Source organism: Leguminivora glycinivorella, chromosome 10, assembly GCF_023078275.1.
Source record: "Leguminivora glycinivorella isolate SPB_JAAS2020 chromosome 10, LegGlyc_1.1, whole genome shotgun sequence".
In the NCBI taxonomy this organism is placed as follows: domain Eukaryota; kingdom Metazoa; phylum Arthropoda; class Insecta; order Lepidoptera; family Tortricidae; genus Leguminivora; species Leguminivora glycinivorella.
Genome location: NC_062980.1, coordinates 14,668,268 through 14,792,837, shown reverse-complemented (window position 1 = coordinate 14,792,837; position 124,570 = coordinate 14,668,268). Strand labels below are relative to the sequence as shown.

The window sequence follows — 124,570 nt, the reverse complement described above, 5'->3', positions numbered from 1 at the left end:
TTGGGTATTAAATGTGTACGATGACTACGTATTTTTAATTAAAAAATGTGAGTAATTTTTTTTAAATTTTGGCCACCGAAAACGCTGTCGGCGGTCTGGTGACCTTTATGCCTCGTACTTAAAGTGTCAGAAAGTGTTGTTTTCGCACTGAATGACTTCATTCACAGACAATCTATACATGACATTATTATATTACGTAAAAGTATTCTTTAAAAATATTTTGCGGTCATAGTCATAATAAAATAAAGTGATTTTTTTTCGGTTAATTGGACAGTAAGTAATAATATAAGACAAACTTTAAAAAAGGGTCAAGTAGCCTATACCTATATCGAGATAGAAGGAAAAAGCTCGGTGGTTGACATGGAGACCGAGCGTTTCATGACGATGCGTTACTGCAACAGCTGAATTTACTGTTGCTAATTTTAATACATAATAAAACTACCGTGAGACACTGACATATTACATAGATACAATACATACATACAATCACGCCTGCATCCCACAAAGGGGCAGGCAGAGCACATGAAACCACCAAAGCTTCAGGGCCACTCTTGGCAAATAAGGGGCTAAAAGAAAACGAAACTGTGGCATATTAAACATGTAAAATCGGGTAACTCACGTGAAATTGTCGTTACGGAGCGAAACATGTCGAGCGATCTTCGACAATTTACTCGATTTTACATGTTTAATATTACTGTTGCTAACTAAATAATTATGTTGATAGTTTTAGGTTTGAATTTTCACGATTTTTGCACATTGTAATTTTAAAACGGAATTTAATCGCTTATAATTTTAGTATATGAATAAGAGAAGTTACTGCCTGTTAAGTTTTCAAATTGTTTAAATCTAAATGTTTCATCCAAATTATTCTTGTTTACATTACTTACCTGCTAGTTTTAGGGAAGAGCGGTACCCCTTACCACAGGTATTTGTTTACTTAAAAAGGGGTAGGTATCCACAACTAAAATTATGTAAGTAATTCTTAAAATGAATAAAGAATTTTAATTTAATTTAATAAAAATAATCAGATTCCGTATTTAACTTTTATTAATAGGTACTGTCCATAGTAAGTGTGTATTTAAATTTTCTTGAATTAAATGACCTTACTCGGACGTTTACTTTCATTTATAGTAGGATATATCATATACCTACACTCTCTCTCTCTCTATATATATATATTATACAGTATGTAAACCAACCATTTACTGAAGCCTGTTAATATTTAAGTTACACAGAGCAACTTTTACTATGGGACCAACACCCAAAACGCGAAATAAAAATTTATATACTCTCCCATAAGAAATACTTACTATAAAATAAAACTACCTATGAAACTGTCAGAAGATATTTTCGTGATTTCGGGGTTGATCCCATAGTAAAAGTTTCTCAGTATCACCTGGACATTTACGGGTTACAGTAAATGGTTTTCGTTAGTTTACATACTGTATATATATATTTATCTATTAATTATGTATATTTCAACTTTTACGAACTTGTAACTAAGTCCGTTTTCACATTATCCGATCCGATATTGGATGTCTACATCCGATATCGGATTCCATAAAATAATTTGATCAGATTAAAAGTAACTACTTATATTCTACTAGGTTCGTTACCTATCCCATATTACAATTATTAATATTATTATTTAGGTATATATTTCCCATCACGGAACAATGGTGTTCCGGACCGGACCTTTGGGAGGCGTGCGTGGGGCTGAAGCCAAATCGTAGAGGCCCTTTTGACACTTTAATGAAATGTAAGGTGTACACCGAGCGGATGTTGCCCTTGCCCGTATCATGGGACACACGCAGAGGCAGCACCCGCCAGGGTGTAAGGACTATTTGAGAGTTAATGGAATCTAAAATGAACTGGGCTATTGGATGAAAGTGATGGACTAAATACTGGGCTATAGAAAACTATAAAACGGTACCTATCCAATTTTATTTCCGGCAGACGGTGACTCGTCCCCACAAGATGGGCCCCCACAAAAAGCGACATCCACAGAGTGTCCACTACTAAACCCAAAAAAAATTCCCTGACTTTTCATGACCATTTAAGAAAATTTCCCTGACCAAATTTTCATTCTTTAATGACATTTTTACCAGTTTTGCTTAGGGTAGCAAAAAAATGTTTTTTTTCTGTCTTGAAAAAAAAAAGCTAAAAAAAAAAACAGTTTGTCCGTCTTTCACGGCAAAACGGAGCGACGAATTGATGTGGTTTTTTAAGTGGAGATAGTTGAAGGGATGGAGAGTGACATAGGCTACTATTTGTCTCTTTCTAACGAAGCGAAGCTGCAGGCAAAAAGCTAGTACTTTATACCTACGTTTTTTTTATCTTTAGGTTAACTATTAAACTTTAATTTCTGGTTTTAAAAAACTAAACATAACGAAATCTGTTGTTGGTAGTTATCACTATTTATTTTTGGCTACACCAGTTGCCGGCCCGTGCACTCTTATCAAGTAATCAGGATAGAGCGAGTTTGAGTTTCGGCGCCCTTGGATAAGGTGCGCTAGAAAAAAAAATCGCGAGCGTAGCGAGCGCGAAATTTTTTCCCCTCTTATACGTTACGTCCCTGGGGCTGATAGTAGTTATTATGTACAAAAAATAACAAACAAAATGGAGTACCGAAGTACCGAGGTACTATCAGGGCAGAGTCAGGAAAGCAAAAGCTTGAAATGAAAACGAGATTTCGAGCGTAGTGAGCGCGAAATAGTGACTAATTGCTAATATATTAAGAAAAGAAGTAAAACCTAGGTATTACCTATGTAGAAATAGTAAACGCGAGCGAAGCGAGCGCGAAATTTTTTCTCTGTTGTCAGCGTCGGGATGCCCATTTAGGTGTTTTGCCACTAAGTACATGCCTTTAGGTTTCCAAGTGCTTTAAAGTTTTCTCATCGTCACGCTTACTATCCTCCTATGCTCCTTTGACTCATACAAAATTGCGCCTCTATGTGACGTTTTGCGCCATTGGCTTTATGAGGAACTCCGCTTTAGATTGTCGGATAGATACTTAGAATTTGGACAGCGACGTTTGTCTTTGTCGTTCGGCCTCGCAACGTGGTTCGTCAAGGGCTAGAATCCCCCTTTCACGTCGCCCTAGCAAAACCACCACCTTATGAATGTTGTACATGGAGGTGCAACTTTCTAGTTAATCTGAATCACAATAACTCAATTTATTCCCTACCCCCCCTCGCCATTTTGGAATATGTGGGTGGGGCACGCAATGTAAAAAAAAATATCTGGATTTTTCCACATTTACGATTTTGGGCCGGACAGATTAAGGTCAGCTAAAAGCATGAAGATATCCCTCATTCATTAGCCATCACTGGGATACTAGGGCAGGTACTATATTTGTCAAAAAAGTCACTACTAGGAAGATCTTTGCTGTCATGGATGTGGCCAACCCAAGAAATCATATTATTTTTTCAATACTTTTTAATTTTTTTTCTTGGTGTCAAATTTTTCCCTGACCTCCAAATCATTTCCCTGACTTTCCATGACCACTATGTGCTTCCCTGACTTTCCCTGACTTTCCAGAAAGTGGACACCCTGCATCCAATATGGCTCAAGGGCAACAATTTATGTATATTATTAATACGTAAGGAAAATAAGCTCTCGTTTACTCAATCTGTTTATTAATTAGCAAACACAATTAACATACAGCAAACCGACTGATTTACAGGTAAGTCTACGGTAAATAAAGTAAAAAAAAATAAGTAGGCAAAGTATACACTAACGTAAGTAAACTTAAATCACAATAGATTCTTAAGCAATCTAACAAAACAATCGAGACAGCATTTCTTTAACAGCTGAACACTTTTCATTTTTGAGATTATCAAAGAGATTACGAAGATATTTAATACGAGTAGAGTAGTGCTAAATCAAATTTAAACATTTTTGATAAAATTACTTCGTTTAAAAGCTATAAAACAAAGAAAACGTAAAGTGTACTAATCTAAGTGAAAATTGGCCATGTTGGCTGCCGTAGACCAAGCGGGGAAGCGCGAGCCGTCCATTTCGCCGGCATGCTGATTGCCCGCCGTGAGCGCGTGGCGCTGCCCGCCGATGGCCGCGCCGCAGTCCGGGCACGTGGACAGCCGCATGGCGCCGCCGCACTCGCCGATGCAGTAGAAGTGCCCGTTGGGACACTTGTACCAGTGCCCCGCCTTCAGCCCTATCGCGCGCACTATCATCGCGCGCTCCTCCCTGCTAGCAATACCCGACAACTTCACAGCTTCCTCGAGCTTCTTCAGACATTCAACAGATTTTTCTTCATCATACAAACTCCACGTCAAAACAGCTTCTTTAGCGGTTTTAGCTACAGCCAACACCTCGGCGTTGGTTGTATTCTTACTCAGTTCTAGAATCTGAGCTAGCTGAACGATGGAGTTCATACGCTTCATCTCTTGCCCGATATCTACCTGTTGCTGTTGGCTTATCTTCTGTTTATTCGCGACCAGAGCTTCACAGATCATTTTTACTTGGTCTTGCATCTCACTTTTCAGTTCTGTTAAATTCTCAGCAACGTATTTGGTATAATATTCCCCGACATCAGCCAGAATGTCGAAGTAGACGTGATACATTTCGAGATGTAAAACGGAGAGATCTTTGCTTTTACCACCGACGGCATGTTGCAACGCATTATATGCAGTGTTCCAGTAATTGTTTTCTGTAAAAAGAAAATTCAATGACAAAGTTTGTTTTTACATTTTATCAAATGCCAAAAGGTGGAAAGATTTACCCTACTTTTATACTTAAAACGATGAATACCTAAGTTCGAAAATAATATTCAGAAAACATATTCTGTTGGTATACCTACTCCTGCATCTTTTATTACTAGGTACTTAACCCTTAAACGCATGATGATGTATATATGCATCATATCTTTGATACCCCGTGGCTCAATATGTATTTAGCTATCCAAAATTACATTTATTACTTAATTATTATTCACTGTTTATTAGTATTTAATAAATAATTAAAAAAACTTAATAGTATTATGATTTACTATTTATTTTTTAAGGATTAAGATGAAATGGCGGAAAGGTGTGAAAAAACAGGATTATGGCGATTTTTAGTATGTGATTTAGGCCGATTTTTTCAGAGTTAGTATTTATTTTAAGTTTAAACATTTTACCATAAGGGTTTCACAAATAGTGTACCTTTCTAATAAATAGTAGTAAAAATTTTCATATAAAATTTACCAATAATTATATATTTATATAAACATGATTTAGCCTATTTAACTTCTAACACTGATTTAGTATTAAAATCGATGTTAAATATTTTTTTATAATTTTTCCCAGAGTCAGAAAACCATTGTCTATCACATATATTAATTTCGCGTTAAAAGAAAAAATCATGCATTTAAGGATTAATCCTTTTTAATAGGTATTATAATCAATTCCCATTTGATATCTAAATGGAATGGTAAAAAGCAATACGTAGGTATTTAGGTTAAGCATCAGGTAACCTACGTACGCAACGCAAACAAATCAAATCAGATAGAACTACTTCTAGTATCTGAAAACTCTGAAACTCCACGTATGCTACATAAATGTACACATGAAAACAATAACTTAATTACCTCTGGGTAGTTTCCGAGTTTCTCCCAGGTCTTTTACTTTTTTATAGAGCTCAACTCGTTTTTTTGACCTAAGCTGTTCAGTTCCATAAACCTTCTCCTTGATAGGGTTGATGTCGTTCTTCAGCATTTTATTTACCAGGTCTTTGTACCGGTAGGTATTGATGATAGGTTCGCGACAAAGCGGGCACGCCTTGATTTGAATGCTTTCATTTTCACTGTTCATTAAAGTATCCAACGTGTCCACGTCCCAGATGTGAGGACAATCCTGTAGCTGGATAAGCCTGAAATTACAACATTCAAAATATCAGCAAGATTTGTGTGTCGAAATGCGGGAGGCATTAGGTAAATACAATAATAGACACATACTTGGCGTCGTCATCGTATGGGTCTCCAAGCAGGTCGGTGGGGTAGGACCCGGGGCGGCAGAGGCGGCAGGCGGGCGGGCAGGGCTCCCCGCACAGCCCGCGGCAGCCGTGCCCGCACGCCAGCCGCAGCGCGCACGCCTGCGAGCACGGCGGCCGCGAACACGCCGCACCGCAAGCACGTTTACACGCTGAGTGCTCGCACGCCCGTCCACATGGAGTTTCCTGCACACAAGAATGCTGCATCACAATGGGGCCTTAACCTGACATATCTGTATGTAAAATTTGGATGGAACTTACCGTGCAAGGCGTGCATGGCGCGCCGCACGGTTTACCGCAGACAGAGTGAGGGCATTTAACCGAACATCGCCGGCTGCACGGCGGGCACACTTGGTTGCACGGTTCCTCGCACCTACAACAGAAGCGAAATCAAGAGTCTGAAACCCTGCAAGAATTCCGGTTACCAGTTGGTACGCAAACGTACCTGTGACCGCAGATGTTGAGCTGGTGGCAGCGTGAAGCGCAGGGCTGGTGCAGGCGGCCCTGGCGGCAGCCAGAGCACGAGCCGCCGCACGAGTGCCCGCAGCGGAGCACGGTACCGCACGGCTCCGTGCAAACAGAGAGCAACTTCGCATCTGGCACCGAGCCTGAAAACCCGTTGGATATTTAAATGACTAGGTGGGTCCTCACAGAGCGAGGCATGTCGCGAGGCAATGTGGTTGCGTGGGAAATGTCCAGCTAAGACATGGGTTGCAAAATAACGGTTTTTCTTTCTGGCTTGAAAAAAAAAACATGAAAAAAAGATTACCGTGAAAAAAAAACCAGGTTTTTTCTGGAGTATGTTTTTTTATTACTAAAGGACGAAATCATAAAATTTGCAAAACAGTTAATACTTTAATACGGTTTTTTAGACTTTATGTTATGTTAACTATTAAACGAAATTAATTTAATAATTTTAATATCTGGTTTTATAAAACTAACATTTACACAATCTGTAGTTAGTAGTTGTCGCTATTTACTGTTGGCAACATCATCGCCTCTCCACGCTTCACGCCATAAATCACGCCGCATCAGGGATTCGCCAATAATTTATCTCACCACAATAATATTTCATCTGAAAAAAAAATACATTCCATGGTGCTTGGTTTTTTTTCATAATTCAGAAAAAAAAACATTAGTTTTTTTTTCATCAAAAATTATTTTCTATTTGCAACCCTAGACATGCCTCGCGCGTTTTTTCCCAAGTGGAGCGTCCAGCGTAGGTACCTACGGACTGTGTTTCCACAATATTAAAAAAAATCAGCATAGCTCATTGATTTACCTGACTGCATAGCTTGATACATGTTACAAGGCAGCTGGACCATGTGACCGCACGGCGCCTCTGAGCTATGCTCCGTGATCTGCACGCACGTGGTTGGGTCACACGGCTTGCGGCAGTTCGCCGGGCACGGGTGACCGCAGGTCATGTTCCGTTCACATTTCTCTTTGCAAAGTTCGCGAGTCGGCTCTGTATCGCACTCGATCTCTATCTCATGATTGCAGTCGGGTATCCTTTTCTTCACCTATTAATAGAAAAATGTGAGAGTAACGTTCTATTGTGAAATTTATGTAGTATAGAAGCAAAAATAAGTACCTGAACAAGTTAGAAAAATTGAGAGTTTGAGAGACTGCACCACAGAAAACTGAACACTTTTTTCAGGGCAGTCGCGATTTTGTAGCGAAAACACTTTAGGTACATTTAGGCCTAGGGCCCATTTCTCGAAGCTACAAGTTATAATTTACAAGTGGTAGTCAATGTCTAATATGACAAGTTGGAAAGAGACTTCCGCTTGTAACTTGTAACTTTCAGTTTTGAGCAATGGGCCACAGGTCGTCTGGAAACGTGTAGCACTGCAAAGCCCTCGTATTTGTCACCCATATATTGATCATGTGATCACCAGTGGAGTACATAAGTATGTATTTATCTATATAAGTATGTATATCGTCGCCTAGCACCCATAGTACAAGCTCTGCTTAGTTTGGGGCTAGGTTGATCTGTGTAAAGTGTCCCGCAATATTTATTTAATTAACAATCATTGGTCAAGTAGCGTAAAATGTTTAAAAGTAAATGTTGATAACAAGTTTATATTATAATATAAGAAACAAAAGATATAAGAAACCTTTTGTTTGCAATCGCCGCACGTGTCAGAGCACCGTTTCTTGCAGTGGTGACCGCAGGGCAGCGAGCGCGCGCAGTTCTTGCGGCAAGGCTCCGCGTTCACATCTTCACGGCAGGCTACTTGCTTCCAATGCTTACAGCCAGACCTCTTCTTGTACACCTGGGTATATAAAAAGATTAATGATGGAATCATTCGCTTTTATGCTACTGTAAATTATTGCCATCAGTAAAAGCACTGATATAATAGGATTTGTATTCAACCCACACATACACACTTTTTATACCTACACATACACAATTAGATGGACACTCCTATTGGGCAATACAAGCGCATTATTTCCATGTCTGTGTACATTCAAACGGCCGTACATTTCTCTAAGATACAATTTACAAGTGGTAGTCAATGTCTAATATGACAAGTTGGATAGAGACTTCCATTTGTAACTTGTAACTTGTAACTTTCATCAGTTTTGAGAAACGGGCCCCATCGAGTCGTGTCATCATGCACGCACACAACGACAACCGAACAACTGCTACATTATTATATGCCTCATCTCTCAATATTTATTCTATTCTATTCTATTCTATTATAGGTCTCATCTTACCTGAACTTCACATGGAAGACAAGATTCGCCACAGGTTAGTGTACATTGGTGATCACCAAGATCACCTTCCAAGTTCGCTGTGCAGCCATCCTTCGCTCTTGGGCAAGGTTTTTCGCATTTGTACTAAAAAAGGAGACAAATCACGTATGTAAATACCTATTACACATCACATCTTATTCTTAACATGAATTCATATTAAAACCTTTGTTTGACATTGTAATATATTTTCTAAGGAAATCAATGGTGAGATGTGAGATAGCAAACACTATATTCATCAATTGGACTAGATTTTTCTGTAGAGTCGAATCCTGACCTGAGAACCACATTCATTGGTACTTAGTGAAATTCTTAAGAATTTCAAAAGACTCGTCTCAAGCTGATGCTAAGCTGATGTGTTTGGTCTTGTCCAGTGTTTAACTTTACTATTAAATATATAGTATTTTTTTTTATACCACGTCGGTGGCAAACAGGTATACGGTCCGCCTGATTGAAAGCGGTCACCGTAACCTATGGACGCCTGCAACTTAAGGGGTGTCACATGCGCGTTGCCGACCCATTAGAAACTTGTACATTCCTTTTTTGAAGAACCCCATTCTGTAGTTCATCGGGAATACCTCGGCAGGGAGCTCATTCTACAGCCGGAGCGTCCGCGGGAGGAAATTCCTCTGAAACCGCATGGTACGCGACCATTTAGGTTGCAAGGTGTGTGGATGAGCACCCTGTCGATGGCGAGCGATGCGATGATGAAAAGTGGACTTTAGCATCATGTCAAACAGTTCCTCAGAACACAACCCATTGTACAGGCGATGACGAGGCACACAAGGAGGCGAAGTTTCTCCTTAGACTTAAGGGTTCAATACCGCCTGTAAGTTTGGTTATAGTTACATTTACTACAATATAGTATTTTGGTACTCACATTCTCATGATCGGGGTCATCATTGACGTGGCACTTAAGGACGCAAGCGTGGCCGCACCGGAGCCGTCCAGCTTCACACTCCTCTACACATTTCACGTCTGATATCTTCTTCGAACATGGCTTGGTTGTCTGAAAATTCCAAGTTGGTAAATTATATTTTTACTAGTTATCTAAGATATTCAATTATTCATACGTGTATACGTAGGCATGGCTTTCAGGTTTCTATTGCAAATGGTTACTTCCACATTTTATTTCCACACACAGCCCCACAACTGTTCGGCGACCATGGGGGGTCATGCCCCCCCCCCCCCCCCCCCCCCGAGCCTAAGTTGGCCATACGAATAGACCACGTGACCCCCCCCTGGGGCCACAGGCCTTTACCACGTATAAGTTCGAAACGCAAAAAAAATATAAGTGGTAGTCAATGTCTAATATGACAAGATGCCCCGGGCCCATTCTTCGGAGCTACAAGTAGTCAATAGCTAATAAACACTTACATTACAACTTACAATAAAACTTATAAATAAAGAAATTGGCCCAGGTCTTTCTCGTAGGGTAAGTTGCCCAGAAGGCTGGCCGCGTTGCCCCGCTGGATAACAATGCTGATCCGCTGAGCAAAGTATTGGCCGGCCCTCTGGTCACCAGAAGCGTCTATAAGGCGCTTAGATAGCTCCTTGTAGAGGCAACGCGCTCTTGGTCCCCACGCCGCAAATATGTAACTACTGCCGAGGGTGACATACTTGCGACGCTTGAGATTCTTGTGAATGTCTAATATGTCAAGTCGGAAATAGACATCCGCTTGTAACTTGTAACTTTCAGTTTTGAGAAAAGGGCCACAGGTCGTCCGGAAACGTGTAACACTGCAAAACCCTCCTATTTGTCACCCGGTCAGTCGGTCACCAGTGGAGTCTTGATCGGAGTCAATAAAACATACCTCATGCCCGCAGCCAGGCAAAGAGACAGTAACCTCCTCGGCGCAGTAAACGGCTGGATCGTCCGCAGCCATATAGCACTGCAAGGCCTTCGTGTGCCCGCAGGGCAGCTGCTTGACCATGTAACGCTTGCATGGCTCACATGTTGTACTGCAGTCGAATGGACACTTGTGGCCTTCGATTTCACAGATTTTCCTAGAAATGCACTCAATTTCAATTTCGCTACACTGGAATTTATTTTGGATGTACCTAATTAATTATATGAACTCGACGCATAAGTTACATTTTATTTTCTTTAGACAAATAATCATGCTGGTGGCAATAGCATGCATTTCCTACTTGTCCGATATAAACATGGATGTTGCAGGTATCATTGCAAAAATATAGGTACGCCACGGCGTCATAAGTTATAATCATAACAACATACTTAACTCTTCATTAATTTACTATATTTAACCAGACCATTTGTAAGGTGTTTAAGTTTCACAACAATGTAGCTGCTCTTTATTAGATAAGCGTTAGAGTAATTAATAAAATAGGAATTTTATTTTCTAACTCCAAAGATCTTTCAATTTATTCCTTTGGAATGACATTATAAAAATATACTTATTTAGGTATATAAAAACTAAAAAGGAGACGAAGTGATCCAGTATTGAGGCCGGAGATAAAAAGCAAAAGTATACAAACCTTTCGCAGTCTCTTATACACCATATGGTGTCATGGGCCCTATCGTAGGCGTGGCACATGCGCGGACAAGGATGGCCGCACTGCATGTTATATTTACAGTTCAGTAGGCAGCCACCTTCGGGAACCTTTGCAAAATCTTTTACCGATTTAATCTGGAACAGCAACAATTAAACAATTTGGACTTATTGAAGGCGTTAGGTGCTTATAAACTTTTTGTACCTACAACTGTTGACTTTGTATTTGGATGGCGAATTTAGCGACGATACCTACTAAGATATTTTATAGTGAAGTGGCTGTAACGCTAATTTTGCCATCTGAATGCAACCAAATCTTTAAAATATGGTATGAATAAGTATGCAAAGTAGGTACTTATAGCAAAGATTTCTTTGGAATAAACTGAATTGCCAATGGAATAATAGGTATACAGTACCTCGGTAATTTGCCCGTGATTCACGCATTTGAGTTTCAAAGTTGACCCCAACGATCCGTTATCTTCCAGAGTCTGAGCTATATTTGTCCATAGAGTGGAATTTCTCTTCAGCAAATCGATGTTGCCAAGTATAAAGAAACCTGTTGCCAAACAAATGTTATGTTTTATTGTTATTCCAGATAAGTATATTATGTAATATGTACATTAGATACTATTACATTTCGTATTAATTATAAATACTTAAAAATATAGGTATAGAAAATATAGTACTGTGTTTGTACCCAATATAAACGTCTGATTCTATGGCAGAGCCGGATTAAGTCATTTTCGTGCCCTGAGTACATATTTCTGGACAAATGTACTACTTTATTCCTTTCTGTTTTTGTTGTAATGTGTAATTTGTCTGTGTTCAGTGTTCACGAATAAGGGTTTCACCTGAACCATGCGGCATGCGTAAACACAAGTTCTCAACGTAAATAAAGGGCCAAGTGAACGATTTTCCGCCGCAACGCGAGACTCTCTAACACACACTGGCGGAACACAATACATCTTGTCGTACCTTCCCTGGCCCTGGACAAGGCGACGCAGATCCTGTTCTCGGTGCCCAGGAAGCCGATGCTGTCGTGGTCGTTGTTGCGCACCAGCGACAGCAGGATTATCTTCGACTCCTCGCCCTGGTAGTTGTCCAGGACTGTGATCTTCACGTCTGACAGGTGGTCATATAGTGACCGTTCCTAAACATGAAACATTGGATACGTATTTCACATGTTAAAATTGTGGTTCGTCACTGACCACAAATGACAGGAATTTACAGCTCGATCATGATCTGATGGGGTAAAGTGAGGTAATTGAATGCTAGATTACTTACTTTTCGCAAATAGAACATCTGTCCAGAATAAGCAGCTAGAATAGTAACTTCATCAGGCTCGTACCCTTGCTGCATTAAATAATTCGCCAGGCGGAGCGTAAAATCTGCTTCCATGGTGTTAGTGCGCGAAGAGCTCTCGTCTTCTTGCTGAAGAAAAAAATTAAATTATTCGTTGAAATATCTACTTACTCGAAAATTTCGTGACAGACAAAGAAAGTAAGTAATACAGAAATTTAACAATACAGCCAAAAGTAAATTAACGCACCTAACCTAACATTAAACTCGTATTTAAATGATAGAATGTGGCTACTGTAGTGTCATGTTAATATACAACCTTTGGAGATAAGGCAAACCTGTTCCATATAGTCATGCGAAAAGAAGAAGAGATTGTGCGTAACGCCGCGCACGGGCGGGAAGTTTTCGACGGAGCGGTGGTTCTCCAAGTCGGGGTAGATGTGCGGTGAGATGAGCGCGGCGATCTCGGGGCGCATGCGGTGCTGCACGCCGAGCCGGCGGCTGTGAACGCCGTTGCGGATCATGCGCTCGAACAGCGACACCTCCAGCTGGTAGTGCCGAGCCAGCCGCATATACGCAGCCGACGGCCGCAGCTGCTGGTGGTCTCCTGCACGTGATAACAAACCATTTGCTTCGATTATTCTGTCACCGTCTCATGACTGACATGGGTGTGTAATGATTGGTATAACTTTTTCTGTAGGCCTAGCACATGAGGGCCGCGAGAGTATGTCGCCGCGAGATAGACTACCCGTCCTTATGTCATTAATACAGTTAGAAGAAGACGTGTCATCTATCTCGCGGCGACATACTCCCGCGGCCATCATGTGCTAGGCCTACTGGTATAGTAACATTTGATATAACAACATTTGGTATATATTTAAAGGATATAATCACTCATTTGACATAATTAACCTTTGGTATAACTACAAAATATCTACTTTTATTTTGTATAAACATTATTTCGTATAACACTTATTTATAATACCTAACCGTTATACGGTATAACTGTCTATTGATATACGACTAGTATAATTTTATTTATTTAAAAAACTTTATTGAACAATATAACAAATAAAGTACAAATGGCGGACTTAATGCCTAAAGACATAATATAACTAGCAAACAGTATAAAACATTTCATGAATTAATTTTATTCTTTTTTTGAAGGGATCACAGTTCTAACCTAACCTAACCTACTTTTCTGATAGCAGTACATATGTTTAAGAGTCACAGTTCTAACCTAACCTAACCTATTTTTCTGGTAGCAGCGCGTTGTGTGTAGGGGTCACAGTTATAGCCTAATCTACTTTTCTGGTAACTGATAGATCTAATTTATTGTACATTTTTTTTTATTTCAACTGTGCTTTAATTAAAAAGAATTTGTGTTATACGATTTATTTATTATCGGAAATAAGCATTATACTCAAAGAATGTTATAATACATGTTATTCGAAAAAATGATCATTATATTAAATAAGAATTACATCGATGGGAACAAATCAAATTATTTTATGAAATATTTTTTGATTTGTTCTTTTTTAACCGCCTTCCAAATCTCAAGGGAAGGGGAATTCGTCTGTATTTTTTTTTTTTTTAATAAAACATAAACAAACAAACATAAACATAATTTTTATTGAAAACAAGTATGCAATGTTTGTTCCTCGATATCTCCGTCGTATACTGGACCGATTTTGTAATTTTTTTTTGATCGAATGTATATGCATACAGATTGGTCCCATTTTTCTCAGAACCCAGTTCTGGTGGTGAGATCCTGGAGAAATCGAGGGAACTATTCAAATCTGAAAGGTATACATATGGTGATTTTTGTGTTTTTAAAGGAACAGCATGCATTTACGTACGGAACAGTGACATTTGGTGCAGTGGAACTCCTGATGATGGTCAGAATGGAACTCCTCAAATCTGAACGGCACACTTATAGTGACTTTGGTATTTTTATAAGAACATCATGCACTTGCGTCCAGAACAGTGACATTTGGTGCAGTGGAACTGCTGATGATGGTCAGAACAGAACGGAACTCCTCAAATCTGAACGGCACACTTATAGTGACTTTGGTATTTTTATAAGAACAGCATGCACTTACGTCCAGAACAGTGAAATTTGGTGCAGTGGAACTGCTGATGAAGAGTGAGCCGCCCCTGGTTAGAGTTCCGTTCTGATAATCATTCTCATCTGTAAGTACTTCAGAATCATCCAAATTTCAAAATTTGTTAAGAAATGACGGAGATATCGAATAACAAACATTAAAAAATATAGAGACGAATTGATAACATAATCCAACATTTGAAAGTATTTATCACCCGAACCCCAAAGGAAGGCGGTTTTTTTTTCTTAAAAATTATTTAAGTAGTAACACTACTATATATAAATTATAAACTGAATTAGATACCATACACTAAAGAAAAAGCGATTAAGCCCACTGGTGGCGAAGCCGGGAATCGAACCCGGGTCTCCAGCTAACGCGGCTGACGTGATAAACCGCTACACCACCTCGACCGCCGAGGTACCCGTCGAAATTTCTCTAGTGTATGTTATCTCTGAAGGCTAGGCGCCTTTGACCAACTCTAAGGGCGAGCAATTTGTGCTTGCACCTCCTATATGAATCCTTTTGCAGGATTACGATATAGCGAGAGAGATGGTGCTGCCATCTATCGATGTAGGGAACAAATCAAATTATTTTATGAAATATTTTTTGATTTGTTCTTTTTTTAAGTAGTAACACTACTATATATAAATTATAAACTGAATTAGATACCATACACTAAAGAAAAAGCGATCAAGCCCACTGGCGGCGAAGCCGGAATCGAACCCGGGTCTCCAGCTAACGCGGTTGACGTGATAAACCGCTACACCACCTCGACCGCCGAGGTACCCGTCGAAATTTCTCTAGTGTATGTTATCTCTGAAGGCTAGGCGCCTTTGACCAACTCTAAGGGCGAGCAATTTGTGCTTGCACCTCCTATATGAATCCTTTTGCAGGATTACGATATAGCGAGAGAGATGGTGCTGCCATCTATCGATGTAGGGAACAAATCAAATTATTTTATGAAGTTTTCTTTAGTGTATGGTATCTAATTCAGTTTATAAGAATAATACATTTGTTGTTATATGATTCAATAATTATATCAAATGATCGTCATAACCACTAAAAATATATCAAAAAAAGTTATATCGATCGATACGCACCCGACTGACATTTACAACTACAGTTTCAAGGCATGCCAACTATTTGTATGCACAAGCAACAAGTTCTTCTAAGGTATTTAGACTGTCATTTTATACTTCTTGAATCACGTCGGTTATAATATTTGAAATAACGCAGGATCGGGAGAAGTGGCGTGGCGTGCTCTCGTACTGGAGGCCCAAATCATCTTCTGGTCACGGAGCCTTATTAGTTAGTTATACCTAATGTTTGAAATCCAACGGACATACCAATCAGGATCAAGTGTTTGCAATTTTCCGTCAGAGCCGTGACTATGTGCGCTTCTAAAACTTCCGCTGCTTCTTCCACAATCACTGAAAATAATCCGTCGTTCATAATCTTGTCAAAATAAACTATTTCCATTACGTACAGTTGGGTGGATCAACTTTACTTTGCTAGCAAAATTTCGTATAGGTACTTCGACTAAATGTGATAAGAAAATTTTATTTGGATTTAGTGTAATTACATACAACAAGCTACGCAATACAACATGGTTTTTCAGGTTTTTATATTTTACTACTTTGTTTCAAGCAGTGACCCAGTGAACATAGCTGTCCCTCATTTTTGTATGAAAACAGTGTCTCTTCCACTGGGATACATTTTTTTTAATGGATTGTTTTTTAATTTTTGCCCGATCTGGTATGTAAAATAAGAATCTTTTCCCCTCACTAGCTCGGAAACACGTGTTTTGTCCTTTAATAGCAGCGGGTAAAAACGCATTTTATCCACTAGTGGGTAAAGTAATTTGACCTTGAATAAAGTCAAATTAACTGCTTTAAAATTTATAAAAGTAGGTGAATCTAGTAATAAAGATGATTTACCACCCGTGAAACTACTGGAAGCAGTGATAAACGCATTTTTTGCGTCGTAGTTTCCTCGCTATAGTGAGGGGAAAAGTTTTGTGTTACACTAGGGTGCAAATGTATTTTACTTCTCGTGTGTTAAAAAACTCGCAAGTTCAGGATTCTATTCTCGAACCACTCGCTTCGCTCGTGGTTCAACTATAGAATCCTTTCACTTGCTCGTTTTTCAATTCCACACTCGGCGTTAAAATACAACTTTGCCCCCTTGTATAACAAATAACTATTATCCACGATGGGCAGGTTAAAACTCACAAAAGTAGAACTAGTAATAAATAAGGGCAATTCTTGCAAAAAGTAAGAAAAAATTGATTCGGCCAGTAGCACCATTTTGTAGGTATTTTGTAGGTACTTAAATAAAGGTGGAGGAATCCTACCTATTGGTGGTGACACTTCTACGAGTAATTTTCGCAATCTCGCTGCTGCGGTTGTAGTCATACCAATAACGTCGACTCCTCTTAAGAAAGAACGGTCAGCTATCATACGCGCCTCTTCGTAAGCCTCCGCAGCAGACTTGACCTTCCTCTGAAATCAACATAGAAATCTGTAGTCAACCAATTGGAACCCTAGGCCACCGTAGAACTATGTCATAGTGACGTTATAAATCAGATTTTAAGAAACCTCTTACTGCTTGTCATTTTGTTAACCCCCGACGCAAAAACGAAGGGGTGTTATAAGTTTAACGTGTCTGTCTGTCTGTCTGTCTGTCTGTCTGTCTGTCTGTCCGTCTGTCTGTCTGTCTGTCTGTCTGTTTGTCTGTCTGTGTGTGTGTCTGTCTGTGGCATCGTAGCTCCCGAACGGATGAACCGATTTAGATTTAGTTTTTTTTGTCTGAAAGCTGAGTTATGACATAGTTGTAGAGTGGCCTAAACTAAAGTTCCAATTGGTTGACTACAATGTTATGTACATTGTATATTGAGGTACATAGGTATATTGAGAGTATTGAAACCATATATGTGTCATTCGGTTGTGAACTCCATCCAGGTATGACCACACGAATGTGTGACATCCAAAGGTGGCATCTACGTAATTTGTGTGTGTTTGATAAGTAAGTAATAAATTTTCACTTCTAAAGACAAAAACAAATGCAAACCTCTCTCATTGTGTCCTGTCTTCTCAGGTATTTTTTGGTGATGGTGGCCCATTTATAGTAATATGACCAACGTTCTATAAGTGGAACTGTATCTAAATCCTCCACTTCGGCGAGGTTTATTCTGGGTGCACGAGACTGGCATCTCTTCATGTCCTTGAAATAAATATTTTAGTTCAAATACATGGACTAAGAGCCCAGAGCCACCAGACCTTCCTCAAACTCTCAAGTATGAAACTTTGGGATAATGTAGTTCTTATCGACGTTTAGTGTCTGCATAGGTACCTAGTTCGGCCAGTTGGCCATTTTTAGGGTTCCGTAGTCAACTAGGAACCCTTATAGTTTCGCCATGTCTGTCTGTCCGTCCGTCCGTCCGTCCGTCCGTCCGTCCGTCCGTCCGTCCGTCCGTCCGTCCGTCCGTCCGTCCGCGGATAATCTCAGTAACCGTTAGCACTAGAAAGCTGAAATTTGGTACCAATATGTATATCAATCACGCCAACAAAGTGCAAAAATAAAAAATGAAAAAAAATGTTTTATTAGGGTACCCCTCCTACATGTAAAGTGGGGGCTGATATTTTTTTTAATTCCAACCCCAACGTGTGATATATTGTTGGATAGGTATTTAAAAATGAATAAGGGTTTACTAAGATTGTTTTTTGATAATACTTATATTTTCGGAAATAATCGCTCCTAAAGGAAAAAAAAGTGCGTCCCCCCCCCTCTAACTTTTGAACCATATGTTTAAAAAATATGAAAAAAATCACAAAAGTAGAACTTTATAAAGACTTTCTAGGAAAATTATTTTGAACTTGATGGGTTTAGTAGTTTTTGAGAAAAATACGAAAAACTACGGAACCCTACACTGAGCGTGGCCCGACACGCTCTTGGCCGGTTTTTTTGCTATACTTAAGGTTTTTTTAAATTAACTTTCCTTAAATTCTCAAGGCTGTAAGGATTTGGTAATCGTCATTTCCAGACCATTTGCGCCGGCCGTAACTTTTACCAGACACTTGAAAGTCTTACCCTAATTTCTCAAGCTATACGACTGGCGCAAATGGTTAGGAAATGATGATTATCAATTCCTAACAGTATTTTCTAACACATATATAAACACTAGCTTTTGCCCGCGGCTTCGCTCGCGTTAGAAAGAGTCAAAAAGTAGCTTATGTCACTCTCCATCCCTTCAACTATCTCCACTTAAAAAATCACGTCAATACGTTGCTCCGTTTTGCCGTGAAAGACGGTCAAACAAACAGACACACACACTTTCCCATTTATAATATTAATATGGATTAGCTTTGAGAATGTAAGGAAAGTAAGTGTATTACAAAAAAAAACCTTATATCAAAAAAAAATGGGCGACGGGCCGAACTAGGTATAATATGCAGACATTAAACGTCGATACGAACTCTATATTATCCTAAAGTTTCATGCTTGAGAATTTGAGGAAGGTCTGGCGGCTCTGGGGCTCTTAGTCCAATACTATTGAGCTTGTTTAGTTCGTCAGTCTGTTTTGTTTGTTGTTTATGTTACTTTATACAGGGTGTAAACCTAATACGGGCGAACCTCTTAACGGTGGTGAGTATATATAGGACATAAAAAATGGAATTAGATAACTTTTACTTAAAATTGAAATATTTTTTTTATCCATACAAATTAATTCGGCCCGCAACGTAATGCAAACGGGTGCCCTCTATTTCGCCTATCATTAATTCGCATAATTTGAATTCGCATAACAGATTTGGCATAACATTATTGTTCATAACATTGAATAAGCATAATATTAAAAATGCATAATTCTTATTTCGCATAACAATGAATCTGCATAATTGAAATTTGCATACTACTATTTCGTATAACTTTAATTATCCTAAAATGAATTGCCATACTTACTAACTGTATGGAGTAAGCGATTGGATCAATCAGGGGCTGATTTTCCAATTTCGAGCGCTCGATTTTGAGTGTTTAATTTTATACTGTCTCACTTATTAAGCATGAAAAAAATAGGGGTAAGTAAGATACATCGGGGCAAATCTCGAGTGGGGGGCAAATGTAACTGGTCAATTTCTTCCATGTTTTACAATGTTTGAATTATTAAAAAAAAAACTGTTTATTTTTAAGAAACATACCTATATGCATTTATGAACTCAACTGCTAATCTTAAATTAAAAAGATTATTTGAGTTAAGGAGTCTTTATTTTATTTATACATTACTTATTAAGTTTTTTCGTTTTTTATAAGTGTTTTTCAGAAAATAGAGTGTCTACCAGTTATGTAGTAGGCGTGTTCAGTGGATACATGTAATAATGGAATAATAGAAATAGTGTAATAATGGAAAAAATGGATTAGTTACAATTGTCTTTTAGTCTAGATTTGCCCCGCTGTACCTCACTAAAGAAAATGAAAATCTATCATTTACCAGAAGAGTAGATTAGGTTAGAACTGTGACCACTACACACAATGCGCTGCTACCAGAAAAATTTGTTAGGGTAGGTTAGAACTGTGACCCTTAAACATATGTACTGCTATCAGAAAAGTAGGTTAGGTTAGGTTAGAACTGTGATCCCTTCAAAAAAAGGATAAAATTAATTCATGAAACGCTTTATACTGTTTGCTTATTATATCATACTAATCGTATATCAATAGATAGTTATACCATATAACGGTTATTATAAATAAGTGTTATACGAAATAATGGTTATACAAAATAAAAGTAGATATTTTGTAGTTATACCAAATGTTAATTATGTCATATGAGTGATTATATCCTTTAAATATATACCAAATGTTGTTATATCAAATGTTACTATACCAAAAAAGTTATACCAAACATTACACACCCCGTAGCGAGTGGTTCAAAAGTGGAATCTTGAGCGTTGCGAGGGTTTCAAGGCACATTAACCTTCGTACGGTACGTTAAACATTGCCACCGAGTTTGAAACACAAAATTTTTCACCACCCCAACACGAACAAAATACTGACTATAAAACATCAAACTAAATCAAATCCATCGATTTCTTCAATATTTATGATTCAAAATCATCATTTATAGGTAAAATTCTTAGAATTCTTAACTCTCTTCTAACTCTTAAATAGCTTAAAACATCAAGTTAAAATTTGTATGAAATTACTTTGCACTCTTGTGGATAAAATGCAATTTTGCTATCTGTTTTCGAACGGAAAAGTAAGCCGTTACCCGTTAGTGTGGTGAAAATATAATTTTCTTGTATGCCATTTAAACATTCTACTAAACAAAGTTATGCTTATTATACTTATACCAATTCATCGTTATAACAATTTACATTATGCGAATTAGCATTATACGAAATCTGTTATGCGAAATAATGATATGCGTATTAAACGTTATGCGTAATAAACGGTATGCCATTTCATATTAGGAGTATTCAGTTATGCGAATTAATATAGACCCAATGCAAACACACTCGCTTTAAACGCTCGTTGACAGTTGTCATTGATTGTCATTGCAACCACGTTTACAGTACATTGCTGCTGGGAAATTTTTCAAAAATTAATTATGGGCTGAAAATTAAGAGTAACTCAAAAACACCTCTTAATTAATGATAACAATATTGAAATATATGCCTGGTTTCATTTATCGCCCTTATTACGTTTACGCACTGTATAACAGGCTAAGTTGATATACTCTAGGAGCATTAAACATTGTACTCTATCCACAACATTAAAACATCATATTTGAAGAAGGGCCTCTGTTTTTTGTTGTCAGGTAGGTGACTCCACTGACTTGGCTATGTGGAAGCGCGACCAATAAACAGCATGGATAGTGGCTTTTACACACTTCATCAGTATCGGGTGGGTGCAGAATGATCTTAGACGGGTTGTACCTAATTTATTGGAACATTCGCGATTGGATGATTTAAGATTCAATCTAGAAATATGGACGGTCAACCAAATCTCGGCACTAAACAAAGATCGAAAGGTGCGAAATTCAAAATTTCTATGGGAATTACACTTTCGCCCATTACATTTTCAATATTTTTTAAGTGTTATGGCTCCTGATGATTCCGCCAAAGTCAAGGTTAGGAAGGCACGCGTTTCATGAAAACAATTGGTCGGTGAGTTCTACCGTTTTTTAAATTTGCCGGAATTTTAGTGCCAAGATTTGGTTGACCGTCTATATATTTGGATTTTTTTTGTGACAAAATTGATCTTACCTTGAAAGTATTTATCTGCGAGAGCAGTTGATATATCTTGCGTTGTATATCTTGTGATTCTTGCAATTTCTTCTGTATTCTACGATATTTTTTTTTATCTTCTTCTTTCTGCTCCTCTAGGTTGATAGCTTCAATTAATCTATGGTATGATGCCACGAGCTTATTCTTCTCCTGTTCTGCTTTTGGCAATGAAAAAGATATTAATGTGCTCGCATACAATTTTCGATAAGACTCTTCATCAAATTCATTATCATCTATATCCAGATCATCCCTGGCATAGATGTCATTGTCCACATCATTATTTTCATGTAAATGTTCTTTTGCGTTACTTTGAACTTGTTCTTCTGAACGTGGAATATCAATATTAACATTTTCTACGTTTCCAAACAGCCAATGTTTCAGTGCATCTTTGCATTTTTCTTTATAAAATGTTTGAACGATTTCACACTCTTCAGCGTAATTAACAACAGTATTGTAGTTTAATAAAATATCAGGAGATGTGCAAGCTTCATATAAATCTTCTAGCTTGCAAATATGAAACTCGAGGTTTTCTCTTTCGATATAGCATGACCAGCGTCTGAAATTGCTTAGGTTATGTTTTTCCAAGACCTGACTTTTTGATCTTCCACCGATTCGAATAAGAGAGCCTGTAATAGGCAACAAAGCCTCTAAAAATTGATCCAATGCGTGATTTGTGTAGCATATGACAAGCATTGAACATCCATTATCAGAATGTGGTAAATTTTCTAGTAGAGCCTTAGCAACTTTGACTCCGAGGTAGGTTTTACCAGTGCCTGGCGGACCCTGGATCACGGCAAACTCATGGGTGAGGGCAAGTTTGTACGCTTCATATTGGGTTTTATTCAAGCCTAGCTCTGTCTCTGATGGCCATGTTTCATCCCGAAGGACTGTAAATTTTATTTCAGCCTCGTTTCTCATGCGCCATCTAAACCAGTCATCTTCGTCTTCATCTTCATCCGAAGATGAAAAATATGATCGATGACCTCTTCGACGTTCATTCCGGTTCCTTTTTTGTATACTCCGTAAAGTCTTTCTCGGACGGTATTTATTTAAAGTGTAAACGGTGCGTTCAGTGAGGTAGGCTGGATTTTCGGGCTCCTTCTGCAATTAAAAACGAATATACTTAATTATTTTTTGTGGTTAGTAATTTAATTACTGTTGGCCTAATAGACGATGATTTCTTGAAAATATTGACTATCCTTATTTACCTACTTCAATCAAAAGTTAAGTAGCTCAAAGAACGCACTTACCTGCACGTCTACTATGTATTTGTTCATTGCCAGGTGTTTAGGGAAGTTGGGATCCTGCAGCGCTTTTAGCACATGGCGGTACGGCTCGAAGTACACTTCGCATTCTATCATGGTATACAAATCTCCATTGTATAAGTCGAAATCCATTGTGGAGTCAATAATACTGACATCTAGCTGTAATGAAAAAAACAGCAATCTCACTTGATCGGAGCTCAAAATCGGTGACTATTCGTATCGCGATATTGAAAATTAAGGTTTTCGTTGTAGCATATTAGACAGTTGTACCGTTCTTGATAGAGTATAATACGAGTAGGTACTAGATGAAACTTCGAGGTTTGTTGGCTATCGCCAATTTTCACAGAAAGGTTTGTTTCATTGCTGTTTTAATCCAATGTGTACAGATACAAAGTATTAAAGATTACACGAGATACCTACTTACTTACGTGAAAGATTTACTACTGATGTTTTTGTATTACCAAAGACATACGTAACTCCGTATCAAAGAGGATCGAGTATTAAAGACGAGAGTTACTGTCAAAGTAAAATGTGAAATCACTGTGCATATACTGCCATCTCTCGACACCGTCCTAAAACTTTTGAACCTCAGTTTTGACAATTTGGCCCATATTCTGAGCTTGATATGTTTTAAAATGTCAAATATTAATATTAGCGCCATCTAGCCGAGCGTACCCCAAAGGTGTATCGCCATCTAGCTCACCGTACCTCTTTCTGTATTGTTTTGGGGCACGTTTTTTTCTTAGATTTTATCGTAGGTCTTTGCTCCGTATAGACGGATAAGGTCTAAGAAGAAAACGTACCTCTAAGCCATAGAGAAAAAGGTACGGTGGCCTAGATGGCGTTACACCTTTGGGGAACGCTCGGCTAGATGGCGCTAATATAAATATTTGACATTTTAACACATATCAAGCTAAGAATATGGGCCAAATTGTCAAAACAGAGGTTCAAAAGTTTTAAGCTTGTGTCGCGAGATGGCAGTCTATGCACTGTGATTACTGATTACACATTTTACTTTGACAGTAATTCTCTATATTTCTCGATCCTCTTTGGTATTACTTATTGACTCAGTTAAAGGGGTAGTATACCATTCATTACACAATATCAGGTGCATGGGTATGAACAGAGCTACATTAACTGTCATGCAGATTAGAAGCAGATTGTTAGCAATATTGTAAATAAAAGTAATAGGTAAGGTACATACAATTCGTTTCTTCAAATGTTCTACGTCACGTTGCAAAATAGTTCCGACTAGAAAGCTTTTGCAATTATTTTTTGTGAACAATACGAGAGATCCATATATAAATCTTTTGCTTTCCTTCCAATTTGTCTGCCTGAACATCTTTTCAGTGTCCTTGCCCAGTAACACAAGAGACCCAAATTGTTTTTGTGTGAAAAATGGTCTTAAAAATTTCACATTGCGGTAGACTCTGAAAAACATAGTTATTTTGATGACGATACCAACATACGATTCATTGTCTCGCTTATTTGAGGAACTTTTAAATACCTTAGTAAAATTGGGCTTTATATAATTTTTATTTACATTTTATGGATAGTTATTAGAAATAGGTACTTAATTAATGTTCTTACCGAATGTGGTCATATTTTCTTTTCTTTGGGTCTTCCATGTATTGATCTGCGGAAATATGGAGGAATTAAGACAATACAAATTGGAACTTATACAGAACTAAGGAAAGTATATTATGTTAAGGTACTTTTTCCGAACATTTAATGCAGCATTAAGTACCCAATTTTAATTATGAAACAAATCAAAAAGTACCTAATTGAAATAAAACGAGTTCTGTTTTTCAGATTTTCTACATATCAGTTTTTCACAAGTGGCTCCTAGGTACTTATTCATTTCCTGTCCTATGCAGGGCTCAATGTTGGGACCATACTATATATACGGTCGACCTACAAAATGATGGTATCACTACGGCCAATATTGCATTATCGCATAATTTAATGCATCAAAATGCACTGGAGGATATAGACCGGTAACAAAATGGATAGGTATACTCAATACTCACCTAATGAACAAAAATAAATGACATAATTTTTAAGAAAAAAAAACCGCCGCCTTTGGAGCTCTGGTGAAAGCTACTTGCGAATGTTGGATTATGTAGAAATGTTTAGGTAGTTTTTTAAACTGCTTTTAATGCTTTAATTATTTAATGGCAACAAAAATCAATATACGTATACCGTTAAGGTTTGAGGAGTTTCCTCAATTCCTCATGAATCCGATTATAAGAAATCGAAGCTTGACAAAATTTGACTTGAAAAGTCAATATGTTTAACAAATATAACTAAATAAATGTTACTGTTCTGAACTTAAATGCATGCTGTTCTTATAAAAATACCAAAGTCACTATAAGTGTGCCGTTCAGATTTGAGGAGTTCGGTTCTGACCATCATCTGCAGTTCCACTGCACCAAATGTCACTATTCTGGACGTAAGTGCATGCTGTTCTTTTAAAAATACCAAAGTCACTATAAGCGTGCCGTTCAGATTTGAAAAGTTCCGTTCTGACCATCATCAGGAGTTCCACTGCACCAAATGTCACTGTTCTGGACGTAAGTGTATGCTGTTCTTATAAAAATACCAAAGTCACTATAAGCGTGCCGTTCATTTGAGGAGTTCCGTTCTGACCATCATCAGCAGTTCCACTGCACTAAATGTCACTGTTCCGTACGTAAATGCATGCTGTTCCTTTAAAAACACAAAAATCGCCATATGTATGCCTTTCAGATTTGAGGAGTTCCCTCGATTTCTCCAGGATCCCATCATCAGAACTGGGTTCTGAGAAAAATGGGACCAATCTGTATGCATTATATACATTCAAACAAAGAAAAATTAAAATTAAGACGCCAGCACGCTCAGCTCACGGCAGCTCAGCTAGCGGCCCACCGACCTCATGTAGAGACTTACGTATCCCCTCCCTGAGCGGGCCGAAGCAGTCCTCGCGCAGCAGGCGGAACTGCACGTCCAGGTAGTGGTCCACGTCCTCGTACGCGCCCTCCACCACGTTGGCGCGCAGGAACGGCCGCCGCTGCAGCAGCTCCGCGCCCGACGGCAGCACGCTCAGCTCACGGCAGCTCAGCTCGCGGCCCACCGACCTCATGTAGAGACTTACGTATCCCCTCCCTGAGCGGGCCGAAGCAGTCCTCGCGCAGCAGGCGGAACTGCACGTCCAGGTAGTGGTCCACGTCCGCGTACGCGCCCTCCACCACGTTGGCGCGCAGGAACGGCCGCCGTTCCAGCAGCTCCGCACCCGACGGCAGCACGCTCAGCTCACGGCAGCTCAGCTCGCGGCCCACCGACCTCATGTAGAGACTTACGTATCCCCTCCCTGAGCGGGCCGAAGCAGTCCTCGCGCAGCAGGCGGAACTGCACGTCCAGGTAGTGGTCCACGTCCGCGTACGCGCCCTCCACCACGTTGGCGCGCAGGAACGGCCGCCGCTGCAGCAGCTCCGCACCCGACGGCAGCACGCTCAGCTCACGGCAGCTCAGCTCGCGGCCCACCGACCTCATGTAGAGACTTACGTATCCCCTCCCTGAGCGGGCCGAAGCAGTCCTCGCGCAGCAGGCGGAACTGCACGTCCAGGTAGTGGTCCACGTCCGCGTACGCGCCCTCCACCACGTTGGCGCGCAGGAACGGCCGCCGTTCCAGCAGCTCCGCACCCGACGGCAGCACGCTCAGCTCACGAAAGCTCTCGAGAGGTTCTATTGTAGCAGTAGTATCCTTTTTTCTCTGAATTTGTGACTGTAAAAGGAATTTAATTATCTTAATACGTACCTAAGTGCCTACATCTTCAATGTTTTAAATTGTGCTTTTGGTTTTACGTTCTATCAATTTTATTTTTATTAACATGTGCAATAAAAAGTAGGTAAACTAAATGGAGGTACCTGCTTTTTGATTCGGTCCCGTATATTAGTTATTCTAGCCGCATATTCTTCGGGTAGTTCAAAGTCATGCTTTTCTTTTAAGCCCTCCAGGCAACTCTTGCTAGTGGCCTCAATCAGCGCTCCACATTTTCTGACCGCAGTCGCCGGCGACACATTTATGACACACTCACAAAAGGTCATAAAGTTGCTCCAAAATTCCTTTTCCTTCATCCAGTAATGCTTGTTAAACAGTTTGTCTCTACGGCTCTCTATGTAAGGCAGTTGCATTAAATACAATTGTAAATTATCAATGAATTTAGAGTTACATATTTCCAAAAGCAGCAGTTTTTTTGATTCTTCGAACGAAGACTTCCATACGTTTGTTACGAGTTCAAAGACTAGGGCGAATACATCTCGATTGCGATAATCTGGGGGCGAATCGATAAGTTTCTTGAAGCCTTCCTTTTGGCGGTTTATCTTCTCTATTATAATAACACTTTCAGAACGGGATATCTCTTCCAAAGTGTTGCAAGACATGTCCCGAACATAGGTGCTTTGCTGGCGTTTTCTTTGAGGATGTTCATGCTCATTACTATTTAGGCTTTGGTTAGAGAGACAAACTAAACTAGATTTATTTGGATACTTGCTTTCTTTAGCGAATGGTTCTTTTATCTTCTTTTCCTTGGTTTGCTGAAGTAAAAATTGCTCAAATGTTGGCACAGTAGGGACAGATGCATGTGTTGTTTCGAGTCCAGCTGCAAAGTTATGTTATGAATGTTATATTAATTGACACATTTTTTTTTAGTTTATGCTTGTTGTAAAATCAGCTACGGAATTGGTTCATGTTTGCAGTTGCACTAGGTACTACAAGGTCTACATCTCTACAAGGTACCTACAAGGCACAGATAAAGTATTGTCATTAAATATTTTCCAAAAATATTATGAATAAAACACTGTACAGATGTAGTGCGAAAAGGGCTTCCTTCATAGTCTTCATACTTCTCAATATCAGTACATCTTGTACTGAGACTGACTGAAATAACATGACACATTCGTACGTTTCCGTAACAATACGAAGACAAATATTTTCGTACTACATCTGTATTTGATTTATCGGATATCTATTATGACTATACAAGCAAATGATAAATTGTTACACTAAATATTATTCATAGGTATTTTGTTTTCAAAAAGGTTAAAATGATAATTCAATTCAAATTTACCTTCATTCTGTTTTTGTTGTCTAGCGCGCATGGGTGGGGGCCTATAAAATTTGCTAGGACCTGAGCTGCTGGACCCAGAGGTTGGAACCGTGGCTTGGACTCCAGATCCTGAATTGGGGTCTTTATTTTCAGACTCAGCATTATTCTTATTAGCTCCAGGAGTTTTAATCGCAAGATCTTCGGTAGTTACATTAGGCTTTATGTTGCAGGTGCTATTAGAGTTAACAGCTGTTCGCCAGTTGTGTATTAGTTTTTCGCCACCTGTTCGCCAGTTGGTTCCAGGGCAGGGAGCCGCGAGATCTTTAGTACTTTCAGCAAGCATACTAGTATCTGCTTGTACACCTGCGATCCCATCGGTATCTTCATTTGGGCTACTGCTGACAGTTTCCGGGCCTGTAGTTGACAGTACCTCGTTATCTTCACATGTATTACTGCTGATGTCTTTATGGCTTGTAGCCACGATTCCATCGCAACATTTATTAGGGTTATCGCTGATGGTTTCCGATCGTATAACCGATAATCCTTCGTTAGCTTCATTTGTACTACAATTCTTGGTTTCAAAGTTTTCAGCTGCGAGGCCTTCGCTGTCTTCGGTTGGGCTACTGATGTTGATTTCAGGAGCAGCTGCAGCTGGCTGGTCTCTGATAACTTCATTTGCATTATTGTTGTCGGTATCATGTCTTACAACAGCGTTATCTTCGCTGCTTGCATTAGGGTTCAGGTGTCCCGATTTTGGACTTGCACCTCTTAGTTCTTGGATCTCTTCACTTGTGCCTCCGAGTTCAAAGCATGCACCAGCGAGAGCATCGCTACTTCCGGTTTTAGAACTTGTAACAGGCAGTACTTCACTATTTTTATTTTTAGCACTGCCGCTCATTTCGAGACGTCCTTCACTATATTTCTTACAAATCGCTTCAGGAGTCGCAGTCACAGCTGCGACCTTTTCGCTACCATCATTTAGGCTACAGCTGTTGGTTTCAGATCTTGTATCTGTCAGTCCTTCGCTAACACCAGTTGTGCTGCTTCTTCTAGTTTCAAGATTTACAGCTGCAATGCCTTCACTACCTTCATTTGGTCTAATACTGATGTTGCGAGGGTTTTCAGCAGCAAGTTCTTCACTGCGATCATTTAGCGTAATACCTTTAGCTTCTTGCCCTGGCGGACCTGTAAAGTTGATCAAATAAATATAGTTTGGGTGCTGCTATAGATATTAAAATTATTTAAATAGAGCGAACAATTGGCAACAGGAGATAGAGGCTGCATATCCTTGATATCTCTGTCTGATTTTTGTAATTGTGTAGGAGACACATATTACCAGAGGATCTATCATGTAGTTGCAGTTACATATACATACATGTATATTAATTGCAAAGAAATTGAAACAAAGTACACTGGCGATAAATTCAATCAGACAGGTATATTTGACCAATTCCCGTTAAGTTCCATTAGGTTTCCCAAAATGTCCCAGGTTGATTGTATGAAACTTTTCTTTTTTGTTACCGAAAATGCATAGAAATCTGGTAACAAAAAAGGAAGCTTTCATACAAACTACATAGGACATTTTGGGAAACCTAGTGGATCTTGCTCAGCATCATGGACTCTATCAGCCTACCAATTTTTATCAAAATCGGAGACGTGATCCAAATGTACAAACATAACGGGAATTCCTCATTTAAGTATCTTACTCTTTATTTTCAACCCACAATTAATTGTTGAAAAAGTTCTCAGAATAACATACAACAACAACAACAACATACAATCACGCCTGTATCCCCAAAAAGGGGTAGGCAGAACACATGAAACTACTAAAGCTTCAGTGCCACTCTTGGCAAATAAGGGGTTGAAAGAAAACGAAACTGTGACATTGCAGTGACAGGTTCTCAGAATAAATGTACAGTAAACATTATTGTGATGTTAGTTAAATGACGTTTCCTTCCTGCTATTATGAGCTTGTAAACGACCCTTATAATAATTGTTTTGTATGAAAAAAAAAATATTTTATCTAAGTACGTTTCTTATGTCCTAAACTGGTGGTATGTACAGTGTGTAAACATATTTATTAATAGTAATGTAACGCCATGTCTGCTGAGTTGCAAAGCGGCCCATTGTTTATCGAAGGTACCTCTATACTCAGGGCACAAAGGAACGATTGTTATGGTGAGGTTCTGAGTATAGAGGTACCTACGATAAACAATGGGCCAGTTATAAAACATTTGATAGTTAATGTAGTTATAATAATATTATAATAATGTTATAATAATATTAATAAATAAATAAAATAAAAAAGCCTTTTATTTCGAGTCCAAGTTAAGCCAGGGGCGGCTCACTCCGCGATTCTATCGCCGCGCTACAAGTACATGCCGGCGGCCGCGAGTTCGCGGCCTAATCAGGGGTGGCGCGCGTGCTCACGGAACGCACGTTCGCACTTTGTAATGTTGCTTTACGTCCGAGTTTTTTTTAAGGTTCATATGCGATGTCCGCATGTGGAATGGCTAATAATACTTAGTTAAATAGATATCATGAATAATAAATACCATAGGACATTTTTAAACAGGTCTACTACTGATTAACTCCCCCAAAAAGATTCAATAAGGCTTGTGATGTTGGAACTCAAACAAAAATATATAAATACTATATATATACCTAGAAAGTAACCAAGACTTGAATATAATAGGATAACATTTTATCTGAGTATTAATGCGTTTTAGTCCATAGGCAACCCTATCGCCGGGCGCCGCGCACGTGCGGCTCATTTCTTTGTAAGAGTTTTGTAGGCATTTAAAAAGGCGGCATGTCGTAAACATCAAAGCAGTGGGCCTTCTGTACTTGTACTATTATATATTCTGTGGTTAAGCTATTCTATTACATATCATCGAATGTCGTCACAATTTATAGTTATATTCTAATTACCTAATTATGTCAATGTTAATTTAATTTAATTTATAATTTAATCTTAATTTAATATTTAATAAAATTGTGATATAAAATTGTGGTATTTATTTATGGCGGACAAGAACCCCTCATCGGGTGAAGGCCTCCTCCAAGGACTTCCATCGATCCCTGTCTGTAGCTACATAGTTCCAGTTTTCTCCAGCTATTTTATTTATGTCATCAGTCCAACGGCTATTCGGCTTGCCGGCGCGTCTTTTTCCTGCAGGTCCCCTCCACGTGGTAGCTCTCAGAGTCCAGCGCGAGTCAGACAGCCTGGCAACATGCCCTGACCATCTCCATTTTTAGGGTTCCGTAGTCAACTAGGAACCCTTATAGTTTCGCCATGTCTGTCTGTCCGTCCGTCCGTCCGTCCGTCCGTCCGTCCGTCCGTCCGCGGATAATCTCAGTAACCGTTAGCACTAGAAAGCTGAAATTTGGTACCAATATGTATATCAATCACGCCAACAAAGTGCGAAAACAAAAAGTGGAAAAAAATGTTTTATTAGGGTACCCCCCCTACATGTAAAGTGGGGGCTGATATTTTTTTTCATTCCAACCCCAACGTGTGATATATTGTTGGATAGGTATTTAAAAATGAATAAGGGTTTGCTAAGATTGTTTTTTGATAATATTAATATTTTAGGAAATAATCGCTCCTAAAGGAAAAAAAAGTGCGTCCCCCCCCCCTCTAACTTTTGAACCATATGTTTAAAAAATATGAAAAAAATCACAAAAGTAGAACTTTATAAGGACTTCCTAGAAAAATTATTTTGAACTTGATAGGTTCAGTAGTTTTTGAGAAAAAAACGGAAAACTACGGAACCCTACACTGAGCGTGGCCCGACACGCTCTTGGCCGGTTTTTGTGTTTGGGCGTGCTTGAGTGCGTCTATTAATTTTGTTACAGCTCTTATGTTTATGTGAGGTATTCTCTGCACTTTTTTAATATTTAGCAAGCCTCTCTCCATGGCTAGAGAGCCTAGCTAGAGGGCATGTGGTTATTTTTGACTTAACTTTTGCAGTAAACACCCAGGTTTGGCTTGCATAGGTCAGCGAAGGCAGGATACACATATCCATGACTTTTTTCTTAATTTTCATATTCATATTGCTTTTCAGGATTTCTTTCAGGCTCCAGAATTTATTCCAGCTTATTTTTACTCTTCGGTTTACTTCTTCTTCGTTACGTTGGCTGTTAAACGATATATTATGTGTTCATAAAAACTCCTACCGTTATTTTATACCTACCAATTTATAACACTTAACCACTCAAAACACTGTTTTGAAAACAGAATAAGGGTACATTCAGCCACTTCATAAGTGGCTCGAATTTTTTAACCATCCGGCGTAGCCGAATGGCAATCGTCGACGCCAAACGCCGACAGAAATGTAGTCTGGCTCTGTCGCGCCAATACGCAAGAGCAATAGAGATAGCTAATACGACACAGATATTATCGTGAGCGTTTGTGCATTTCGGCTACGCACACAGCGTGGGAAGCGTTTAATACCATGCATGACGCATGATAACTTGGCAAGTAATGTAACTAATGATCTACACTCTACTCTACAGGTAGGTGTAGGTTAGGTATGTAAGTATTAGCAAAGACATATATAACTCCGTATAGCAGTGGCGGATTTGCAGTCCTAGCCGCTCTAGGCCCCAGGCCATGTGCCGCCCCTTTCTCAACACCCATAATTATAAACTAGATGCGTAGTTACGTACACGTTGCGTTGCGATTTGCGAATGTCGTTACCAAATTGGCGTACCAAACCAAGTCATCGCGTAATAGATAACAATAGGTAGGTACCATCCTATATATTTAACTAAAACGACTTAACTTTTATATGTCGGAGCCGGTAGCTCTACGACATCAAGGGGCAGGCACCAGCTCCATGGTGGGCGGAAACGGTGGGCATATCACGCACACAAGTCCAACAAATGTTTATGCAACTGGTAACGAATATTACTAATATCAAAACAAACACAATCACTTAAGTTCCAAAACACAAAAAAATCACACCAACTCAAAGCTACTAAGTTATCAGAACCGGAAACGAATCCGTGGGTCAAGTGGTACACTACTAGTTACTTAAAGCGCACACGTAATCTCACGGCACGGTTATGGGATAGCGCGCGGTCGCGTGTCTCTATTCATCCATGTCCCAAATCTTAATGCCCTCTCGGCACCTTAAGGAATGCTTACAACAAATATTTTAATTAATTTCATTACGTACCACATCGGACCCACGGCTACGTTCGGCGGTGTTTACAATATCCGCCCCGTCTCAAAGTACAAAGACATCACTGTTACAATTCCGCTAATGCTGTTAACGTAAACATTGGACCAGGAATGTGGGCCGCCTCCACGGGCCTCAGACACTATAAGGTTACAGGTGCCTTGCGCCGACATATTATATGTACGATGTACGAATTAAATATTTATACCTTGATACGCAAAAATGGATACGATACTTACGCGAGCCTATATAATATTAAGATACTTTGCATTCGAGTTCTTTGTTGTTAATCTTGTTATCCTCAGTGATTTTTTTTTGCCACGATTTGCCGCCCTTGTAATCTGGCCGCCCTAGGCCCGGGCCTACTGGGCAAATCCGCCACCGCCGTATAGACAGATAAAGTCTAAGAAAAAACTGGCCAAGAGCGTGTCGGGCCACGCTCAGTGTAGGGTTCCGTAGTTTTTCGTATTTTTCTCAAAAACTACTGAACCTATCAAGTTCAAAACAATTTTCCTAGAAAGTCTTTATAAAGTTCTACTTTTGTGATTTTTTTCATATTTTTTAAACATATGGTTCAAAAGTTAGAGGGGGGGGGGGGGGACGCACTTTTTTTTCCTTTAGGTGCGATTATTTCCGAAAATATTAACATTGTCAAAAAACGATCTTAGTAAACCCTTATTCATTTTTAAACACCTATCCAACAATATATCACACGTTGGGGTTAGAATGAAAAAAAAAATCAGCCCCCACTTTACATGTAGGGGGGGTACCCTAATAAAACATTTTTTTCCATTTTTTATTTTTGCACTTTGTTGGCGTGATTGATATACATATTGGTACCAAATTTCAGCTTTCTAGTGCTTACGGTTACTGAGATTATCCGCGGACGGACGGACGGACGGACGGACGGACGGACGGACGGACGGACGGACAGACAGACATGGCGAAACTATAAGGGTTCCTAGTTGACTACGGAACCCTAAAAACCGGCCAAGAGCGTGTCGGGCCACGCTCAGTGTAGGGTTCCGTAGTTTTCCTTATTTTTCTCAAAAACTACTAAGCCTATCAAGTTCAAAACAATTTTCCTAGAAAGTCTTTATAAAGTTCTACTATTGTGATTTTTTTCATATTTTTTAAATATATGGTTGAAAAGTTAGAGGGGGGGGGACGCACTTTTTTTTCCTTTAGGAGCGATTATTTCCGAAAATATGAATATTATCAAAAAACGATCTTTGTAAACCCTTATTCATTTTTAAATACCTATCCAACAATATATCACACGTTGGGGTTGAAATGAAAAAAAATATCAGCCCCCACTTTACATGTAGGGGGGGTACCCTAATAAAACATTTTTTTCCATTTTTTATTTTTGCACTTTGTTGGCGTGATTGATATACATATTGGTACCAAATTTCAGCTTTCTAGTGCTAACGGTTACTGAGATTATCCCCGGACGGACGGACGGACGGACGGACGGACGGACAGACAGACATGGCGAAACTATAAGGGTTCCTAGTTGACTACGGAACCCTAAAAACGTACCTCAGTACCATACAGAAAAAGGTACGGTGGCCTAGGTGCATGGCTGAGCGTACTCCAAAGATGTAATCTTTGGGATACGCTCAGCTAGATGGCGCTAATATTAATATTTGACATTTTAAAACATATCAAGCTAAGAATATGGGCCAAATTGTCAAAACTGAGGTTCAAAAGTTTTAAGCCTGTGTCGATAGATGGCAGTCTATGGACTGTGATTACACATTTTACTTTGACAGTAACTCTCTATAATACTCGATCCTCTTTGGTATTAGCTGTGGTATTAGTCATATTGCTATCGTGATCTATAGGTATTCATTATGTGCAATAATAATCGTTTAAGAACAATAAACTGCATTAAATCAGGATTACAAGAAAAGCTTTGTACCTACGCGGGCTGCGTGGCACGCTGTCTAAGGTTTCGCACTCCGTCCGATCGGAATCCGATCCGAAACCGTAAAAATAAGATCCGTAGTAGCCATAGAATATGTATATGGTAATTTACGCACTAGATCCGAAGAATAACGGAAAGAAATCAGATGACGGAGATCGGATCGGACGTAGTGTGAAATCGCTCTAATGGTAGGTATAATAAGATCTTACTTTTAATTCAGGTAAAAGTTGCATAAGTAAATACTTAGAAGTAGATATATAAGATGTAGCGACTGTAACCTTGTTGGCTAGACCCAAAGACATATATAACTCCGTATAGACAGATAAAGTCTAAGAAAAAAACGTACCTCAGTACCATACAGGAAAAGGTACGGTGGCCTAGATGGCATTACACCTTTGGGGTACGCTCAGCTAGATGGCGCTAATATTAATATTTGACATTTTAACACATATCAAGCTAAGAATATGGTCCCAATTGTCAAAACTGAGGTTCAAAAGTTTTAAGCCTGTGTCAAGAGATATCAGTCTATGCACTGTGATTACACATTTTACTTCGACAGTAACTCTCTTTAATACTCGATCCTCTTTGCTAGACCGGCAAGTCTAGATTATTAATTAAGCGGAAATCATCCATAAATAATCTAGACTTGCCGGACGAACTCGCGTATGTTACGAAACTTTCAGAACATAACTATTCATAAACATAATTATACAGTGTGTAAATCTTAATGGTGGTAAGTAAAGCACATAAGAAATGTAATTTGACAACTTTAACTTAGAATTGTCAACGTTTCAAAATTTTCAATGTCCCTAAATAGAAAACCATTTCGAAATATACGCCTGTAAATCACAAAAAAAAAAAAAATTTTTTTTAATTAAGAGGAAATCCTCTTAATTAATAATCTAGACTTGCCGGTCTAGCCAACAATGTGACCTTGTCGCTATCTCTTCGAAAACGAAACGCTTTCTCTCTATCACTCGTCCATATTAGTGGGACAGTGATAGTGTGACGATATAACAGCCATTTAGAGGTAGTGCATTTAGTTTGGTTTAGTTTATTTATTTCATAATGGTAAATTACACTATAAATTATTCTACGTTAACCTATAAGAATTTACATTATGATGGCAATTATGTACAGTGCATACAAAACTTTATCTACATTCGGGATATACCAAAAGGCGGAAATACTATTCCTACAACTTCATATTCTTTAAAATTACCTGATCCGCCATGGTCTTCGTCCATGGTGATGAGTTTTCACCGCGAAAGCCCCTTTTGGGCGAGGCCGGCGAGGGGTTACCCGGTACCGGTGAATGTATCTGTAATAATGTAGTTATTTTAAACGAAAATCTCATTTAAGTATTTCATCACAGCTATTTGTAACGAATTAGATACTATTTAATATTAATTAAATACAAATTGTATATAATTTTACGTATTTAGGCCACAGGCGGTCAAACATTAGTCTTGACGCGCAATAGAAGGTACCTACAGTACAGAACGATTGACTAAGTCGCAGATAAATTAACTGTAATAAGAGAACCATAACTCAGAGCTAGGTACAAATAATATACCTAAGTTTACAAGCATTGCAATAAGTACACCTAGTTTTGTTGCCGGTTTTAGTTTTTTTTATCGCATTTTCTGTTTTATAATGTCATCATTAAATATCTAATAAAAAAAACTCACCAAAACAGTAACTGATGATATTGAAGTCTCTGAAAATGTCAATGCGCACCAGCTCTGTACGAAACATCAAACTGAAGAATGAAATGAAATGAAGACTCAACGATTGTTTTTGTTTATATTTTACTAGAACAGTTTTAGTCCCCATCTGATTGGTTCAAAGTTATCCGAAGTATTTCACGGGATTGCTGATTGGCTGGTTGACTCTATGGTCCGGTATTCCCCGAGGCTTGAACATTATAGACACCTATGTTGCCAGAAACAAAAAGTATGTTTTGGATACTTGCAATTTTAGCACCTTATTAAAAAAAATGTCTTATTTCTTCAGAAAGTATTGCTTTCCATTACTTTTTATGTGGTTGTCGAGATCGAGATTGTTTTTATAATTTAATATCTTAATATTGTTGCGATATGGATAGCAAAAAATAAATCCAATAAAATTGTAACGTGATTCAATGCTCAATGATTGTAACGCTAACGAAATAATATTTACACATTACCTATGTGTAAGCGCCATATTGACAATCAAAATGCCATTTTAAATTCATTAATATATAGGGTTAATCTGATAAAATAAGTTGGGTTACGTTCCATTTGAAAAATCGGCAAAATGGCGTGCAGAGCGAAATTAACCCACGTGACAATTGTACGCGCGCATTTCATTCGATGTGTATTAACAGCAAACTCATTTATGATTTATGATCGAGGTAGGTTAGGTTCGTTAGGTATCTTCAAATGGCCGAAGGCCAAACTGCACAGAATAGGAGCGGGGCTCCGTCGAAACCGCTTTAAGTTAAGATAAAATGGAAAAAATATTGTTGTTATTATGATTATGAGCATTTTTCGTTCTAGACCGTTTGCGATGTAGAATAGCTAGTAATTTTGCGTTCTAGACCATTCAGTTTAATCTCTGTGTCGAGACCGATAGCAGAAGACTGTGACTACAAAGTTTACAGAGATAATCTTATATATCCATTATCTTTAATAATAAGTACACGGGTAAAATAAAACAAAGCTTTTAATAATTATTAGAATTCATTATTGTATTACAAACCAAGTACTGTATACACACAAGACTTCTTTTGAAGTAGGATACATTTTTGAGCGTAAAAATCCATTGTCTACTTTTAGCCGTATATATTTAGTCAACCCTTCAACCGCCAAAGACGTTCGCGATAACAGCGTTACATAGGCGTGGCGTTCAAAGGGTTAAAGGTATTTAAAATAAGTAGGTATATAAATCAAAAGAGACTAAGTATGTACTCTTATCTATTGATGATTGTCATTCCCATCAGATCAGATCTTATATTAATGAACAATTACTTACTAACTTAGTATACATTTGAGCATCATTTGAGTACCTACAGATGTTACTAAATGTCAATCAAAACTTACAAATCTTATAATTTAAATGGTCACCTCCTCCTTCTTTTGGGGTAAAGAAGTCGGTTAAAAAATAACATGCAACAGCAGTACAAAATACAGTATATTAAACACTAAGTCTAAGCTGCAGTAGTCTTTCGAACGGCATAGAGAATACGAAACTTGCCTGTATTCAATTAGGTACTAAAATTAAATATTTTGCACTAAATAAAGGATCAGATAATAGGCTACTTTCCTTCTAGTCAGCTCTGCATCTAAGATGCAGCATCTTTAACTATGAAAACTAATTTGAACGATTTGCTAATATAGAATTAATATGAAATCGAGTCGAGTGACGTCACGGTCAACTTATTTACTTTCTATCAGACTTATTAAATATAAATTGAGTTCAGATATAAATACAACTCCGTAAAGATAGATAAAGTCTAAGAAAAAACGTACTTCGAAACCATCAAGAGTAATGTACGGTTGTCCAGATGGCACTACACATTTAATTGATTCTCAGCTAGATGGCGCTAATATTATTATTTGGCAACTTTAACTCAAATCAAATGAAGAATATGGACCAAATTGTCAAAATTGAGGTTCAAAAGTTTTAAGCCTGTAACGACAGATGGCAGTCTCACTGTGACTAAATCTTTTGTAAATATGTAATCAACCAATTGGAACCCTAGGCCACTCCACAACCATGTCAAAATGACAAACAGTAAGAGATTTCTTACAACCTGATTTATAACGTCACTATGACATAGTTCTACAGTGGCCTAGGGTTACAATCGGTTGACTGTATATGACGTGTAAAAGTGCCCCTGTGGCCTATTTGCTAAATAAATCATTTTGATTTTTGACTACTCATTTTACTTTCGACAACAATTCTATATAAATACTCGATCCTCTTTGTCAGGTTTAGAAATAATTTGTTCCTCGGTTGGTATTATTATAATGTGAGTCACGTGTAACCGGCATCATAGATTAAATATAAGATCATACCATCCCATGCATTAAAATGCGACCGCCTAAGTCGCGCATACACTACACCGCACATAGATGACGCCACAAAAAAAATGCCTTGTTGTCATCGATTAGCGTTTTGTTATTAGCGTTAAGTCATTAAGTGTCACTTTCGAGCCATAAATCTATGTCAAAAGTGACAAGTATAATCGAAAGTTGGAAGACATTTTTTTTGTGGCGTCATCTATGTGCGGTGTAGTGTATGCGCGACTTAGGCGGTCGCATTTTAATGCATGGGATGGTATGATCTTCTTAGACAGCATGTATCTGAACGAAAAGCCAACACAAACCCGTTAACGTTTAGATCATACTGAGCGACTTTTACTATGAGACCAAACCCGAATTCCCAAAAAAAAAATTGCTGTTTCTTATATTTTGGTCGTGTGAAGCTGAATTTTTCTACGGGAGCTACAATATTTTTTTCGCGATTCTTTCTCAGTCCCATAGCAGAAATCACTCAGTACGGTTTAAACGTTAACGGGTTTAAGTGTTGGCTTTTCGTTCAGATACATGGTGTATTTAATCTATATTCTGTCAAACAAGTCTGTCAGTAAATAAGAACTAAGAAAACTGTAGGTATTCTTTTCTCTAGCACCCTAAAGAAAAGGATGCATATAGATTTCTTTGTTCTTATTTACTGACCATGCGCGGATCCAGGGGTCCGGGGTCAGGGGGGGTCCTAGGTTGGCCATACAAATAGACCACGTGACCCCCCCTCCGGGGCCTGGGCCTTTACCACGTGACCCCCCCCCTGGGCACGAAGCTGGATCCGCGCTTGTTACTGACAGACTTGGTTGGCAGAGTATATGCCGGCACGTGAGATCGGTCGTTTATCTGGGCCAGACGACGCCCTCGATCCAGTCGAGGTAGTGCGCGAGGCGGGTGTAGACGCCGGGCACGGCGGAGCCGCAGCCGCGGCCGAACGACGTGACGCCGACCAGGCGCGTCTGCCCGTCCGGCTCCGACAGGCTCTGCAGCGGCCCGCCCGAGTCGCCCTGTCAAAAATACTTATTTGTTTTACAAGGGGGCAAAGTAGTTGTTTAACCGCACGTGCCAATATTGATACCTGAGCAAGCGAAAGATTCCAATATTGAACCGCGAGCGTAGCGAGTGGTTCAAAAAGTGGAATCTTGAGCATTGCGAGGGTATCAAGGCACGAAGGTTAAACAAACTTTGCCACCGAGTGAAACACAAAATTTTTCACCACAACAACACGAACAAAATACTGACTATAAAAGATCAAAATAAATCAAATCCATCAATTTATTCAATATTTATGATTCAAAATCATCATTTATAGGTAAAATCTAGCAGCCAGATTAAAACATAGAGTTAAAATTTGTATGAAATTACTTTGCCCCCTTGTGGATAAAATGCAATTTTGCTATCTGTTTTCGAATAGCAAAGAAAGCCTTTACCAGTTGGTGTGGTGAAAATACATTTGCCATATTTGGCTAAATATTGATTAAAAATAGTACATTGTGCAACAAGGGGAGGAAGTTGAATAGTACTAACGAGAGTAAGTTAAATCGCGACGGCTCGCCGGAATGATTTAAAGACTCGAGTTTGTAATATTCACACTCCCCGAGTTACACACAATGTTTTTCATCACACTCGCAATGTAAAATATATGTAAATAGATGTAAAAAAGTTAAGTACGATACTAGAATTTTCATAACTCCATTGGGAAAACGATTTTTCTATTACTCACGCTCCGCCTGCTTACAATAGCACATTTAGTGTGTGAGAGTGATGAAAAAAAACATTATAGGGTTGCGCCACAGTATATGACCCAGTAATAACTCTTCCAACCAACGTACGTGTCCGAGATGCCATTCGACAACTGGCGCCATTTGACGATGGATTCACACTGAACTAGTCCACACCGCTACTTTCCTACATTCACTGTTACATTTGTTTTATTGTATAAGTCTATTAACTAGAGCACGAATGAATGTATGCATTACCTATGCTCTATCATTAACCAATAACTTGGCAGCACTTAGCGGTCTTGTATACCTATAAAAATTTCAATCATTCAACGTAGGTATCTTTTGTGAAATTACCTATGTTTATCATTAACATACCTGACAAGTATTTACACTAGTCTCTTGTCACATTTCCAAGTTGTATACATACCTGACAAGTGTCTCTCAGGCCGTCCGGTTCGCCAGCGCAGACCTGCGTCTCCGAGATGCCATTCGGCAACTTGCGCCATTTGGTAGAAGTGTAGGATTCGGTACACTTATCTCTCGTCATTTCCAAGTTGTATACATACCTGACAGGTATCTCTCAGCCCGTTCGGGTCTCCAGCGCAGACTTGCGTCTCCGAGATGCCATTCGGCAACTTGCGCCATTTGGTAGAAGTGTAGGATTCGGTATACTTATCTCTTGTCACATTTCCAAGTTGTATACATACCTGACAGGTATCTCTCAGCCCGTTCGGGTCTCCAGCGCAGACTTGCGTCTCCGAGATGCCATTCGGCAACTTGCGCCATTTGGTAGAAGTGTAAGATTCGGTATACTTATCTCTTGTCACACTTTCAAGTTGTATACATACCTGACAAGTGCCTCTCAGGCCATCCGGTTCTCCAGCGCAAACCTGCGTCGCCGAGATGCCATTCGGCAACTTGCGCCATTAGGTAGAAGTGTAGGATTCACTTTACTGAGCTACGAATACTATACTATTCTCTCACATTATATTATCGATTTGTAGGTAGGTATACCTGACCGCGAAGAATGGAAATCCCTTCTGAGAGCCCTATGTCCCTGATGACTTGATGAGGGATAACAGGATAATCATCATCATCATCATACCTGACAGGTATCTCTCAGGCCGTCGGGGTCGCCAGCGCAGACCTGCGTCTCCGAGATGCCATTCGGCAACTTGCGCCATTTGGTAGAAGTGTAGGATTCGCTGCACTTTGATCGGGACACGACAGTCACGTTCGCCTTTAGCAGCGTGTTACTGCGTGCGTCCTCTGGAAAAATAATTGGGAAATTAGTGAATCTACGAGAAGTGATACGGATACATGTGGTGACGGGTTAAGAATTTCACAACCTCCTTTCACAACAAGTCGATTGTGGGATATAAGTTCCATTGTGGTGTGAACGATGGGCCGGCAAGCTCTTATAGGTGAAAAACTTAAGAAAGTCACCTGTTGTATGTGTGAGTGACGTGTTCGAATAGAGAACACATATGTAAAATTAGTAACACAAACAAAACAAACGCCTATTCGAACACGTCACTCACACATACAACAGGTGACTTTCTTAAGTTTTTCACCTATACTACAATATCACAGTTTCATTTTTCTTTCAACCCTTTAATTGCCAATTGTCACACTGAACTTGAGTAGTTTCAAGTACTCTGTCTGCCCTGTTTAGAAATACAGGTGTGTTTATGTATGTAAGTACATTATTTGTACACAACTATTAAAATTACTATCTTTTGCCCGCGGCTTCGCTCGCGTTAAAAAGAGACAAAAAATAGCCTATGTCACTCTCCAGCCGTTCAACTATCTCCACAAAAATCACGTCAATTCGTTGCTTCGTTTTGCCGTGAAAGACGGACAAACAAACAGACACACACACTTTCCCATTTATAATATTAGTATGGATACTTTCCACATTTTTTGTATTTTATTTCAGGTTGAAAATGGTGGTATTATCAGCAAGTGCTCACGTTTATGCTTTTTTTTTACAAATAAATGGGCTTACTTATGGCCACAGCCTAGCCGAGGGGAAGACGTGGCCTAAGATGGGTCGAGATCGCCCAAAAGGCCAGCTATAGATTGATGGCATATTTATTTTTATAAAGAAAGCATGGGCAAAATCAAATATATGAAAGAGGCGCGTCACTAGCACACAATCTAAGCTCTTGTAGGTAAACGCGTACCATGCTTGTATGAGTGAGATATGACAGGCCGACTGTTCGCGTTTTTGCAAACGGTAACTGTGAGATACCTAACCGAGAGGGGGTGGGCGGCACTTTCAACGGGGAGCGGGAGTGGCCATACTGTACGATAGTACTCTTTATTATACTGTGCCTATGCCACCGTTAAAAGCTCCGTCCATATAGAATTTCCACACTGCAGTAGTTAGTTATAAGTATGAATTTTCTGAGATGAATTTTTGGCTTTTGCCGTAATCTGTTAAACAAAAGCCTTTGTTTCTTATTCTTATTTCTTATTCACAGCGGCTAGCTCCTGTTTCCACAGCACGTGCTAAAGTCTCAGTGTAGTTAAAAAGCAACTATCATGATAACAATAAGGTTCAAATTTATGAAACAGTAAACTGTTTCATAAATTTGAACCTTTGTACTGTAAACAGTACGCAAGTAACTTTTTTTGAAGATGACAAAACGTGTTATCTACGAAAGGGCTTTTTATGGATTTGAACCTTATTACCATCATGATAGTTGCTTTTTAACTACACTGAGACTTTAGCACGTGCTGTGGAAACGGGAGCTAGCCGCCTTGAATAATAGAAACAAAGGCTTTTGTTTAACAGATTACGGCAAAAGCCAAAAAATCATCTCAGAAAATTCATACTATACTCACTGGTGGTGCTCGTGGTGCCCCACCCCGTGATGGTGAGCGCGGTGGTGGGGTCCGTGTCTCTGGTGTAGAGACACGCCGCGTTCAGCGTCGTGTCAAACTGCACCGCTTTGTCTAGCCTGGAACAAATATGTTGTTGAATCACGTTTAGATTATTTTAATTTGAAGAATAGAAATAAAACTATGGAAACGGATTAAATCGCGTATAATGAATTTAAAATACATCCCGCGATACGCGATCCGCGCGATAGCGCGCGTTTATACGCGATTTAATCCGTTTCCATAGTTTTATTTCATGAGTAACTATCGCCGTAACCGAAGACAATATTTTGAAGAATAGACTTCAGTGACAAAACAAAACCCACTTTTTTCCTCCAAGAAAGAATTTAAAAAAAATACTCTTAAGGGTAATTTCGAAAATAATTTCAGTGGCGATCGAACGTGTGTGGACTTCAAATTGTAACCAAAATATACAAATCCAGTAAAAATTACGATACATGGGTTAAAGATATCGCCATGACGTGCGTGTCGATTTCGGAGTTAAACTGAGAGCCTCCAAGCTTCGATAAGCATACCTCCCATAGACAACCAGGTTCATCCGTCCCAAAGGAAAATATATAAAATACTAGCTTTTGCCCGCGGTTTCGCTCGCGTTAGAAAGAGACAAAAAGTAGCTTATGTCACTCTCCATCCCTGCAACAGTCTCGACTTAGAAAATCACGTCAATTCGTCGCTTCGTTTTGCCGTGAAAGACGGACAAACAAACAGACACGCACTTTCCCATTGATAATATTAGTATGGGTGTAGGTCACACATTTCAAAATCGCCAGATCGTCGTGTTTAAGACTGCGAGTGTCAAAAGTTAGGATGCTTGTATATCGTCTGGAAAAACAATGCGTCTTTTACTTTTGCTCCCATAGGCACCACGGTGAGCTTCATTCAACTACTAAAGAACTGCATACGCTGATATATTAAACTCACTTCAATAGCGCCAGGCAGGCAAGTATGGTCGCGCGGTAAATGATAAAACATCTGGCCGTCCCTATCGCGCTTACAAATAGTGCGATAGGGACGGCCTGATATTTTATCATTTATTGCGCGATGCTTGCCTGCCTTGTCGTAGTTCTTTTCTTAAGACTGTCCTAACTGTGCGTCTCCTTGATCCACGATACCCATAGGCACCACGGACAACTTTATTTCAAGTACCTAAAATCGCCGTCAATAGAAATTGTCAACAATGTAAACATACCATTCTATAAAATATCAATATTCTCTAGCATAATATTATTATTTTAAAGGTTGAGGATCATAATGTGATATAAATTGATTAGATAACACATGGATTTAGCCAGTATCTGATGAGAACGGAAATTAGAGACATTTTGACTACAAGGTTTGTTACAAGTTCTATTGACGGCGACTTTAGGTACTGGTCCCACCGCGAGCTCGTAAGCTATGAGCTATCGGCTATAAAAAAGAACAAAAGATAATCCCTCCCGTGTAAAGAAAAGAGACACGGCGATGTTTATAGTTACTCGCCCAGCGGTGAACTATCAATGTCGCCTCGTTTTATTCGCAGGGAAATGATTATGTTTTGTTCGTTTTTAAAGCCGATAGCTCATAGCTTACTAGCTCGCGGTGGGACTAGTGCCTTACTAAAGAACTATGGCCACAGTATAATAAAGAGTACTATCGTACAGTATGGCCACTCCCGCTCCCCGCTGAAAGTGCCGCCCTCCCCCTCTCGGTTACCTCACAGTTACCGCCTGTCAAAAACGCGAACAGTCGACCTGTCATATGTCACTCATACAAGCGTAGTACGCGTTCACCTACACGAGCTGAGACTGTGTGCAAGGAACGCGCCTCTTTCATATATTTGATGGCCAGTGTCCGAGGTGTGCTATGGCTGACATATATATGGAACTTACTTCAAAAGCGCCAGATCGTCGTACTTGAGACTGCGAGTGTAGTTGGGATGTTTGTATATCGCCTCGACTCGTGCGTCGGTTTCGGAGTTAAACTGCGGGTCTCCTAGCTCCGTGACGCCCATGCGCACCACGGACGGCTCTACTCTGAAAATAAACAGACAATTAAATCATCATATTAGTCTAAGGCACTGGTCCCACCGCGAGCTATTCAAAATTTTTCACCACACCAACACGAACAAAATACTGACTATAAAACTAACTAACTAGTATGGCACTGTGATCCAAAGAGGATCTTGGCCTCCAAAACGAGAGCACGCCACTTATCCCGATCCTGCGCAGCTTCCTGCCAATTATCACATACTATAAAACATCAATTTAAATCAAATCCAGCAATTATTCATTATTTATGATTCAAAATAATAATTTGTAGGTAAATTCTACCAGCCAGCTCAGGGCATCAAGTTAAAATTGGTATGAAATTACTTTGCACTCTTGTGGATAAAATGCAATTTTGCTATCCGTTTTCGAATAACAAAATTGATCTTTACCAGTTGGTGTGGTGAAAAATACATTAAAACAAATAATAGGTACAGTCAGCATTGAATATATTGTGACAATCAAAGCGTCAAATATTTGCTATCACAAAATGACTCGTGAGTGTCGACGATAACTTGAGTGTGTGGACGCAAACTAGCAGAAAGAGCCTAATATTCCAATGTTGTACTATAATAAACCCCTTATTCATAAACGATCACTAAATTTATCAAGCCGATAAAGTTCGTTTGTCCCTTTCCGACGTATTGGTGTGATAGAGAGGGACAAACGAACTTTACCGGTTTGATAACTTTAGTGAACGTTTATGAATAAGGGGGTAAGTCTATTGGCAACGTGCGTGACAGAGTGGCACTGATTGTCATAAATACACTTCATCTTATGGGCATCACCTTACTGCTGGCTGCTAGCGGCGGCCGTTAAAACTAATTTGATACCATACAATTTTATTTAGAAAATCCTGCAAAATGACCGCATTAGGAGATTTCCTCGTAATTAGGGCATCTTAAGAGCGTTATAACATTTCGGCGTCGGGCGAAATTAGGTATTTTACCCGCCGCGCGAGCCCAATATGCCGACCCTTTCTAGCACGTCTTATCACTCGCTCGCACTACAATAATGGACAAAACAATCTTGATCCTTTCCATGGAATTTTGATAACAACCACAATCTACTATCTCGATATAAACTTTTGATTTCTAATAAACATTATTTTGTACGAAAAAAAAAAAAAAAAAAAAAAAAAAAAAAAGTATTTATTGCCACAACTAAGAGTATTGTACAACTTAATAACTTAATACTACATTTACATTTACAGGACAGAAAAAAAAAAATTAATAATAATAAACGAAAGTACATACACTTAGAAACTAGGCAATGGGTACGAGTCTCAGCATGTGCTAGTTAGACAGTTAAAGCTATCTAGCGCTGATTTTCAGACTCTAGTAATACTAGAATGTAGCGCAAAATAATATCAATTATGTTAAAATTTATTTAAAAAATTAATTATAAAAGTAGATCCCATCCCAAATATTTGCTTTTGTTATATGAAAATTACTGTAATGCTGTATTATGATTACCTCTGTAATCCATTCCTTTGGAATCAGTATAATATAGATTCCTGTAATATGGATTCCTCGGTAATCAAGTACTTAAGTAATCTGAATTCCACTTTACTTCGATTCCAGGCTTATTACTTTACTTCTATATGTCACTCAAATTGTTTTTGGTTTACATGTCATTCCAGCATTTTCACTTTCACATTTCAAGTGCATATACCACGAGTATAGGTTTTCGGGTGTGCTGATTTAAAAATTAATGACCGATTTGGAATCTGACATTGCTGACTGTCACTTTGACACAAAAGTCGTCATGGGTGTCATAAAATAGGTTTTAGGGGTGCTGATTCCAAAATTAATGACCAATGTGAAATCTGACATTGCTGACTGTCACTTTGACACAAAAGTCGTCATGGGTGTCGTCAAATAGGTTTGCGGGGGTGCTGATTCCAAAATTAATGAACGATGTGGAATCTGACATTGCTGACTGTCACTTTGACACAAAAGTCGTCATGGGTGTCGTAAAATTGGTTTTAGGGGTGCTGATTCCAAAATTAATGACCAATATGGAATCTAACATTGCCGACTGCCACTTTGACACAAAAGTCATCATGGGTGTCGTAAAATAGGTTTTAGGGGGTGCTGATTCCAAAATTAATGACCAATATGGAATCTAACATTGCCGACTGCCACTTTGACACAAAAGTCATCATGGGTGTCGTAAAATAGGTTTTAGGGAGTGCTGATTCCAAAAATAATGACCAATGTGGAATCTAACATTGCTGACTGTCACTTTGACACAAAAGTCGTCATGGGTGTCGTCAAATAGGTTTCCGGAGGTGCTGATTTGAAAATTAATGACCGATTTGGAATCTTGACATTGCTGACTGTCACTTTGACATAAAAGTCGTCATAGGTGTCGTCAAAAAGGTTTCCGGGGGTACTGATTCCAAAAGTAATAACTATTTTGGAATCTCACAGTGCTAATTGTCATTTTGACACAAAAGGAATCATGGGTGTAGTCAAATAGTTTTTAGGGGTACTGATTCCAAAATTAATGAAATGATTTAAAAAGTCATGACCGATTTGGAACCTGACATTGCACAGTACCCCTGGAAACCTATTTGACGACACCCATAACGACTTTTATGTCAAAGTGACAGTCAGCAATATCAGATTCCAAATTGATCATTAATATTGAGATCAGTACCCATGAAAACCTATTTGAAGACACCCATGATCACTTTTGTGTCAAAGTGACAGTCAACAGTGTCAGATTCCAAATTGGTCATTAGTTTTCAAACACCCTCGGATACCTATTTGACGACACCCATGACGACTTTTGTGTCAAAGTGACAGTCAGCAATGTCAGATTCCAAATTGGTCATTAATTTTGGAATCAGCACCCCCTAAAACCTATTTTACGACACCCATGACGACTTTTGTGTCAGAGTGACAGTCAGCAACGTCAGATTGAACATTGGTCATTAATTTTGGAATCAGCACCCCCTAAAACCTATTTTACGACACCCATGACGACTTTTGTGTCAAAGTGACAGTCAGCAATGTCAGATTCCACATTGGTCATTAATTTTGGAATCAGCACCCCCTAAAACCTATTTTACGACACCCATGACGACTTTTGTGTCAAAGTGACAGTCAGCAATGTCAGATTCCAAATTGGTCATTAATTTTGGAATCAGCACCCCCTAAAACCTATTTTACGACACCCATGACGACTTTTGTGTCAGAGTGACAGTCAGCAATGTCAGATTGAACATTGGTCATTAATTTTGGAATCAGCACCCCCTAAAACCTATTTTACGACACCCATGACGACTTTTGTGTCAAAGTGACAGTCAGCAATGTCAGATTCCACATTGGTCATTAATTTTGGAATCAGCACCCCCTAAAACCTATTTTACGACACCCATGACGACTTTTGTGTCAAAGTGACAGTCAGCAATGTCAGATTCCACATTGGTCATTAATTTTGGAATCAGCACCCCTAAAACCTATTTTACGACACCCATGACGACTTTTGTGTCAAAGTGACAGTCAGCAATGTCAGATTCCAAATTGGTCATTAATTTTGGAATCAGCACCCCCTAAAACCTATTTTACGACACCCATGACGACTTTTGTGTCAGAGTGACAGTCAGCAACGTCGGATTGAACATTGGTTATTAATTTTGGAATCAGCACCCCTAAAACCTATTTTACGACACCCATGACGACTTTTGTGTCAAAGTGACAGTCAGCAATGTCAGATTCCACATTGGTCATTAATTTTGGAATCAGCACCCCCTAAAACCTATTTTACGACACCCATGATGACTTTTGTGTCAAAGTGACAGTCAGCAATCTGAGGTACTACATATTTGTAATCTGAAAGTAATCAAGTCAATAATTTCAGTTATTTTGAATCGACTATGATTCCGAATTATTGGTAATAGTAATTATTGTATAGATGATTAGTGATTCCTTTACATGTAATGGTAATTTACCGTTTTACTTGATTACATTACAAGTAATCTGACACCCAGTAGTGGATTACAAAGTAAAATCAAGTAATCGTGTAATCCGGAATCGATTACGATTTCCCCATCTCTGGGTTTAGTTATATGGTTCATTGGTACTGGTGACCACCATCTGGCTCCATCATCAGACCCTGAGTACCACCTCTTGTCAAAGGTCTTGTTGAGACGAACCCAACGAGCCTAAACACGAAGTCGTTTACTTACATGGTTCACTGGTACTGGTGACCACCTTCTGGCTCCATCATCAGATCCCGAGTACCATCTTGATGTGTCTTATCATCTTGACCGTATTGTATTTTTACATATTTATCATCATAACGTTGTAATACTTTAACATTCAAACATAACAAAATATTACAAAAGCAAATATTTACGGATCTAGGATCAAATTTGTTGGTCGCTGTTTACACACACACAATGCGAGGATAGCCCGTGTATAAACAAGGCGTCCGACCCACACAACGATCAATATTCTCGACGTTTGCGATCAAAACTCGGAGAGCGAAGTGACATACGTCTCACCTCTACGAGCTCCGGCGCGGCACTGAAATCGCAGGCGTCCGTCGCCGGTCAAATAGCGACAGGAAGGCTAGTTTTCAAAAAATTGGCAAAAAATCATTATATAATATTATAACGACAAATGGATAACAGCAATTTAAGCAGATTGTACAGATTATTTATATACTAAAATAACTTCGATAACATGTAGATTTTCGGAGAAATGATCACTTGTTTTAATGTATTTTCAAGACAAAATTGAGTTCGTTTTACTTTCAATTTCTCAATTTCAAAGGATTAAATGATAAATATTGTTTAATGGGCCTTAAGTACAAGATATTTGGAACTTAAATTTACCTCATTTATGAGAGTGAGCTTATCAAATTGTAGATAATAAGAGCTCCGAATTCTGTGCTTCACGCGGTTTTTCCTAAACGAGCATCAGGAAAACAATCATTACTAATTGAAAAAGCTTTTTTTTCCATATGTTTTTTAATTAACCGACAGTTAATAAGATGTTTTAACTGAAACAAGTACTTTCACTGTCTTTTAGTATGAGTAAAGTGTACAATTTTGTCGATAAATATTGTGCATTTTACAATATATCGCCTTTTTTTGTCATAGCGCTCTTAAGTAAATGTTGTTTTCCAGCAGTGTTTGTTTACATGATTGGACAAGTATGGTTGAACTGAGTGTAGGCTCTGAGTTTGTGCTAGTAGCGCCCTCTAATCAGTTTTGCATAATATTCCTTATTATTAACTACCTGTCCGGTGTGTCCACGCAGTGCGCTGCTGTAAGTACGAAGCGGTTGGAGATGAGAGAGCCTCCACAATCGAAGCGGTAGCCGAACTGACCTTCGAACCCTAGAGCCACCTGGAATTATACATATTAAACTTAGTACTTTAGTTGTAGATGATCCTTCGACACTGTAAGCGCTGATCCCTTCCGAAGTGGGCACTGTGGGGGGTCGCGCCCTATCTATGTGGGTCGGTCTGACGCCATCAATTTGTGGACGATTGTCTGTACTGTTTTTTAATCGTTCTATTATCACAGTGATGAACAAGTTAAAGATTAGAAAGGGGCAGAGGTCTCCTTTAAGCTTTACACGAATCAGAGAGCTTAGTTCTTTAACATGTCAGTCTATGGGTAAGGGCTGATTTAGAGGCTACGAGATCTCGAATGCGAGTTTTATTACAATGCGCCATCGCCATTTGAACGGTTGGTAGAATTAGAATTAAACCCAATAGTCTAAAATCGCGGCCCGTGAGCCTTAGAACATTTGCTTTGACAACTTTTTTACTAGGAAAAACGAATTTAGTCAACAGATTTGGAGATGAGAAGTTACGAGTAGGTATCTAGGTATCTATGAAAAAGGCGGTCGGTAAAGGTAAATCACCTAAACCTTGTTTTTAATTGTGTCGCTTAACGTCAAACCTGGGGTCAAACATTCTATTGTCAGGTTGATTATCTTTCAGATCATAATATATTTTTTTATATAATCAACCTTAAAGCAGAATGAATTTACCCAAAGTTTGAAGTTAAGCGACAGAATTGCGATAGATAACCACATGATTAAACCACGAAGTGATTGATGATTATTCCATCGATTACAAGTCAGTTTTTTATATAGTACTTTTTGACGTATTATACTTTTCCTAACCCCTGTTTCACCACACCTTTTTCTCCTGTAGACGTAGAGGTCGACTATGGTGTATCAACTCAATTGTGGTGTGGGTGATGGGCTAGCATCCTGTCACATTATATCACAATGTTGTTTTAATTCAATTCCTTAATTGCCATGAGTGGCTCTGAAACTGGGTATACAGGTGTGAATTTATGTATATGTATAGTTTTCCGTTCGACAGTTACAGTTAATGTAATTTCAAAGAATTCGACGTATTCTACAGTGACTTAACGAAGATGCGGGCTAAAAATGGGTTTTTCTAGCCTGCAACACATTAAAGCATTGTAAATAATAATTAGTATAATTACCATATGCGGGAATTCCCCGAGAGAAGCTTGCTCGCCGCCTATAATGTGCAGATCCAGCGGTGGTTTACTCGACGCGATGATCTTCTGGCATTCTGTTAAAAATAACATGAGAAATCAATTTCCTACCTTTCGCACTTGTAGCTTAAATAGCCGGGTCCACAGTGGCCGCACGCCTCATGCGCGCGCGTTTGCCTCGCCCGAACAAATTTTCTCGGCAAGATGGCGGCCCTCGAAGAGGCGTGAGGCCAGTGTGGACCCGGCTATTAACCCAGATAACCCTAAATACAAAAAATTCTTACCCCCGGATTTTTCGGGATATTTTGGTATATTGTCACTTAACCACTAGGAAAAGTCAAAAAAAAGAATCTGTGTTATAACACCTGGTAGGGTTAAGTGGGTTAACTATAAATAAATATATGTATTAAAAATGTTTAATGGTCTGGGTCTTACCTTAATGTAATTTCACGAAGCTTGATAAAAGACAATTAATTGAATTAGTGAATTTCGAATAAAAACGAAGTAAACAAAATTAAAATTCTGAAAAAACCCCCGACCGCGACATAGTAGACCGATGTTCATGAAACATGGCTAAGAACATTCCCGACTATCTCAGCTTTCAGACAAAAAAAACTAAATCTTCACCCGTTCGGGAGCTACGATACCACAGACAGACACACACAGAGACAGACAGACAGACAGACAGACACATCAACTTCAACGTCAACTTTTGCGTCGGGGGTTAATGAACCAGTCACCGCAATTATTATGATGCTTAGATTATTTCTTACCTTCATCCGCTTTTCTCTTGCTGCCCCGCGTGTTCCCTACAAATTTCAACAAGAAATTAATAATTTATATTAATAACTTGTTTCAAAATAAATGCCAATAAAATACTAGTTACCATTATTATCGTCAACTCTACGGGGTGATTCCGTCGTTTCACCTGTAACATCAACTAAAATTTATGATATTAAAAGTAGTTATAGGTAAAAAACTTAAGAAAGTCACCTGTTGTATGTGTGAGTGACGTGTTTGAATAGGCGTTTGTTTTGTTTGTGTTACTAATTTTAAATATGTGTTCTCTATTCGAACACGTCACTCACGCATACAACAGGTGACTTTCTTAAGTTTTTCCCTATACTCATCGTTTCTGGTTTGATTTAGGTTCAAAATTTAACTAACTAAAGATCACTACAGTAGGTACTTCTTTAACAAGGAGTTTGGTATGTGGGTCCTGTCTGGCAATGTGAAAGAGAGATATAGATTCAATAACTTTTTTTCCAAAATAGGTAATTTTAATATTTTTCCTACTAGGTAAAAAACCGTCCCAATGTAATTTTGCCACTTTGTTACCATTTTTTAAACACTTTGTACAGCGGTTACAAAGCGGAAAATATGTAAAATAATAGAAAATTTTGGGGCCATTTTTTGTCCCTTGTGTCCCACCCATAGAAAGGGTTCGTGATTGTTAGTAGGAAAAACATAAATTTTACTACCTACCTTAGAAAAAATATTTTTGGTGATTCTTCTCGAGAAAATGCCCACCTAAGCCTGCATCATAACACCATTCCTACATCCGATATCGGACTACACGAAGACATAGTCTCAGTACTGAATAAAAGAATTTAAGAAATGGCTACAAAAATACCTAACCAACACAATGAGTACTGTATAAGAAAAGATCGGTTGGAATGGTTGGATACAACTGTTAGTTATGTTTTAACTTCTGATTAGCAGAAACGTCTGCAATCGATGTCGTTAGATCCAGAGGCCGTGAGTTCAAGTCTCACCCAAGGCAGACATTTTCCACTTTTAAATTTATTGTTAGTTATGTATTAATTAGTGCGTAAAAAAGGAAGTTCGAAACGAGTGGCGATAAATCGACACAAATTACGAATTAATTCAGTACAGATGACCCTCCGAAGTTTCGACCTGGTATATAATGAACCACTTCTCGCACTAGTGCATAAAAAACACCATCTGTACTTAAGGTGGCTCGCTTTCCATACAAAAAACATCTACCATTTATTTAGTCACCGCACACTACAACTAAATAAAAATATGCGCATACATCTACTATACATTATCCGTCGTCGCGGTAGTGAATGAAATACATTGTTTCATACAGAAATCATGGACAAATCCTTGTGAATTTTTTATTAATTTTACGTAAATGTGCGTGCCAAATTTTGTGTACAGACACAGAGCCGTCATATTTAGCGCATTTTTAGTTGACATTGTCATCAGTGACATTTGGCTCTTGACAAGTAATTATTTAAAGATATTGGTTTAGTCTCAGAAATAATGACGCATTTTGTCAACAAAGATACATATCGTGTATTTCGACACTGCTAATGTAAATCGAAATGGCGTCTCGGTCAAAACGACTGACTATGATGCAGAAGATCGTGGGTTCGAATCCGAAGTTTTTTTTAATCATTTGAACTTTTATGGATTTATTAAGTATTTTTTATTTTTTTAATGGAATATTTGACTATTACTATATTGCTTTCCTATTTTTTATTTTCATACAAAAATACAATACAATCCTTTATTATGCCTTTGTTGATAAAATAAAATATTACACGTCTGGTATAATACATTATACATAGGTCATAGTGTGGGCTTAGTATTAGTAAAGTATTGCATTTACTGAGCTGGTTGACCTATGTTATTGTTGTGTGAATGTTTTTCTTCAACAACTAAATGGTTATATACAAGAATATGGGTAGCTTTTGCACATTGTAATTTTTCCTCAGTCACCCGTTGAGCTCAGAGACCACGAACGCTGTAGTGTTCAAAACGTCGGGATGAATTGTAAATTCATTATACACGATTTAATCCGTTTTCATAGTTTTTATTTCATGAGTAACTATCGCGGTAACTGAAGACAATATTAACTAAATGGTTACAAATAATAATTATCATCAATATAATCTGGTCCAGGCAGGCAATTATGGTCGCGCGATAAATGATAAAACATCTGGCCGTCCCTATAATCGCACTTACTAATAGTGCGACAGGGACGGCCTGATATTTTATCGTCTATCGCGCGACCATGCTACCCGTGCTGTACTAGCTTTTGCCCGCGGCTTCGCTTGCGTTAGAAAGAGACAAAAGTAGCATATGTCACTCTCCATCCCTTCAACTATCTCCACTTAAAAAACATGTCAATCCGTCGCTCCGTTTGGCCGTGAAAGACGGACAAACAAACAAACACACATTATCTTTGGTGAAACAACGAATTCTTCCACTTCAGATTATAGAGTAACCAGCTTTTCCCATTTATAATAAACTAGCTTTTGACCGCGGCTTCGCTCACGTAAGAAAGAGACAAAAAGTAGCCTATGTCACTCTCCATCCCTTCAACTAAATCCCCTTAAATAATCACGTCAATTCGTCGCTCCGGTTTTGCCGTGAAAGACGGACAAACAAACAGACACACACCCTTTCCCATTTGTAATATTAGTATGGATTTGACATTATTATTTATATTTAATTAATTATATATGTATAGCCCAATTTCGTCGGGAACAGCGTGTTATGTAATGGCGTCGTTGGTGTACAGTCGTCTGTCACGCCGTGAAGGTGCGTTCGATTCCCAGGATTCTATTAACTTTTTGTATTTTTTTGGATATAAATTTCGTATTTTTTATTAACCGAGCAAGAATGGAGAGCCGAAGGTATCAATTTTATCTTAGAGAACCTATTGATATTTTTATTGTCATTTTGATTTTCTATTTATTAAGTTGAGATATAAAACACAACTTTTAATACCCTCGCTAAATATAATATTTTATCGAAATTACTCCTTAGATAAAAAAAGTCCACTTGAGTTTTTAAAGCATTACGTTACTCAGTTAACTATTGCATTTTCATTTACTAATTTAAGATTTCAAAAGCGATTTGAATACCCTTGCTCCATCGAAAATAAACAATTAGAAAAAAAAATCATTCGAATCGTAGTTTAGAAACTAAAATTTATCTATACTTTTTTGGAATTTTTAAAAATATCAGATTAGGATAATTATGTTAGAAATTCTGAGTTCGACGAACCCAAAAATTATTACCATGTAAGAGAATAGGTTTTTAATCTTTTTTGTGGAAAACGCTCAGTATCTACTGTACGAGTACATATACATTTATGTATAATAATAAAACAAAAAATAGTGTCTCATAGTGTTGTGTTCCTGCCGGTGAGTAAGGCTGCCAGAGCTCAACGAGGGTGTGGGGTGCTGACGACGGGAGGACTTACGGAACTAATTTGTTCCGTCTATTGTCCTTTGAGTCGTCGGCAACCCAAACCATCCTTTGAACTTGTACACTCCTTTTTGCTGTGTACACTCCTTTTTGCTGTGCACACGCAGCTAAGGGGAGTGTACAAGTTTCTAATGGGGCGGCAACGCGCATGCGACACTCTTTGAGTTGCAGGCGTTCATAGGTTACGGTGACCGCTTTCCATTAGGCGGACCGTATGCTTATTTGCCACCGACGTAGTATTAAAAAAAAAAAAGAGAAAAAGTCCTGGATTCGAACCCAGTACTTCCATGCAAATCATGCGATGGCACGTATTTACCGCAAGGCTATTTAAACAAGCTGTCGCCGCGTGAAATTATCGACTAGAAGGAATACAAAAACACTGTTTTTATGTGTGAGTGGTACTTAGAAATAGTGTAAAATAGTAAATTTATCTACATTAAGGGGATTAACGTTACAATGAGAAGTTGAATCTTTGTTGTAATACGTCAATTTTAATATTAAATATTCGCGAAGCATAATTGAAAGTATATAAATGCCTGTACGACTCCACAAAAAAAATAAGACTGGTAATTTGAAGATTAACGCCATCTAACGCAGCCTGAGCTTCGGGTAACCTAAGCGAGCCACCTTAAATAGTACATTACGATACAAGTGCGTAAAAAAGGAAGTTCGAAACGAGTGGCGATAAATTAAAACTCGACCGAAGGGAGTGTTTTAAATCGACACGAGTTACGAATTTCCTTTTCGCACGTGTATCGTACGACGTTTTTCAGTACAGATAGCCCTCCGAAGTTTTGACCTGTCATATAATGAACCACTTCTCGCACTAGTGCGTAAAAAAACACCATCTGTACTGAAAAAGGTATTTTCTGGTATTTTGATTAGTTAAACAATGAATTCATACCAAATTTGACGTTTGTGCTTGGACAACACATCACTTCTGTAATTCCTTCGAATCCACATCTTGCAAATGAGTGATAGTTGTTGTCTTTTATTTGTCTGAAAGTAAACATTTAATGAATATATTTATTACATTATGTTATAGTACATTACGTCAGAGGCCGGGAAAATGAGGATTTCCGGCCAAGTGGGTATATACGAGATAGGGATACGAGGCCGGGAATCCGTTTTCACGCCGAGGCATTTATAGTGCTTTTCTCAAACATACAATGAAATAAAAAAAAATGCTCTAAAGGACAATATTTTATAAAAAAAAGTTACTTTGCAGGCCTAGGCCTAAAAAATAATATGAAATCCCTTTACAGTCCTCTCGAGTTGTTGCGCCCAAAAAGCGATACTTCCCAGCCCATTTTAAGGAACGTAAAGACAATATTTCATTGCATGTTTGAGAAATAGTACATTACATCAGAGGCCGGGAAAATGAGGATTTCCGGCCAAGTGGGTATATACGGCCGAGCGAGCGTGCGAGCGAGGCCGGATAGGGATACGAGGCCGGGAATCCGTTTTCACGCCGAGGCATTTATAGTGCTTTTCTCAAACATACAATGAAATAAAAAAAATGCTCTAAAGGACAATATTTTATAAAAAAAAAGTTACTTTGCAGGCCTAGGCCTAAAAAATAATATGAAATCCCTTTACAGTCCTCTCGAGTTGTTGCGCCCAAAAAGCGATACTTCCCAGCCCATTTTAAGGAACGTAAAGACAATATTTCATTGCATGTTTGAGAAATAGTACATTACATCAGAGGCCGGGAAAATGAGGATTTCCGGCCAAGTGGGTATATACGGCCGAGCGAGCGTGCGAGCGAGGCCGGATAGGGATACGAGGCCGGGAATCCGTTTTCACGCCGAGGCATTTATAGTGCTTTTCTCAAACATACAATGAAATAAAAAAAAATGCTCTAAAGGACAATATTTTATAAAAAAAAGTTACTTTGCAGGCCTAGGCCTAAAAAATAATATGAAATCCCTTTACAGTCCTCTCGAGTTGTTGCGCCCAAAAGCGATACTTCCCAGCCCATTTTAAGGAACGTAAAGACAATATTTCATTGCATGTTTGAGAAATAGTACATTACATCAGAGGCCGGGAAAATGAGGATTTCCGGCCAAGTGGGTATATACGGCCGAGCGAGCGTGCGAGCGAGGCCGGATAGGGATACGAGGCCGGGAATCCGTTTTCACGCCGAGGCATGTATAGTGCTTTTCTCAAACATACAATGAAATAAATAAAAAATGCTCTAAAGGACAATATTTTATAAAAAAAAGTTACTTTGCAGGCCTAGGCCTAAAAAATAATATGAAATCCCTTTACAGTCCTCTCGAGTTGTTGCGCCCAAAAAGCGATACTTCCCAGCCTATTTTAAGGAACGTAAAGACAATATTTCATTGCATGTTTGAGAAAAATGATTTTATATACCTACCTATATATATATATGCTACAATCTTAGTTGTAGACTAGAGCAGTGGTGGGTAATTCTTATTCGTTGTGCGCTAAAATTTGAAGGAATTTTTAAGAGGGGCACCAAAAATGCATTTTTACTACAATGCTGGCCATATCATACGTGTTTTTTTGTTTTCCGTTAAATTCGACATGTCGTTAGGTTCGTTATCAGGAACCACCCTGTATATCACTTTTAGTTAAATTCGCAAAAAAAAAATTTTAATCGTTTTCATACATAATAAATGAATTAATTAGTGTGAGAGACCTTTTAGAATAATATTCAAGTTAAGTAAAGTATTCAATACAAATTTAGAATTTGGAAATGAATATGAATATACAAATCTACAATTTAACACAAAAAAAAAACTAAACCTAACTTAACCTAGATATTAAGTAACACATAAAGTACACAAAGCAAAACACCAATCTATTCTTAACTTACTTAACTAACTATCAGTCAAAAATCCCCCCCCGCGTCATCCCCGGCGCAAAGGTGCCCAACACGCTCGCAGCATTGCCACGCTGAATCGCGATGGACAACCTCTGCACCAGGAATTCAAGTTAGTGTCAAGTGATTGACGGCACATGTCAAAACAAATAACATTGGGAAGTGGTAAAGGCTGTTAAACACGTGTTCAGTAATTTGTATTTTTATTTTTTTAATAACTCGATAACCGTAAGAGTTAACGCTAGTTTATTAGAGAAATTAATTGTATTTGATCTAAAGAACCATCCCTTAAAATAAACGGAATTCAATAAAAACAGGGTGTATACTATAGGCTAGTTTTCTATACATAAAATAAAATATTTTATGTAGTGCACGAAATAAAGCACCACATAATTAGAAGAAAAATATGGACAGTGGTTATATTTAAACATCATTTCTATTTAATAAGTCAAAGAGAAAGATATAAAGTAAATGAATTGACCGTGACGTCACTCCTCAGTATTTCATAGTAATTCCATATTAGAAAATCGTTTTGACAGTTCTTAAAAAGAAGCTGATTTGACTAGTAGGAAAGCCAGGCTGAAGGGCCAGATAAAAATCTTTCGCGGACCGGACTTTGCCCACTTCTGGTCTTGTAGCAATTGTGGCCTTTGAAATAATAGATAATGGCAGGTGACTGTACTGATATGAGTGTTGACGACTACTTGGATAGTGTTATCTGTAATGGCTGAGTTGACCTGACCTTAAGGCCACTTTACAATTGGTGACGAGGGTGCATACTCCGTCCTCCACATCTTCACTGGGAATACATCTGTCCCCAACTAAAAGAGAAAGTTCTTTGTTGAGTTAACAATAATGTTCAAACATCTGCAATTGATACTAGAAATGGGCCGAATATTCAGTAAATATTCGGTATTCGACAAGATTTTTAATGTTCGAACATTAAAAATCTTGTCATTGACATTGTCGAATATTTACCGAATAAACAAAGTAAATAAATAGCGTAAGTCGTAATTCATCGGATAGTGACATCCTATTTCAGCCTTCTAAGAAACTACCAAAGGGAGTTAAAAATGCGTTGAAATACAAATACATATTGTAAAACAGTAAAAATAACGTAGTTTAAGAAACAAAATCCAAAATTTTCTTATGCACTAAATTCTAGGAACATTAAGAGCCTTTAGTAAGATAAATGTAGGTACCTATTACCAATCATTGAAAAGTTTTTAACTCTAAGTTAGAATTTAAAATATGTCGCAACCGAATATTCGGTTCGGTAACAGCTGAACCGAATGTTCGGCCGAATATCCGTATTCGGTTAAGTCCGTATTCGGCCCATCTCTAATTGATACCACTAACACAGTATAATAAAGAGTACTATCGTACAGTATGGCCACTCTCGCTCCCCGCTGAAAGCGCCGCCCGTTAGTTTTTCATTGCAAACCCTAATAAAATAAATGGAACAGATCCATACTAATATTATAAATGGGAAAGTGTGTGTGTCTGTTCGTTTGTCCATCTTTCACGGCAAAACGGAGCGACGAATTGTTGTGATTTTTTTAAGTGGAGATACTTCAAGGGACGGAGAGTGACATAGGCTACTTTTTGTCTCTTTCTAAGGCGAGCAAAGCCGCGGGAAAAAGCTAGTTATTTTATAAAATGTGACATCTTCTACAAAACATTTATTTTTGAATTACATACCATTAATTTTTTTAACTTCAAATAATTACCATAATCAGAATTAAACAAAAAGCTTCAAGACAAAAAATATTATTTGGTGTGATTGAATGCTGTATACAAATTAATAACATAATCTACTATATACAAAAAAATAGGTATTATAAAATCATTTGGTATTAATGAGAAATAACATTGAAAACTATTACACCACTTTAAATAGGTACTCAGAACACTCAAAAATACAGAAAACGAAAATTACTCGATATATCTTACCTTCTCCTGCAGTAATAACATGAACTAACAAAATAATGAACAGGAAACACTTCGAAAACATTTTAATTTTAATTTCTAAGTGATTCTAATAAGAATCCTTTATTGTGTCACCCAAATTCACAGCCGACGATAATGTACGCACACATCTGCAACAAAACACGGACTAAATGGAAATAATAATATGTCTCAATTTTCCTCATTCCATGTGACCTATAACGATATCAAAATACTTCGTAAACCGGTTTCAGTAAAAGACAACAGACAAGTTAACTGCAATAAAAAATACAGCCGGGTATGTTCATCATAAATACTTGTCTTATTTTGTTGTGAAGACGTCAACATTTATATTACCACACCACTAAATTCATTAATTATTTAAATAAGTTTTAAATGAAACCAGCTTTTTACCTGTTGAATCAACTTGATCCTACAAAATTTTAAAATTATTGACGTTTTTACATATTTGACACCACCGCCAGTCACTAGCAAAAGTTGAGCAAAAAGACAATCACAACCTTACCACAGACTATGATTGTTTCATTTCTTTACGAAAACGTGAAACAGCACAGAACTACCAACATCACAAAGATTCCACAGACACCAGTCTGTCACATTTAAGCCTGGTTCAAACTATGTTAGTAATTTTTGCCTAGTGTTGAGTATTTTGTTTATTTAATATCATCGAGGCTGGGGCGGGGAAATTGCAAAACTTTAATCATCATCCTCCTTGCGTTATCCCGGCAATCCTGGCATTAGCCATGGCTCATGAGCCTGGGGTCCGCTTTGACAATTACTAATCTCAAGATTTGGCGTAGGCACTAGTTTTACGAAAGCGACTGCCATCTGACTTTCCAACCCGAAGGGTAACTAGGCCTTATTGGAATTAGTCCTGTTTTTTCACGATGTTTTCCTTCACCGAAAAGCAACTGGCAAATGACATTTCGCTCATAAGTTCAGAAAAAGTCATTGGTACGAGCCGGGTTCGAACCCCCACCCCCGAACTCCGGATCGTAAGTCGCACGCTCTTACCACTAGGCCACCAGCGCTTGTTAAATTGCAAAACTTTAATGTTGTAATGAATAAGGAATATAAAAGGATGAATAACCTAACCACAAAATTAAAATTTTGAAAAAACCCCCGACCTAGTAGACCGATTTTTATGAAACATGGCTAAGAACACTCCCGATTAATTCAGCTTTCAGACAAAAAAAACTAAATCTAAATCGGTTTATCCGTTCAGGAGCTACGATGCCACAGACAGACAGACAGACAGACAGACAGACAAACAGACAAACAGACAGACAGACAGACAGGCAGACAGACAAATACACAGACAGACACGTCAAACTTATAACACCCCTTCGTTTTTGCGTCGGGAGTTAAAAAGAAGATGATGGAACGACTTGAAGACATGAAGACTCATTTTATCCAAAATGCGTGTATAAGTAAAGTGAACAGTTTAGTAACAAGTAAAATACTATTCGAATATAAAGAATATTCTAAATTATTAACACAGTCTGAACTAGCCTTCAGATTGTGCTGTTACAAATATTTTGTTTTGTTGGTATTTTTTTCTACAGTTGGTGTACTGCATTTTACTTCAAGTATTTTGCTCATTATAAGATATGAAGGTAAACTATTAGCTTTGTCGATCAGAGCTTTATCTGTTCCGTGTCCTTGTGAAACTTCATGAGTAAAAGAGATAGAGAATAGGAAAGAGTAGAATGGAAATAATAGAATTTAATGAAATGAAAATAATCTCAAGTCAGTCCGCGGCCGCACTGTCTGTCATTCGTTCTTTCGGGGTGCTTGTCTGGTTACATATTATTCAATACCCTGTAAATACCACTTTGTGTTGATAAAATGGTTTACTTAACGCGTTTCTGTGCCATTTCGGATTGAAAGTGATGTGAGCAAGAAACCATGTTAACTATCAATCAGTGATTATTGTACTGGATAACACATTGCGTTCTAACATTAATATGGTATAAACAAGTGTGCATAGTGCAGTGTCTATTGCAATGAGTTCGTCCGACGGAGCGGGCACGCGACTCGGCATGCAGGCGGCTATACCAGGTCAGATAGGTATGGGGAGCCCGGATTTCGGTATGGCCGTGAGTGTGCTGCCGCCGCAGATGGCCTTCGACATGCACGCCGTCAGCTGCGGCGATTCCTCCTCGGAGTCGCGCTCGCCGGACCTCCCACCGGCCAAGGCGAGCGATCGCGAGTCGCGCATCATAGCCGAGAAGCAGCGCCGGAGCCAATACAACTCCCAAATCCAAGTGATGACGTCCTTGTTGACGGACATCGTGCACTCGCAGCGCAAGGTGGATAAGACGAGCGTGCTGCGTCTCGCCGCCAACAAGCTGCGTAACGAGCATGTGTTCGGCGACACCATCACGTGCGGCCATGTCGAGTCTTGGTCTCCCGCCTTTCTAAAATTTTTTGATCTCCTCGGCGGCTTTATGATATCGGTCACGTGCCGTGGCCGTATTTTTAACGTCTCCCCTAACGTACAAGAGAAGCTGGGCTATTGTCATGTTGACCTCTTGGGCCAAGATATATATAATTATATACATCCTGAAGACGCAGCAATTCTACGTCAGCATATCTATCCTCCTGAACTTCAGAAGGGATGTGACAATGCATTCATAGAGCAGCGCCATAATTTTACAATTAGGATAGTAAGGGCCGGGGCTAGATCCGATCCACCCAGGTACGAGAGGTGCAGACTAGATGGTACCCTTAGACGTGCAGACAGAGCCACTGCAGTAGGGGTCCAGGATGAGCAAATTATTAGAAGGCAACGAGTCAGGCACAACCGCACATTTTCATCAAGTGGAAATGATTTTGTTTTTATTGGCATGGTACATGTTGTGACAAATAACATGCCGGCTCGCATCATGTTGCCCACAGCCTACTCAGAATACTGGACTAGGCATCTGATAGACGGCCGCATAGTGCAATGTGATCAGAGCATATCCCTGGTGGCTGGGTACTTGACAGAGGAGGTTACAGGCACATCTGCCTTCTTTTTCATGCACAAAGATGATGTGCGATGGGTAATTTGTGTCCTACGGCAGATGTATGATCAAAGTCGGGAATTTGGCGAATCCTATTACAGACTAATGTCTCGCACTGGCCAGTTCATATACATGAGAACTAGAGGTTTTTTGGAAATAGACAGGGACACAAAGAAAGTACAAAGTTTTGTATGTGTTAATAGTGTAATAGGGGATGACTATGGCCGTAGAATGATGGAAGAGATGAAACGAAAGTACTCTGTGATAGTGGATATGAGTCAGGAGCAAAATGAAAAGGTCACAGTTAGTGATGATGCACCAGTAGAACACCCCAAAAAGCTGGAGCGTATTGTAATGCATCTAGTAGAGCCTTCCGCCATTGAGGGATCTGAAGAGCTAAAGCTGGTGCCTCCTTCGAAGGAGAACATTATTTCTGCCATTAAAAATAGTGAGAAGATAGTGGAAGAGTCAGGTGTGAGGTTTGACTGTCGGAAACGAAAAATTAACTCTTTCCAAAGTGACCAAAGTGAAACTTTAAAAAGGCACAGTGGACTTATGGAATAATTTGATCTGTTTATAGACATTCACAGATGTAAGTTAACTAAGTAAAGACATTCCTCGTAGGGATGATGACCAATGTTCATATTTTCCGGCAGCAATTTGATCCTCTAGTTTTTTATTTAAGTTTAGTCTCTGACGTGACTGATCTCAGAGCAATCAAAAAATATAGATATAGTTAATTGTTTTCAAATTTCGTATTAATGTATTTTTTATAGATTTTTATTTCACTTGATATTTTTCTTTGACTGGCTAAAATTCAATATTTTAGTACCTAATTATGAAGAATTGAATATAACTGAAACTAGATGTTATTAATAAGCTTTGTATGTAATTTTATACATCAATGGGAGAGTTATGTTAAATGTAGGTATTAAGGAAATCTATGTGGCGTTCAATAATGAGTTTTTGAAATGAACATTATTTGTATATAGCAAGGTTGTTATTGCAACTGAATTGAGTGAGATTTGAGCTAGATTTCACTCAATTGTAGAAGGATGCATGTACCTATATATTGTACCTTTTGGTGTATATAATACACTCGGTAGTATCTGAATACCATAGATATTGGAACCAACTGCTAATTCTCAAGCCAATACTAAGTATAGGCAAACTAAGTAGGGAGGCAATAAGAGTTGGTTATTATTTTGTTGTTGAATGTTTTTGTTACCAAGTCCATTAGATAAAGCTGCATTGGTTTGAAGAACACCTCATTTTGAATGGGATACTAAGTCACAACTTGTCCTGAGCAAAAGAACTATGTAAATAACACCTGATGAAAAAAAACAACAAAATAAAAATCAACTGATCAAAGATATTTCTGCATTTTTGCCTTGTCATAATGGGGTTGGTAATTGTCAAACGTTTGCTTAGATGACACAATCATAGCTTGCCCGTGCCTCTTGTTCAGCTTAAAAGGCTGGACGAAAAAAAAAATGTAAAAAAAAAACAAAGGAAGGTGGCGCCATTTGTTCAATACTTGACCAACTGGCTAACTCCACTGAAATGTTATACATGTGAAAATGTAAACATATCTTTGATATCAATTTACCTACTCATATTCCATTAACAGCACATCATTTTATGGCGAAAGTTGAAGAATACCTACACTTTGCCATTGTTATGATTTATAGTACAACTACAATACATAGTACAATTCACTATCAATAGTAATGTAGGTAGGTGTGTCAGAAACGTAATGAACTAATGTTTATAAGTTTCTTGTTCAGTTGATTTTAATCTTGTAATAAAAGACTCTGCAAATATCAATTTTATTTTATTTTTGAATTTGTGCCAAATGTTATTGCATAATGACTTCTAGAAGTTATAGAATAGGTATGGGATATTATTAAATTTATAGGTAACTTGTGATGCAGGAACTTACGTTACCTTGATCTGAATGTATCTAAACCTACCTAAATTACTGCTATTATACCTTAAAACTAAATATTCATTAATTATACAACTTTTTTGTTATGATTATGAATCTGAAGCATTGATTTCTTTAATAGGTCCGCTAGTTCTTCAAAATTCTTCAAGATGTTTAAAATTAAGTCATTTATGGTGTACAGAATAAAATGTACAGTAATGAAAAATCCATAATTTTGTACAATAGGCTAGGCAATTAACAAGTGAAATTAGATACCTAACCTTGAGCTGAAATGTATGATTTTACGACTTTATACTTGACCTTGTGCAGAGGTTTAACTGAGTTTGTCATTCTGTAAGTAATTACTTAATAGTAGGGAGTAGGAACCTATCTAAAAATTTCGAACACGCAAGAATGATCAAAATTTTGAAACTGGCCAAAAATGTGTCTGCCCTGTTCATGTAGATGTAATTGGCAATCCAATATGGTCATATTTTAATTGTTCAATCATGAGTGTCATTTCGTTTATTACCTCTCGGGAGCATAAGCTTCAACTATTAGGTATACATGACACTATTGTTTGATATCATTTATAAACTAGACTAGAGGCTTAAAATCAGTTGACTACAATTTAATATTCCTAAGAAGAGATGGTCTACTATAAGACATCCTAAAGTTTTTCTAGGCTAATAGAAATGAAAGAAAAGGGTGTAAATGTAGGGCGCAAACGGTGGCCTAAGTCATTATTCCAACGAAGTGTTTATTGATGTTTAACTTCATAAAATACGATAATACATAAGTGTTTATTAATGCACGTTGCACGTAGATGTATTCACGCCGCTTAGTTCATTGATCCCATAATCGTGGTCGCGTATAGATATCAACTTTGAATACTAAAAATGTTTCAAACTGTTTTTTTTTATAGTGCTGGACCATTTTAGTAGATATTCACGAACAGGCATTTTGCGTCGCTGAGCAGTTTTTCTGTTGTTTTTTGTCGTCAGCGTGTAGTAAAACTTGTGGTCTACGATGACACAACGTTAAATTAGTGGTTTAATGGGGCCCAACTGTTTTTGGTACTGGTAGAGTAAAGCTCTAGGCTAATAGGGAAATTAAACTGGCAAGATCGCTAAAGTTGTACGTATTTATTTCTGATTGTCTTTTTTGTATTCTCATGTGGTTCAATATAGACAAACGGGTGAATTGGGCCAAATAACCATAGCTGGGCACCGTTAATCAAAAAGTTAACTTCGTTAATCGCTAATCCGTTACTAAAAAAGTTAACTTCGTTAATCGTTAAAGCGATACATTTCGACAAATTTAACGTAAGTTAAAGTTAATCGTTAATCCGTTAACACATGAAAAAAATGAACTTTTCTTTAAATATTTAGTTGCATCAGTATCCACTATAACGTATTATATTGCTGTAAAAGGCCGAAGTACAGCTAGCCTATTGAACTCTAGGCTGCACGTGGAGGGCAGTGATTGCCTGAGCTACTGCCAAGAGCTGTGTCAGGAGAGATGCTGGCGGTGACGGGACTGTTGTGGCACTTTGGGCGGTAGAGGCTAGGGAAGCGAATGTGGTCGTAAATAGGGCTCGAATTTGCTGCCCTATCACTACAACAGTCGCCATGGTAAAGCTTAGGATTCACCGAATCAAAGTTAGTAAAAGCAAATCCACGTGAAGAATACTTTTTTAGGTAATATTTCGGACTTTTAGCAATCGACATCGGTAAAACCTAGGATTTGCCGTACTTCGGGCTTTTATAGTAGCGTTCAGAACGTGTTTTTCGCAGCGCAGATGGCGCCTGTGCCCTACTAGATTAACGATTAACGGACTCGGAGAAATTTAACGGAAGTTAACGAGTCCGTTAACATTTTTTCAAGTTAACTTAAAAGTTAATCCGTTAATCGAAATGTTAACTTCGTTAATTAACGATTAACGGATTAACGAGTTAATGCCCAGCTATGCAAATAACTAGGAACAGCCCTTTTCGTCGCTTCGTTCCGTCAATACGCCACCCTTGATTTAAAAGCGATGCTGATGATAGTGATGACATTAATAATGGAATACAGTTGACGATTATTCAGTACAATGGTCGAAGTTAAGGCTTTACGTACAGGTGATTTGACCTTTTGGATTTGGACTTAGGTATCAGACGAATGGCGAATTTATAGAAACGTTGTCAGGGTCACTTAACGAGTAGGAACTAATGTATCAACTTGTGCTGTTAATAATGCGCATGGTGATTAATGTAAAATGATTGGCATACATAGTATGGCTGTCATAACTTGGTAACAAAGTAAAAAAAGGGAATAGAAATGATTTGGCAAGAAAAGCGAATTCAACGTAATAAAAAAAATGTTATTGAAAACAATTACGCTATTACTTATTAATCGTTCGAAAACCGACCAAATGGTACTTATCTTTAAAAATTGACAAAGATCAGCACGAAAAAATGTACCTAGTTGTAGATTAGATATTGTGGTTTAATCTTGACGCGACGAATGATGTCCGCGTGACAGTTCCTCCAATTCGCCTTTGGAAATATACTTAACGATAATAATGATTTAACGTTAACGTAAATAAAATAATATAACAAAAACAATTGACAGTAATAGTTACTCCCAACTAAACTGCAAAACGGATCACCATTCACCGAAAAATTATTTGTTGGCTTTGCGCCCGGAAATAATCTTAGCAACTGTATTGACTTCCTACTTAAAATAGCTTGTTACCACTTAACTTTTATGTAAGTTGTGATAGTATAGGGACCTTATTGGAAGAGATTGGTTTGTACCAAGCTTTAATTTGAAGCACGGGGTTGAAACCTAAATGTTTAAAACATTTTGTCTGAAGTGGAATCGGCGGCGGACTAACACTTAAACACTGCTAGTATGCTCCATTGTTGGTGTGTTGTGGTAGGCTAGACTTGCTCGATATTCCCACCTCTATATAGTACAAAACCAATGAACGCTATTGGCAGTAAGGAATGGAAAGAAAATCACCAAAGAAATTGTAAATTTCTTTACATAACCCAAGGTTACCTAAATAACAAATAAAATATTTGTTTGGCATATATATTTAGCACCTAATAATGTTTGTATCTGATAAATGCCATTCTCATGATTGCAAAAAATGCACCGTTTAATACTACATGTAAATTTATACATTTAAACATCATAATATTCGGTCGATTAAATGTATTAGGCACAACTGTACAGGTATATTCAATTAAATTGTATTTGAAGTTAAGTGCATAAATGGAAACCAAATAATAAATGTTCATAATTATAAATGTTACTTATGTATGTGCACATCTAATGTGAAATAATACAAATAAGTGTTGGTCAGTATGTAAAAAAGTAGATATATGTCCCAATTTGAAGTTTACATCAGTGTTGAATTAATGTGTACCTACTGTGTACTTGACTGTGCAATATTGACTTATAAGATATCTTAAAAATACGATTAAAGGCACGAAGCATACCTAGTATACTTACATAATTTTTTGACTACACCAGCCCGTAATAATAATAAGGCACTCTTTGAACGTATAGAAATGTTATAAACCCACAAGAGTGGCAAAGTAATTGTTTTGTAATGTTGGTTGGTACTTGGTACACAAACAATTACTCTTAATTTGGTTTGGGACGTTTTACAGTTATTATTTTACCCTTGTTGGTATGGAGAAGAATGTTATTTCGCTCGGGAGCAAAGTTTGTTTAACCTTTGAAACCCTCGAAATATTCAAGATTCCTCTTTTCGAACTACGTTGTTGGGATTTTTTAACGAGCGATACGGACAATAACTTTGCCCTCTTGTAAAATAAATAACTATTGCCCGTTTTTGATAGAGAACGAAGAAGCACATTATTAAAATTAATAGTAGTGTTTGACTAAGTAAGAATAATGTCATTACATTTTCAAATGGTGGGTAGCAAGGGTACCTACAATTTAACAAAATCCGTCCAGGCGTGAACCGAAGCTCTACATTGGTTGTCAAAGTTAGCAGATCTAAATTAAGATACCTACTGAGCTGTGGCGACTTGTTGGCGTACCGTTTGAGAGCTCATTAACCTTTTGAATCTGGTGATTGTTCAGTTTACTCCTTCCTTTCATAAAATAATGGGCGAACTATTCCATCGTGTAGGCTAGGCAATGTAGGCATGTACCAAAGACCTTTACAGGGGACAGCTCAATCACATATTTTGCCATACGAAATTGAACCTTATTACTGAAACAGAAAGTCGATCGTATCAGACTAGCGAAAACGGTCCACATGAGAGGGCATTGTTTGGGCTGGTGTCCCTCTCGCACGTGTTGCCAGTGTTAATGAGGTTCCCATAGTAGTAGTATTTTTATCTGTATATTACCTGACTTTATAACTTCTTATTTTATTTTAATGTTATATTCAAACTAGGGTTCCGATATATTTCAAAAAATTTGAAAATAATTATAATGTAATTATTTTGATGCCAGTAAATCAAAGATTTGTATAATTAAAAAATACTTTCAATTGGGTGTTAGTTGATTTAGTAGTAACTGACTGGTATCCCCAATTTATGACAGTGATGACGTCACTGAATAATGTTGACATTGTCAGCAAGTGCGAGAGGGACACCAGCCCAAACAATTACCTCTCACGTGGACACACTTTTTGACCTAACTAAACAATCTAGTTTAATAATTCTAAATCTATGGCATGTACACAACCAGTGTCGCTACTTTCTTTGTTTGCCTGAAAACCGACAGAATGTCGTTTATGTTCCATCATAGGCAGCTGTAGGCCTCCACACAACCGGAACCACTTGCAATAATTGTCCATCATAGCCAATGGAATGGCGAAACCATTAAATGTTGGCCAATTTATATTTTAGCTATGTATCTCTGGACAGAGTGGACAGTCGCGGCAACTCGTAGGTACGTGTTGATAAAACTACAAGTTATACAATTTAGATCTATACTGATTTTGTAATATTTATACTTATCGGGTAATATAATTGCCGGTACTTTAAAAATACAATCTAACACTTGCATACAATGTAGATTATCATTTTGTACTCGACTGAATAATCAAGAGTCTCAGACGTTTAAAACCGAGCACTAGGTACTTGACGGATACGTGTTATGTAGGTTGGTAGCTAGTACTAGTTAGTTCGATTCCCGTAAGCTCAAAGGGTAGGAACAATATTGCTCAAGACGAGAGCTATTTTCAAAATAGCGTAATGGACAAAATAATATTTTGACAATTTCAAGCCATTTGAGTCTTGAGTTCTTGACCTGTTTTGTCCTTTACACTCTTTGAGCCTACAGTAGTCGAGTCTATCATATTGCGGCTACTATTGTTTTAGAGCCGTTTGACGGATATTTACAAAAAAGGGACCTTAAAATCAGAGGTTTTAGACAGCCCATATAAAATGTGGGCCCTCTTGTTAGGCAAGAGTACCTACTACGTATTAGACCTTCTAAACTCTGTTTAGATTTTTCAGATAAGTCGAAAATGACGGGTTATTGCTTAATATCATACTGTGTAACAGTACCTAAAGGCGCCATCTAACAAAATTTGTATACCTAAACCAATATATCTCGCGGACATGAATATATAATCTCTGAAAGCACCTGAAATAATCTCCAAATGTATAAACAAGACTACCCTTACTGGACTGTATTCGGTATAAGTATATTTTGTTCCAAACGCTTGTCCCTGAGAAAAAAGAAATATCAAGTGACTGTTAACCAAAAGGTAAAGAAAAAAAAGTGTCATTTTCGTATCTTTGAATTGTGAACGGAGTTTAGGTATTGGGGAAATGAACTAAAACGGGCACGGTAGCCATGTGTAATGTAAAACTTCTAAATGCCGATGCCTGCATCTGCTCAAATGTTAATTGTTGTTTATGATAAGTGTATGTAGACTAGTTATTAATAGATAGTGTTGTTAGTAGTTGCTAAGTGGGCATTTTCATGGGTTGTGAACTTGTGACACGAATTTGTGAAGCCAATTTTACGTTCTAATCACTGTCAGCTACATTTCACGGATGTGAAAACTCGGATTTTCCTTGTAATAAAAGTTTCTTGTGTAGCAACGGAGTAATAACACAGGACTTGGTGTAATTATAGTACAATGTTAGTAGAAGTTCTAAGGTCATGTCCACCGTGGTAATACCTACGTTAACTATGCTATAATAGTCGATTATATGTGGCTTTCCGGCACAGCAGGGTCCTTTATGCGTCATATGCAAGAACCTTTCTGTCAGAATTTCAGATAAAGATAATCTTATTGAAGAATAAAGATAAGGACTCTTCTTTTCTTCAGGAAGCCAAATATAACCTGCAGCCTGTAGTTACTACGAGCATGAGACTGACATAACTGCTAACATATCCTAGGTACTGACATTAGCACTACCTATAAGAAAGTAATATTTCTTTAGATACTGCGAGATGTAGGTACGTAACAGAAATCATGCAGGCGTTAGCGAGAATGTAAGTCAGTGATTAACTCATAATAGCTGTATCATTTTTTAGATGAATTAATAAATGCCATTTGGTATGCAGCTCAGTTACATACAGACGCTTTATCAAGAATGATATATAAGTAGTGTGTATTATATTTGTACTCAACAAATATTATTTCGTACTATCAATAATTGTGCGTTTATAATTATAACTAACTATGATATACCTACCTATTTAGGAGAATTGCAATAGAAATCTTAACTTTTCCAACCATATTTTGGATTATACAGATAATAATCTGAAAAGGACTTGTTCACATAATTATTGTTCCACTTAAGGTGGACTTCCGAGCAAAGCGGCTCTATCGCAATGGCCGCTGCTTCAGTGTCGCAGCGGTAGCAGACGCAGAGTCGCTTCCGAGCGGCGCGACTCTGGCGACAGTCGCCATTGTTTTTCCATAGAATTCAGGTCCAGGCATATATACATGAAGCAATCTAGGATGATGAACTTTGATACTTTACTAAGGATCATTATAGTATTTACGGATATAATATTTAGACTCTGAACAATAATTAAAACCTTGAAAAATAATACATTTTGACGTGAACGATGGATATTTCAGAAACTTGTGCTGGTTAATTAGTAAAACTCAATTTGATATTATTTTATTACCGATTATTTGAAAATCTTGCGCCAAAAACATCCAGAAACTACGTGCTATCGCTGCGACAGAGCGACAGTGCTATGCCAGGCATACCACGGCCGCAATCGCCGGGCGATACTGACGCGGCGTCACTGTCGCTGCGTTAGTGACGCTGCGCTCGGAAGTAAGTTCATACATTTACATACTGCATAGTACTATAGCTCTGTCGCCGCGTCAGTGTCGCTGCGTTAGTGTCGCCGGAGCCGCTTTGCTCGGAAGTCCAGCTTTAATCTATTTGTAAGATCCATCAGAATGTATTTGCTCAGTAAAAGTAACAATCCCTAGTTGCCTAAGTGTCCCAATATGTATTCAATACTATTCATAGTTCGTTTCTTTCTCGTTGCCGCAAAGATTTGTTAATATCCTTTAGCAGAAAGATATTACGAACCAGAGCATGAGTCTTTCTGAATGAAACGATCAATACTGCGTTGTCCATGTCCAATTTTATTCATTAGTTACAATCATAGCCCTACTAATTGTCTTGGTAAAAAAAGATATGTATAAGCTTTGAAGCCTTCGGAACTACTTCAAGTTTGCTTCTCGCCATAATGTTAATAATATGTATTTTGTGATACCTGTTTTATACTGGATACAATTGATACATCAAACATATAAAAGTCGTCAAGAAACTCGAGCATTCAAGTGTTAATTGTATTTGAATGTGATCTATGTGGATAGATGTAATCTCAGAGCATATACTTAATACTAGAGAGCGGACACGCCGCCGGCGGACGTGTCGCAGTTTAGCTCATTGAGCATACATGTTGTCGTTGTGTGCGTGCCATGACACGGATCGCTAGTCGTTCGCATGTATGTGCAATTGTACACAGACGGGGAAATAATGCGCGTGAAGTGCGTCCATCTATAAATGTTTATGTGTGGGTTCAAGAATTTGCTACAGGCGTATTCAATACAAAATCGCGGCATGTCCGATCTTCCCTCCTATTATCTGTGGATGTAATACGTCACCATCGTAATCCTCGTGTATCGAATGTAGACCAACAAATGTCCACGTGTCCTAGAGAATAGTGTCTCAAGCTGTTGTGGCAAATAATTGTACATACAGTACATTGACATTTTTAATGTAATAAAATAAAATTGATATGATTGAATTTTAACTCTTTTATTAATTGTATGGTTAATACCTGATAGTGGCCCGTGAGCTGAAAACTATCGCGATATGCTTAGAAAACGCAAAGGTGAGAAACATTTGGTTCTTGAAATCAGTTAAAACTGTCGCTTCGTTCAAACAACTTCACTGTGGATTTTTGTGTTTTCCTATAATAAATTCATAGCTGGGCATTATAACTCGTTAATCCGTTAATCGTTAATTAACGAAGTTAACATTTCGATTAACGGATTAACTTTTAAGTTAACTTGAAAAAATGTTAACGGACTCGTTAACTTCCGTTAAATTTCTCCGAGTCCGTTAATCGTTAATCTAGTAGGGCACAGGCGCCATCTGCGCTGCGAAAAACACGTTCTGAACGCTACTATAAAAGCCCGAAATACGGCAAATCCTATGATTTGCCGGTAAATCCTAGGTTTTACCGATGTCGATTGCTAAAAGTCCGAAATATTACCTAAAAAAGTATTCTTCACGTGGATTTGCTTTTACTAACTTTGATTCGGTGAATCCTAAGCTTTACCATGGCGACTGTTGTAGCGATAGGGCAGCAAATTCGAGCCCTATTTACGACCACATTCGCTTCCCTAGCCTCTACCGCCCAAAGTGCCACAACAGTCCCGTCACCGCCAGCATCTCTCCTGACACAGCTCTTGGCAGTAGCTCAGGCGATCACTGCCTTCCACGTGCAGCCTAGAGTTCAATGGGCTAGCTGTACTTCGGCCTTTTACAGAAATATAATACGTTATAGTGGATACTGATGCAACTAAATATTTAAAGAAAAGTTAATTTTTTTTCACGTGTTAACGGATTAACGATTAACTTTAACTTACGTTAAATTTGTCGAAATGTATCGCTTTAACGATTAACGAAGTTAACTTTTTTAGTAACGGATTAGCGATTAACGAAGTTAACTATTTGATTAACGGTGCCCAGCTATGAATAAATTCAATAGGTACGTAATCTGGCAGGCAATCGCACTATTTGTAAGTGCGATAGGGACGGCCAGATGTTTTATCATTTATCGCGCGACCATGATTGCCTGCCTGGTGATTAATATATCGTATCACTTTTTGTAGATAAAAAAGAAATATTTTTCGTTTTCATAAGTGTGAGAAAAACACACATACAACTTAGTGTAAAGTATCTGACGATTAGGAAGTACCTAATAAAGGCCGTGGTACATTACTTGAGCTATTAAATTAGTTTTTATTTTTTAACTCTATAAAGACACTAATTTATTAGAGCAATTAATTGTAATTTTCCTAAAGAACCTTCCCTTAAAGTTGAGGGAAATCAATAATACGGAACCCTAAAAACCGGCCAAGAGCGTGTCGGGCCACGCTCAGTGTAGGGTTTCGTAGTTTCCCGTATTTTTCTCAAAAACTACTCGACCTATCAAGTTCAAAACTATTTTCCTAGAAAGTCTTTATAAAGTTCTACTTTTGTCATTTTTTTCATATTTTTTAAACATACATACATACAATCACGCCTGCATCCCACGAAGGGGTAGGCAGAGCACATGAAACCACTCAAGCTTCAGTGCCACTCTTGGCAAATAAGGGGTTGACAGAAAACGAAACTTTTTAAACATATGGTTCAAAAGTTACTTTTTTCCTTTAGGAGCGATTATTTCCGAAAATATTAGTTTTATCAAAAAACGATTCTAGTAAACCCCTATTCATTTTTAAATACCTATCCAACAATATATCACACGTTGGAGTTGGAATGAAAAAAAAATCAGTCCCCACTTTACATGTAAGTGACCGGCCACTGTCGTCAGAGCGCGCGAGCGGCGCGAGACATGCGACGCTCTGATGTGGCCGGTACCTAGGGGGAGTACCCTAACAAAATATTTTTTTCTCAAACATGCAATGAAATATTGTCTTTACGTTCCTTAAAATGGGCTGGGAAGTATCGCTTTTTGAGCGCAACAACTCGAGAGGACTGTAAAGGGATTTCATATTATTTTTTAGGCCTAGGCCTGCAAAGTAACTTCTTTTTATAAAATATTGTCCTTTAGAGCATTTTTTTTTTTATTTCATTGTATGTTTGAGAAAAGCACTATGCATGCCTCGGCGTGAAAACGGATTCCCGGCCTCGTATCCCTATCCGGCCTCGCTCGCACGCTCGCTCGGCCGTATATACCCACTTGGCCGGAAATCCTCATTTTCCCGGCCTCTGATGTAATGTACTATTTCCACTTTTTATTTTTGCACTTTGTCGGCGTGATTGATATACATATTGGTACCAAATTTCAACTTCTAGTGCTAACGGTCACTGAGATTATCCGCGGAGGGACGGACGGACGGACGGGCAGACATGGCGAAACTATTTGACTACGGAACCCTAAAAACAGGTAAGAATCTAACAGTCATCTCAAAGTTGGGCGAATGAACTTGACTTTAAATAAGTTTTTGTAAAGAAAAGGCGTCCATCCAAATATAACCGGCCAACATTCTACCTGAGACGAATTGAAACTTCTGAGCTGGTCAATTCAATAAGTATCTTATAGTCCGTGACGTGACCTTAACCTGAACCTGTGAATACATAATTAATTCAGACAACTCAGAACGTAGGAACTGCCGTCCGAAGGCCGCCAGGCCAGGTATAGATTGAGGCAAAAATTTCAAATTGGTATTTTACATAATGCACGACTCCTCTAAAGCGGGGGGCCTTGAAGCGAGGTGATTCTATAAAGCTTGTTAGACGGAAGTTTTTATTGCGGTTATTCGAAAATATATTCACACTACATGTAAATAAAATGCCCATTTGGCGCGATGTCGACGTTCATCACATTGACGTTCGGACTTTTCAACTTCTTATCTAACCTGTACCTATCGCATCCTGTTGCTGCAAATAGGCAAAACACAACAGTTTTTTGCTTAGGTGTTCCAAATTTATATTCGTATGTGGAACAGCGTTCGTTAGGTTACTGGCCATTAGCGCGCATTTACGGGGGTCACGGAGGTCAGGGTTAGGCCGTCCCTGACCACGGTCAACGAACGCTTGAAGGTGACCTAACGCATTGCGCCTTCCCGATGCCAAAAAAGTGACGTGCCTCGAACCTCAGCCGACTTAGCCGAAATGACATCGTTGACACTACGTGGCGATCGAATCGCAGTCTGGCTCCGTCGAGCCACTACAGAAATGTGATAGGGAGAGCTAGCTACGATACGCTTAACTTAGCGTAAGCGATTGTGACGTTGGTTAGGTACCCGGTCACGTATAGTACACCGAAGTGTTTGTATTTGCACGCGATAATACCTCTTATAGTGATGAACTAGTAACACATAACGGTGTAAGCCGGTTCATGGTCTTACGTCACTCTGGTTGTCAACAGCAAAAGAATTGTCGATGCGCTAAATCAGTAGGGCATAAGTCATATAGATTTCAGTGGGTGTTACGTCTTTTTTTGTTACAAAGATCTCAGAATAAGGAGCGGAAGAGACGTCACGTAATACATACTGTTTTCGGTAAGTTACTTAGGTCCGTTCAAGTGCGTGGCAAACACCCTTAAGATCTGCTTAAAAAAACAAATATTGCAGAAATGTTTAGGTGTGTTCGTACTATTTACTGATTAATTAATGAAGCTAGAAAAAGGAAATACGCAAGTAGAATATATTATATTTGATCGATCACCTGACGTCACCGTCAGGCGTAACGGCAACAATTGAACCGAGTTCGGTGGAGCGAAAGAGACAGTAATATAATATAGAAAGAACTCATTGTGTTCGATAAATTGAGCTGTTTGGCAAAGACATTAAATTTGATGATAGTCCACGTGTAATTTTAAGTCTTTATACGTTTATGAAATTGAAGGCATGAATGTTGGTCCTTCGGACCGGATGTAAAGAGCAGCAGCTGCAGCCTTTTATTCATACATACATACATAGACACATATAATCACGCCTGTATCCCATAAAGGGGTACGCAGAGCACATGAACTACTAAGTTTCAGTGCCACTCTTGGCAAAAAGAGGTTGAAAGAAATCCAAATTGTCCTTTTATTCATGTTATTGTATAGTTAAGTTATATAAACAGACAAACATGCATTGTAATTGCTACATGGAAATGATTACATTGTTACAAAGAAAGCATAGAACTTAGTTAATTGAAATCTAAAATAAAGGAGGCCTGCCGGCGTAGCCGGATGGCAATCGTCGACGCCTGACGCCGACAGAAATGCAGTCTGGCTCAGTCGCGCCAATACGCAAGAGCGATAGAGATAGTTAGCTACGAAACATATGTATATTATCGTGAGCGTTTAGTGCATTTGGCTACGTACCCTGCTTGATTGTATATTGCAAGTACCAAAGAGACCGTAGATTGTGGGGCGTTGTTTTAAACTCTAATATTATTATATTGGTTTGGTGCAGAGTTGCAGACTAAAGAAAAAAAAAAAAACGGATTTCCAATATCAAATCAAGAATATAAAATATGTAAGCAACAGAAAAGTGAGTACTTAAAGACACTATTATTGAATCTACTTGGCATTCGCAATAGGCTTCAATGTCAGAACAATAGGTTTATTTTATTAACCCCCGACGCAAAAACGAAGGGGTGTTATAAGTTTGACGTGTCTGTCTGTATGTATGTCTGTCTGTCTGTCTGTCTGTTTGTCTGTTTGTCTGTTTGTCTGTCTGTCTGTCTGTCTGTCTGTCTGTGTGTGTGTCTCTGTGGCATCGTAGCTCTCGAACGGATGAACCGATTTTGATTTCGTTTTTAAGTAGATAAAAACGTAAACCTTAAAGCAGCTGTCAGGTGTTCTATCTATTGGTATGCGTTCTTCTTTACGTAGGTATTACCACAGAATATATAAAAGTACAAGTACAGAAGGCTCACTCTTAACAACCTGTCAACGGACTGCATGCGACATTGAGTTCTATTGCGCAGCGTGAAGGTTGTCAAACTTTATGAGCCGCGAACTCGCGGCCGTCGTGTACGAAAGAAACGCGGAGTGAGCCGCCCCTGGTATTACATTGAAAACGTACCCTTTTTGTACAAATCTGAGGATATTTAGCTTTATTAGCTGGGGCATCAGTGTGCGTAGCGAAATGCACAAATGCTCACGATAATATCTCTTTCGTAGCTATCTATATCGCTCTTGCGTATTGGCGCGACAGAACCAGACTACATTTCTGCTTGCGGCGTTTGGCGTCGCAGAAATGCCATTCGGCTACGGGGCCAGAGCCTCTTAAGTAACCCAAAATCCTCAGTTCACCGAACATTCTTTACGTGCGTTGTATGTTGAGAAACGTCGTCATTGGCAAAATCCACCTCGGAAAAAAGACCGAGGAGTGAAAGCCATAAAAAAAAAGTACAGTGTTGGGCTAAAGTACGGCCTGCGAGCGCGGGGGCGCGGGCTATTTGGCCCCGAAAGGATTGTATCCAGGCTCGCCACCGGTCCTTCAAAATAGTGTGTTAAATGGCCAGCACCGTAGTAAAAACGCTATTTTGATGAAAATCTGGCCCTCTAAAATTTTGACCCCTAATGAGAAAAGTTCGATCTTGATCGATAGCGTAATCGTCATCGAAGAAAATCTTATGTAATGCTTAGTTCTTGTTCTAATAGGTAACCGTTTAAGGGTACTATTTACACAAGAGTGCAAAGTAATTTCATACAAATTTTAACTTGATGTCCAAATCTGGCTGTTGGAAATCACGTATAAATGATGATTTTGAATCATAAATGTTTGGATTTGATTTAGTTTCATGTTTTACAGTTAATATTTTCAGTGTTGGTGTGGTGTAAAATTTTGTGTTTCACTCGGTGGCAAATTTTGTTTAACCTACGTGCCTTGAAACCCTCGCAACGCTCAAGATTCCACATTCTGAACCACTCGTTAAGCTCGCAGTTCAATATTGAATCAAAAACAACTTTGCCCCCTTGTAGAACAAATAGGTAACTATTAAAACGTCAAAATTTATTAGTAACTGACCTGTTACGTCACGGTGACATTGATACTTGGCTGTGACAATTTTGTGCCCATTTCTCGCACGATAAGTAACTTTGGGACTTTCAGTCAATATTTGTGTTGGATAGGCAATGGACGTCAATATGTCACTGTCGGGCGACAAATATCACTATGAAGAAAAAGGTCACGTCAATGAAACCTTTGTCGAATGTAAGAAGTAAAGGTGTCAATATAAATACTTGGTAGATCGTTTAAGACGATACGATACAGGTCAATTCTCCATACAAACACTCTTGACTATTTCCTCGCTGGTTTTTGAAGATAGAGCAATGATTTTTTGAACACAGATTTTTATTATTTTTATCTGTGTCGGTCGGACCGTTTTGATTTTTTTGCTATTTTTAACCCCCGACGCAAAAACGACGGGGTGTTATAAGTTTGACGTGTCTGTCTGTCTGTCTGTCCGTCCGTCCGTCCGTCCGTCCGTCCGTCCGTCCGTCCGTCCGTCCGTCCGTCCGTCCGTCCGTCCGTCCGTCCGTCCGTCCGTCTGTCTGTCTGTCTGTCTGTCCGTCCGTCTGTCTGTCTGTCTGTCTGTCTGTCTGTCTGTCTGTCTGTTTGTCTGTCTGTTTGTGTGTCTGTCTGTGGCATCGTAGCTCCCGAACGGATGAACCGATTTAGATTTAGTTTTTTTTGTCTGAAAGCTGAGTTAGTCGGGAGTGTTAGCCATGTTTCATGAAAATCGGTCTACTATGTCGCAGTCGGGGGTTTATTCAAAATTTTAATTTTGTGGTTTGGTTATTATTTTAAAAGACGCTAGAGCCAATCAAAAATTTCTAAATACGGCCTTTTTCAATATGGCTCCAAAAAGGTGTGATACTCAAGATCGGTAACAATTAGCCAAAAAATCTAAACGGTCCGACACAGATTAGGTATTTCATTGTTATTCAGATTCTCAAATTTCGATCCGTTTAAATAAAGTTTTGAAGGAGGAAACAGTCGAGAGCGGAACCACGATTTTAAAGATTTATTCGCAATATGTTTTAACTGAGTTGTTCTTAATGGACATTTTTTTTTCGATAAATCTAGTTAATAACACTATATTTAACTGAAATTCCCAAATTGAAAAGGGGACTCCTTTCCATTTTAACATTTTCGCTCCCGTAGCGTCTTAATATATTAAGTTCTGATATGATAGGTACCTACCTATTTTATTTAGATGGACGTCTTCAAATGGAAGTTTTCTAATTTTACGCCGGATGTATTTAGGTACAGACTTGGTGAGCTCACGGAGAATCTCAGTGAAACAGAGCTTATTTACTTTAATTCCCTTTCATTAGCACATTATGTAGGTACCAAGTGACCGGTGGTGGCAAGTGACCGGTTTAAATTCTTGATAAATTTGAACTCTGTAGTACCTACAAAATATGCGAGAATTGTCAGTGGCAGGCTGGCAGCTGCAAAAATTGGCAACGTACCAAATCAAAAGATTAGTAAAATATTTAAAATTTGTGTTTTGATGTGACACACATAACAAAAGGTGCCTTTTTTAGGGTTCCGTACCAAAAAGATACAAACAGTGAGACCCTTATGGTGCGACTCTATCCGTTTGTCTGTCACGTTACTAAATAGTAAATATCTCAAGAAAGACATCTATCGATTGTAGAGTGAGGTAAATACATTTTTGTAATACCTTTTTGCTGTAGAAAAAAATGTTTTTAAGGTAAGTTAAAAAAATACTTCTCACCCTCCATTTTAATAGACAAAAAAAACCGGCCAAGAGCGTGTCGGGCCACGCTCAGTGTAGGGTTCCGTAGTTTTCCGTATTTTTCTCAAAAACTACTAAACCTATCAAGTTCAAAACAATTTTCCTAGAAAGTCTTTACAAAGTTCTACTTTTGTGATTTTTTTTCGTATTTTTTAAACATATGGTTCAAAAGTTAGAGGGGGGGACGCACTTTTTTTTCCTTTAGGAGCGGTTATTTCCGAAAATATTAATATTATCAAAAAGCGATCTTAGTAAACCCGTATTCATTTTTAAATACCTATCCAACAATATATCACACGTTGGGGTTGGAATGAAAAAAAAAATCAGCCCCCACTTTACATGTAGGGGGAGTACCCTAATAAAATTTTTTTTACTATTTTTTATTTTTGCACTTTGTTGGCGTAATTGATATACATATTGGTACCAAATTTCAGCTTTCTAGTGCTAACGGTTACTGAGATTATCCGCGGACGGACGGACGGACGGACGGACGGACGGACAGACAGACATGGCGAAACTATAAGGGTTCCTAGTTGACTACGGAACCCTAAAAAACCATAGAGATTTTGTCTTTCAATTGAATCACCTACATTTATCATTCTTCAAATTTATTCTACTTAAAACCACAGACCAACCCTTAAAACACTCTCTGAATTGTCAAAAACCTGTTAAACCTGTTATAAACTTACATACCTTATGCAGGCCGCGCAAATTAGTTAGCTAATACGCTGTAATGATTATCTGCATTTCTTTCTAGCCAACTCTTTAGAGTTAAGTAGGTACATATATACCTAAGTAACATGAGACAATTTACAATTTTGAAAGTTTGTACGGGACCCTCAGTGGGCGAGTTCCACTCGCACTTGGTCGGTTTTTAGGGTTCCGTAGTCAACTAGGAACCCTTATAGTTTCGCCATGTCTGTCTGTCCGTCCGTCCGTCCGTCCGTCCGTCCGTCCGCGGATAATCTCAGTAACCGTTAGCACTAGAAAGCTGAAATTTGGTACCAATATGTATATTAATCACGCCAACAAAGTGCAAAAATAAAAAATGGAAAAAAATGTTTTATTAGGGTACTCCCCCTACATGTAAAGTGGGGGTTGATTTTTTTTTTCATTCCAATCCCAACGTGTGATATATTGTTGGATACCCATATAACCATAATCGGTCGCCGTTCCTACGCAAATCCTCCTATTTTGTGTACACACAGGTCTTCGGGTCTCAATGTTTAGTCGCAGTACGGTCGACGTTTAGTCGCGGCGACCCAAATGGGGACGATTGGTAACAGGCACAAATGGTCACAGAAGTGACAGAAGTGTGCACTACGCGTGCACACATTGTTACCGTTTGGCGACTACTTTCCGAAAATCATTCGTTCATTTCATTCTTTTCAAATGGCGACTGTCAGAGACGTCAAAGTAAAAAAGAAATAAAACCATTTGACATTAAAATGTAATGGCGTAAGAATTTGTTAAAGATAAATATTGTTTGCATTTGTAATATAATGTGGGCTAATTACCATGGCCAATTAAATTGCTCGAGTGATTTCATAAAATAAGTCTAAATTTATCAACGCGCCATCAATTTACCTCAGTTTAACCAGTAATAATATTATTGACTACTCGGTGTTTGCGTGTTATGTATATTGATTGGTGAAGTTTTAGTGCTCCGGTGCATACACTATACTGAAATATTAAAAATAATGCCTAGAAAACCAATAAAGTTGTTAAAATATGGATTAAGACGGTAATATTCCATGTAAAAAACAGTCGCCAAACGGTCACCAAACGGTCGACAAACGGTCGCAAAATGGTCGCAGCGTACACGCGTGACCGAAAGCTGTTTTCAAAATGGCGTAATTCTTGTATTATTTTTTTCCAGGTATCCTCAAACTTTATAAACAATTAAATATGCCGTCGTACTCAGTTGCCCTCACTAAAGAAGATTTAAAAAAAAATGTAACGTGCGTACCGAGCTGCTGGGTTGTAAAGGATCGGGGATCATATTATTATGGTCTTCTATAGAGCATTGCAACTAGTATTTTGCGGCATTTCACAATTGACACTTGTTGAAGTAGTCGTCAATAATATTACTATCAACATTAATTTCAGCGATCTGTACTTCTTTTGTCAAGATTTTTGTATAGATAAGTGTCTACAAATTTGTAATGTTAAAGAGACATAAATAAAACGTAGTAGAGTAAATAAAATGTTTTTTTTTGTAACCCAAACAAAATACTTGTAGATACGAGTGCGGAAAAGAGGAAAATCGATACGAGTAGCGATAAATTAATACACGAACGAAGGGAGTGTTTTAAATCGACACGAGTTGTGAATGTCCTTTTCGCACGTGTATCGTATGACGATTTTCAGTACCTAAATCCAAGCTAAGAGTTTCGACCAGACAAGAAATGAATCATTGCTTGATTTGCTCGCACTACTGCGTGTAAAAAGCAGCATCTGTACTGAAAAAACTATCATTGCGCAACAGAAATTCTATTAATATCACAGTAAATACTCTATTTCATTTGATTCCTACTTTTATTGTGTAAAGCAACACTGCACTTCATTTTTATCAATAAGAATTAAAAATTATATATTTAATACATTAAGTAACTATAAAGTGCTTATCTATTTGTATTATCATTCTGCACTTTTCTTAACTTTCCCACATTTCTATAAAATGTCGAAGAGTGCTTAAATGGTCGTCGTCGTTTATTATTATTTAATTCGCTCATATTTAAATGATTCAAAGCAACCAGTCCACAACTTCACAAGAAAGTTTGAGAAACCTTCGTATTTCAGATTGTCATTTGCGGTTACAGTGGTTTAGGAGCAGTTCGGTAATCAGACCTACACATGTGTGTACAAATTCTGTCAATGTCACTGTCAGAAACCGTTCTGACAGTGACAATGACAGCCACAAATTCGTCCACATGTTGTTACCGTTATGTGTGCAAACGTCGACTAATAAAGTGTCGTTAAAAGTCATTCTGACAGTGACATTGACAGCCACAAATTCGTACACATTTTGTTACCGTAACGAGTGCACACGACGACTACACTTTGTTATTGTAACAATACGGTCGCATTGTTTGCACGACGTTACCACGCGTTATGTCACATTTGACAGTTAGTTACTGATTTGAAGATTTTGCGACTGAAATGGTTGTATGGGTAGGTATTTAAAAATGAATAAGGGTTTACTAAGATCGTTTTTTGATAATATTAATATTTTTGGAAATAATCGCTCCTAAAGGAAAAAACCGGCCAAGAGCGTGTCGGGCCACGCTCAGTGTAGGGTTCCGTAGTTTTCCGTATTTTTCTCAAAAACTACTGAACCTATCAAGTTCAAAACAATTTTCCTAGAAAGTTCTTATAAAGTTCTACTTTTGTGAATTTTTTCATATTTTTTAAACATATGGTTCAAAAGTTAGAGGGGGGGGGGGACGCACTTTTTTTCCTTTAGAAGCGATTATTTCCGAAAATATTAATATTATCAAAAAACGATCTTAGTAAACCCTTATTCATTTTTAAATACCTATCCAAAAATATATCACACGTTGGGGTTGGAATGAAAAAAAATATCAGCCCCCACTTTACATGTAGGGGGGGTACCCTAATAAAACATTTTTTTCCATTTTTTATTTTTGCACTTTGTTGGCGTGATTGATTTACATATTAGTACCAAATTTCAGCTTTCTAGTGCTAACGGTTACTGAGATTATCCGCGGACGGACGGACGGACGGACGGACGGACGGACGGACAGACAGACATGGCGAAACTATAAGGGTTCCTAGTTGACTACGGAACCCTAAAAAAGTGCGTCCCCCCCCCTCTAACTTTTGAACGATATGTTTAAAAAATATGAAAAAAATCATAAAAGTAGAACTTTATAAATACTTTCTAGGAAAATTGTTTTGAACTTGATAGAATCAGTAGTTTTTGAGAAAAATACGGAAAACTACGGAACCCTACACTGCGAGCGTGGCCCGACACGCTCTTGGCCGGTTTTTATTAACATTCAGACATTAACTACTAAGAGATGATCAATGGATCGCTGAAATTTTTCTTACCGATCTTTCATTGTATACAGACACCACTGTCACCAGCAATAATGAATATGTTAGGTACATTTTGTAGACGGCAAAAAATGTAACACATTCTTATGACAACTAATAAAATAGTGTCAGATACTTTGGCAGCCCAGCCTTCATTGTGTAAGATGTTATTGAATGTTACTTCGATGTTCCATTTTTATTTTATTAACCCAGTGTAAGTATCTCTGTCCCTGTCGCCTAATGTTGGAGAATAATCGTGATTGAGAGATAACCGTTTCGTTCGCTACTGTGCAAACGATTGGCTTTCTGGCTAGGCATCCAGGAATTCACTATTATGCCTCTAGACCCCTCTAGCGTCGAAAGGTGGTCCAAATAACAGCTAAATACTTATTTACTAGCGGTTCTGGGAGCTGACATGCTTAGAAAACGAAATGACATGCTTAGAAAACGAAACAGTGAGAAATACTTAGTTCTTACACACGCTATTGACACTTAAGCCCTTTATGGCAAATCCGCATTTTATAAAATTTCCAAAAACTGGATTGATCGGTTGAGAATTGCGACCTGTAGAGGAGAACACCCGGACACACATAAAGCAAACACTTAAACCGGGGACTTTGTGGATAGGAGAAGACAGAAAAGTTTGATGATCTCGAAAACCACGAACATTTCATCAGACTCATATTTGCATATTCTAAGACCAGCCTAAGGTTCCGAGTCGCTAGTTAGATTGACATCGATGAATTTACTAGGCAGCCGGTAGATTAACTACTGTAAGTGAAAAGCAATTTTGAACCTGCAGTAGCAATATTTTTCTATAGTAGCAAATTAGCATTAAAATAACGGTAAATATGTCCCGTAATACAATTCATATTCGGTGCATCAGATCTACAGGTAATAAAATTTACAAACCAAATGCTCCTACCAGTCACTGAGGTTAAGCATAAAAGAATTTGCAATTAATATATAAATTTACAACTAAAGTGCTCATAATTAAGTACAGTAACAAGATGATTGCCAGGAATTACTGTCTTGGGTGAGATTTGAACTGCCGGCCTCTGGATCGCTTTTCATGATACGCCCAATCGCCTTTCATATGCATTTTCCCACATATAAACTCACTCTAAACTTTATAGCATCAAACGCAGACGTTTCTGCCTGTTAAAAAAATAATTTAGTCGAATTGAGAACCTCCTCCTTTTTTTGAAGTCAGTTAATTAATTAAACTGATTCTCATTCGACAATTTGATATGGCCTCGAATAGGTTTTGATGCGTCCTTAGTAATCCTCTTGGCTTGGTAATTGGAGGGCGATGGATGCAATTTGGTGATGAACGGATGCCTTTGTTTGACATAGTGAAAGTCATAATGTCAGGTATTTGTTTACTTAAAACCGGCCAAGAGCGTGTCGGGCCACGCTCAGTGTAGGGTTCCGTAGTTTTTCGTATTTTTCTCAAAAACTACTAAACTCATCAAGTTCAAAACAATTTTCCTAGAAAGTCTTTATAAAGTTCTACTTTTGTGATTTTTTTCATATTTTTTAAACATATGGTTCAAAAGTTAGAGGGGGGGGACGCACTTTTTTTTCCTTTAGGAGCGATTATTTCCGAAAATATTAATATTATCAAAAAACGATCTTAGTAAACCCTTATTCATTTTTAAATACCTATCCAACAATATATCACACGTTGGGGTTGGAATTAAAAAAAATATCAGCCCCCACTTTACATGTAGGGGGGGTACCCTAATAAAACATTTTTTTCCATTTTTTATTTTTGCACTTTGTTGGCGTGATTGATATACATATTGGTACCAAATTTCAGCTTTCTAGTGCTAACGGTTACTGAGATTATCCGCGGACGGACGGACGGACGGACGGGCGGACGGACGGACGGACAGACAGACATGGCGAAACTATAAGGGTTCCTAGTTGACTACGGAACCCTAAAAAGGGGTAGTACAACTAAAACTATGTAAGTAATTCTTAAAAGGAATAAAGAATTTTTAATTTTTTAATTTTAAATTTAATACCAATCGGCGGCATACATAGCAAGGTCGTTTCAAATGAAAATCAAATTATCTGAATCAGGATCCTGTAGCTATTGGATGTACTTATTATAATGACTTATCATTATTGCCATACACATTCAAACACTTCAAATTTAAAGTGTATCTATCGTAATCGACACGCCCTAATAGGCCTGTTGTATTGTTCGACTGTTTCAATTTAGAATTCGCACAAAAACGTCATAAAAATTTGCTGTTTTTATTGCTCAGTCATGTTAAAAAAACGCCTAACAAGATTTTAACAAAAAAAAGCTTTGGTACTTGATTGGATTTTTCGAAGGGGTTTTGATTAGGGATGTACCGACTATTGATTTGGCCGACTAGGCCGACTACCGACTAGTCGGCGCTTGGGTGGCCGATTAGTCGGCCAGAACATAATTTTAGAGTAATTTATCAAAATTTTTGAATGACATTGGTCGTTTGTTGGCGCTTTTCATAATTTTTTAAAGGTTCAAAGGTCAATGAGAATATTGATATAGAATTTCCATTTTTAACAAACGGTTTGGCTTGTGGGTAGGAATCCTGCCTATGAAACCGATAGTCCTTGGTAGGACATTTCTTTCTGTGATTACCGCAGTTGTTCTTTTGACTAACAACATAACAAATAGGTTCATAATACAACAATATCAGCTGTTAATTTATGTTTGTACTGTTTTTCTATCACTTATAATGTGCCGACTAATCGGCCTTTTTTGCCGACTAATCGCCGACTACAAATTTGGCCGGATAGTCGGCTTTCCCGACTAGTCGGCGACTAGTCGGTACATCCCTAGTTTTGATAGGCAATGGGGACTCAGCATTCCGGATCTTATTGCTAGACGCGCGCTTTGAAGAGGGTTCCGTCTGAAAATTATAGATAACTTGAATAAAAAAACTTCCGTGAGACACTGACATATTAAACATGTAAGACCGAGTCACTCAGGTATTCCTACGTCGTATTCGAATATTGTTCGACATGTTTTGCTCAAAATCGAGGAATATAATCGAGGATTTTCCGAAAACGCAGACGCAGGCATATGTACACCTATAAAATAAATAAATAAATATTGGGGACACCTTACACAGATCCACTTAGCCCCAAACTAAGCAAAGCTTGTACTATGGGTGCTAAGCGACGATATACATACTTAAATAGATAAATACATACTTATATACATAGAAAACATCCATGACTCAGGAACAAATATCTGTGTTCATCACACAAATAAATGCCCTTACCGGGATTCGAACCCAGGACCGCGGCTTAGCGTAGTGACCCCTACCGACTGAGCCAGACCGGTCGTCAAAAAAAAATAAACAGTCAACCAATTGCATGAGTATACGAGTATATCGAAATACTTAACATATGTACCCCACTGACAGGCATAACATACAAGGTTCATCGGGATAATTGCGACTTCTGAAGATTCTACCTACTTTAAAAGTTTATTAACCATGCTGCACATGGAGGGTTGCAATAGTTAAAAAAAATCGTTTTGTAACCCGATTGATTCGATCCACCGATTTTTTCCGAATAGTACCTAATGATGCCTCTGCTGATGACCTTGATGTTTATCTAGAAATACATTTAGATGACTCAATGATGAATGTTCCCTTCGGCCGCGTACGCAACCGGAGCTTTGTAACCAGTTGCCATCAAAGACTATTTCCGCCTTGTACGTAACCAGGGTGGCTAGCCGAATGGCACAATCGCTCACGAAACGAAGCGCTAGTAGATATCTATCTCTATCGCGCTTGCGTATTGGCGCGACAGAGCCAGCGGCGTATCGCTTTCGTTTGGCGTCGGAGAAATGCCATTCGGCTACGGGGCCTGGCCCCGTAGCCGAATGGCATTTCTCGCGCTACGTTACTAGCGCTTCGTTTCGTGAGCGTTTCGTGAGCGATTGTGCCATTCGGCTAGCCACCCAGTTGCGATCAAAGCCTAATTTCTTCTTATTCGTAACCAGTTGCGATCGAACACTTTTCTTCCTTGTACGTAACCTCTCGACCGCAAACACAGGTGCTCGCGATAGTTACTAGTACTGATAGATGTCGACTATGAAACAATATCATTAACCCCCGACCCCGACGCAAAAACGACGGGCTGTCTGTCTGTCTGTAACTAAACCTCCGCTCACCTTACTTATTTACTTACTTGACTAACCAACGGTATGGCTAACCCCCCCTTAAATACACCCCGTAAATTTGGCCTTGTGATCGTCTAGCGTGAATAAGTAGAACCCTTCGATGTGATCCGCAATAACCTAGATCCTTTAATGAGTATCAGCTGTATTTTTGACTAATATTTAAATTTTTATTTATTTATATTTTAAAGAAGAATAAAGGTTATTGTAGCATAATAATGTAGTGTTATAGAAGAGTATTTTATCAGATTTAGGCCTAGAAAGTTATATGTGAGAAAATTAATGACGTGATGAAGAAATTTTAGAATAAAAGTTAGTGAGTGAAACATACATGAAATAAATATTAAAAAATATTTTGGTAATCATCCGCTACGCCTTATTAGTGGTCCCGGCTTGGGCAAGGGCTTGCGATACGGTATGGGACCCCTGACCTGATCAAACCACTTTATCAGGATCCTAAGCAAGTAAGCCTGAAGGGCTATCTATCTAAAAACTAACCCCCTTTTTGTTTTGTCTCTTTTTCCCTAGCTAAACCCCCTTTCCCCAATACTGCTAATAGACCATAACTTCTCGATTTTTCTAATGTTTTATCGAAACACCGAGCAGTTGCTAACTTTTATAAGAACTAAGTCTACTAACTTTTCTAAGCTTTTGACTTTCCATCAGTGGACGGCGCTCGCATGCCACTGGGCCCTATAACAAACCTATGCTTTTTATTCCAAAGAATAGTTTGTTTCCCTAACCAACTTGATAGAATTTACCTTGAAAAACCAGTTAGCAACACTAAGTGTCCCGCAGCCACACCGAAAAATCAGAAATTGCTACCACAATTATTAATTTCACTCAAATAAATTAAGTAATAAGAGATTTTATAAATTACCAGTTTTACCACATATTTTAAGATAGTAAACACCACATTTAAAGTCCATTTAAACCATATAAATAGTAGTAGTTAAATTATTTCTCCACAATACACGTTGACCAATTATATTCCAAAACCAATCATAAAAGAACTCTACTTTCATAGAAATAGTGTGTGACTCTACCCTAATCCTATCGTTTTCCCTACTCTAACATATCTGAAACACAGACCCTCACTTACCATAGATCTTGTGTTCAGAATATGTACAAGTGTATCCCTACTAGAACTGTACAGTTCAGCCAGCGAAGCTGAGATAGGCAACCTATAGGCTTGTGTTCTGATCCCCCCCTCTGCTCTTGCCCGCGGGCTAGGGTAGCAGAGAGTAGATCGCCCTATCCGTGTATATATCCAGTATTCTAGGACACACCAGTACCAGCCACATGGGAAACCCAGCTGCGATCAACTTTACTTAGATGTGGATCGATCACAACCTAAATCCCCAGCGACCAACGCCAGCATGGACTAGAGCACCGAGTAAATAAATATAAATATATATAGGACCCCAGCCTCAAATACTGCCGACTTCAGTGAGCAAGGATTACTCCTAATGTCTTTCGTCAATCGTGAAAGTCCTCACTTCCATCTAACAGTTGGACTCTTTGAGACCGGTGAGAAAGTACGCCTTTTGTAAGTAAATAAAGACGCCCAAGCCCTCCACTTGGAACAAAAAGACTCCTAAACGCCTTATGTTTAACAGCCGCAAGGTATAAAGCGCTTAGCCGGACAACAGTCTGTCACAAACAATGATCTGGCTTATAACTTTCACAAAATAACCCCATAGAAAATTACTAAATTCAATTTTACTGACCAACTAAACAAACGAATGAAGTTTCCTTTACGTGCTATAATCTAAGCTTAGTTTTGCAAGAATTTCTCCCTACAAAACCAAACACAGACTTATCTCCAAGCACCAGCCATACATCGACCCAGTCTTTGTATTGCTTGACGGCACTCACGAAACAAAGCACAGAAAACTTCACTATACACATCAATTTAAATGTAACACTACACTATAAATAGAACACTAAAATAACCCCACAACTGACGGTAAAGCAATTCCACCACAGGTCTAGGTTCAACTGTACGACGATATTGTCCCCGCACAATCAAACAGAGACACAATTTCAAAGTTTTACAATCACTTAGAATAATTTCCAAGTAAAAACAAACAGAGAAATAATAGCAGAACAACTTCACTCACCAGTATAACACACGAAAGCCAGAGACACTGTTAGTCTTGTAGATATTTTAAGAATGACGCGCGTCGGCTTGCTCCGACCCTTTTATAGATCTTAATCGTGACATACCGTCGACTATCGACGTACCATCGACATACCATCGACTATCGACACAGTATCGACACACAATCGACATAACATCGACATACTATCGACTATCGACACAATATCGACATAACATCGACATACTATCGACTATCGACACAGTATCGACATAACATCGACATAACATCGACACAACATCGACTATCGACACAGTATCGACATAACATCGACATACTATCGACTATCGACACAGTATCGACATAACATCGACAGAAAGCCATTAACTTGCGCACATAAGAAAAAGATCACAAGTGCTTTGTTTACACTCATACGCTCTACGCAATAAAGTTCACGATCATCACGCGGATGTTTGCTTATTAACACGTGCAGATTGCAGCTGTTTTAGAGAGAGACAGAGCTATTGGTATTGATACCTATGTAGTCCAATAGTGGAGTGTTCCGTAAATATTTTTACGTAAATATTATTTTGTGAAAGATTGTTTAAATCAATTTAGTAAGTAATTTCGCAATGAAAGATCACACCTATTCCTAATTGTTACACTGAATGATGTATTCAGGAAGTATAATAATCAATATCAGTGATTATTACCTCTTTGACTTGTAAATGAAACCAAGACACAATATCGGAACGTTACGCAGCTGACAACTGTCAGTGTCAGTATTCCGTCCATGTGAACGTAGTTTGTTGATAAATACGTTTTTCCAACCTGTTTTACATTAAATAATAGTGAATTTTATCAGTGATGACGTAACTGAACATGTGATTAACCATCAAAGACATTATTTGTTAAAATATTCAATGAAATCCCGAAGGAAATATGCACCAAAAAGCCGGTCAAGGAAAAGTTGATTCGCCGTAAGTTCCACATGCAATAACGAGTCCATCTCCTCGTCATAGACGCTTGTTCTGTTACATGTCTATCTGTCTGTCTGTCTGTCTGTGTGTGTGTCTGTCTGTGGCATCGTAGCTCCCGAACGGATGAACCGATTTAGATTTAGATTTTTTCTCTGAAAGCTAAGTTAGTCGGGAATATTCTTAGCCATGTTTCATGAAAATCGGTCTACTATGTCGCGGTCGGGGGTTTTTTCAAATTTTTAATTTTGTGGTTAGGTTATTTTTGATACGGAAACCGATGTAAGTACCTATGGAGGGAGCACTATTACGCTATGCTTACGAGTAAGTACTTAATTATTTCTTTATTAGTTATTACGAAACCCTAAAAGCTGAAACTGTTAAAAGCGAGCGACGAAGCATGTCAGTCATCTAAATGATTTTCTGGAACGCAACAGGCTTAGTTTACGAAGTGTTAAAATTGTTTGTCTCGATATCTTTTTATCTGAAGGTTTTTACATTACTTTTTGCGAATTAAATGCCTAGTTTATTTTGTCACAACAATGGAAAAAAAATCTAGATATTAAAACGTAGCCTATAGTCACAATTCGATAAATATATTATAGATGAACACACAATCTAAGAGTTTTTACTTCTTCCATGCGTTTTCCCGGATTATTGACACATAGATTAGTTGCATAAGCCGCAACTCTCGAGAAAATGCGTTGGCGTTGGCACTAAACTAAATACAGTTTATTAGGTACGGAAGCGACCGCCAGCAGACAGTCCAACCCTAAAACTAGGTCGTGTTTTTATTTCCATGCTCCTCCAACATCCACTTGCATACCAGGCCCCGTAGCCGAATGGCATTTCTGCGAAACGAAACACCATCGAAACGATCCAGATTCCAGAAATGTAGTCTAGCTCTGTCGCGCCGATACGCAAGAGTTATAGAGATAGATAGCTATAGCTACGAAAGAGATATTATCAGGGGCGGCTCACTCCGCGATTCTATCGCCGCGCTACAAGTACATGCTGGCGGCCGCGAGTTCGCGGCCTAATCAGGGGTGGCGCGCGTTCTCACGGAACGCACGTTCGTACTTTCCGTTGTTGCTTTACGTCGCAAATACTTTTTTAAGGTTCATATGGGATGTCCGCGTGTGGAATGGCTAATAATGCTTAGTTAAATAGCCATCATGAATAAAGTAGTACAATCTTACACAGATCTACTATTGATTGTCCCACGGAAAAGTTCAATATCTAAGGCTTGCGATGTTGGGACTTAAACAAAAATATATGAATACTGTATATATACCTAGAGAGTACCCAAAACTTGACTATAATAGTATAACATTTTATCAGAGTATTAATTCGTTTTAATCCATAGGCAACCCTATCGTCCGCGGCTGCGCACGTGCGGCTCGTTTCTTTGTTAGAATTTTGTAGGCATTTAAAAAGGCGGCATTTTGTGAACATCAAAGCAGTGGGCCTTCTGTACTTGTACTATTATATATTCTGTGATATTATCGTGAGCGTTGGCGCATTCGGGTACGCACACTGTTCCCGCTTTTAAATCCTCTCGCACTTCCATTCATCATTACTGTTTCTTTCTTACATTCATCTCTTTCGTTCCTATTGTGGGTTAGAGTCCCACCTATCGGCTATCCTCTTATGTAGAACTAAGACAGGGATCAGGGTTTTCTTTATTTAGTAATAATCATATTTTTGTTTATTCTTACATTTTTCTTATAATTTAAGGAAATTACAAGCTATGATGCTTACAGTTTTATTAAGTATCAAAACAGTTCGCTTATGTTACATCTATTCTTTTAAACTTTTTTCTCCTTTCATTTTAGTTCTTCTTTTATATATTTGTTTTTTTTTTTATTTTACATAATTATGTTTCTCTTAAATATATTCACTAGAAAACATATATTTCTATTTCGTTTTACAACCTTCTTTACTATTTGGAAGCAGAATTCTAAGAAAGTTTCCATCTCTGGGTACGTAGCCGAATAGCACAAACGAAACGCTCACGAAAAGAAACGCTCGTAGATATCTATCTTGCATATTGGCGCGACAGAGCCAGACTACCTTTCGCGGCGTTTCGATTTCGTTTCGCGTCGCAGAAATGCCACACGGCTAATACGGCACTTTTACTCTTCATGATGGACTAAGGTCGTGTTGGGATTAGTCCAGTTTTCTCACGCTGTTTTCCTTCAGTGAAAAGCGATTGGCAAATATCAATAGTTACTTATTTGTTTTGCAAATGACAAAGTATTTTTTAACAGCACGTGCCAAAATTGATAATCGAGCAAGCAAAATATTCCAATATTGAACTTTTCCAAATTGAGTTTGGAGGGTTTCAAAACACGAAGGTTAAACAAATTTTACCATCGAGTGAATTACAAAATGTTTAAATTTAATAAACATGATTCAAAATACAAAGGTCAGTTCTACCAGTCTGCTCAGGATATTAAGTTAAAAGCAAGGATTATTAATATAAGATTTACAATCTTCACAATAAGAATCGTACTTACCTCCATCTTTTAGCGCCACCTATTAAATACTATCATAACTACATGTAACTACACCTATGATGACTTAAAATTTCTTTTTCTACTCCCGTTGTTATTCGTGAGTTACAAGGTCGTGCATAGAACTTTAAAACCCTACATAAAAGGTGTCAGGACAAGTCTATCTAGTCTATACCCTGAAAACATTTAGTAGCAGTAGCACGATATAGCTGTTACAGTTCAGTAAATACATTGCTACCAACTTAACAAACCAATTCGCAGAGTCGAGACTCTTTCGTTTTCTGCTGCGTTCATTGGCGACGCGTCGAATCGCATTCAAATGTATGAGAAGTGATGAGAACTCGATTCAACTCGGCTCGTTTCGTCTTAGTGGCCAGGCTTCAAAGAACCATACCATAGACAGTTTTATTTTCATGTTTGCACTCAAACTGCATATTCAAAATGGTAGGCGGTCCACTAGATAACTAAGATGACTGAAAGTAGGTATTTGTTGATTTATAATTTTCTTTCAAAATAAGTGCTTGGTCGTAGAAAAAGTATTGTATGCAACGGTGTTTAACTGAGTCAAAAAATGCTCGTGGCGTCTTTATTAACAATTTTCGGCTTCGCCTCAAATTGTTACCCACGCCACTCACCTTTTTTAACCTCTTTTAACCACCAGTTGCATAAAATACTATTTTTTCAAAATGTGTATTGACGTGATATTATGATATTATAAACGTCCCAGAAAATGTCGGTCACTCCATACAAAAATAAAGAATTATGTAATTGGTTCTTATAAAAAAAATTGTATGGGCTTTGACAGTCCCGTATTATATCGTTCTTGGACTTCTTGGTTAAAATAAAAGTATGGTCTCTTGTGGATTGTGGATAAAATGCCACTTTCTCAGCACGTAATGACATATTACGTTGTTCCGAAAACTCATACGTAAAATAGTAGGCACTAATCTATATGTAGGCATATATATAGTATGTAAATAGGCTGACGGAATGACACTGGTTCCCTGGAAGCTGGGTCGGCCCCTCGTCTGGGATGCCACGTGCGAGGACACTCTCGCGCCGTCCCATCTTCGAGGGACCTCACCAAGGGCTGGCGCTGCTACCGAGGCGCCGAACAACTCAAGCAGCGCAAATATGCAGCAATCGACACCGGCTGCATGTTTGAGCCGTTTGGGGTAGAGACGCTTGGGCCGTGGGGTCAGAGAGCGCACGGCATTTTCACAGAGCTGGCCAAACGCCTAATAGACGCGTCGGGTGACCGGAAGGCTGGAGCATATCTTGCCCAGCGCATCGGCATTGCTGTTCAGCGCGGCAATGCCGCCAGCCTTCTGGGCACCCTACCGGCCGGCTCTGACTTAGGTTCTATTTTTTATTTATAGGGTTTTATTTTACAGATAGTTTTAGTTCAGTTATAATTTAATTTAATAGTTCATAGTGTAGTTTTATTTGTGTTAGTTAAAATTAAGTAAATAAATATGCCTGTAAACAAACTATCTACAATAAATATATTAGTTAATTCTCTTAGTAGGCTGAGAGTAACGTTTTACTATTTAAATCGATAAGAAAAGAAATAAAACTCACCTTTATTTAATTAAACTGTAGCTAATTGCAACTTACAATTCTGTAACGTAATTTATCGAGTTCTACTTTAGCTTTTTTTTGATAAAAATTCGTTTATTGCACATAAACACAAAAACAATTGTTGAAGGATAAGGTTACATCCATTTGTGCATATCCTAATTATTATTAACACTAGTTTCCAGGGGTCCCCGCACTAGGCTAGGCCTGTACCGCGGGAGACCAGTATTGCATTTATATGTCATGAACGTTAGAGAAACATATTAGCTATATAATTAAAGTACAGTGTGAACAATTATTAAACATTGAGTCTGTTGCCTAAAATATTACAGTTTGCAGAAGCTATTTTAAACTATGGTTATAATTAGATTATTATAAAATTACTTATTGAAGTAAGAAGTAAGATTCATGGTAGTCTGTTGACATTAGTTAGAAAGTTAGAAGTTAGAAAATCATAGCTGGCTCGAGGCTTTGGATGGGTAAGGGATTAATGGATTCTGGCGGACTGAAAGTAATTTTTGGTGACCTTTAAAGCTCGGCCATACATGCGCGTTAGGATAGCGTAGGCACTTTATCTGTGGAGGAGGCTTTAATTGTCGAAATTCTTACATTAGGTACTTTTTAAACCCCCGACGCAAAAACGACGAGGTGTTACCAGTTTGACGTGTCTGTCTGTTTGTCTGTCTGTCTGTCTGTTTGTGTGTATGTGTGTCTGTGGCATCGTAGCTCCCAAACGGATAAACCGATTTAGATTCAATTTTTGAATTACAGCAGAATCAGTCGGGAGTGTTCTTAGCCATGTTTCATGAAAATCGGTCCACTATGTCGCGGTCGGGGATTTTTTCAAAATTTTAATTTTGTGGTTAGGTTATTAGTTATTACATTGTCATGCACTTTTTCCGTTGTCCACGTCCCTACGTGGATGTCAACTGTCATAACCTAACCCAAGCGCGGATCCAGCTTCGTGCCCAGGGGGGGGTCACGTGGTAAAGGCCCAGGCCCCAGAGGGGGGGTCACGTGGTCTATTTGTATGGCCAACCTAGGCTCCAGGGGGGGGTCATGACCCCCATGACCCCCCCTGGATCCGCGCATGACCTAACCACAAAATTTAAATTGTGAAAAAACTCCCGATATAGTGGACCGATTTTCTTGAAACATGGCTAAGAAAAGAACACTCCCGTCTAACTCAGCTTTCAAACAAAAAAAAACGAAATCAAATCCGTTCGGGAGCTACGATGCCACAGACAGACACACACACAGACAGACAGACAGACACGTCAAACTTATAACTTAAAAATCGCAGGCCAGCAAAACTTTTCGTTAGGTCTGACTTCGTCTTTCCTTCGCCCCAGAGTGGTTTCCTGTGTAACCGTTTGACTTATATTGAGAAGGGTCTGATCTTTTTTGATACGATCTTGCCTCTTACGTACATTTGCAAATGAAAAGAAAGAATGTCGTTGCGTGACAGAGGACCGCCAAGGTCGTCTGTTCAAAAGCCATAACAAATTACCAAATTAGAATCAACCTAAATTATTTTTCACCACACCAACTAATAACGGCATTCTTTGCTATTCGAAAACGGATAGCAAAATTGCATTTTATTCACAAGAGTGCAAAGTAATTGAATACAAGCCAAAATCGAAGATGGCGGCTAGGATATCGGTCCGACATCCGATATCAGATCGGATAATGTGAAAACGCACTTAGAGTCTAACCAAATTCACAAGTCATCATATATACGCTTTAGTTAACAAATATACAAAGTGAGTATGATGGAGTGAAGTCATTAAAAACTTCAGGGTGTTGCTTAAACCACGAGTAAATAAAAAAAATTAAAACATAAGTAATTTTTCTAACGAAGATTTGCACCGTTTAGAAATGATGCATCTTTATTTTTAACCGCCTTCCAAATCTCAAAGGAAGGGGTTATCAAGTCGTCTGTATGTTTTTTTTTTTTTTTTTATGTTTGTTCCTCGATATCTCCGTCGTTACTAGACCGATTAAAAAAATTTTTTTTTTGATTGAATGTATATGCATACAGATTGGTCCCATTTTTCTCAGAACCCAGTTCTGATGATGGGATCCTGGAGAAATCGAGGGAACTCCTCAAATGTGAAAGGCATAGATATGGTGATTTTTGTGTTTTTAAAGGAACAGCATGCATTTACGTACGGAACAGTGACATTTGGTGCAGTGGAACTCCTGATGATGGTCAGAATGGAACTCCTCAAATCTGAACGGCACACTTATAGTGACTTTGGTATTTTTATAAGAACAGCATGCACTTACGTCCAGAACAGTGATATTTGGTGCAGTGGAATTGCTGATGATGGTCAGAACGGAACTCCTCAAATCTGAACGGCACACTTATAGTGACTTTGGTATTTTTATAAGAACAGCATGCACTTACGTCCAGAACAGTGACATTTGGTGCAGTGGAACTGCTGGTGAAGAGTGAGCCGCCCCTGGTTAGAGATTTCCGTTCTGATAATCATTCTCATCTGTAAGTACTTCAGAATTATCCAGATTTCAAAATTGGTTCAGAAATGACGGAGATATCGAATAACAAACATTAAAAAATATACAGACGAATTGATAACATAATCCAACATTTGAAAGTATTTATCACCAGAACCCCAAAGGAAGGCGGTTTTTTTTTCTTAAAAATTATTTCATACAAATTAAACATTAGCTTCTAACTACGCCATTATTTTTGCAATTGACATAATTCCTAATACATTGCGTCCTATAAAAAATCTTTAAAGCGCAAGACAAAATGATAGTCAGTTTGGCGATGGCTACAGTTTGATTTGTTGCTGAAGTTACAGGAGACACCTTTTCATGTACCTAAATAATGATGACATTGCCTCACTTTGCCCGACTCTAAGGCCTGATTTAGACGGCGTGCGAACTCGCATGCGATTTTAGTTACATTGCGGGCTGTTGAGGTTACCTACAGTTTTGCACAGCCATCACATACCGCAATGTAATAAAACTCGTATACGAGTTCTCGTACCGTCTAAATGGGCCATAAGTCAGTATGTATTCTAATTTTAATATCAGAATAGGTCGGTTATTCTTTCAAATCCTATTTGTGTCAAAGGCCATAAGTCCCACTTTGTCACCATAAGGACGAGATTTGCTTCTATATTTAAACGAATAACCTTTCAAAGGGTTCTTGTTGTCAAGCGAGTCGAGCGACAAAGTGGGATAGCGGGTTTAGCCGAAGTGACAATCTCACAAGATCCGTAGCAACAGAAACGTAAATGGCTCCGTGCCAATACGGAAGAACAATATAATTGCAATATCCTACCAAGCGTGACCCATTGTCACTTCGGCTAGGCCGGCTGTTTGCTCGGAAATGATAGATATAGCCAGGTCCACACAGAGCGAGGCAATGTTCTCACACGGCAAACGTCCATTGTAGACGGACCACTGCCTAGGCAGGTTTCTCTCCCGAGCATAAAGCTAGGAACATACTACGCGGACGTCCGTCGTAAATCGACCGCGGACGGGAATCTGGACAATGGAAATACACACAACCGTGCAAACTATCGGTCGACGGACGTGGACGTGGCCTTGAGCGCATGGACGTCCGATCGAAATCTGGCTCTCTGGATGTTTTGTTCCGTGCACACTGATGGGTCGCGGTCGCGGTCGATTTACGACGGACGTCCGCGTAGTGTGTTCCTAGCTTAACGCACGTACTGCCTTGGCCGAGGCACATCTACATGGCCCATTTGCCTCGCTACGTGCCTCGCTCTGTGTGGACCGGGATTACTATTCTGTCTCTACGGAGCGTAGTTAGATGACGCGGCGTGCATTCTCGATAAACAAGCTGCATTAGGTATATAGGTAGGTAGATAAGGCGCAAGGTGACATTGGTCGGGCGTTGAACTGTGGCCTTGCTGCGGTAATGGGCTGTAGGTTCCTGCAGTTACGTCACTTCTGCAACAATGTTTGTTTCATGCTGTAACTGGGGTGTAGCTGTGATGAGGTATGTGTGTTAGTGTGGTTAACATGGAGTTTTATATGTTACTATTGTTACTGGATAGTTTAAATGTCACAGAAAAATTATTGTACTTATGGAGAAACTGAACAGCTCTTTTAAACAGTTACTGACTAGAAAAAAAAACATATGTAAATTTTTCGTGATATTGTATTCTAAAACGTCAAATCTTATGGCCAGTATATGTGACCTTGGACTGCCGGCGTAGCCAAATGGCAATCGTCGACGCCAGACGCCGACAGAAATGCAGTCTGGCTATGTAGCGCCAATACGCTAGAGCGAATAGAAATCGATACCTAGATATCTACGAAAGCGATATTATCGTGAGCGTTTGTGCATTTGGCTACGGGGCCTGGGTACGTAGCCGAATGGCACAAACGCTCACGAAACGAAAGGCTCGTAGATATCTATCTCTATCGCTTTTGCGTATTGGCGCGACAGAGCCAGACTACCTTTCGCGGCATTTCGTTTTCCTTTCGCGTCGTAGAAATGCTATTCGGCTACGACACCTGGCAGGCAAGCATGGTCGCGCGATAAACAATAAAACATCGGGCCGTCCCTATCGCACTTACCGAATATTGCGATAGGGATGGCCAGATATTTTATCATTTATCGCGCGATCATGCTATCGGTGCTGATGATGTAGATAGGTTAGTTTTTCCAGAGTATGTACGTATGGTTGTATGTTTTTCGTACAACTGAGTTTAGTTCTGATCGCAGCGAGCATTGACTTATTTAATTTTTTGGCAGCGCGCGGCAATTTCATTTGGGCGGGAGGCGTATGATATTATGTAAGGTACTGGCGCCTAAGATATCCCATATTATTTTTATCTTTTACACAGAATACATATTAGTACATCTTTTATCTAAGACACCGAACCCTGCGACACCGAACCTGTAGGTTGATATTTGACATTGAAAATTAAAATAGTATCGAGAGTGTAGGAGATGTCATCTCATATCCGCTCGACCTCATCGTTAGGTAGGTTATTATTGTATATTAAGATTCCGCAGAAACATCCCGTAAAATCCCAAATCCCTTGTATTGTACTTGCCTAACTTTGCATTTATGACATGAGGTATATCGTATATCTTAAGCGGAAAATAGTGCAGTATGTAGCTTCAGATACCCAGGTTAGAGAAATACAGCAATTTTTGAGATTTTTGAGTCTCACGCGTTTGAATTCAGAAAATTGTCACTGAAAATAATAAGCAAGTCACCGTTTTCAACCGGTATTTTAGTGACAAAATCCCGTATGCGAGATTCAAAAATCGCCCCCCTGTTTTACACAACAGTTGTTTTTAATTTTAATGCCATAATAATTACATACAAAGTTTCATTACATTAGCTGCAAACAGCGGACACATAAGCGGATATCCATGATGAGTTTACTCATTAAATTATATAAGCTGTTTTTGTCCATAATTCCAAATACCTAACGTTGTCCATTTCGTGATTGGCGGAAGCAATTTGGTTAAACTATGAATTTCCATAATACGGTTTCAAGGATTTCGTCGTTCGCGAATGTTATTGACAAGGCCGAGCGAGTATTTTCACGAAATATACGGCTTTTGGAAAAATGTACATATTGACAGCTGTTTCGCAAATGGAATAGGAATTCTGATATTTTTTTGAGGAAAAAATAACATTAGATAGAAGCCGCGGGGAACGATACGAATACTTTACATAGTTTGGATTCTGTTGATAGGTACAAAATATTAATATTCACAGAAATTCCAGGGCACCATTCCATACCTTAGGTAAATGTGGCACTTACTTAGCTTACAGTGTATTTTTAACCCCCGACGCAAAAACGAAGGGGTGTTATAAGTTTGACGTGTCTGTCTGTCTGTCTGTTTCTATTGTTTGAAAGCTGAGTTAGTCGGGAGTGTTCTTAGCCATGTTTTATGAAAATCGGTCCACTATGTCGCGATCGGGGGTTTTTCCAATGATTTTGTGGTTAGGCCCGACTAACCTAACCTAACCTAACTCAGCTTTCAAACAAAAAAAAAACTAAATCGGTTCATTCGTTCGGGAGCTACGATGCCACAGACAGACACACACACACAGACAGACAGACACGTCAAACTTATAACACCCCTTCGTTTTTGCGTCGGGGGTTAAAAAAAGATGACAATAATAAAATTTACAATTTAAATACATGTAATTAACCATAGAATGCCGTTCGCTAGTTTGAAGGTGGTACAGCGACATCTAAAGAAAAATCTGGACATCAAAAAATACTTATACATTTTACGACCACAAGTCATTACCCAGTTTGTGGGGCTAACAGTGACATCTAGCGAACAGCTTGCACTACGGCATATTTATAATTGTTTTTCACGCCCTCTATCGTTAATTTTCCTAAACATATCCTAAGTACATCGGATTTACTATTTCCTTTGACTGAAAACACCGTGGCGCTTACGGCGTTATGAGCGATGTTTGTGTACAAATACGACGCCGCGGGATGTAAGCGCCATCGACAATAAGGGTCCCTTTAACCAGATAACGTCACCAGGCGCCGGCCCGTGCACTCGATCAGGGTAGTGCGCGTTTGAGTTTCGGCGCTCTTGGGAAGAAGTTTCACTACGTAGGAAAATAAATCGCGAGCGTAGCGAGCGCGAAATTTTTTTCATAGTAATGCCGTAATTTGAAGATTAACGCAATGCAGAATTTATGGATTTCATCATACAGAGTGCGAAAGGGACAAATGGTTGAACTTTCGTAGTCGCACCCTAGTATAGTTACGTGTGGCTGAACGTGGATATCATGTACATAAAATAACAAACAAAATGGAGCACTATAGTGGCCATGTCAGGAAAGCAGATTCGGAATTTGTCCTAACTAAAATAGAAGATAATTGTAAATAGTAAGCGCGATTTTTTTTCCTATTGACTCGATTAATTAAGACAACCCGCCAGCAGGGAATCCGCGAACTTTCAAGCTTTTATCGTCTGCAGAGCTGCGGTCTTTGACATATTTTGGGTCTATTTTGCGCGCCTATGTTCCCGACTTTTAGACCTTATATTTCGCCATCACTATTATTTTTATAATACTAAGAGTTAATTAAGAGATTAACTGCGGACTCGATCGTCACCGTCGGGATGCCCATTTTGGTATTTTGCCACTAAGTGATTTGAGTGCTTTGAAATTCGCTCACCATCTGCTGTGACTCACAAAACTGCGCCTCTCTTAGACGTTTTGCGCCTTTGGCTTTATGAGGAACTACGCTTTGGACTATCGGGTAGACTCCTATTTTTGCATTTGGATAGCGACGTAACTTTGCCATTCGCCGCACAACAACGTGGTTCGTCAAGGGCATAAGGGCTAGCAACAGCGCCCTTATGAATGGCAATGTGGTGCAACTTTCCACTTAATCTGAATTACAAATCTAGATTTTCAATAGGTGGATTCATTTCCGACTCCTCTCGCCATTTTGTGATATGTGCGCGCCCACGCAACGTATAATTTTTTGTATGTATTTTTCCACATTATCGATTTTGGCGCCCCCTTACCATGTGGCGCCTAGAGCGATCGCTCCACTCGCTCTACCCTTAATCCGGCCCTGAACGTCACATATATCCACAATACCTACTCGTATTCGTACTATGGCGTATTTTTTTGATTTGTATTTGTAGTATAATATACGTTCGCATGATTATTACATCACATCAACAGTTATCTAAGGTACAACATCCGCAAAAAACGAGTTTCTGTAGCTAATTATTATTCCATATATTAATCATTTTATGGTTCCTTACCTCAGAAGTAACAGAAACTTGATAGGATAACTTTGTTGTCCGTCTGTTCATCTGTCCGTCTGTCAAGTCCAGACTCTTTACCTGAAGGACTCTTTATATGAATCCAGATGAAATTAAAACTGTTCCTATACTGAGATCTACAGTTCTTTGAAGCTGTGAGAACAACTTGTTTGTCTGTAAACTTAGAAGAATACTTCTGTATAATATGTTGCAAGAACGTGTATTGTGACTCTAATTAATAATAGTTTACATATTTTTATAATTTTTAATAAAAACTACAAATAACGGGCGATAATTAAAAAAATTAAATACATTTCACAGGCATTTAAAGAAAACTCTTTATAAATTGAAATAGATATCATAAACGAAAGAAAAAAACCGGCCAAGAGCGTGTCGGGCCACGCTCAGTGTAGGGTTCCGTAGTTTTTCATATTTTTCTCAAAAACTACTGAACCTATCAAGTTCAAAATAATTTTCCTAGAAAGTCTTTATAAAGTTCTACTTTTGTGATTTTTTTCATATTTTTTAAACATATGGTTCAAAAGTTAGAGGGGGGGGGACGCACTTTTTTTTCCTTTAGGTGCGATTATTTCCGAAAATATTAATATTATCAAAAAACGATCTTAGTAAACCCTTATTCATTTTTAAATACCTATCCAACAATATATCACACGTTGGGGTTGGAATGAAAAAAAAAATCAGCCCCCACTTTATATGTAGGGGGGTACCCTAATACAACATTTTTTTCCATTTTTTATTTTTGCACTTTGTTAGCGTGATTGATATACATATTGGTACCAAATTTCAGCTTTCTAGTGCTAACGGTTACTGAGATTATCCGCGGACGGACGGACGGACGGACGGACAGACAGACATGGCGAAACTATAAGGGTTCCTAGTTGACTACGGAACCCTAAAAAGGCAAGGCCCACTGGTGGCCGAGCCGGGAATCGAACCCGGGTCTTCAGCTTACGCGGCTAACATCTTTACCACTAGACCACACGCCCGCCCATTATTATATATTATATATACCTAGTAGTGTGAATACTTGAAAAAAGAACAAATCAAAAATATTAAATAAAAAAAAATTTGATTTGGTCCCTAGTTGAAAACTCTTTAATTAAGTAGATTTTATTAAAAAAATGTTTTAAATTTTGGATACACGAGGTACAGTCACCGGCATAAATAAGTGATGATTTCTATACCTTGTCACTTTAACGTCGTGTTTGAAATGTCAAACGATTGAAAGCGACAAGGTACAGAAATCATCACTTATTTATGCCGGTGACTGTACGGTCCAAAAGTCTCCGGCCCGAGTAATATGGCGAGTTGGCGACAGATTAAAAAAAGTATGGATATCATTGTGTTCGTCATTTATTCCACTTTTTTGGTGTATAGTTTCTTAAGGTGTCTGTTGACTATAGGTTTTTTTTATGGTGTTTAGTGCTAGGTTAGTGCCCAAACTTTTGTCTTTCGTATACATGAATAAGTAATTAGACAAATATGTAATGGACATTGGCATAAGGGTCTGCGGTAAACTGTAAATCGGAGCTTGAACATGATGTTCGTAAAAGTAGGACGATTTTTTTGTCCATCTTTCGAACACATTGCCTTTTTTAGGGTTCCGTAGTCAACTAGGAACCCTTATAGTTTCGCCATGTCTGTCTGTCCGTCCGTCCGTCCGTCCGTCCGTCCGCGGATAATCTCAGTAACCGTAAGCACTAGAAAGCTGAAATTTGGTACCAATATGTATATCAATCACGCCAAAAAAGTGCAAAAAAAAAAATTTTTTTTTTACTAGGGTACCCCCCCTACATGTAAAGTGGGGGCTGATATTTTTTTTCATTCTAACCCCAACGTGTGATATATTGTTGGATAGGTATTTAAAAATGAATAAGGGTTTACTAAGATTTTTTTTTGATAATATTAATATTTTCGGAAATAATCACTCCTAAAGGAAAAAAAAGTGCGTCCCCCCCCTCTAACTTTTGAACCATATGTTTAAAAAATATGAAAAAAATCACAAAAGTAGAACTTTATAAAGACTTTCTAGGAAAATTGTTTTGAACTTTATAGGTTCAGTAGTTTTTGAGAAAAATACGAAAAACTACGGAACCCTACACTGAGCGTGGCCCGACACGCTCTTGGCCGGTTTTTTATTAAATGGTCAAAATTCTCAGCTCTCCAATTGTTTTTAGTTACCTATGCTTTATGTTTTTTTAGTGTACCTAGTAGAAACATTTCTGGTAAGTACCGTTTATTTCCTATAATATGAGTTTTACTAAGAGGAAAATTTCTTTCATCATCCAAAATGAACGATTTCCTTGAATCATTTCACGTCATCCAACGACATTGCGACGTAACAGTCGATTTTTGATCGTGTGTGGATTCCGGTGCCCTCGCCTGCTTTCTGTATTTCAGATCAATCGTTTTTCACGATTTACAAATGTACGAGTAAGTACATTTTAATTTTAGCGACATAATCATTGGCTTATGGAATCTTTATTATTAAAATTACCTACTGTAAAGTAACTTTAATGCCCTCTTGGTCATAATCTTCGCTGGTCGATTGCTGCTACCTTTTCGAACTACCTTCAAGGATGGCAGAATTCTACCTCTATAAATAGTAGAAATTGCCACGTTTTTCTTGCTGAAATGGTCCACTGTGAACTTTTTTACCGACGCGAATGTTAGTTAGTCTATAGTGTACAACGCGTAGTCTCAAAGCTTCATGTTATCCATGCCATCTTTGAGAAACAAAATGACTTATGAAAGAAACAAATGAAAATTATGTTACACAGAAGAGATAGCTATCTACAACTTCTAGAGCAAACTTGTTGACTACTTGCTAGTATTTATTTTAGAGCTGCATAAAATAAATTTATTCTCTTTTTTTTTATCACCCGTTAGGTATGGCACATACATTATACAATCATGTCGAGCACACATAAGCTAATATTTAATATATCAAAACAATTTACACTTAGCTTAAATGTAAAACAGGTCCTTCATGAACCGTACCAAAAATATGCTCGCAAATTACGGATCGAGGAAGTCGCCAGCTTTTCGTACGTCACCCAGACGCTTCGTGGTTTTTGAACAAATAATTGTTGGTGGGACTTCCGGTTCGGGTGCCATCTTAGCGGCATCATGTCGCGAATAATTTCTCCTTCTTTTGCTCATTAATGTTGTTTAAAGTGTAATATCGATAGCTTATTATGCAGTAAACTAATGTTATAGTGAGAAGCTGATGAAGAATTAATCTCGAAACGCGTTTAGCCCCTTTTTTGTCATCGACGGCCGATAGTCCACGTGCCCTTGTAAAATCTAGCTATCAATTTACAAGTGCCAACTACCGAACAACGTCGCACTTACCCTGACACTGGCAAAATAGTCCCACCAAATGGGACTGAGGCCATTTATTAAAAAAAAAAAAAATGTTGGTGGGTGGGTACAGTTTGTGCCCCCATCGGGAGTTTCAACTCCAAATGGTACCTAGTTTCTACCGACGCTCATTTATTTACGAGTATTAATTACGTTTCAAACTTTGAGTGCTTTCCGCCGCTCCTGCCACAACTTATCACATTCTGTGATAGGCTGCGACATATACATTTTGTGTGGTCCCGTTATGTTGTAGAAAAAAGCTGGTATTTGGTATGACCAGAGCATATGCATAGAGCAATAATCTGGGGGGCTACCATGACGTGCTAAAGACGTTCAGTTTAGGTTGAGAGAGAGGGACGGAGCTATGTAACTGCTATAGCTGTGTCCCTTTCTCTCAACCTAAACTGAACGTCTTTAGTACATCATGGTAACCCCCCAGATCAAGCAAGCACCTTGCTCGTTTTTGCTCAGAACGTATAAGTTATGGAATGAGCTACCTTATTTTTGATTTTTTCTTGGGTTCTTCAAGGAGCAGGTATTTATCAACAGTTGGCAACGCATAACTCGCATAAGTGGGTCCTCTTCTTGTTTATAAGTGCATGGCGATGACTGCTTTCATCTTATGGAGGCTTACATATGAGTAGGTAACTATCATAAGAAATTATCTGAAAAGATCGGATCTCTTTCGATACCCTTAAACCTAAAAGAAACTATAAACGAGAAAAATAAAAAAAACTTACTTAAAAAATACTTTTTTGATTGCATCTCAACATAATTTCTAACATAGTTAATATGTTAAAACTATTAATTATATATAATATATACACATTTACAAATATATTAAATAAGAAATAATTAAACACCTACAACTAATTAAGCTTAATAGCTAATGCATATATATTAACTAATTATTCTTGGATCAATTATTGGCTGGCAGCTAAGAAAATCATCCTGTATCCGCCACTCGCCCCACTCAGTGCCTACGCAAACTCGTCCGATCTATTCTAATTAACGTCTACTTAACTAACGCGATACGCTTACGGAAAACCTTAGCCGCTTAAGTCCTTCTTGACGCGCACGATGCAGTGAGATAAGAATGCAATGCACGGTCGGTTGTGTATCTACTTGAGTGGGTGCTATTTCATTTTTACCCGCTAATTTTGTAGTGTAAGTTATTGATTTGTAATTTTAATTTATCCTATGTATCACAATAAATTAAATGTAAAATGTATCCACGAATCGAGTGTCAACACAAACCTGATAGGGTTTCATGGCACTCTGGTGTATGAACAAATGTAAGATTTTTAATATAGAATAAATAAAAAAAAAAAAAAAAAATATCATTATTGAGTCTTAATCCTTGTGAGATTATCATCACTACCATCAGTCAAATTTAATTGTAAGTCCTTTAACAACTTTTCAGGATTCTCAGGACAATAATAAATAAGTAGAAAGGTTAGACTACTAGGTTTGTCTTATCCTCTCGTGCGTGAAAATGGGACTCTTTAATTAGTAACAGTTTACAGATAAAATACAATATTCTTAAGTTAATAAATCTATGCTTTTATTAATAATTAAAAATCTATATAGAATGTTCAACTAAAAAACAATTTTCGTTTTTTAATTAACGAGAAAGCCTGTGATTGGCAGGCCCTTGGTTTATTTATTTTTCATTATTTCGCTTTTTGGGCCAGACGCGTGATGGAATTGACCGCCTGTGTTAATTTACAACTTTTTCAACAAAAATATTACTTACGTTTCTATTATTTTGTTTGCTTTGTTCACTTTCTTATAGCATTCACAACGGAACAATTTATGAAGAAACAAGTTGATTGTGTTTTTATATTAAAGGAAAAAATGGAAAATTTACGCTTCCGGCGGGACTTGAACCCGCATCATTTGCAATCCGTTTGCAATGTTTAGAATCGTTAGCAGACGTTTCTGCTTGTTAAAAATAAATTAAGTCGATTGTGTGTTTGAAAACAATAGTTATTTGTTATACAAGGGAGCAAAGTTGTATTTTAACCGAGTGTGGAATTGTGCAATACACACGAGGTAAAATAACTTTGCATCCCGTCCATCCAAATTGAAAATGTTCATTTCAGCAAATATTTTAGAATAAATTAAGGTACAATAGTACATACATATCTACATAAGCTCACCTGTAGGGCAATTCCACGTAACTGTAATGTAAGTGACCACTTCATTGCGTGTTTTTTTATTTATGGTGCAAGTTGGAGTCTTAATTTATCTCTAGATAAGCCTACTTTTAATCCTTAGATATATTGATATTTAAATTGGCACCATGAATGAAGAAACATGCGAGTAATTGGTCACTTACATTACTCTGTTGCATGGAATTACCCTGTATACTCAAAAGAGGTAGGCAGAGCACTTGATCTCCCCAAGTTACAGAGCCACACGTAGCAAATTAAAGAGTTGAAAGAAAATGAAACCTATTAAAAAATATTTTTTGTGTAATATAAATATAACACGGTCGCATCTTTAGGCACTGACAAATGTTATGTGATTTTGGTTTAATTTCGGATTCAAATCTACATAAGCCAGAAACGTCGCCCAATCTTTGTAATTATTTTCTATTGAGCTGATTTCACCCAATCATGCATCGAGTTTGTCTGTGTTTTTTTTTGTATGTATTCGAGCCTTGCTTGGAAAACATACAAAACATAATTCACGTATTCCTAAAAAAATTGACGTCCTTAGATTTAGAATCTCTTACCTCCTGAACAGTCCCCATCAATAGTACGATAGTAGCGGATGAAACAGGCACCAAATATCCATACTAATATTATAAATGGGAAAGTGTGTGTGTCTGTTTGTTTGTCCTTGTTTCACGGCAAAACGGAGCGACGAATAGACGTGATTTTTTAAGCGGAGATAGTTGAAGGGATGGAGACTGACATAGGCTACTTTTTGTTTATTTCTAACGCAAGCGAAGCCGTGGGCAAAATCTAGTAATACATATATCTGATATCCTAAATAATGTGAAAATAGATAAGTCAATTTTTGCATTTCGATTTTTAATTTTTCCATAAAGTTTAATTATTATTTATATGTATAGAAACAAATCTGAATTTATTTAGAGGTTACAAAATGAAGAACTATCTACAGTTCTGAAGCGTTATTTGATCCGCTAACTTTTGATGCTGTACCTACCCATTTATTGCTAATTTCAACGAAGAGTCGAGATCCTCAAAATCTATTGTAAATAAATATCTGTATAAAACTTTATAAAAGATTGTTCGTTCAAAGGAAAACGATAAAGTAACGACAGTACACTATGATTTTTGATAAGCGCCATTTATATTGGGAAGAATCTAATTATCCAGAAAATACTTCAGAATTTTACAGGCTTCATAAAGGCCAAGGGTCTTATTTTGATCCAAGAGGTTTTTGGTTTGTTTTAGTGTTCTCAGTAGGTACCTATTCGTACCAAAGTACAGTCGTTCGAGATGCTCAAAAACATCGGAACACGCACTCCGCCTTGAGAATAGAGATGTGTTCAGATAATACTTGGAACAGTCTGGGCAGGTATGGCTGTAGGAGGTAGGGCATGGCGAATGATATTCCGCTTTGTGTGGTAGCACAGAATATATAATAGGTGGTAGGGCACAGCACAGCGGATATCATCTCGCTCGAATCTAGAGCAGAGCATAGCTCAACTGGGGAAGTACCTCCGCCTTACAGAAGACCGCAGCCAAATAGTACTAGACCCTACTCATAGTGTTGTCTTCCTGCCGGTGAGCAAGGCTGCCAGAGCTCAACGAGGGTGCGGTGTAGGTACTGATGATGGAAGGACCTACGGAACTAATTTGTTCCCGTACCCGAACCCTCCTTGGAACTTGTACACTCCTTTTTGCTGTGTTAAGTGTTATAAGCTTCTAATGGGTTGGCAACGCGCATGTCACACTCCTTGAGTTGCAGGCGTCCATAGGTTACGGTGACCGCTTTCCATCAGGCGGACCGTATACTTTGTTTGCCACCGACGTAGGATATAAAAAAAGTTTTGGCCGCTCCTATTTCGATTACCTACACCTATTTGAAACGATCCTTATTTACCATTAATAATTTCCCGCGCGGAGCCCGGATCTGTAACGTATTGATCGGCAGGAAAACCTTGACCTTTACAACGCAGAGCAAATGCATCTCTGTAAGCGCTTTATGCAGGATGTAACTATCATCCCTCGTGTAGTAGACAAAGCCTTTGTACGGCTCAAACTAATTTTCCCGGGAACCGAGCTCAAAATCCATTGAAATATACTGTAATCCTTTATCATAAAGTTCAAAGTGACACGGCGAAGCGTAGGCGTCGGCGGGAGAGCTACAAGGGCTGTCTTTCTATAAGTGCTTGGCACGCGTTTCGGTTGCCAGGATACTTTCGGCCTTGTCAGAATCTCGAACGGAATATAAATTAATTTAGTTAATAGAAAAATAATGCTCGCAAGAATTTTATTACAGGTGACGATATTGATTTCATCAAGGACATTTTTGAGCCGGCGGGGACCGGAGACCTTGTATTGGGCAGGAAATAATATAAATGGAGCTTAGTAAAACACTAGCTGGGTCCGCGGTTTGGCCCGGGCAAAGTTCGGGCTTGGGCTGTCCTTCCCGGCCTCAAGGGGTAGATTTCGATTTCACTAAAGTAGTCTATTTATATGAGACTAGCTTTTACCCGCGGCTTCGCCCGCGTAATAAAAGTATTCTTATTGAAACGTTTAAAAAAAATAAGATTTTCATTTGGATCCGTAGGTTTCTTTGTAGGTACATCTGTCCGCGATTATTTCGATTAAGGTAAAGCGGGGCAATTCTCGACTGGAGGGCCATTGTAACTGATCTATTTGCTGTACGGTCCGGTTTTGGCTGACTGTACCTTACACATATTAATATTGTTTTAAAAGAAATTCTTGCAATGATTGTAGAATTGTTACACAGCGACCACAGCGTCGGTGCGAATATGTATGTATTTTACCTATATAAATATTTATACTGGGGAAACTTCATACAACCCACATAGCCAGTATCTCGACGCTATGGTCGGTAGGGTAAAAAGTACTTCCTTGCATTATCGCTTACAATTTTTTCCATTTTGCTTATACTTATTGCAAACGTAAACATATAAAAGGCAAGCAAACAATGATCTTCTTACAGCACATTGAATGTAATAGTTTACGGATGCAGGATACTCGCCGATGCCTACTTACTAATACCTTCCCACTGGGCCACCTGCATTTTACACTGCCTAAATATCGATTGCCGACCGATTATTCCGACCCCAATCCCTATTCTTATCCCCGTCCCTATCTCTATCTTTGTCCCCGTCCCCGTTCCGTCCCTGTCCCCGTCCCTCCCCTATCCCTATCCCCGTCCCCGTCCCCTATTTTTATCCCTATTTCTATCCCTATCCCGATCCCGATCCCTATCCCCACCCCTACCCCTACCCCTACCCCTACCCCTACCCCTACCCCTACCCCTATCCCAATCCCAATCCCAATCCCTATCCCTATCCCTATCCCTATCCCTATCCCTATCCCTATCCCTATCCCTATCCATATCCCTATCCCTATCCCTATCCCTATCCATATCCCTATCCCAATCCCAATCCCTATCCCTATCCCTATCCCTATCCCAATCCCAATCCCAATGCCTATCCCTAACCCTATCCCTATCCATATCCCTATCCCTATCCCAGTCCCAATTCCAATCCCTATCCCTATCCCTATCCCTATCCCTAAACCTATCCCTATCCCTATCCCTATCCCTATCCCTATCCCAATCCCAATCCCAATCCCAATCCCTATGCCTATGCCTATCCATATCCATATCCATATCCCTATCCCTATCCCTATCCCTATCCCAATCCCAATCCCAATCCCTATCCCTATCCCTATCCCTATCCCTATCCCTAACCCTATCCCGTTCCTGTCCCTGTCCCTGACCCTGTCCCTGTCTCTGTCCCTGTCCCTGTCCCTGTCCCTGTCCCTGTCCCTGTCCCTGTCCCTGTCCCTGGCCCTGTCCCTGTCCATGCCCCTGTCAAATTATCATGCTAGGAGGTGAACTTTGAAAAATCCTTTCTTAGTGCTCCTCTAAGGAACTTCCGTGTCAATTTGAAATCTCTTGAACCAGAAGTAAAGATAAAAACTAAAGCTATACTTATGGCTATTTTGGATATTTTAACCCCATTGCACAATAACAGGGGAGAAAATTTCTTTTCCACCTCATTAGATTTAAAAATCGTTGTATTTATCGTGATCAGCGACCCGATAAACCATAAAAACGATACCCATATTGTGTTTTTGACTTTACCCCCTTTGCACCCCTTTAGGGGTCAAATTTTCAAAAAACCTGAAACATGTATTTAGTCATATGTCTTCAAGAATCCTCCTGTGAAGTTTCGAATAAAATAGTCAAACTAATCTTGTTTCCCCATACAAACTTTGAACCCCCATTTCACCCTTTTAAGAGGAGAATTTTGAAAAATCCTTTCTTAGTGCTCCTCTACGCCATATAAGGAACCTATGTGCCAAATTTGAAATCTCTAGGACCAGCGGTTTCGGCTGTGTGTTGATATGTCAATCAGTCAGTCAATATCTTCTTTTATATATTTAAACCCCATTGCACCACAACAGGGGAGAAGGTATTTCACTTCCGCCTCGTTAGATTTTAAAAAACGTTGTATTTATCGTGATCAGCGACCCGATAAACCATAAAAACGATACCCATATTGTGTTTTTGACTTTACCCCCTTTGCACCCCTTTAGGGGTCAAATTTTCAAAAAACCTGAAACATGTATTTAGTCATATGTCTTCAGGAATCCTCCTGTGAAGTTTCGAATAAAATAGTCAAACTAATCTTGTTTCCCCATACAAACTTTGAACCCCCATTTCACCCTTTTAAGAGGAGAATTTTGAAAAATCCTTTCTTAGTGCTCCTCTACGCCATATAAGGAACCTATGTGCCAAATTTGAAATCTCTAGGACCAGCGGTTTCGGCTGTGTGTTGATATGTCAATCAGTCAGTCAATATCTTCTTTTATATATTTAAACCCCATTGCACCACAACAGGGGAGAAGGTATTTCACTTCCGCCTCGTTAGATTTAAAAAAACGTTGTATTTATCGTGATCAGCGACCCGATAAACCATAAAAACGATACCCATATTGATTTTTTGACTTTATCACCCCCTTTTCACCCTTTTAGTGGTTAAATTTTCAAAAAACCTGAAACACGTATTCAGTCATATGTCTTAAGGAATCTTCCTGTGAAGTTTCGAATAAAATAGTCAAACTAATCTTGTTTCCCCATACAAACTTTGAACCCCCATTTGACCTCCTTAGGAGGTGAATTTTGGAAAATCCTTTCTTAGTGCTCCTCTACACTATATAAGGAACCTACGTGCCAAATTTGAAATCTCTAGGACCAGCGGTTTCGGCTGTGTGTTGATATGTCAGTCAGTCAGTCAATATCTTCTTTTATATATTTTTTTGATATTTAAACCCCATTGCACCACAACAGGGGAAAAGGTATTTCACTTCCGCCTCGTTAGATTTTAAAAACGTTGTATTTATCGTGATCAGCGACCCGATAAACCATAAAAACGATACCCATATTGATTTTTTGACTTTATCACCCCCTTTTCACCCTTTTAGGGGTTAAATTTTCAAAAAACCTGAAACACGTATTCAGTCATATGTCTTAAGGAATCTTCCTGTGAAGTTTCGAATAAAATAGTCAAACTAATCTTGTTTCCCCATACAAACTTTGAACCCCCATTTGACCCTCTTAGGAGATGAATTTTGGAAAATCCTTTCTTAGTGCTCCTCTACACTATATAAGGAACCTACGTGCCAAATTTGAAATCTCTAGGACCAGCGGTTTCGGCTGTGCGTTGATATGTCAGTCAGTCAGCTTCTTCTTTTATATATTTAGATATAATATAATATTTTAAATAAATAAATAAATATTGGGGACACCTAGCACAGATCAACTTAGCCTCAAACTAAGCAAAGCTTGTACTATGGGTGCTAAGCGACAATATACATACTTAAATAGATAAATCCATACTTATATACGTAGAAAACATCCATGACTCAGGAACAAATACGTATCTGTGCTCATCACACAAATAAATTCCCTTACCGGGATTCGAACCCAGAACAGCAGATTAGCAGGCAGGGTCACTACTAGGAAATGCAGCTATTAATGACCGAAAACAGAGTTTCGGTTTTTTTTCGGTGGAACCCGAAACCGATTCGAATTTCGGTTTTTAACGGAGTTTTTTTACCAGTACATTTTTGAATAAAACTCCTCCTCGAATCTTAAAGGTACACATAGTTATTTTTGTTTTTTTATAAACACCATGCATTTACACCCTAAACAGTGACATTTGGTGCAGTGGAACTGCTGATGATGGACAAAACGGAACTCTTAAACGACGCCTAGCTCATGTTAAGAAAATTAATTGTTTATATATGTATAGGTTTTACTCTCATGAGGGTAATTTCCATCAGATATTATATTGAATAATCTTGGGTAAGTGTAGGTAAGTAGGTACAGTCTCTAATACCGTCTTATTATTATAGACGAATTCTAGTCTCTTTGGGCCTCTAATTACACTTACATACCGTTACCTAGGATAGGATACCTCAATAATTTGAACAATTCCTGATTTGCTTAAAATCTAATTTGACAAACAATACCTCCTGAAATGTAAAGACAGTTTTGATTGAAATATGATTTGAAATGAACGTGGATCCGACGGATTCTTCGATATTCTCCAAAATTTGTTTATCAAAGGTAATATTGATTACCGTGCCTTTTTGTGCTGTTCCCAGTCCCAGAAATCAACCGGTGCCAGCCGGGACCATGAAAGATCATTTATTGGATGTCTTTATTACTCCAATTAAGCAAGACAAAGATAGACGATATTCGTTTGATTCGTTTGGAGTAGGTCTCTTGGACCGGAGCCATGAAAAATGGGGTTAATAATTTAATAATGAGGTAGATCTATTTGGATTGTTATTATTATAGTGTTGAGTTTTTTATTCTTGCGTGAGATAACTATGAAGTACCTGGTTTAATTTATGCATCAAGAGATAAAAAGTGAGTTTTATGCTGATTTTGAGATCCGTTCCGGTTTCCGAACAAGCAGAAAATTCCAGAATGGATTCACAGGCGTGCCGAAAAATGTCACTTGGTCTCGTATTGAATATAGCTTTTCGCCTTATTTTTCTCAACAATTTGAACAAAATACTTACCCTTAAATCTCGCTTAGGTAACCTATCATTGGTTGCCTTTATGAAAGTCGAAATTCCCACCTAGTTTTAGATAGTTCAAGTTCCGCAAAATGTACCTACTAGGTAACTAAGTCAAACAAATATAAATAGTTTTTTTCTGTGGGTCCTATACTAAAAACTGGGCGGTAATTTCAACTCTTATAAAGCCAAGCGATGTTAGGTAACCTACGCGAAAAGACGGAGTTTTACAAGCTATTAGCAAGGACCATATAACACGGACAGACAAATCCCAGACAAAAAAGCGTACCCCTGAAATATATGGGCCTTTTAGCCTTAAACTAGATAGCTGCTGTTTTGCAGCCTGGAAGTGGCCAAAATCAAATTTTCCCCAAATATTTTTGCGTGTTTTTATTTTTTATAAGAACATATGACATGCTTCTTCATTTTAATATTATGATATCACGTCAATACACATTTTGAAAAAAAAAAAAAAAAATTGTAGGCATCATCAGTGTAGTTATTATGGAAGTATTTAATAGGTGGCGCTAAAAAATGAGGTACAATTCTTAGTATCGAGACTGTAAATCCTATATAAGTAAATGATCCTTGGTATTAGCTACGCAGTATAAGCAAAGTAAGTTTTTAGAGCTAATACCGAGGTCTGAGGTGAAATATAATATAATGTCCTCGCACACATGTGTTATAAAACCCAGTTTTTATTAGTTAGGTATATGTACTTTGAACTATAAACTGGCAAGATAAAACCGGGGCTTGCATCATTTGAGCACATATTCCTGTAGTGCACTCGCAACAATGTAGGTACTCAGTATATGGCTGTAACTGTAAACAAAGCCCTCTTCTCTTTGACTGCGCGAGCGCGGGTCACTTTATCTAATAAAGTCAATAATAAAGTTTTTGCCCGCGGCATCGCTCGCATTAGAAAGAGACAAAAAGTAGTCTATGTCACTCTCCATCCCTTCAACTATCTCTACTTAAAAATCACGTCACTTCGTCGCTCCGTTTTGCCGTGAAAGACGGACAAACAAACAGACACACATACACTTTCCCATTTTTAGGGTTCCGTACCAAAAAGGTACAACAGGAACCCTTATCTCTGTCCGTCTGTCACATTCCTAAATATCTCGAGAACTACTAATGCTATCAACTTGAAATTTGGAATAGTTGTGAACATTGTGAACTTCTACAAATAGAAGGTATATTTTTTTTAAATTTATTAATTCTAATTGTAGAAAATGGCCAAAATGAAAGGGGGAAAACTGTAAATTTCAAGTTACTAGGTCAAGTGGGGTATCGTTAGAAAGAGCTCGAATTGAACGTAAATAAACTATTTTTTTAAAATTTTTTGTTGTGAAAAAAAAAAGAATTCTGAAGGAAAAAAAATAAAATACGGTTCCCCCCCTTATTTCTGAAGTTTACCAACGAAAAATTAGGAAAATTTTAGGAAACATGGTTTTATGCTAAATATTAGAGGAAAAATATAATCGTGTTTGTATCTTGAAAACTTTTTTAAATTCACAAAAAACTTTTCAGATTTTTACTTTTAATTTACCCACCTTTGCGGATGTATATATTACTTCAAATTAATACGAGATGTTACGTAAATCATCTTCTTTCCAATAAAGTAAAAATTGTTTAAATCGGTTAACATTATAAAGAATAATCCCTGAAAAACCAACATACTATGGTCGCGCAAATTAGTTAGCGAATTCACCGAGAGATGGCGCTATACACAATAATGCTCATTAGTACCTATAATTTTGTCTTCTAGTCAAGTCGTTTAAGTTATGTGAAAACATGAGATTATTTTAACTGGGGAGTTTGAAAGTTTGTACGGAACCCTCGGTGGGCGAGTCCGACTCGCACTTGACCGTTTTTTATTAATATTACATATAAATAGTATGAACCAGAATATACAATATTCTCTATTTTCAGTAAAGAAGTCGGTTAATAAGAAATGGTTCAATGCCTCAAGGGCCTATTTTAGACATTAGCTAGCTTTTAAGTTAGTCTTAGTTTGTAAATAAAGATTGTAAATGTTATAAGCAAATAGATTCTGTTTTTAGAACGGTCAAAAATTTCACCCGAGTCGAGGTTAGGGCATTTACGAAACTTGAGGTTGAATGAAATAAGATTTGTAGCCGAATATTTAACCCCCGATGCAAAAACGAAGGGGTGTTATAAGTTTGACGTGTCTGTCTGTGTGTATGTCTATCTGTCTGTCTATCTGACTGTGTGTGTGTCTGTCTGTGGCATTGTAGCTCTCGAACAGATGAACCGATTTTGATTTAGTTTTTCTTGTCTGAAAGCTGAGTTAGTTGGGAGTGTTCTTAGCCATGTTTCATGAAAATCGGTCCACTATGTCGCGGTCGGGGGTTTTTTCAAAATTTTAAAGTTGTGGTTAGGTTATTGTAGGTACTACATGAGAGTTGCGGAGGAGTGCCGAAACGTGCCTGCGACCTCGTCCAATAAGCCCTGAAGCGGCAATCGAGGGGTTTTAGTGGGTACACCATGGGTCTCATTAGCCTATATGGGAGTCCCACATATCCATCCCAGGCCGGTCCCTGCGCCTGGGATGGTATGCGTAACGCATTTCCCCTCGTTAAAAAAAAAGGTACTACATGAGAATGATTTTTAGTTACTTAAGTATAGGTAGGTCGTTGTCATAGTATGATCCAAATAATAAAATTGGACGATTGCAACTTTTTTAAACCAGGGTACGTACCCGAAACACCCGGTACTGTTGGGGATATTACCAGGTTGATGATGAAAACTATTACTTGTACCATCACATTTACTTTATTCACTTATAACAAACATATTAACAACCAATTTACAATAAATAATTCAAGACTTCTTCACTACTACTCGTCTGTACTCGAACTGGCCCCCGTCACTGCTTGTCCGCCATTTTTATAACATTCCAACATGGCGGAAACCCAGTGACTACTATTAGTCAATTGATATTCTTTAATACTTTCATCATAAATGACAGTAAGATAAATCAAAATAAGGCATTAATAAATAATTACTCTAACAGCTCGGCCATCCTGTTCGAGGCGAGACCCTTCGCCAAAACTTAATGTGAAATAATTCAAAAGAAAGACAATATCAGTTTATACAAGAAAAAGATTATAAAAGTGTAGTATAATATGCATTTGAAATAATTCTTAAACAATAGAAACACAAAACATCACTTCACTTCATACCGATACCTTTACCCCATAATTACGATATCCTATAAAATGGATTTTTAAATATTTCCATAAATCTTATCAAGAAATATAGGCCCGTGAAAAATAAATATATGAATAACATTAACTTCGATACAATTAAATTAATTACATCTAATTAAATTCATTACATCCAATTGAATTCATTACATCTAATTAAATTATGATAATTAAATTAATTTCACAAGTTATAAACATATTTAAGTAAACAATGCAACACTTCACTTCACACTTCACTCGCGAAACAAGCAAAAAGAACACATTTACACGGTTTTATGACATCACCACCTCATCACACGATTGAATGAAATTCCCGTGCCGCCACGGGCTTTGGCAACATGATGTACCCGTCCGCTGCAACAGCATCATGGGCCACCCAAGCTCTGTCAGCCTGGATAGTGCTGCCGATGCTGCTCATCACGGACGCCGGACATTGCGCCGCCAGACGCAAGCTCGCATACCATGCCAGCGTATGAGGACCCACGGTGGACGATCGAAACAGAGGTATCTTTACCCTGACCCTCTCACCTGGGCACTCCTGGGTCGGAAGTGAATCTACACCCCGACCCTCTCACCTGGGCACTCCTGGGTGGTAAACGAATACCAGACCCTGGCCCTTTCACCTGGACGCTCCTCGGTCCTTGATCTGAAACTTGCAACACTTTCTTTAGGAACATAATTTCGACTGTCTTCGAAATTATGGTAAAACGATTATGGTTCGGTAATCAATTCAATAAGTCATAATGTATCGATAGTCGTTATGATTAATTAAATTATTGTCATCGCCTATTAATATATCTACTGTTTATATATACTGAGTAATTATATTCAAGATTTTTCAGATGTATATATCATACACATTTACAGAATCTTTAAATACTCAAATGACCTGTCAATAAAATATCGCGCCTAGTTAATATTTACCATTTGTAACGTAAACATATTATATTACGCAACCATTTAAGACTAATCGCAAGTACACGACTACGGTGTAGGTCCTTATTATTATTTTTTTTTATCCTGTTATTATTATTATTATTTTAGGTACTAGCTAAGATTGATGCAATAGTATGCCGAAATAGAAAAACTCTTTGTACATATACTATTTAGGTTACAGGTCAACAATAGCGACACCCGTCAGACATTATATACATAATCTCTTTTTTTTATAAATACCGTGTCGTATGAAAAACCAAATACGATATCCGACGTATCTTTATTCGCGCTGATTACAAGCCGCAAGTGGTAAGCAATTCATTTAATTATCAAAAGATCTATTCACACATAAAGCAAGTATATATTTTCTTTTCATGAAGAGCTATCGCGAATTTAAAGACAAAAGATTATTAATGTTTGCTCTCTAGATTTCAAATTGCACATTTTCAATTTATTTCTTTTATCTATGAAAGGGAAACTAGTCGTTAGTAACGATTTTATTTTAAATCTAATAGGTCTCTTCATAACCGATACAAAGTTTAAGTACTTCACTTTTAATATTTTACGAGCTAAACCTGCTAGGTAATAAGTTTTATATGTTATCAATAAAGTCTCTTTTTTGTTACTTTATTCTTGATCACCTAAGACTATAAAACATGTAAAGAACTGGATACACGTATTACACGTAGCCAAAAGATAAATATGTAATTATTGCTGTACTGCTTTATCCAATCAAAAGTCGCAAATAATATACATTCTGATATTAAGGCACAGTCATTTATGTTGTACTTTTATATTCATGTTTCATGTATTTATAAAGGTTGAAATGAAAGTCTTTCACGTTCATCAACGTGCTTAAATGTTATGCACGTATATCCACGCGCTTTGAATCTCGCACGTTCATCCACGCGCTTTAAATCTCGCACGTTCATCCACGCGCTCTAAATCCCGCACGTCCATCCGCGTGCGTCAACCATTTATTCCACAAGATACGATTCATTGTGCAATACCCTGGCTCAAGTCATTATTTTATACTGGGGCCAAAATACTCGAGTTTACGCGTACATATGACTCTATGACCTACATATGACTGACTCTACATATGACTGACTCTACATATGACTGACTCTACATATGACTGACTCTACATATGACTGACTCTACATATGACTGACTCTACATATGACTGACTCTACATATGACTGACTCTACATATGACTGACTCTACATATGACTGACTCTACATATGACTGACTCTACATATGACTGACTCTACATATGACTGACTCTACATATGACTGACTCTACATATGACTGACTCTACATATGACTGACTCTACATATGACTGACTCTACATATGACTGACTCTACATATGACTGACTCTACATATGACTGACTCTACATATGACTCTACATATGACTCTACATATGACTACATGTGACCATCACCCATGTCATGTCACATGCACCATAATATATAAGCATATCAAGATTGAATCGTTATTCTTAAGAAGCAAACAGATATTACTTTATTTACTAATAGTCTGAAACATGTCTTAATGATATTTATTCACACCATAGATGTAATTTTTCGATTTCCCATCGAATTATCACTCATGATCACCATGGTAAAATGCGAAGAATTTTGTTTTATACGTTACTTTGATTAAATAATTCTGCCATCACTGGCCATTATAAAATAGTATTCATAAATGTGGTAGCATACCGTCAACAATCAAAATGAGATCAATCAGTCCAATTCGTGAAATAAAACGTTGAAAAACAACACATTACAATTCGTTGAGTTTTAAAACTTTAAAACGCTAAACATTTTTATAACGAGTTATCATAAAATATCTGAAGATGATTAGAGATACAACTTACTCTCCATTATTCATACCAGGGATTGGCAACCTTATTATCAAAGTTGTTTATTTAAATTCA

The 124,570-nt window shown here is 38.3% G+C and overlaps 4 protein-coding genes across 8 annotated transcripts in view; 2 read left to right on the top strand and 2 right to left on the bottom strand.

The window, feature by feature from the left end:
• Nucleotides 1-41, top strand: part of LOC125230313 (NFX1-type zinc finger-containing protein 1-like) — a 5,883-nt gene extending 5,842 nt beyond the window's left edge. The window contains exon 6 of the mRNA XM_048135442.1: nucleotides 1-41. This exon is cut by the window's left edge and continues 884 nt beyond it. The gene's annotated coding sequence lies outside the window, so the exon portion shown is untranslated.
• A 3,580-nt stretch (nucleotides 42-3,621) lies between these two features.
• LOC125230394 (NFX1-type zinc finger-containing protein 1-like) lies at nucleotides 3,622-37,164 on the bottom strand. The gene is made up of 29 exons (XM_048135534.1): nucleotides 37,108-37,164; nucleotides 36,639-36,737; nucleotides 28,322-29,485; nucleotides 27,120-27,853; nucleotides 26,713-26,976; nucleotides 26,552-26,681; nucleotides 26,142-26,501; nucleotides 24,804-24,849; nucleotides 24,418-24,643; nucleotides 23,199-23,372; nucleotides 21,928-23,049; nucleotides 17,738-17,890; nucleotides 17,022-17,169; nucleotides 16,015-16,098; nucleotides 12,902-13,170; nucleotides 12,549-12,695; nucleotides 12,240-12,414; nucleotides 11,681-11,820; nucleotides 11,251-11,402; nucleotides 10,566-10,758; nucleotides 9,632-9,760; nucleotides 8,716-8,838; nucleotides 8,112-8,270; nucleotides 7,274-7,514; nucleotides 6,437-6,599; nucleotides 6,253-6,364; nucleotides 5,957-6,177; nucleotides 5,591-5,871; nucleotides 3,622-4,672 (listed from the first exon to the last, which is right to left on the bottom strand). The coding sequence occupies exons 2-29, from the start codon at nucleotides 36,661-36,663 to the stop codon at nucleotides 3,954-3,956; spliced, it is 7,854 nt and encodes a 2,617-aa protein (XP_047991491.1). The 5' UTR covers nucleotides 36,664-36,737; nucleotides 37,108-37,164; the 3' UTR covers nucleotides 3,622-3,953.
• A 3,003-nt stretch (nucleotides 37,165-40,167) lies between these two features.
• LOC125230295 (serine protease persephone-like) lies at nucleotides 40,168-62,208 on the bottom strand. Of its 5 annotated transcripts, XM_048135417.1 has the most exons (12): nucleotides 62,095-62,208; nucleotides 61,687-61,832; nucleotides 60,476-60,554; nucleotides 57,790-57,884; nucleotides 53,527-53,580; nucleotides 53,414-53,449; nucleotides 52,626-52,717; nucleotides 51,397-51,506; nucleotides 45,986-46,129; nucleotides 44,061-44,176; nucleotides 42,316-42,479; nucleotides 40,168-40,493 (listed from the first exon to the last, which is right to left on the bottom strand). In XM_048135417.1, exons 2-12 carry the CDS (start codon nucleotides 61,745-61,747, stop codon nucleotides 40,329-40,331), a joined length of 1,116 nt encoding a protein of 371 aa, XP_047991374.1. In that variant the 5' UTR covers nucleotides 61,748-61,832; nucleotides 62,095-62,208; the 3' UTR covers nucleotides 40,168-40,328. The 5 variants fall into 5 exon arrangements, with proteins under 5 accessions (XP_047991374.1, XP_047991373.1, XP_047991375.1 ...); XM_048135416.1 differs by lacking the exon at nucleotides 62,095-62,208 and having other exon boundaries at nucleotides 61,687-61,849; XM_048135418.1 differs by lacking the exon at nucleotides 62,095-62,208 and having other exon boundaries at nucleotides 53,527-53,568; nucleotides 61,687-61,848.
• A 1,262-nt stretch (nucleotides 62,209-63,470) lies between these two features.
• On the top strand, nucleotides 63,471-66,532 carry LOC125230230 (aryl hydrocarbon receptor nuclear translocator-like protein 1). Its single transcript, XM_048135321.1, has one exon. It carries the CDS (start codon nucleotides 63,708-63,710, stop codon nucleotides 65,271-65,273), a length of 1,566 nt encoding a protein of 521 aa, XP_047991278.1. The 5' UTR covers nucleotides 63,471-63,707; the 3' UTR covers nucleotides 65,274-66,532.
• The last annotated feature ends 58,038 nt before the right edge of the window (nucleotides 66,533-124,570 follow it).

Bases quoted from the DNA above. Each gene is read 5' to 3' on its own strand.
- LOC125230394 (XM_048135534.1), bottom strand. From the start codon at position 36,663: ATGGACGAAGACCATGGCGGATCAG. The intron at 24,644-24,803 runs GTAAGAACATTA...TATGTTTTTCAG, and splicing joins AGAAAATATGACCACATTCG to AGTCTACCGCAATGTGAAAT. The intron at 4,673-5,590 runs GTAATTAAGTTA...TTCTTTTTACAG, and splicing joins AACTCGGAAACTACCCAGAG to AAAACAATTACTGGAACACT.
- LOC125230295 (XM_048135417.1), bottom strand. From the start codon at position 61,747: ATGTTTTCGAAGTGTTTCCTGTTCATTATTTTGTTAGTTCATGTTATT. The intron at 46,130-51,396 runs GTAGTTAATAAT...GTTTATTTTCAG, and splicing joins TGCGTGGACACACCGGACAG to AGTAGAGCCGTCCGTGGTGC. The intron at 44,177-45,985 runs GTAAGTTCCATA...TATTTGTTCCAG, and splicing joins GACGATCTGGCGCTTTTGAA to GCTAGACAAAGCGGTGCAGT.
- LOC125230230 (XM_048135321.1), top strand. From the start codon at position 63,708: ATGAGTTCGTCCGACGGAGCGGGCACGCGACTCGGCATGCAGGCGGCT.